The sequence below is a fragment of the Lissotriton helveticus genome, chromosome 1_1 (genome assembly GCF_964261635.1).
Source record: "Lissotriton helveticus chromosome 1_1, aLisHel1.1, whole genome shotgun sequence".
Lineage (NCBI taxonomy): Eukaryota > Metazoa > Chordata > Amphibia > Caudata > Salamandridae > Lissotriton > Lissotriton helveticus.
The window spans coordinates 61,473,663-61,617,841 of record NC_136057.1 but is presented as its reverse complement, the minus strand read 5'-3'; the positions used below and the strand labels follow the sequence as shown (position 1 = coordinate 61,617,841).

The window sequence follows — 144,179 nt, the reverse complement described above, 5'->3', positions numbered from 1 at the left end:
TGCCTATCCGGAATGAAGCCTCTTTGGTCACTATGTACTACCGATTTTACTACCTTTGCTAGTCTCGTGGCCAGTACCCCCGCAAATATTTTATAGTCCACATTTAGAAGTGAAATGGACCTGTAGGACTCTATCCTACTTGGGTCCTTGTTTGGCTTCAACAGTAATGTGACCGTTGCCTCCGCCCATGACCTGGGGACTTGTCCTCCCCTGAGTAGAACTTCGTTGAATAATGGGGTCAAAACCCCTATGATCTGCTCTACAACAATCTTAAACATCTCCACTGGAAGCCCATCTGGGCCTGCGGCTTTGCCCTTAGCCATTTTCGCCAGCTGAGCCCTTACTTCCCCTTCTTTGATTTCTGAACTAAGGTAAGAGCTGTCTGACTCAGATAACTTGGGGAGCAAGACATTTGCAAACCAGGATTCCACTTGATGCTTACCCACAGAAGAACTCGGTCCATATAGGGCCTGCATGTATCTCTTTGCTTCTTCTCTTATGCAGTCATCTTCGCTAGTTTTTTCCCCTGTACTTGATAAAACCAAACTATCTATCTGGTTTCTTGTTCTGTCTGCTCGAGCCTTCCAGGCCAGGAGACGCCCACACTTCTCACCGTAAGCAAACTGCTGTAAATTACTAATGTCCCACTTTTCCTTCAATTCCTTGTCCAACCCTGCTTGAAATTCAGCAAGCAAACAGTCGAGTTCTCTCTGAAGAATTAGCCTGTTATCCGACTCCTCTGCTGATGCCCTCTGTAACTCCTGCTCCTTAAGCTTGATTCTTGAAATCTGTGCTTCCCTTTTCTCTTTCCTCAGTCTATTCCTCCTGATCATCAGGGTTGTTAAAAAACCTCGGGAAAAAGCTTTATAGGATTCCCAGACAATTTGTTTATTTGCTGACCCTATATTGATTGTAAAGAATTCTTCAGCCTGGGTCACTAAATCCTGTCTGACCCCTTCATCCAGCAGCAGCGTCCGATCCAATGTCCATCTCCTGAAATGTTTTTTCTGTTTCATATTAACTACCATTTCCACCACTGAGTGATCTGAAAGAATTGCAGGGACATATGATATAGAGTTGACTGCCGAAGTGAGGTTCTTATCTACCAGGAAGAAATCTATTCTAGAGTGATGCCCATATCTTCTACTATAAAAAGAAAAATCTCTTCCCCCTGGATTTTTGAATCTCCAAATGTCCATCAAGTTGAAATCCCTCATTATATTCTTAAGTTCTGAACTGGTTTTTTTTGGTGGAGAAAATCTCACTCTTGATGTTCTATCCAGATGTCTATCAAAAATAAGATTAAAGTCTCCCCCAATAATTATTGGGCCTGTTGTCTCTATTAGATTGGTTTTAAGTTTCATCAGGGCACTCGGGGCGTCTAGATTCGGGCCATAGTAGACTGCGCAGACAAGAGGGGTGCTTCCTACCATCAAAGAAGCTATCAACCATCTGCCTGAAATGTCTGTTTCGTATTTTAACAACCTAATCCCCGAGCCTGCTCTAATAATCACGGCCACCCCCCTTGTACTACCGCTTTGTCCCGAGGATATAATTTCCTGGATCCATCTGCATCTCCTAAATATTTGACAGCATTCTTCCCTCTCCACATGTGTCTCCTCTAATAGACAGATATGCGCCCCTGATCTAAACAAAAAATCTATGATCCTTCTTGCTTTGGTCCTATCTCTTAACCCATTGACATTCCAGCTTATAAGTTTTATACTATGTGTCGTATCGGCCATAATTCTCTAACATCACCTTAAACATTTTGAGCCAGCTCCCTACTTGAGCAAAAATTATTTTCAAGCTAATATGAGGATTTGTTTTACTTTTTCCCCCTACTCCCCTCCCTCCTCCCCCCCTTCCCTGAGGAACCCCCCCCTTTACTCCTATGGCGATCATGTCGCCCGTCGGGAACTCTCCAGACCCCCCGGGAGGCAACCCTCGTGGTTTATTATGCTATATATGTACGACAAAAGCTAGTTAAATCTATTCTTCCCCTTTCCCTACTTTTCCAAATGGACACCCTTTATATAGTAGAAAGAATTTTTTTTTTTTTTTTATTATTATTTTTTTTTTTTTTTTTAACTTTCCCCCTTTTTTTTTTTTTTTTTTTTTCCCTCCTAATTTTTTTTTTTACCATTTCTTTCTCTACCCTAGAAAACTACAGGCACCCCGAGACCCCACACACACACCATTAATTGCCTTTATGCACGTGTTACTTAGATTCTAAGCTAATTATCTAACTAATTATCTAACTAATTTTGCTCTCAACCCCCCCCGGGGGTTTCCAGAGTCCTATTTTATCTTACTCAGACGTTTTCTCACGCATCAAAATAAGAAAGGAGTCGACATCCTGAACTGAATTAAAGTTATGCGTTTTGTTCTTCCAGACCACTCTCAAAAAGGCAGGGAACTTCATCTGGACCTGAGCCCCTAAGCTCCTCAGCTCAGGCATGCGAGTCCCCAACTCCCACTGTCTTTGTGCTGTTATTTTCCCTACATCAGAACGGATCATATAGTTTGCTGCACCTAATTGTAGGGATTTTTCCTTCAGGGCATTACTCAAGATTAATTCTTTTACTGAAAAGGATAGAAAATTCACCAGGATCTTTCGTGGCTCAGATCTTCCGGAACGCTGCCTGAAAGGGTCTCTGTGGGCTCTTTGTATCTCCCTCTCAAGATCTATTTCTGGACTGTTTTTTAGGACGCCCTCTCGGAGGATTTTGCAGATAAAGGCTTTAACATCCCCATTTTCCAACCCTTCAGGTATTTTCAAGAACTTCAGATTGTTCCTTCTTGAGTGGATCTCTAATCTTTCCACGTCCATCTGAAGGTCCCTGTTTTGCGCTCTTAGTGTCTCAATATCTCTTTCATGTCTTTGTGAGGCTCCCTTTAGGAGACTAACATCTTCCTCGAGCTCCTCCGTGCGCTTACTGACATCCACCAATTTTTGCTCCAAACTGGCGCACTGATCATGAATGATTTTTTGGTTGGCCTCGGATGTATCGAACTTCTGATCAAGTTTCGTCAGCAGGTCCTCTCTAAGACTTAAGAGAAGAGCACCCACCTGTGACAGACCTGCGTCCGGAGCTGTCACCACTGATATTACAGGGGGTGAGGGGCTAGCCAAAACGGTCTGTGCCGGCCTCTGACCTAAAGGTCTTCCCTCTATTCTAGTTCCGGTTTCATCATCTTGCACTAGCTCTTCCTCTGCTCTCTCTTGACTCTCTTGATTTGTTGCATCCTCCAACTGTCCCAATACCGAGTAGCTATTTTTTAGAGTCACCGCGAAGGATATGCCTGGTATATCCGCAGAAGTATGGTCTGATAAGCTTCTGATACTTTGTGGGTCCTTTGACGTAGGATGACTAGATGAACCCGGGGATCCTGGAGAGATATGGCAGGGGATACTTCCTCCTCCTGTCGGGGAGTCAACCACCTTCTCCATTATTTTAAAGTAAGCCTTTAGGGAAGGGGTGGGCTTCGGGACTGTCGCGCAGGATTTCAGCACCTTCTGCTTTAATTTTTGCTTTTGCTTTTGCTTAATCGCTTCCCCCACTTCCCCCGCGATATTGCTCCTACCCCTCCTTCTTCCTATCGGGGAGATCGGGATAACACCTGTTGTTACGGTGGCGGGAACCTCAACTCCTGACTTCTGTAAGGCGAATCTTGACCTCCAACACCGTTTTTTAGCTCATTGCACCATCCCAGTTTCAGAACCTGGCTGTATGCAAATTAGTCTGTCCCTGGCCCAGTGCATCATGGGAACAGGGCAGACCAGACTACAAAAGCCAATTCTTACACTGGGAAGGAAACAAGCTTCCGGGGACCGGTTTCTGCCATTTCAGGCGTCTTCGGCCCGGCTTGCTTGAATCCTGATGGTGCAATGAGCAAGGGACTCACATCTGAGTATACCCTTCCACGCTTAGGGTGGACAAAATTATTTACAACAAGGGGTGGTGTTGGACAGAGTCTCTGAATAAAGCAGAGTACTCTCACCCAGTCAAGAGATCAGGGCTAGATCCAACACCGTTTTTTAGCTCATTGCACCATCCCAGTTTCAGAACCTGGTTGTATGCAAATTAGTCTGTCCCTGGCCCAGTGCATCATGGGAACAGGGCAGACCAGACTACAAAAGCCAATTCTTACACTGGGAAAGAAACAAGCTTCCGGGGACCGGTTTCTGCCATTTCAGGCGTCTTCGGCCCGGCTTGCTTGAATCCTGATGGTGCAATGAGCAAGGGACTCACATCTGAGTATACCCTTCCACGCTTAGGGTGGACAAAATTATTTACAACAAGGGGTGGTGTTGGACAGAGTCTCTGAATAAAGCAGAGTACTCTCACCCAGTCAAGAGATCAGGGCTAGATCCAACACCGTTTTTTAGCTCATTGCACCATCCCAGTTTCAGAACCTGGCTGTATGCAAATTAGTCTGTCCCTGGCCCAGTGCATCATGGGAACAGGGCAGACCAGACTACAAAAGCCAATTCTTACACTGGGAAGGAAACAAGCTTCCGGGGACCGGTTTCTGCCATTTCAGGCGTCTTCGGCCCGGCTTGCTTGAATCCTGATGGTGCAATGAGCAAGGGACTCACATCTGAGTATACCCTTCCACGCTTAGGGTGGACAAAATTATTTACAACAAGGGGTGGTGTTGGACAGAGTCTCTGAATAAAGCAGAGTACTCTCACCCAGTCAAGAGATCAGGGCTAGATCCAACACCGTTTTTTAGCTCATTGCACCATCCCAGTTTCAGAACCTGGCTGTATGCAAATTAGTCTGTCCCTGGCCCAGTGCATCATGGGAACAGGGCAGACCAGACTACAAAAGCCAATTCTTACACTGGGAAGGAAACAAGCTTCCGGGGACCGGTTTCTGCCATTTCAGGCGTCTTCGGCCCGGCTTGCTTGAATCCTGATGGTGCAATGAGGATTCAAGCAAGCCCTGATCTCTTGACTGGGTGAGAGTTTTCTGCTTAATTCAGAGACTCTGTCCATCACCACCCCTTGTTGTTAATTAGATTTCTTTTTAAACAATTTTGTTTCGAGATTATCTAAAATCTCAGTTTCAAAACTTCCATGTGGTGGCCAACTAAGGACACCATCCTTTTTCGTATAACGGATCCAACATTCATTATATATAATAGGGCCCACACCATGTCGACTATAGAGCTCATATATCGGAGTTCCAACTGGAGGTATCGGACACGAGTCCTCCAACCGGGAATCCATATCGTAACATTTAAAGAAACCAAGGAAACCACTATGGCCAGGCATCGTGCACACTAACCAAGTATCAAACTTCAAGGGTTATCGAGGTACAAAATCCTCGCAAAAATACAAAACCCTCGGTTTTTGGCAATTGCAACTGTCAAATAACAACTAAGAACCAACAACTAAGGACCACAAACGCAATGGAACCATGCAAACAACTAAGCTTCAACAACAACCAAGGATACTGGGAGCGACCCACAAATACTTAACTGAGAGCACAATGGCATCACCAGGAAGGCCCGTCTATCGTCTCGCCGTACAAAGGACTACGCCAGGCGCCAAAAAAAAAAACAGGTCGACAGTCAGGGCATCGGTCCGTCGCAGCCGTCAGGAGGCGGGAATCTTCGCAGGAAAAATCTTCGGACCACTTATTTCGATAACAGGATCGATGAAGCGGGGTGCACCTTTCCTCGGATCGTCGAGCTTTGGGCCGGTACCGCTGATGTCGCGCCACGTTGGGCGCCAACTGAAGGACTGGACTATTTAAGGCCCAGCGGTGCCAGGCGACAACACCTGAAACCTTTGTGGGTTACCTGTTCTGGCGTACGAAATGACAGAGACACGGGACACCACCTTCGGCGTCAAAGATCAGCGTTTATTACTGCAGGGATACAGAAATCGCTAGAAGTAAAACAAAGTGTAGGTTCTGAGAGTCTGCTTCAAATTGCAAAAGTGAATCGCTCCTTTTATACACATTTTCGTCATTGCACAACATACGAACAAAAGGTTTACAACTCAGTTCCCATAGTAAACGTTAAAAGGATTGCATTCATGTTTTCAGAAACCCGGAACATAATTACAGTAGCATTGCCGGTTCCCAACTGTAAAAGCACATCATCTCGCCGCTAGGCACATTCCACTCTAGTTGTAAACAGGCGAAAGAAAGAGACAGGAACAGGTACAAGGAAGACAGACCACAATAGAGAAAAGAGTGTGGGGGTAATATCGGAAGCGTGATCACAGGATCAAAGGATTCGAGCCTAGCGCATGCAGGGCTGAAACAATAGCCCGGCACGGCAAGATTACCCTCGAGCGGAGCCATCTGCCTTTGCAGTGTCATCCCCCTCGTCATAAAAGACGCACAAAAGGGATATGCATCTTCCGTAAGGCTTGGGAACTCAGGGTCATGAAGCGGACATTTGCCTGTTCGCTGACTACGTGAGGGCAGGAAAACAAAATGGATGTCGTATCTAAAATGGAACCCGAGGGTTCAGATGGAAAAACCCGTAAATGAGACGAACCCTTCCAAGTAGTGTAGTGAAAATGCGTACACCTACTAATCTCGTCATTTACGGTTCATAGATACCAAACTCGTCCATATCAGAACATACCCAAAACATCGTTTCGATTCTCACGGAACCTCACGAAGGTGAGCCTCGCATTAAGCATGGACCACCAACTCATCAGGCAAGGATGAGCATGTCATGTAGCAATAGTCCACATGTCATCAGGTAAGTAACCTGTTCAGTAGGCAAATCAATTAACTTCTCACCAAGCAAGGGTGAACATTACATAAAACTCCTTAACCGGAATAACCTTTCTGAATAAGAATAAGTAATTAATTCATTGGCAGCATCTCATTATAAGAGAACAAGCATCTCATTAGATAAGGCCAACATTTCATTGAATAGCGATGACCTTCCCATTATGTAAGCAACCTCTTCCTTATAGAGCTGTAGGCACTTCAATCCCCAGGTCAGTAGGTCAAATCAACCTTGCAGTACCTACACTACGCAGGCATAAACATTTCAGCACCCAAGAGTAATCCTGTTGGGAGGTAGACGTTAGAACACTGGGGCAGGAAGGACAGTTGGTTCAGCATAGGCACACCATCCCAATAGCAGGGGGAACATTTTTCATTAAAGAGGTAAGCATGTCATTACCCAGCAATAAGCAGCTCACTAGGAAGAAGTAGAGCACTTCCCTGAGCAGAACTCACCATTCCATTGAGGGTAAAACATTGTATGAATCAGGAATAATAAAATCCCTACAAATCGGCCTAACATTTCATGAGGAAAAACGATAACATTCATTAGGCTTGAAGAAATCACCATTTCATGGTAAACCCCTGCAGTCTTCTGGAGAATGCAGGCATGAACATTCCCTGTGGAGATAACCAGTTCAACGTTTAAGCAAACATGTCATTAAAGCACTGTAGGCATTTCATCCCAGCCCCTAATCAGGGGTTAACTTTTTATGAATTGAGGCCTATGAGCTGTGGGCCTTGGGACCTCTAACACAGCCTAATACCAGGGTGAACATCTCCTTAATCAAGGAGGAACATTTCATGGAAGTGGGGGCCATAATTCACTAGGCAATACTCACCAAGGCATTGGGTGAGGAAGAACATTTCCCTGGGCAGAAATAAACAGTCCCCTAGTCAGGGATGAACATCGCAATAAGTAGGCCTAAACCGTCACTAACCAACACTAAACATGGGCAATGCTGGAATGAGCAGTTCACTTTATCCCCCCCCCCCCAGGCAGGGGTCCACCTCAGGGGCCCAGCCGTCACTGAATCTTCCTTGTGGGATTTTCCACTAATATCGGGCCCCTGCCCAGTCCTCTAAGCCCAGCGGGCACTACGGAAGTCTCCTGCAGGTATGGAATATCTCGGGGCCTCTCCGGGGGTTACCTCTTTATCTTCGGCCCTCTCGGGGCCCTTGCGTGGTCTCAGGGAGCCGCAGGAGGGCTCCGGTTTCTCCAGCCCTCCAGTAGGTCCGCGCTGCTCGGGGGGACCGGTCCCGGGCCTTACTCAGGCTCCTCCAGCCTCGGGACCAGTCGGGGGCAAAGCGGCGGCTTGCGGAGGGCTCTTGGGACTCTCCGAGCCCTCCGGTGAAAAGGTATCCTGTTCCCGGGACCTGGATGACGTTCGCGGCCCGGGAACCAATTGGCAGGCGACTCAAGAAGGCGCGGCAGCGTCGACCAATTGCTGCGTGGTGCTGGGGGGGGGGGGCTTGGCCAGGGACGCCGCGTCCCCTGTCACGAGACGCTGGGTGAAGGCTTCAGGGCCTAGCACGGCCCCCTACGTCCATAGGGCGGCCCTCTCCTCACACCGGGGGCCGCCGTGACAACGCTGGTCAAGGCCCTCCAAGGATCCTGGCCCACGGCGATGGCAGCGGTGCTGGGGCAGCCGGGGGCGCTCTACGGGGCTGTGGCGGTGAGTTCAGCAGCGCACTCGGACTTTGCGGCGCTGCGGGGGCAGCCACAGCCCCTTGGGGCACCGACCTAGGGACGGAGGCAGCTTCAGCCAAAGCGCTCCGTAGGCGGCAAATGTCTTTAACACCTTGACTGCTACAGCAATTCCCGCTGGGTGCTGAACTAGTCAGATTTACCATTGTTCATGACGAGCTCAGCTCGTCTTAAGCACACGACCAGTGTACTGCATGACGAGCTGAGCTCGTCATGAGCATCGAAGGGGTTAAAGACCCCGCGCTTCACATTGGCATACAGCGCGCTTGTAGGCCACTACAATTCCGGCAGTCTGCAGCTTCCTCGTGGACATAGCACTGCACTGCAGGGTCACAGCTTGTCGCAGGCAGGGAGGTGCTCACGGGGGATAGCGTCTCTGGGGGCCCAACAGTGGAGTGGCACAGCGCTGAGTATGACAGCAATTTTCAGGCAGATTTGGCAGAACAGATGAGGCAGGACAGGCCACACGTCAGTGGCAGATCAGCAAAGGGGGCCCAGGTGGAGTCAGGGAGCGCAGGGGGTGACACAGCGCCAATACCTGGTTGTTCCCCCTGGGGAAGTTAGACTTCTTCTTGGCGCTTGATGGATTTGGCACCCTTCTGGATAGTTCCTTGTTTCTGAATAGGGGTTGGTTGAGTTGAGGGCTGCTGACAGGATTCCTCAGCAGGTCACTTCAGGTGGTCCCTGGGTTCCCCTCCCGCCGGGCCAGATCAGTGGGCTAGTTCAGGGTTCCTCACTCAACTTGAAAGGCAGCACCTAAGCCCTGTCACTCCCAGTGGCATAGGTCCCTGACTAGGCCCTACCACCTAAGTCTCCTGCGTAGGGTCCCCCAGGTCAGTGATGCCCCAACTGACTGAAAAGTTTCCCTCCCTTTCTTTATATAGGCCCAGGTCAGGTGACCACCCTCTAAGGCGGCAAAAATAGGCTCCACCTCTATTCTAGAAGGTGCCAGAAGCTTCCCTACTCTAACTGTGGGCAGGCAAGGCAGGCTGGAATGGCAACAGTGTTTGGGGTCCCAGCCAGCTCCTGGCAACTAGAATGCGCCTGAAAAGATCACGCTGCAGTGGCAGGGGCCTATGGCAGCCATGTTGGGGTTAGAGAGCACCTGCACCTAGCATTGATTTTTAATATTACACAGGGCATCTCAACCTCACAGGGCCTATACAACTTTATTACGAGGGGGGACATCCAGAATTAGGGGAGCGAAAAGCGAAACATTTCAGGAAAAAGGGCCAAGTCCAACAGAGGGGGAAGTTGGGGGGGGGGGCTTTGTTGTATTACTTTGTTTATTTTCATTATGTATCTTGATGTCACTCACAAAAGTCGGTTGCTGCTGTGGTGATGTATGCTTTGATTCTGCAGATGTCTCCGGAGTGCAGAGCCCTGCGACGTATGTGCAATTGACAACTAAAATATGTTTACAGGGGTGCGCAGCAACAGGTACACTAACAGTTGCGTTTCTGAGAATAAAAGACCTGTACATCTTAGAGTCTGCCCTGGATGAGATACAACCTGCGCTAGAGAGGAAACTGTGTATTCAGTTTAGACATGAGGTTCTCCCGCTGCGCGCTTTCTCTACAAATGGTCATGTACACTCTCTCCAGGTTGTCCGGCCTGTAACAATGCAGTGGAGTCAGAGCTGCATGTATTCTTTTTCTGCCATGCCTTAAGAAAATCCAGAAGCCGTTGGCTGATCCAAATATGCAGAAACCTTGGGACCAAACACTATGTAGAGGCTTTTAGATTGCTGAAATACAAAACTCTATCCCCAATTGTATTTGCGGTGTCACGGTTCCTACTATCTATGTTGTGTATGCGCAAGTCACTTCTGAAAATTAATGCACAGGATTAAGCTGACAAGACTCTCTTTTTCTATTTTTAATCGGGCTCCCTCTATCCTTCTTAAAGTAATTTTTATATGTGATTTTAAAGAGTGCTTTTTAATGTTTTATTATTCTGAGATGTATCAGATCTATTTCTGTGTATTAACTGTATATTTTATTAATAACGCACTACGTCCCCCCCCACCCTGCCCCATACTGGCCAGACTCCTGAACTATAGAGACAGAGACCTAATTTTGAGAACGGCCAGTGTGGCACCTCCAATACGGCTTGAAAACTCAGAGGTCAGCTTCTTTCCGGACTTTACCCAAGTGGTATAAAGACAGCGTAGATCATTCTTGAGATCAAGAAGCGTCTGAGAGACAGAGGCCTAAAGTACGCCATGTTGTTCCCGGCGCGGCTTTGAGTGGAGGCCGGGGGAACGACCAGGTTTTTTGGCACTCCGGAGGACGCTGCTGATTGGCTGGACGGATGGAGGGATCCGGCGGAACAGGACTCCCAACGTGATTAGGAGGAACAGAGGCTCTGCTGATTGACTTTGGGATCATTGGGTTCCGTCCGGGGTGTCTCCCAGTTGTACTCCATATGTGGAACGGGACAAACAGGGAAAAAAATTTAACCGAATGGTACGGGGTATCCATTTCATAATCACCATGGGAGAGATGAAAGAAAGTGTACCCCCGATTTTTTTCAGTTAGTCTACATTAAAGGGCGACAGGCACTCTGCATAGTAGGTAACATGGGCAGTTTGGAGCCTTAGGTGCAGGGGAGCAGGGAGGGGGGCCGTTGGGCGGGGTTCATGTTTAGGTATTTGTTTTTAAGGAATCATCCAGGCACCGCAATCCGGCGACTTAAACACATAGGTGATACATGAATGTCAGGAATGGCGCAATGGGATAAAGGGTTCAGATTGATGAGCTGGAATGTCAACAGCTTAGGGGACAAAGTCAAGAGAACGGTGGTGCTACAACACAAAAGGCATGCCCCTGACGTAGTACTCCTACAGGAGACACACTTGGTGGGTAATTCCTGCAAGGTGCTAAACAGGTGGGGGTATGACCTGGCAGCACACGCGGGCTTTACCTCAGGATCGAGAGACACGGGCATACTATTGAGAAACTCCTTTCCCCTCATGATCAAATCGACATGGGTGGACATGGGGGAGATACGCGGGCATCACGGGCCAATGGGACGGGAACGTATCTCTCTCATGTCGGTCTACGTACCGCCAGCCCTCCAGGAACTAGCATTCAAGGACCTAGGATCTATCCTGATGACGATCCCGGAGGGACTGTTGATAGTGGGAGGGGACCTGAACGCAGTGATAGATGGCACACAAGACAGACACCCGCCTAGAAGACTTCGCCCATCTAACAGCTGGTTGCCTAACTTTTTGGGGGCGCTGGGGCTACAGGATGCATGGCGCTCACTTCACCCAAGCACCACCCAGTACACTCATCATTCGAGTGCCCACAACTCACAATCCAGATTGAACTACTTGTTGGTCCCCCCTGACCAGATACAATATGTCCAAGAGGTCAAACACATGGCGAGAGGCATATCGGACCATTCCCTGTTGTGGATACAACTAGTGGTGGGCCTACAGAGAGTGGGTAGAGTGGCACCCATCAACCCCTGGCAGCTCCGTACCCCAGTGGTTCATAAAGCGGTCCATGCCTCCATCAAACACTACTTCCTAGAGAATGAGGGATCGGTAAGTTCACACCAGACACTGTGGGAGGCGTTTAAGACTCTGGCCAGGGCTCAGGCCCTCTCCCAAATAGCCGGGGTGAGGAAGGAAAGGGTCAAGGAGGTGGAAGCACTAGAGACGGAAATCTGCAGACTAGAGGAAGAACAGGCGGATCGACCTAACCCAGACACCTTACACACCTTGCAATTCAAACAGGATAGCTACAGGGCCCTGGTAACTGATAAGGCCAAAGAGCTGGGGAGAGACACGTTGGGCAGAATCTACGATCAAGGAGACAAAGCCCGGAAACTGCTTGCTTGGCTCAACACACAAAAACTCACAAATAGACTGATTCCAGAGCTAATAGATAAAGACGAACACATAATTACAGACCCCCAAGACATAGAAAACACATTTGCCCAACACTTCCAGGAGATATATGCTTCCCACAACCCATACTCAATGCCGGACTCTATTGCCCTTCTACGAGATCTAACAATTCCTAAACTCTCAGAGTCAGAGCTTGAGTATCTCGAGGGGGCACTCACACCAGATGATCGCGTTAGTAATCAGAGGTCTCAACTCAGGGAAAGTGTTGGAGCCCAACGGGCTACCGATAGAACTCTATAAACTTGGGACAGATATTGTCGTCCCCCCACCTCTGCAATATGTTCAAGGAGAGTAGGGAAATAGGGGAACAGCGAAGGGACCAAAGACTAGCCACTCTGGTGATGATCCACAAAGAAGGTAAAAGCCGGACAGATTGCTCCTCCTATAGGCCAATCTCCCTATTGAACGCCGAACCAAAGAACCTAGCAAAACTCCTTGCTAATAGGTTAATTAAGGTCATCAATAACCTCGTACACCCAGATCAATCGGAATTCATGCCTCAGCGCAACACTGTGCTGAATTTGAGCAGGGTACACGGAGCAATGGGGAAGGCGACTACAATCCAAGAAGGGGCGGTCCTGGTCTCGCTGGACGCCTCTATGGTGTACGACATGCTTGAATGGAAATACCTATTTGCAGTGCTAGAGAAAATGGACCCCAATTCATCCAGTGGGTACGACTCCTTTAGACGAAACCACTAGCCCAGATAGTGGTAAACAATAAAAAATCTGACGTGTTTGAACTAGGCAGAGGCACGAGGCAGGGTTGCCCGCTCTCCCCCCTCCTGTTCGACTTAGCCCTGGAGCCCCTGGCGTCCTGGATACAGGGGGATCCGATGATCCGCGGATTCAGATGGGCAGAATCCTGGAGGACCGCATCTCACTCTATGCGGAGGACATACTGCTGTTCCTAACTTCTCCGAAGGTCTCGCTCACGGCAGTACTTGACATCTTTGCCACCTTTGGCAGATACTCAGGGTACACCATAAACTGGCTCAAGTCAGTTCTATATGTCCTCAAGGGACCCCTCAGAGGCTTAACCAGGGGCTGCCCGACACAATTCACCACTCAAGGCTTCAAATACCTTAGCATCTATATCACCGCCAACCCTGCGGAAAGATTCACGAAGAATCTGCTCCTACCTCTGCTGCGACTTGAGGAGATCGAAACCCTACAACGCTGTCTGCTATGGAATGGGAAACCGCTTATTGCGCTATCCAAACTCAACCTCACCTGATACGACAGAGGGATCGCTCTCCCTGATCTCAAAAAGTACTATTGGGCTGCCCATCTGGCAGCTATCAACCATGGCACCTATAGGCAAGCCGGCGACCCGGGCTATTCAATGGATCGCTGGATACTACCGGAAGGGAACTATAACCGGGCGCTTTATTCAAAGACAGGAGGGACACCTTCTAACCGGGCCGACTAAGCAATCAGTACAGGTGTGGAGGGAAGCCTCCAGGAGCATGGGATGGAATAGAATGGAATGGAATGGAATATGCACTTATATAGCGCATGGTTACCAGTAGGCATCCCAGCGCATTAGGATAACCAGAAATGTCATAGCCATTCAAGGGAAAAGGAAGGTTTTCAGCTGTTTCCTGAATTGTAGGTGGTTAGGTTCAAAACGGATCGATTCAGGGAGTTAATTCCATAGTTTTGAGGCGTGTAGCGCAAATCTGCGCCCGCCAGAACGAGCCCGGGACTGTCAGCAACATTTTATGGTTTGATCTGAGCGTTCGCAGTACCGGCAGGCGTTGAAACATCGGTAGAAGGAGCGATGGCCCATTACCAGTGAGGGATTTGTGTACAGTACACAAAGATTTGAACACAGCCTACCGCGTGTTAAAATCATCCCGAGGGCGAGTCCTCCCCGGAGAAAGCAGCCGCCGGCGTCACCCTAAGGCCGTGCTGGGATTGGTCCCAACCGGCCGAGCCTCCTACCGCGTCACTGGAGGGAGCCCAGTGATTGGTCCGCCCCTGGGAGGGCTAACCCACATTCCCAACCCGGAAGCCCGGCCGGGGAGAAGCTGTGCTGAGCCTTGCAGGCACACTACATAAAGTCCCGATCCCAGGAGAGGGACCGGGTGAAGGCGCTGGTGCAGTAGCGTGAGGCGGCGGTTCGGCGGGGCCCCCGTGGTCAAGGGAGAGCCCTGCACACCGCCCAGAACGCCGCCGAGAAGCAGTACAGAAGAGGAGCCCTGCAGACCCGGTGAGTGGGGCTCCGTTTCTGCAGTGCTGGGGGACATTTTAGTCAGAGCCCACAAGGCTCTTCCAACGGCTGGGGGCATTACTGTTTTAAAGCCCAAGAGGCCCCCAGAGCTCATTTGCTAATTTTGAGTCCCCTGAGCGGGACTCCAACGTCACAGGGGCATTCCTAATTTAGCCCACGAAGACTCCGGGGGCATTCTTTCTTCGAGCCTAAGAGGCACCGCCGACGGGGCATTTTGTTCTTAGAGCCCACGAGGCTCCCCGGGGCATTTTTCTGTTCAGAGCCCACGAGGCCCCCACGTGCTGCACATTTGGTGGTTTAGAGCCTGCGAGGTGCCCCCGTCGCTTTGGGGACACTGTTGTTCTCTGAGACCCCTAGAAGAGAGCGAGGAGGCACGCTGGTGCCAGGCTCAGTTCTCCAGCTGCCCAGCACTTAGTGGGCAGCTGCTCCGTTTAGGAACTTTGCGCAATCTTCATTGGCTGCCTGCGCAACCTGCCCTGACATTTTGGACACAGGACGTTCCAGCCCGAGAGGCCAGTTGGCCTGGGGGACAGTTCATGTGTTATGCCCTTGCGTGGGGTACACGTTTGACCTTGATGTGAGTTCTGTGCTAATTGTGATTTATGTGCTTCTTAGGGTGCTAGGGAATGTACTGTGTAGAATGTTTTGCGCACCCTGTTCTGATACCTCTGAATGTGTCTTCCTGCATCATGTATCTTACCTACACCGCTGAATGTGTTTTTATGCATCATGTGTGAAGCTTCTGCTTGTTCTGTGTTCTAAGTGCTAGTTCTACCAAGTGCTTATTCCTGACAGTGGTCCAGATGGCCCTGTCCTATATGTACATAATCCCCTGTAAATTCTGCACTAGCCAGTGGCACAGTGTAAATTGTGTGTTACTTATCTAATGTGTTTGGTATAATACAAAGGCTATTTTTATATAACCTTGTGTGTAGTTCCTTTTGTGGGGGGCCTGGGATGTTGTTGCTGGTGGGTGCGTGCGCAAATACTTAACTTACATTGCCTCCGGGGTAAGCCTTACTGCTCGTGTCACATTACCAAGGGGGCAGGCAGGGGTTATCTTGGCGTGTAACTCCCTTGCCCTGACTAGAGTGGGGGTTTCTGCCTGGTTTTTGCACCAGCCTTAGCCAACCAGAAATCCCATTTCTAACACTGGAAGGCAGTGGTAGGGATCCGGATCTGTGTTTGCGCAGTACCACAGCGACAACTGGCTCCACTACAAAACTCTGCATTTTAGATAGTCATATTTTGGGGATTATTCTTTTTTGAAGTTCCATTATTTCTTCTCCTAAAAAGTGTCCTTTGTGAATTGTGTACTCCTGTGTTAGCTCAGACCCCTAGGTTTCCTGTGTTAAACTTTTCTCGAGAACGTCCGCAAAAATGGAGCCTGCTTTTGATCTCTGTGGTCTGCTTAGATACAGTGTGTTAAAGTTGGTAAGGTTCTGTGAAGAGAGAGACATAGAGGTGGGTGAGTCAGACACCCAGTCCAAACTGAGGGACAACCTGATCCTATGGCAGAAGGATGAATGGGAACATGAGCATAATGAGAAAGAGAGGGCCCGGGCCACACACCGTGAGGGTGGTGGGTCTGTGGGGAGCCCTGAAGAATCTGAAGAGGAGGAAGAAGATGACAGTACCTGGATGCCAGTAGATAGAGAAGACCCCATAGATAGGGAGTCCCTTGCTGGGCCCAGTGTCAGAGGCAGTACCTCATCCCTTTCCCTGTCCCCATAGGAGTGGGTGGATAGGAGGGAAGAAAGGGAGCATCAGCTGGCTTTAGAGAAACTCCAGAAGGAGAGCTATGAGCATATGGAAATTGGAGTTGGAGAATAGGAAGCTAGCCTTAGAGGAGAAAAAGGAATTATGGGCTCGGGAGTTGAGTCTTAAGGCGTTGGGCCTTGAACAGCAGAAGCTAGAGACTGAGAGGGTCTTAGCGCAGGAGAGGATAGAGGAGGCTGAGAGGGCCTTCACCAGAGAGAAATTAGCTCTGGAGGGTAGACTATCCCCTGCGCACAGTTACAATTTTCTGGATTCACCAGGGAGGGTTGAGTCCAGTGGTGGCAGCGATATAGACTACAGTGCAGGAAGTCCCATTCCCGGTTCCCAGAGTATGGTACCTGTTTCCCAAGAAGAGGAGTATAGGTTGAAATTCAAGGGCAGTAAGAAACTGGCTCACCAGTCTTGGGGGGAGTTTGAGGATGAATGTTATGGGACACTGATTGATTGGGTACAGGTTCACACGGAAGAGGATTTTTGCACGCTGTTAAATCTGGTTCTCAGGGAGCACCTGCTCAGTGGTTGTTTGCCATGGTTGCACCAACACCTGTTGGGATGTGTGTTTACTAATCCAGAGCTCCTTGCAAGGGAGGCAGACCGCTTGGAAAGTGCTAGAGGTTCTGAAGAGTCATTGGTGAGTGATTCCAAAAGTAGTGGTTTAGGTATCTTCCAGCCCAGCGTGGTGGAAGAGGCTCAGTGTAGCCCAGCTAGGTCCCAGTATAGTGAGGGGGGTGTAGGGGCTTACGATCGGTGTCAGTGGAACGGGAGTGAGTGGGTTACCAAGAGTCCCCAAACACCCGAAGCCCTGCCCCAGAGCCTGGATGTTTTTTTAAGGGAACACCAGGTTGGGGACCTAGGCTGTCCTGTTAGTCCATTTGAGGGAGATCACCTAGTGTATAGAGGACCTGGAGCATCTATAAATAGAGCTCCAGTGGTTCTAGTGTCCGGCAGTGCTACTCCAGTTGGGAGGGTACAGGAGTCCGAAGTGAGGAGTGATTGGGGGATGAGTTCCCAAGTGGAAGAACCAGTGGACCAGGGACTAGCCAGTTGGGCTAGATTCCATTGGGGGGACCCGGGTGACACCACTTCTGTTCTTCGGGGTCTTACGCACTGTCAGATGGACAGGGGACGGGAGATCTGCACCACACAGACAGTCACAAGACATATGAGTCATGTGTCAGCCTCAGCGGGATGGTGTGTAAGTCCCCAGAAGTCCTGGAGTGCCAGGCAATTACTCCACCAAAGGGTCTAGACCAGAGGTTGGAAGGCCAGGTTCAGGATCAGCCTGACCTCAAGGGTAGGACATCTGTAACCAGTGTCCTGACCGGTTCCTCTTCCAGGGGTACCACTCTAGTTGGGAGGGTGCAGAACTCTGGAAGGGGGTGCAGAGGGTGGGAGAGCCCGCCTCTGACCCCGGTGCAACCTGAGGGGTTAAACTCTAGGTTGGGAGAGTTGTGTTCTAAGGGTACCCCTCGCAGGAGGTGGAGGAACCCTAGAAGGAGAGGTAGGGGGAGGAGAGCCTCCCCTGTGACTCCTGGTCTGCCTGAGGGTGTAGATCCTAGGCTGGAGAACCAGTGGCAGTCTAGCCCTGTCCTACAGACAGGAAGAGTGGAGAATGGCTACTATGTACCAGGGGTTCCTACCCCCCACTCTGCAAATAGGCAAGGACCGGTGGCACCTGGGTGGCCCAGGGCCTGGTCCTGGCCGCGGACAGCTTGGGAGTACCAGTGGAGTAGCCCAGTTGTTCCGGACAGTGTTTTTAGAAGGAACCACATGGGTTCACCGTGGCGTAGAACAGGAGGGTGTCCCTGCAGTTGTGGGCCCGCGTCCGTGTTCTATCGCCCCAAGCAGGGAAGCCCATCACGGTGGTGATTGGTCTACCCTGTGTTTTGGCTGGAAGGGGGTTGTGTTGGACTTGGCCCTTCTGGCAGGTTCACCCCTAAACTTTTTGTTTTTGGTATGTGACCTGGTGTTAGTGATTTTTGGTTTCTGCGTACTTTACCACTGTGTTCCAGGGTAAAGTGCGTGCATGTGGTGAAATTGGCCTGCCCTCCCCTAGGAATGCATGGGGAATGTATATGTCCATGTTAGTTCCTGAAGCATGGGGAGTACAGGCTCGAGTTTGGTATGTGCGAACTTGTGAGAGTGAATGCTGCGCGGTGATGTGTGCGGCGTTATTGTGTCTAGTGTGGAAGTGCCACTTCTAGAAGTTGGCATGTCTGTGTAATTTATGTGAATTGGCTGTCTGGCTTATGATTGGCTGGGGCAGGCTGGTGAGCCTGGTTCCAGAAGTCAGGATGGGTCTACCCCGGTGGTGAGTGGAGAGATCTGCATGATTGATGTGAGGGAGGGGTGCACCTGGGACCTGAATAGGGCTGGGCTTTCCCCACACAATGCTGGCTCCGCCCCCTGTGGTGCGACTGATGTCCCTAGCCTGGCCAGTGAATGAGAAGAGTGGCTGGGCACAACAAAGTGCTCCAAAACCAGTCGCATCTGGTTTTTCCCCCACCCTACAGACACAGACAAAGGGTTTCTGTGTATAAAAAGAGGCTGTGACCTCTTGTAAAATGTTCTCTTGCTGATCCTAACTTGGAGGGGGCCTGCTGCTGCTGGGCACCAGGATGAACCGTCACTGGGGACTGCCTCCCTGCCTGGAGGACCCTGTGAGCTGGCCCCTGGGCCAGCCTTTGCCCCCCACACCTCCTACAAGAGTTTCCTGGACTTCCTTTTGCCCCTAGCGCCTGGAGCGCTTTACTTTTCATCCTAGGAGGATTTGAGTGGCCTGCCAGTGCTTGGGGAGTGCTGGCCTCCCCCTCAAAACAGTGCGTTGCGTCGCTGGGGCAGAGAGCCCTACCTCGAGGGATTGCCCGGCATGAGGACCCCCCCCTATTCTTGCTTTATCCGAGCAGGTGCCCACCCTGCCGGATTGCTGCTGTTTCGATATCTGGGAGGCCCGGGTGCCACCCCCGCCAGGAACTTTCTATTTTTATTATAACGGGAGCCACCCCGTGTTAAAATCATCCCCGAGGCCGAGTCCTCCCCGGAGAAAGCAGCCGCCGGCGTCACCCTAAGGATGCGCTGGGATTGGTCCCAACCGGCCGAGCCTCCTACCGCATCACTGGTGGGAGCCAGTGACTGGTCCGCTCCCGGGAGGGCTTCCCCGCGTTCCCAATCGGAAGCCCGGCCGGTGAGAAGCTGTGTTGAGCCTTGCGGGCTCACTACGTAAAGTCCCGGTCCCAGGAGAGGGACCGGGTGAAGGCGCTGGTGCAGTAGCGTGGGGCGGCTGTTCGGCGGGGCTCCCGTGGTCAAGGGAGAGCCCCGCGCGCCACCCAGAACGCCGTCGAGAAGCAGTACGGAAGAGGAAAGTGTTTTTATGCATCATGTGTGACGCTTGTTCTATGTTCTAAGTGCTAGTTCTACCAGGTGCTTATTCCTGACAGTGGTCCAGGTGGCCCTGTCCTATATGTACATAATCCCCTGTAAATTCTGCGTGTGCCAGTGGCACAGTGTAAATTGTGTGTTACTTATCTAATGTGTTTGGTATAATACAAAGGCTATTTTTATATAACCTTGTGTGGAGTTCCTTTTGTGGGGGGCCTGGGATGTTGTTGCTGGTGGATGCGTGCGCAAATACTTAACTTACATTGCCTCCGGGGTAAGCCTTCCTGCTCGTGTCACGTTACCAAGGGGGTACGCAGGGGTTATCTTGGCGTGTAACTCCCTTGCCCTGACTAGAGTGGTGGTTTCTGCCTGGTTTTGACGAAAGCCTCAGCCAACCAGAAATCCCATTTCTAACACTCTGGACCTCCCTTCAGTAGTCTGGGAATATCATAATAGTATGGTTTTGGTAGGATAGGGTTTTCTGAATGCGGGCCTGTCGTAAGATCGAGTGTCTGTCTCTGAAATTGAGGATCCTGGCAATGATGGGCCAGTGCAGGGCACCCAGAGGGGTTTGATGCCAGGGAGCGGTAGGCCTGTTCTACTGCAAACTAAGATGATAAAGTGTCTTTGGGCATCCATGAGGTGATCCATTGCTGAACAAAGGACTCCACAGGGCCTTGTTCTTAGCCCTCCCACCAGGTGCAGATTGTTGCATCCAGATCTGTTCTCAGCCCGTTTATGTAGTTCCTTGCCTTCGGTTTGCAGTTGGGTCATCTGTTTTTCAGTCTCTGGGTGTAGTCTTCAACCGAGGAGATGCGGGATTCAGTTTCAGTAATGCGGGCCGTCGCATTGCGGTGATCCTGTCGTGCTGTCAGAGCAGGACCTTATCCACCTGGACCTCCCCGATCTTATTGCCAACCGAGGCCTGGGAGGCGCTAATGGCTTGCAGGATCAAATTAAGTTTGTATCCTGCCAGAGCGGGCCTCTCGGCAGTCCCGGACAGGGACCTAGCATCGTTGCCAGTGTATTGGTCGATTTTGGTCTGCGTTGCAGGAGGTTTTGGACCGCAGTCTTTCCCCATGGTTCGCGGAAAAGAAGAGCAGGCAATGGATATTGTTGAGGCTACTTACAGTCGGGCGGTCTTTACAGTGATTCCCGTGGTTGGTTTTGTCCAGGCATCTTGTGGGTTCACGTGAGTCCTTGCTGGACTTTTGGGCGGTGGGGGGGGATCCCGGTATTGCCCAGGTGGGGCCACGTGGCGGTGCTGAGGTAGGTCCCAACGTCCGGCAGAGCGGGTCCCCACCGTCGATGCCTAAGAGCCACAATAAGGATGGGGGTAGGCAAGTCCTTGGGATATGGCAACTTCAGCCCGAAGTTTCACTAGATTCTCCGACACTTGAAGTGCAGGGCTGATTGGGTTGGCTGAGGAAAGACAAGGTCCTGGAAGAGCTCGTGCCAGGGGTTGCCGCCGTCATCTTAGTGTGCGTTTCTCTTCAGGGCTGAGCATCCAGTGGCCGGGCCCAATGGGCATCATCAGTGGTGGGGGGGGGGGAAGGGGGGAATTGGACCAATTTCACTCAATGTCAGGCCTTCCCCACTCAGCGCCCCATGCCTCCCCCCACCGCCAGCAGTCAGGGCAGTCCAGATCATTCTGGTGACAGCTGCACACCCGGCACAGGATGCGGTTGCTGGAAACCAGGTGCTCCCAGGGCCAAGTCAGGGGTTCGCCCCCCAGTCTGCTCTGCTTGGTGTCTGCTGCCTGTAGGTTCCGGGGGTAAGGGTTAAGGTCCACAGCCTGTAGGGCGCAGAAGAGATGTACTCTGTTCCCCTCGGGCATCCAGAGTTGGGTTGGGGTTTTCCGGTTGGATTAATGGAGGGGATAGTGAGCATTAGCCAGGTGAGGACGCCAGAATGAGGAATCTTGGGAGGGTGGGGGGGGCTCCAGCCCTGTTGCTCAATGGGGAAGGGGGGGGGGGGGGGAACAGAGATCCACCGCTGCATGAGCTAGCAGCCGATCTCCCTTACCTGGAGGCAGTCAGGTGAAATCCTGCGTCGCTGCACAGTAGGATGACGAGGCCGGCTCTTCTCCTCTGGTGGTGTCGAAGCACTGGCTCTCCAACCTAGGGCTCACCAGCCCCTCAGGCCCAGGGCGAGCGCCCCCTCCCGGGAGGCCCCCCAGTCAAGGAAGAGGGGCTCCCATCAGGATCCGAGCTTCCCAGAGCAGGAGGCGGCAGCAGCCGAGGAGTCCCAAGGAGATTCTACGGTCAGGAGAGATAGAGGAGGGGGGGTGTCTCCACCTGAGGCCCCACTGCGCTACCACCGCAGCCGATCCTTGGCCTTCAATAGGTGCGGGTGGGTAAGTCTTCAGTCCCAATCTCCCTCAGGGTCAGCTCCGGCGCACGATCGGGCACCAAGGGCTTGGAGGCAGGCGGTCTATACGGATCCTCAGATGTGATCGATCCAGTCATGACAGGCTCCGGTCAGGAGGGCCCCTTCTCCGGAATGTGTGTAGGGCCCCATCACTCACAGGTCCGTAAGAGAGGTGGCGCCGGGTGAGGGGCTCCTGCGTCGGACCAGGCCGGGACCAGGACACGGGCATGCCCGCAGGGCAGAGCGTGCTTCTGGGCCCACCTCGCGGGTCGGAGGACTTAATCGCTGTGTAGTTTTGTCCCAGGTACTCCCTGGGTCTCTGATTGCTGTTTATGTTTGATGCGGGGGCCTGAGGAATGTGTTGGGCCACATCTACGTCACTGTGAGGCAGGAGGGTGATCTCTGGCCTTTATGATTTGGTGTGGTGAGTGCCAGCCGACATTTTGACAGGGGTGCAGTTGGGAGGCCCGGGGCAGATCCGACTGCTGCACCTCGCGTTTCTTGGGTCTGCTCAATGCCAACATCCACGCCTGGCTGCGGTTAGATGGGTATCTCCGCTGGAAGGGGAGGACAGCTGTCGATAGTGGCGGATACTCGGAGCAGATGATATAGGGGTCCGGAGCACTCTCAGAATGCGACTGCCATCTTGACGCTCCAAGCCACACACTCCGAGAAATTTTGATCAGGAATAAATATCTCCAAAACAAAATAGTACCGTTTAGTCTACTTACATTTATTTAGGGAGAGTTTTCTCCCAGTCTATTGGAACTGCCTGGCATTTTCAATGGACTGAATTCAAAATAGTATCCCATGCAAGTGCTATAAAAAAATGGTATAAATCTACTGGGAGGCAACATTTTTCAGCCCTCTTGGAAATTTATCGAACAAAGATTATCCCTATTTTAACGTATGGTTTAGAATATATTTCTATAAAATCGTTTTCTTCTTTTTTTAAATCTCAAGGAGGGAAAACTCTTACGTATGCTTACTACTAGAAGTCAAGCCACTCCTGTTCACGTACTCCGACTGGAATTAGGGGTAGTGAGTGCATATACAAGAGCCTTGGCAAACCTTGTCAGGTGGGCTTATAACATATTGCACGCACCTGAAGGTACGTTGAGAGCAATTATATGTCAAGAAACTTTAAGGCTGGGCCAGGAATAAATATGTTTAAAGGAAATTTAGAGATTGCTTTGGAGCACTCCCAGTGCTCCAAGAATCTTTTACAAAGTTGTTCTCCAGTACTTCTAAACTTTTTTCAGAAAAAATGTACTCAAAGCTTGAGATATGAAATGAATAAACTTTATTGTCAACAGTTATCGCATTATAATCTCTCACTAGCCAGGGTGGAGTATAAAGAGATCCCAAAATATTTGAGTTTTACACTGGACATAAGGTTAGGCATTGTATCCTGATGCTAAGACTGAGGACATTACCGCTAAAAGATATGACAAAAAAATAGGGCGGTAATTTTGATAAAAACAGCCAATGTGATTTGTGTAGTGGAGGAATCCAAGATTTGGTACATGTCCTATTTGTCTGTCCAAATAGCAGCTTGGTTGATGCACGCAATCGATTCTTAAAACCGATTTGCACAAATTATAATATTTTTAGAACAATGGATCTGCTTGAGCTTATAAGACCCCCACCAGATGAATTTGTATGTCACAAAGTTTAATTATTTGAAAGTGTTTCTCCCGCTATTTTAGAGATGTTTAAATTAAGAATAATAATCTCTTTTATATATAATGTATTTCGTGATATATCATGGTACTATGGAATTGGAAATATGTATAAACTATTTTAACATATTCTGGATCTCGGAAGAGGTCTATACCAATTAAATTACATTTAATTTCACTAACACTCCCTCAAATCTACTGATATTGTCACACCTCTTATACGATCCCACTCCATTCCCCTTCATCATTAACGCTGGCCGCTCTCATACCACTGCTGGGTTGGACGACCCCATGAGCTTCTGCAGTCTCTTTACAGCTTTGACCCACTTGGGCTTTAAAACTTCATGTTTATGCTCTTACTTAATTTCTCAGAGATGACGTAAAAACCCTAACGTCCCCCAGGTCAGCAGGGCAGTCCCCGTTCACATTTCACATGCTTTCATCCATCTTGCATTTCCTAAGAGAAAATCATGTTTTCAGATGATGGGTTTCTGTGTCTTTATTGTCAACATATGACTCTAATGTGTTACAAATTGTGAAGTCGTCACTCTCAGGTGTGGGTGAGCTCAGACTGTGGTTGGGTGTTTATGAGGGGCACGATTGGGAGTCCGGAGACTGAAGGCTCTATAGGTTTCTCACAGTGCCTGCCAATGGCGCATTCAGACTGAATGCAAAGTTTGGGAATGTATAGCGTGGGTGGGATCCATAACGGGGTTGGTATTGTCTAATTTGCTTTGTTAGGTAGAAGTGTGTATGTTGACAATTTGGCTACTCGTAACTGCACAGCACACAAAGCACTGAGATCATGGAAGATACAAGACAAGGAATGATTGATCCACACACAAAGCCGCAGATTAGACTCCTTACATGGAATGTTAGAGGGTTGAATGACCGTAGGAGAATACGGAAGGCGATAGAATATCTCAAACGCTACAGTGTAGATGGAGCAATATTACAGGAGGCGCACCGCCCCCAATCGTGATGAATTGACGCAACGTAGATTGCCAGGTCAATCAATCAATCAAAGTACTATATGCAGCTTTTGTATAAAAAACATAAAAGTCCAAGTTAGATTGTAGCGAACGGATCCCATCTATGAATATCATTGAATAAATAGTTTTAATTCATTATAAAGTACATGAAAAAAAAGTACATAAAAATGTATCTACATCATATATAAAAATCAAGAATGCTCACACTTTCAGGACTACATCATATATGAAATTTAGTCGCAGCTAGATCTAAGCCTAACTGTAACCTTTAAAAAGCTAAGAACGTGCCATAAAGTGGACCCCGAAAGCATTGCTAAAAAGGTAAAAGCAGGGCACACTTGGGTAAAGTTTGCTAGTTTTAAAACGGGGATTACAAACATCTCCCTCGGCACCTCATAATAACTACAAAATATTAAAAAATGAGTCATATCTTGAGGGGATTTGCCATCACAACCACATGGCAACAGAGTCTCGCCTTTTCTACTCCCCTGTGGGTGGGCGAGGAGAAGGTGAAATAAATCAAAACGTATTCTTGTTAACCCCTTTGCTGCTGGCGTCGGCCAACGGCCGTCAAGCGCATTATCTTCATAGTGCTGCGCATGTCCGTTGGCCGACGTGGCAACGCCCACTGCGCTACACCGCCACACCGTGGCTAAATTAACGCCACGGTTAATAAAAAACGGTCATGCATTTTGGGAAGCCCTAGGAGGTACGGTTCTATTGTGGGTACGTCTTAAGAATAATATATTTACGTACACTGGGCTTCATTAACTCACGCTCTTCCCTGTTCACCAGCCGCTGTCTAAAAAAAGTCTCCTTGGCCCAAAGAAGATCTTTTTTTTCTTTTAATTCGGATTACTATAGAGAGCCGCCCTACCAAGAGTCATATCTCCATCCCGGATGTATTTTAACCAAGGAATGTAGTGGCCATGGTCCAGAGCCATACAATCCCTTAGGCTCTCTCTATTTAGGGCGGTACCCTTGTTCAACCAGACTTTGAGCCAATGAGAAAGAGGGCGAAACGAGTACATGTCAATTTATTGCGTCTGGATTTACCTCACATCCTAGAGGGGTCCTTATCTGGGCTGACAATAAGGCAGTTGTGAGGATAAAAAATGTACGCATTGACCCAAGCGGTAGATTTGTGGTGGACCGTTGTTACAAGGAAGACGTAGCAGTCCTGTTGGTTGGACTCTACGGTCCTAACTATGATAGCCGCAGTTTTACCACACACTCGGCACCTACCTGCACCAGGACGATGGCCTGCCTCAGATTTGGAGGGGCGACTTTAATTGCTTCCTGGACCCTGCTAAGGATAGATCAATGGACCCGACCCGCAGACCGGCAGTGATTGCAAAAACTATCACAGATATAATGGACTGTTTGGGAATGGTGGATATATAGAGACATTGCTTAAATACGGGTCAGGTATATGCACTATTCCACCGTACATGACATACCCACTAGGATGGATTATTTGTTCATCTTTAAGAGCCTAGTGCCTAGGGTTACCCAACGTGAACCTCTCCCCGTACATATTCAGATCACTCGCCAGTGATATTCACCATGGAGCTCTGACAATGCCAGACCTCTGCCTTTACTTGGCGATTCCCACCATACTCTCACCTAGATTCTACCTTTAAAGTGGAATTGAGCCAGCTAATACGTGAGATTTTCTCAGACAATGTAGGCTCTCTGGATACATTCGCTACGGTCTGGAAAACATTCAAAGTTTATATCGGGGGATGGTTATATCAAAGCACTCAGGGGTACTGAAATCCCCCCGGAGTAGGTGAACACTCCTAGAAAAAGAAATATCAGAGCTAGAATCGGAACATCAATGGTTGGGAGATAAACAAACGTTAAGGTACATCCAGCTTAGACTAGAAAAGTACAATGAAATAGCAGCCTAGGAGTTTCAGCATATGGGACAGTATGTGGTAGCCAGAGCATACCGAGAAGGGGAACACCCAGGGACAACACAAGGAGCATTGGTGCGCCCTAGGAGAGAGGTAGAGACTGGAAGAGTTAGCTGAAGATGACCAACTCCTACATGAGCCGCACCATATAGCTGAGAGATTTTGCAAATACTATGCTGAGTTAAATAGGTCTTGAATAACCCTGGATGAGGCAGCCATGAATGACCATTCGGAGCACATTAAAATGACGTGGGAGCATCTGATGGCTCCGCTGGACCCAGAGGAGATCCGTGCAACACTGGTAGGTAAGCAACCTGGGAAAGAGCCGAGGATGGATGGCCTAACTGTGGCTTTTTATAAAGCATATTAAGATGTCCTGATACCACACTTAGTCACGCTCTATGAAGAAATGGTACAGACCGGAATAATGCCACCTTTGATGCGCGATGCCCTTATAGTTGCAATACCTAAACCTGGCAAACCTCCCAATGTGTGCTTCTCCTGTGGGCCTTTATCGTTATTAAATGTTGACGTGAAAATATACGCTAAAGTACTTGCCAATAGGCTGGAGTTGATAATACTAAGGGTGATGGGGCAGAGCAGACAGGATTTGTCCCGGGTCGGAGTCTGAATAATAATCTTAGGACGCTGCTGGATGCACTACAGCACCTGGACCCAGAAACAGAAGCGGCAGCAGTCTTTTTTGACGGCGAAAAGGCGTTTCACTCAGTCGAGTGGGTATTCATGAGAGCAACCTTGAGACGAATTGGAGTGAGAGAAGTATTTCAACAATTGGTTAGGACACTGCACAACAAACCGGTGGCACATATTCGTATTGGTGCAATAACCACGTCCCAAAGTCCGATTACGAGAGGCACCCATTAGGGCCCCTGCTGTACGCTTTCATAGTGGAGCTGCTGGCGTGCGTGCTCCAAGAATATCATGGTCACAGAGGGCCGCGATCCCCGAGCTACAGACTCGTCATATCAGCATACGCTGACAACATGTTGCTGTATGTTTGGGAACCAAGGAATAATCTTACGCCTATGTTAAGAGAAGTAGTACTATTTGGGGGTCTTTCAAGGTTAAAGGTTAACTGGGATAAGTTCATCATTTTTCCACTTACCCCATCCTCATCGCCACCAGTATTGGAATTCCCCTTACGATAGACAACAGTAGCAGAACGATATTTGGGAATACAGATTCATACAGACCCAGCAATAGTCATACTTGAGAACTACGGTTAGGCAATACAAATGTTAGAAGAAGATGTGAACCGCTGGGTCAAACTACCACTCTCTCTCATTGGGCACATAGCTCTTATGAAAATGGTAGTCCTCCCTAGATTTCTGTTTCCGAACATACCTATCCTCCTGTCTAAAGCAATTTTTGCGACATTATGCAGTTTTCCTGACAAAATTAGCATGGACGGGAAAGCAGCCAAAGGTTCGGTGGGAGGTCCTCACTCTACCTTATGACATGAGGGATCTTAATGTGCCACACCTAGAATTGTACTATAAAGTGGTGCAAAGCTCCTTCACCTACTACTGGATTCATGGCCCACACGATCTGCCTAATCAGTGCTTGGAGAGAGACGACGCACACCCCCACTCACTCCCACAGTAACCTTCGAGGCTCCAACCCGCCAAATTGGAGTCTTTGATCTACTGAACGCTACATCACATGCACGGTGGAGCTTGTGAGATAAACAAGGGGAACACGCTTGTATTCCCACATGTTAAACTAGAGCGGTGCACCTGGCTCTCGTTAGTACTGGTAACAAATATGAGAACTGCCCTGTAAACGCAAGAGATGGGAGATCTTTTTGACAAAGTAAAGGTTGGGAATTGGAGGAATATCCCTGAGCAAATCACCCGCCATCAGCTCTGACTCGATATCACTGCCATGAATTGAGAGAACTATTAGGACAAGACTTGCAAGAGCCACCAGACATGCCGGCACGTTCTGCCCTGAAACAGAAGAAGCCCCAGACAAGTTAGTAAGAGTGCTCTACGCTTACACACAGGCAGGCGCAGACCCAGTGCGATTGAAGCAAGATCGGACTAGCCGAGAGACTTGGGTCGGCCGATAGAAGATAAGGTATGGCAGTCCTTCTGCGCTAGAACGAAGGAGGGATCTGTAAATGGGGACACCAGTTGATACACTTTAAGTACATAAACCGTGTGTATTATACGCTGGAAAGATTGTACCGACATGGCCTACGGGAATCTGAAAACTGCCTGCGATGCAATGAGCAGGAAGAAGGGTTTATACATGCTGCTTGGTACTCTCCGGCAATACTTCAATTCTGGGAGGGAGTTTTCCAGCCATGGACGGCTAGAACAGCCTCACTATACAGATGGAACCAATGCTAGCTTTATTGGGATACGATAAGGACCTAGAAACATCGGTCAGGAAGCTAGTAGCTATTGGACTACTATTAGCTAAGCGCAGAGTAGCGATGAGCTGGGCAAGGGTCCCAGCTCCAAAATTGGGGGATCGGCACTCGGACATGGCATACTGTAATGAGTAGTTGGACACTTCTAATGAGCTTCAGTCTGTGCAGAACCACCCTAGGGACTACTGGGCCCTTTACAAGGCATACTTAGTGGCCAAAGGCGAAAATGCCGAGGAGGAAGGGCACGCAGAGGGGTGATGCTGGACACAGGATACTAAAAGAGGATTGCAGGGTGCAGCGTGGGGGGCTATGGAATGGGGCTGCGTTGACACCAGACCCCTGCAAAGGACGAACGAATGTATGCAGCTGAAGAATGTACGGGCGACAGGTCCTCTGGGGCAGATGTGTGGGGGGAGGTCTATCGAATGACTGTCAGCAGCAGAAAGGTATACTGAAGAGCGCCACTTTCCACTGAATGCTTTGTACTACTTTCTGTATCATACAAGAACTATGTTGTGCAGTGGGACTACGAGGTGTTCAAATATGCATGTGTGATCTTTAAAACGTTAATAAAAAAAGAATTAAAAAAACAAAACAGCAAAGAGGAGTTGGACAAGAAAAGAAAGGAATCCCCTGAGAGTGTGAAACATTTTTCTGGACTATACAGCTATTTCTGATATTTCAGGAATTGCCTTAAATAAATGGAAGATCCAAACTACTTGCTTGTGGAACAGTGGAGGATGAGTGGAGCCTGAAACCTGCAACAAATTCTCAATTGCATTTTGTATTCGTTGGACTGGTAATGGTGAGCCGCAGCACAGTGAACATGAAATGCAAAGTGCAACAGAAAGAAAGTGCTTGTGTTACTAAACAAAAAGGTTTAGGCGATCCTCTAAACCAGTGGTTCCCAAACTTTTTGGACCTGTGGCTCCCTTGACCTAATTGGCAGATGGCCTGGCTCCCCACCGACTTTTTACCGGTGGCCAGGTTATTGGCCCTTATCTGACTTGCGGCCTGAATGCCAGGCACGAGTACATAAAAACGGTAAAAGACGTTTACTTGTCAATAGAGTTATTAGCCATACCTATTGTCTGTTGTAATATTGGCACACAGAAGCATCTGGGTAGACTTCTAGACATTGTCCCTTACACTTTTTGTAAGGAAACAGCCTCTGCTGATGGCATTTATCAGGTTGGTATGGACTGAATTTCAAGGAACGTAATTAAACGGACAGCATCCTCATACTGCACAGGACGTGAGGGAGCACAGCTGGTATCGAGAGGCACAAGGTTCAGGATTGAAGAAAAGATTACAAATTTGCTCATTTGAAATTCTAAGACACTGAGACACGAATTTAGAAAGACTTTGTGCCAGTGATTGTGTGAAGGGACGCTTTAAAAATCAGCATATGCTTTTTTATTATCCTAGGTAAAATACCATGAAGCATGATAAAACAGGCACAATGAATCAAGTGACCTCATCACATTCACCGCAGCAAAGACGCACAGACAAATGACAACACTGAACCAAGAAAACACACCTGTGTAAAACACACACAAATGCTAACACCGGGCAGTGTGCAAGATGCTCTCCATCTCTAAATTACATACTTGGGGCCGCACGAGCAAAAAGTATGGATGTTTTTTGTCAAAACGAAGCATATTACAAATGAACATCAACTGCCCTTTTAACTTACCTTAAGTGGGAAGACTGCAAGCTGTAGAGAACGGCGGGCACAGAAGACGGCGGGCTGCAGAGGACGGTGGGCACAGAAGACGGCACAAGTAACTTCCCCTTCAAAGGCCAGAGCTGTGTTGGCAATCATATACCAGTAATGGAGACTACCTCCGACGCCTGTAAAAAGCACGTACGCATATACATACGCACATATGGCGGCAATGGCAGCAGTGCGTCCTTGGGACAAACCATGTCCCCGGTTTTTGCAGGTGCGACGTGTTTTGGCGGAGGCTGCTTCACTTTTCCCTATTGTGGTCGCGGCGCCCCTGGCTCCTCGTTACGGCGCACCGGGGCGCCGCGGCGCACAGTTTGGGAACCGCGGCTCTAAACCAAAACGTTTGTTGATCCTCAGTTACAATAGACACACATACAGCATCGTTCATGTGTCTTAGGAAGCATGTAAGTTAGCGCAGATGGTTAAGGCATCCACTGCGGACATCTGCAGCATGCAGAGCACAGACTTGAAGCCTTTTAAGATGCAACACGTCCTCGACCCTTCTTTTATGAAGGCGTCCCCTCCATATGATGCGGAATGCTATACAACCCATGGAGTGAGGTATAATGGACATAAGGTGTGGATATTCTTAAAAGGATTGATGCATGTGTGTGTCTGTTTGTATTTCCAAAACGCTTGCAGGTATAATCCTATGTGCTGTTCATCCCACTAAAAGCGAACTTTGCCGCTGCATTTAGGAAGCAAACTGTGTTGTTAAATGAAACATATGGGAACCTTATTTTAGGCAGAATGAAGCCCCGCATGAACCAAGCAGAGGTAGAAGAAGGGTTCCTGCCGCTCAGGCGTCGGCACAGCAGTCACTCGTAATAATGATAATTTTATCTGAGCATGGTCCTGAGAGATCGACTCTCCTTCCAAAGCGTACAGCCCCCCATCAGCGCTAGCAGTGACGCCCAGCTCGGGTTTATGCATGTTTGTGGAAAGACCAGGATGCCATGAGCTCAGGTGCAAGCAAAGGAAATCACCAATTTGACTGTTGTTGGGCTGCTAATATGCGGTAATTTACAGGGTCAACGGGCCCCTCATAGCCCTGGGCCCCATGCCCCTGCACCTGCTGCACCATTGGTAAAGTGCACAGAAGCATAAAGAGTCAGCAAGCACCAGCAGGAGTGTGTGATGAATGGACCAAGAACAGCAGGAGCATCTGCCGTCCGCTGGGAAAACACGAACATGGACTTCAAACAAAATATTATCTCCAAGCCTAAGGCTGAAAGAGATATCTTCAATCATGAGGGGCACAAATAAATGAATGCTTGCTGTGATTAATTTGTTTTTTTTAAAACCTAAGCGCCGGTGCTCATGCCACCGCTGTTGCTGCACACGTGTAAAGCTGGCGCTGCACCATTAGTTTAGTGCCCTATTGGCTAGTTCTCCTGCTGGGGGAGTAAATCATTAGGGGCCCCTTGTACAAAGCATTTTTGCAGTCAGAAACGTCGAAGTGCAAAAATGCTTTCACAAATGTACCAAATACAAGTTGTTATTCAGTAAAACGCTACCTACTTGCAATTAGTGTTTGCGATTTGGTATTTAAAAGGGGCGTGTTTACGGCATTTCTTCCAATTACTGAATCTGAATGGTCTGTATGAAAGTTTTGCGACCGAATTAAGGTCAAGTTTTACTGACTCCCTGCAGGAGGTGGTAACCCATTTGCAAATAGGTACGGGACCTTTGAAGAATGGAAAACAAATATTTTTAAGGGCAGGCGGCTGTCCCTCGGACCCCACTGTCTACTCTTAAAAAATTAAACTAAAAAGCTTATTTTTTTTCTTTTTAAATGCATCCCATTATCCTTTAAGGAAAACGGGCTGCGTTAAAAAAAAAAAAAAAAACAGACTGCTTTATTAAAAAACAATCATAAACATTGTGGTCTGCTGACCTCAGCAGGCTGCCATCTCTGTGATGGCTGTGATTCCTAAAGGGTCTCAAATTGCGACCTACCACACTAATATGCATGAGGTAGGTCTATTTCTCACTTGCTAGCAATCGCTAATGAAACTCAAAAGAGTTTCATTCATTAGGAATTCCGATTTCAAAATTGCGATTCATAGAGAAAGACAAATAGGAAATCGGTATTCCTGATGCTAGTACATCCTGCCCTAAATCTTTTTGTATTTTGCATTCTTCGAATGAGGTAAGCAAAAAAGGGCTGGGATGAAAAAAAGAAATTAAAAAATCAGTCTGGACACAGTACTTACTCCTTGCAAGAGGTAAATCAAGTTATACCTGGCGGCACTCATAGATAAGGGGCTGCTCAGTGGGTTAGCTGCTTTGCAGTTGGTTGCGGCAGCACTCTTCACTACCGAAGCCTGAGCGCTGTAGAGCTTACAGAGTGACCAATAAATAAATGTGCGCCCTGTAGGAGGGGATCGTAAATGCACAGAATGCTGACTCAAACCCATTGCAATGCAAGATACAGAAGGATTTATTTAGGAAAAGAGGTTACATACATCTGCAATAAACAAAGTTCAACTACTAACTCTTGAACATATGTGGTAAAAGGTATGATGGGAAGGTAAAAGACCCCACGTTTCTTTCTGCAGCTCCAACGGTAACCACACACCACAAAGAGCGAGCAACACCTGGGCTGAAGATGGACGCAAGTCCGTTCTGAGAGGAGAGTAGGGACTTTGGCATCTGTGAATAGGGGGCTGTGCTGAGAGCCCTAGCTGTGAGCTAAAAGTTGTTGTGACGTGTAAGTAGTAGTTTAGTGTGTGTTTTCTAGGTGGTGTGATAGGGTTGCGGCTGTGCCCTCATGTAATGGCGTGAGCGAGGTGGTAAATGAATCCTATATTCGGTTGGTACAATAGAATCAACTAGCAGTGAGAAGGACTCAGAACATTTATAAAGAAATAACACAAGGATGTGATTGGTTACTGATCATATCTCCTTACATTCTTGTACGGCTGCTCACAATCACGCTTCACAGGTGACCAGAGCTGCAATTACAGAGCCCAGGTCTAGGCGGGGAAAATTACTCATCTTAATGATGCTGCCTCACTGGGGGCACATATGACTTGGCATGCTTGCGGCAGGGTCAGAAATGACTTCTCTAAATAAATGTAGCACAGGCATACCATTATGCTTGCCTTTTGAACACTTTTAGCTGGGACTTAAACATCAGTATGCCGTACATCGTGCCCTTTATATACCGAACAATGCTAATTAGTGCATGGACTTTTAAAATAAATTAATCTGCAAGGCGTGGATCATGCCCGGAGAGCCACTGCTGCCTTTAAAGCCCTGCAACCTCTCTCAGAAACTAGTGCAGCAAACAGCATGCGAAGAAGAAACATGCTGCACAACTTGTGACCCTCTGCAAACCGATACACTGCAGTTTAAGAGACACGCTGCAACGTTCTCCCCTCTTCCGCTGTGGTATGTTGCTAGGCCCAAGATCTGCTCTCTGTGCTCCTTCACGCAAGAGATCTTTTTTTCCACGCTGCTCGCTTTTTAAAAGCAAGAGCTGCAAATGGTGCCTCAGTGATAAAAGAAGTGTATGCGCTTCGCAACTGAGTTTGTGCGCTCAGGGTTATTACACTAAATGCACACTCCCTACAGGGAACACTGGCCATTAGGAATTTATGACTATAAGCCCTCGCTATGTTACAACATTCCAGTAAAACTTACTTTGGGGTAAGCAGGACATAAGATTGTTACAGTGAAAATGGATCTATCTTGTTTGTATTAATTGGTGTTGTAGAAACGCTCATTTTGAGTGAAGTTCCTGGCATAAACTGTGCAGTGATAGGGTTCAGTTCAGTGTGTATTATTTGGTGCTCTCCTGTGTGTGCTCTTTGATGCAGTACAAGGTTCCACTTCTGAGCAAAGCGCTTGGAACACACTGTGCAGTGATAACGCTTCTCTCCTGTGTGTGTTCTTTGATGCCGTACAAGGGTACTCCTATCAGCAAAGTGCTTGGAACACGGAGTGCAGTGTTAAGGCCGCTCTCCTGTGTGAGTTCTTTGATGCAGTGCAAGGTTCCCGTTCTGAGAAAAGGTTTTGGAACACACTGTGCAGTGATAAGGCTTCTCTCCTGTGTGTGTTCTTTGATGCAGTACAAGGTGTGCCTTCTGAGAAAAGGTTTTGGAACACACTGTGCAGTGATGAGGCCACTCTCCTGTGTGTACGCTTTGATGCTGTACAAGGGTCGACTTATGAGAAAAGCGCTTTGAACATTCAGTGCAGTGATAACGCTTCTCTCCTGTGTGTACGCTTTGATGCTGTACAAGGGTCGACTTACGAGAAAAGCGCTTGGAACACACAGTGCAGTGATAAGGTTTCTCCCCTGTGTGTTTTCTTCGGTGCTGTAGTAGATTTCCCTTTTGATTGAAGCTCTTCTCACACATGGTACAGTGATGAGGCCTCTCTCTTGTGTGTACGCTTTGATGCTGTACAAGGTGTTTCTTATGAGCAAAGCGCTTGGAACACACTGTGCAGTGATAAGGCATCTCTCCAGTGTGTGTTCTTTGATGCTGTAAAAAAGTTGCCTTTTGAGTGAAACACTTTTTACACGTTTCGCAGGGATATGGCCTGAGGCTGGTGTGTGCTTTTTTGTGCCTCACAAGAAGTGTCTCATTGATAAATCCTTTGTCACACACATTACAAGCAAAGCGTCTCTCCCGCATGTGCATTCTGCGCGGTTTCTTTAAGTAGATATTTTGAGTTATATTCATCTTGCCTCCGGAACCCTTATGGCTTTCTTTCCCATTCATATTATCTAGATGTGATTGTTGTTCTGCAAAATACAAAAAACATAGAAAATTACATTAAGAAAATATTTCTTGAAAAAGCTGCATTGATATAATATGGAGAAGTGAACAGTTACAATTGAGGGGAAAAAAATGTAAGTTCTAGGAAAAAGAGTCACACTTCCCTTTGAGACACAAATGGTGGCTAGTCCTCCTACATAAAGTGCGTTGACCTGGTCCTGCAGCAGGAGCATGCTGGGAAATCAAGTGATTCACAAGAACCACTGTTGGACATGGGGTTTCTGGTTGGCTAGGGTAGGCACCGAAGCCAGGCAGAATAAACCACTCTAGTCAGGGTAAGCCAGATACACACCCGAGATAACCTGCGCTCACCCTCTGGTAGCTTGGCGCAGAGCAGTCAGGCTAGTTTAAAGAGGCAATGTGCAGAGCATTTGTGCAACACACTCACGCAGCAACACAGTGAGTAAACCACAAAAGGGAATCCACGGAGGATTAAGTAAAAATAGATTCTATATTGTACATCAAACAAGACCAAAATGACTTAAATGACACCGTTAGTGCAAATAATGCAGGTTTGACACAGAAAAACACAAATTAATATGAAAACATAGGTCACAGCGCACCTGAGCTACTATTACACTTCATACGATAACTGTAGTGAACATGGTTGAAGTTATTGCATTTAGAAACCAAACGTACGGCGCAGGAGCACCTACTAAACGCTAAACAGTAATTGAGCTTGAGTCTTCCAGCAGTACTCCTCTATGGACGGCCCTGCGCCATTCTTGAGGTCATCTCCAGAGCAGAGACAATGCTGAACAAGAAATGCCCCTCACGCTCTTGCGAATTTGGAGCCCGCCGGGGCGCTTGAATCGCGTCTCTTTGCCCAAGGGAAACCAAGACACCCGTGAAGGGGAGCACGGTGGCTTTAACCCTCTTCTAGACCCAACCCGCCTCACAGTACCTTTGTGGGTGCAGGGTCACTGTCCTCGGGGCATCTGTAACTTGCTAACAATGTTGTCATGTCTCAGGAGTAGGACCTGACGTGGAGAGCTTCGTGCAGTATACGCTTTAAAACCAGAGGGCGAGGCTGGCTGGAATGAGCCTCAGAATGCTGGCCCGACACATGTTACAGAATAACGTGTCATCGAAAGGCCTGCCTTGAAGGCTTTGTGCAGCTCCTGTAGCTCTGCAGCCTTAGACGCTGCACTGTACCACCTCAGAGCAGTACAAGTCTTCAGGGAGCTGTTCCTCGAGTCTCACGACCAGAGTCTTCTTGGTGGCATCTGATGGTGGCGATATTTTGCCAGACTTCGGGGTGAGGTTCATAATACAATTCAGCTGCAGTGAGCACGCTGGCTCAAGGACGTGTTTGTTTCTCTGGTAATGCCTCCAGGCGAAACAACGCTGTTCATGCTAGAGAAAAAACGCTCACCACGTGCTGGTTTGTAAAACATGGAACACCTCCCTAGAATGCACAAAGGCACTCCCCTGGTCAGAGCGCTGCACTTTAAGCCCATGGTGCACTGTCCTGTAATGCACAAAGTTTTACCTTGGTGCAGAAGGGAGTACTGGCGACATGCTAGCCCTTGTAAAATGGGCTCACCCAGCAGAAGTCTTGGAGAAAAGAGGCAACAAGGTCTTTGATGGCCCTGAGATCTCGAGAGAACAGGGGGCAAGCAAACAAGCCCTTGGAGAGCACTTTGGGGCACAAAAGGAGGTGGCAGGCAGCACACAGCACATACAGTTAGGTTGAAAATTGGTAGTCCGTCCTGCAGCCCAGCAGCAGGTCAACACAACAAGGCAGTTAGTTAAAATGGTTGTTGCTCCTGACAGCACAGCAGTCCTCATGGCAATGAGCAGTTTGTGGAGCCAACAGTGTCTGGATACAAGTCCCAAGAAGCGTCTAAAAACATGGGATCAGAGCTCCAGTACATATACTCAAAAATGTCTTTGATGAACGGGTGGCTTCAAATGAACCCTCAGTAGTGTGCAACAATCCCTTGCCGTCCATTCCTGGCTCCAGACGATCAGTAGGGGGTAAATCAGCCCTTTGAGTGAGAGCAGGACACAACCTATTCAAATGTAAGTGTGAATCACCTCTCTCCCAGCCCAAGAAGACTATCAGCATGCAGACAAATGCAGATGTATCCCCTGTCACACCAAGCCCCTTCCATTGGGAAAGCTTGGTTGTCATGGCTCTTCCAAACATGATAGTTGCAGGGGTTTCGTCTGTGGTTGAGTGAGAGGGTCAAACAGTAACCTCAAAGAATAGTGCTCAAAACACCACCATTGCCCTGGGGTCAAAGGGGAGTGCTTTTTTGATGCTTTATATTGAGGTGATTTAGAACGATTGTGGATTCTCGACTATTAAAAGGTGGGTCGTTGTTAGATTTTAAGATTGCAGGTACAAGTCATGACGCAAAGATGCCATCTATGTTTTCAATAACCCTGCTCATGTGTAGTGGATGAAAGGTCTTCTACCAATGGAAAATGGGAGTATTGATCAACTATAACTAGAATATAATGTCCATTATCCAGAGGGCCATAAAATGTGCATATGTGACAAGTCTTCAATTCATTTTCGACCCTTTCGACAAGATACGGAAACCAGACTTGATCTCGGAGAGCTCTCTTAAAGACAACTATTGCTCGATCTCCTTCTTGGGCAAATTCGACTACTTGTTGTCAGAGACTTTGGTGAATAACAATCCATGTACCTTGCAGAATGAGGCCTTCCTGCGTTACTGAAAGTTCATCTCTTATATTTCTGAACTTCATATACCCGCTGTCATTAGTGAGAGGTTTGGAATACTCGTTACTCAACTTTTAATCTTGACATGCCACTACCTTAGCTCGTGGCAGTGGCAATTTGCTCTAAAGACATGGCAGTTGGTGTACTCGATTTCACAATAAATTGGATGTAATTCTTCACTATCTTAGATGGGGTACCAGGGCATAATCAGCCAGTTTCTGATCTTTCCCTGGACGATGAAGAATCGTTTAGTTGTAATTCTTGGGACCTCAAACCCCAATGCTCAATTCGAGGAGGCATTTTTGCTGTGGGATTGCGAAATACCATCAACAATGCTTGGGGATCAGCCACAAATGTGAAGGGCTTTCCACACACAAACACATGGAAATTATTCATAAGCCCAAACCAGTACCACACTTTCTTTCTCAGGGTGCGAGTAAGCACGTTTAGTTTGTGACTGGCTTTTATTGGCATGTACAAAGATATGTCTCCAGGCATTTGGCGGTCCGTTGTGCTGTGCAAGGATTGCACCTAACCCGACAGGGCTAGCATCAACTACAACCTCTGTTTGGAGTTTGGGATCAAAGTCGGGCATTTCAATGGCGCTCTCAATGGCTTGGGGTTTTTTTTGGACGCTCTTCTCACACTCACGTGACCAATGAAAAGACACATTTTGGTTAGTTCTGGTGCAATGACCATAACAAAGTCTTGTATGCACCTAGAACAGTAATTGAACGTTCCAAGAAATGACTGTATCAGCGGCGGACGCCAAAGGCAAGCCCGTCTGCGCCCGTCCACGCCTGGCCCGGACGGAGGGCCATAAACCCTGGCCCGCTCCCTCAGACCCCTGTAAGTTACTCGAGAGAGGACCTGTTACGACTTGACCCTGGGCTGGCATTTTCCTACCACCATTCGCTTAATCCCTTAATGGAACCACAGGTATGCGTTCACTGCAAACTGAAGTTGGACTTTATGACTACCAAACAAGCTAGGTCCCCAGTTGCCCCAATGCTCCCCAATGCTAGGGAACTAAAAGCTATGCTACTGAACTCCCGCTCACTGATTAAGCATAATATAGAGATGGCTGAAATGATCGAGAGTCATAATCTAGACTTAGTATTTATGACAGAAACCTGGGCTAATCACTCCTCTGACCCGGATCTGCTTCTAGCTCTTCCTGCAGGCTTTCAGATCAATAGAGCAGACAGAGCTGATAAAAGAGGGGGCGGGCTGGCCATTATCTCAAAGGAAGAAATACCTATCACAACATCTTCTTTGGGCACCTCACCGATTGTGAGCTTTTATCGTTTCAGATACAACTTAGTCCTATTCAAGCATGAAACGGCCTTTTGATCTATCGCCCACCAAACGCTCAAGCCCCGCTGGTAGACAAACGTAACCCTTTTCTGGAAACCAGCTTTAACTATGCTAACTATACTATCCTGGGTGACTTTAATCACCATCTAGAGCTCACCTTGGATCCAAAAAACATAGATCTTATAGATACCTTGTCCTGCCTAGGGCTGGAACAACTGGTGAAAGAAAGCACACATAATGCAGGACATGCTCTGGACGGTTTATTTACATCCAACCATATGATAAATGTACAGGAGATACTGCCGGTACAATGGTCTGATTATAAGGCCGGCATATTTACAATTAGAGCCCTAGTCCATAACAAGACAGGGAGCAATTCTTTGAATTCATTTACATATCGGGATTGGTCCAAGACTGACCCCGACCTCCTGCAAACTGCTTTAAACCGGAATATACCAAGTGGGAAGGCAGAAATCAGTCTGGCAGTACAAAATATTACGTCCTGGATCACGGAGGTTGCTAATATAGTAGCCCCCTTAAAAACCTCTACCACTAGAAGGAATAACCCCTCTGAACCTTGGTTCTCTGACAAATTGAGGCTACAGCAACAACTGTGCAGAAGGACGGAAAAACAGGGGAGACGTAACTATGACAAGGATGCAAAAACGAAGTATGCCCAGACTTTAGCTGTTTATAGAAGACTAATTGTGGAAGAAAAAAGTAACTACTTCACTAAGAAAATATTGTCTGCTAAAAACTCAAGTAAAACACTTTTTGATACCTTAAAAACACTCACTAAACTCCCCACTAAGGAGAGGGCAGATAATAATATAGAACTGTGTAACGTTTTGGGCCAGGCCTTTGTTAATTAGGTGGATTCAGTGTACAAAACATTCACCCAGCTCCCTGCTGAACCTATACCTCAAAGGAATACTCCTACGACGCAATCTCCAGGCTTCTCCTTTTCCCCCCCATTGCTGGACCAAATCACTAAAATTATAATGGGTATTAAATCAGGGGTCCCTTCTGATCCCTGCCCTCCAAGGGTGTTCCATCTCTTCCCAGAGACCCTGGGTAAACAATTGAGTGACCTATGAGCCCAATAATTACCGGCCCATTTCCAGAATCCCATTCTGCGCTAAGGTTTTGGAGAAGCTACTCAACACCCAGCTCACCACCTTTGTCTCAGCCCACGACCTGTTGGACCATTCCCAATTTGGGTTTAGAGAGGGTCATGGAACGGAAACGGCCCTCATAGCTTCCAGTGAAGAGTTAAGGAAGACTCTGGACATGGGCGGGAAGGCCGCCTTGATATTATTAGATCTATCGGCTGCCTTCAACACCGTTTTTTTTTAATATATATTTTTTTATTTTCTGCAGCAGTTATCTCAGCATTACATCATTTGGTTTCATGCTATTACTGTACACATGTTATGCTGTGCAAAGAAATCTTGATTATCCATGATATTGCAGTTTTCTTTTACAAACAACTTATCCCCCGTAATTCTAAAACCCCCCTCCCACAACTTCCCTCACACTTTTAATCAAAACGTCCGTTCATTACTCATTGTACTGGGTTCATTCTATACATTACAGTAGTTTCTCTTGTTTCTCCTACTTACAACACCTCTGCCTTCAGTATTGGTTTCTTCCGTATTTATCAACTACTGCACCCTACGGTGGGTAACCACTTCAATCAGGTGGTGGTGGGGGGGATGGTGGGGAGGGGGGGGGAAGAGGGGGAGGGAGGGGGCCAATGTTACAATCAGGCAGCCATCTAAGCGGTTGGAGGCTGCATCTTGACCACTATGCACACCTCAGAATGCTTCTCCCGAAGTCTAACTTTGATTATATTCAGAAACAACTTCTGAGTATCACTTCAACTTCAGGAGCGTGGAAAGATACACCCCCAACTCATTTCTGCAAATCCTCTCCAAACATGCTGCTAAAAAGTACAAACACAAAATCCTTAAAGAACACCCAGAGACACTAATAGCAGACATCTTCTACAATCCAACACACGGAAGTCTTAAAATGGACTTCATCTGCTACACTACGAAACCAGCCAAAAGGAGAGAAAACGTCATTCAACACCTTCATGTAACTAATGCTACCACTGTCCCTTATGGATCTAAACAAACTATATCCCTATCCCAGAAATTTAGCGGAGATCTGTCCATAACTATATACAGAAATGGGAACATCCTAATCCAAGCCACTGAACAAAATTATCTATTTTCCACTTTCCGGCTCTCTGCGCCGCCATGCCATTCGCTCCCACCACCACCCCTCCACCCTCTCCCATGCACGCCCTCATCTACTAGCTGAACCTTCTACTCCCAAACCCCCTTGCACTGCCCCCACCTCTACCTCCCCTACAGGCTCTCTGATTCCCAGACGCACTGAAGCTTCTGTTTTGATACCAAAACTACTTGCCCCCTCTGCATGTCACACCTCCACTGCCCAGCTTGACTTATCTATCCCACCGGAATCCTCTCAGTCCTCCAACCACAGCAGGCTGGATACTACATTAGCCCAGGAGCGGCCTGTGCAGGTAAGAGCGGTGGGGGGCCGGGGGAATGCGACAGACGATGACAAGGGAAAATAAGTAAATCATTTCCCCCTCATTGTCGTCTATTGAATCCCCCTCACCCGGCCCCATCACTTTTACCTGCACGGGCCGCTCCTGCATTAGCCTCCGCCCCAAACTCTGCCGAGCTCCATCACACTCCACTTCCTACCACTGACCCAAATGCCACTCATCTGATCCCTACAACAGCCCAGCCTGAACTCACAATCAACACTAGTCTGGATGAAATCTCGTCACTATGTAAGAATGCAAAGATTACCTACTTCCTGCCCCAGCTTCACGCATCTATAGCGAACACTGATCCTGCCACAAACATACACTCTGTTCCCCTACCCTTTACCCCTAGACAAACTATCCCCTATATCCATCACCAACTCAATCATAGATGCACCACGACTGAAATCACGCAACGGGAAGCTGAAATGCTGAGCAACACGTATGACAATGCCCGGAGCAAGCCTTGTCGCCGCAAGATCCCGGTCATCCTTGGCACGAGTAGAACCCTGAACACCATTCGCCCTCCCAGGCGGCCTACCCAAATAACAACCATCCAACCCTGTCAGCCTGGTCCAAGATCACACCTACGTGTTGCTGCATGCTACTAAACTGTCAGTCAGCAGTCAAGCATGCCACTCAAATAGCCGACACCATCCTAGGACACAAAATCGACTTCTGCTTTCCAACTGAAACCCGGCTGAACGACCACTCATCCTTTTTTATCAATTTCCTCAACCCACAGGGCTTCTCAATCATTCGTACGACCGCTAAGATCGTATTGGCGGTGGATTAACCATTATACACAAAAATTATCTGTGCTTAACTCCATTCCTCAACACGAAATACCCTACCTTTGAATATGTAGGAGTTCAACTCTCGTCCAAAGGCCCCAACGCTATCAAAAGTTATGTCATCTATCACCCTCCTGGTGAAAAATGACAAATCTTTGAGGACTTAACAAAACTGTTAACGCAAAACTACCTTAAATGCAGCGCAGACGTTCTACTAGGAGACCTGAACCTGCACTTGAACAATGCCGATGATCCAACAGTACAAGCCCTATCCACCCTCCTGGAAGGGAACAATCTCACCCAACACTGCAATAAACAAACTCATACCAAGGGCTCTACCCATGATGCAATAATCTCTAAGCAGAACACCTTCTCCCTCCATTCTATCCTACCCACCGACTGGATTCACGACCACCTAATTCTTTTCAATCTCAATGCCATCCAACCAAAGGCCCACCCTCAAAATACCTGGTACAAGCAATGGGCGAGGAACATACATTGAATCTCCCAGGCAGAGTTAGTAGCATTAGTCAGTTCCCAAATTCCAAGGTGATGATCTCACTGCCCACTGCAACAGATAAATGGAAGAACTTTTTGACATAGACGCCCCATTGAAACTCAAGAAATCATATGTATTCCTTTCAGCTCTTGGTTTAACAACGACCTTAACAAAGAGGCATCAACTCCGATTGGCTGAAAGAAACTGGAGACAACAACCCTTGTTAACACATCTAGCGATACCAGGAGCTAAACGCATAAAATACAAAAACATTTCTTCAGAGAAAAATCCCCCTTCTTCTGAGACCAACTTGACCATTCTAGGAACAGACCTAAAGACTTTCTCAACATCATCAAACAGCAATCCTCCTCTTTCCCTCAACACTCAATAAATGACTCTACTATGCGCTGCAAAGAGTTTGCAACATTCTTCTCTAAAAAAATGTCTAACATTGAAATCTCTCTTGACCCACCCATCTCTCCGTCCTACACCAAAGATGTCCCCCTAGCAAAGAGGGTCTACCCAAGGCCCTACCTCCAACTAATGGTCGTCTCACCAAACTCATCCTATGCCAGCTGGACTGAATTTGACAATGTCCCTTCAGAAGAAGTGCTCAAATTACTCGCTTGCATGAAACCAACATCGCACATTTCCGATCCCCTCCCTCCTGAGCGTGTCAATAATCACAGTCACATCATATCTCGCCTGCATGGACCAAAATCATCAACTCCTCCTTTTCGAGAAGCTCCATGCTAACCTCCCTCAAACTCGGCCAAGTCACCCCCTCATCAAACAACACAGACGCCGACTAGAACAATCTTAACAATTACAGACCTATATTTATTCTCATTTACCTTCAGAAGCATGTCTCATCAAAGCACAAGAGTGCCTGACGATTTTAGAAGTCCATACGCTGGTACTTTTTAGACTGGATTATTGGACCTCTTTCCTGTCTGGCCTTCCCAGAGAAAATTAGCATCACTGAGAGAAATGCTTCATACAGTTATCCACTTTGTGACAGGTCACAAAGTTTTTAAATCAAATTTTTTCTATACTTCGCATCCTACAATGGCTTCCAATTGAAGCAACAGACCAATGTAACACTGAATGCATCACCCACAAAGCCCTCCACAACTCCACACCCTCCTACTTGGTAGAAAAAAACTCAAAATCTCCGGATCTGAACAAGGATCGTGAATTCGTAAAGTCCTTCTGTTGGAACAAGCGACATTCAGGCAAGAACGCTTTATAAAGCTCGCCTTCTCTGCCAGTGCTACAAGGATCTTGAACTCCCTCCCACAACCACCTTGAACAACCACAAGTCTTGCCACAATTATAAACTAAAAATCCTCCTATTTGAGAGACGCTCTGAATAATAAATCTGTGATCGCTTTTCTGCATCCACTTTTCCAATGTATCCAGATATTAACTGTTTGAACTTTCTCCCCTGACGTGATCTGTGGGATTAGTCTATTGCTTATCTGTTATTTTATAGCACATCTAATCTGCATTTTGGTCTTTCTTCTTTAGAAAAGTTCTTCAATGCCCTTCAGCCAAGATTGCACTATATAAAACCACAAAAATAAACACATTTGGTATAATAAAGTGGAACCAGAAAAAAACTCTTTTTGAAAAGTTTGTGCAGATTTGTCAAAAGATTCCAAAGTTATTAGCAAAGAAATAATTGCTTTTCAAAAGAAACTCTTATAACCACAAACTACGTGGGAGGGAAAGAAAGAAGAGAGAGAGAGAGTGAGAGAGAAAGAAAGAAAGATAGAAAGAAAGAGAAACAGAGAAAGAGTGATAGAGAGAAGGAGAGAGCGAGAGAGAGACAGAGATAGAGAGAAAGAGAGAAGGATAGAAAGAAAGAGAAACAGAGAAAGAGAGGGAGAGAGAGAGAGAGAGAGAGACACCATGGTTTAAGTGAGTTGCAAATAATTTTTAAAAATAAATTAAGATGCTAAAAGCAATCCCAATAATAACTTCAACGTGATCTTCGTGCTTTTGATCCAAGACTACCAGACAGCGCTAAAGACATCTTGGGGACATTCAGAAAGCATCAGTGGGAATACATTCCACAGATTGCTTACAATTGGATTAGTGGTTTGTAATTCACATCCGTCCCTCCTGCTGCCCAAACCTTGTTTACTGTATTCTTCCACAAAAAAGTTTCAGTAAAAAGGCCTTTAAATCTTGTTTTTATCTTGTCACATTTGCAGTGCATTCAAACACAGAGGTCAAATGTCAAGCTCTCTCTTTGAGAAAGCTTTGTGTTTACTTTTCTTCCTATGACTTCAAAATGAGAGAATGTATGTGACAATTCTGCTGAGTATCCATACAAGAGGAGAAGGTGTAAGATTTTGTTCCTAGCAAACAAAAAAAAACAAGCACTGGCAAAGCCAATTGGTCTTGCCTTGCGAACCTACTAACTTTGCAAATGACTTTTAGCAGTGTCCCACAGCAAAGTCGAAAAAGAAATATCCTACTGCATTTTGCCGGGTTATAAAGATTGACACGTAATTACAAAGGCCTACCCTTTGAATTTCAATCAAATGTGGTGAATATGATTATTGAAAATAGAATGCCGGTAATGGAGAGTTATTACTGTGCCATCAATAAGCTCCTTAGGTGCTGCACCTAAAAATGCTTATATTACATTTTTTTCTGAACGCCGGGAAAGGGGACTATTAGTCTGATAAGAAGCTACAAATGGTTGCTCTCTGTTGCAGGCAATCCCAGCCCACAATCAGAGCCTGAGAAGTCTCTCCCCAGTGTGAGTATGTTATTTTTGAAAAGTAGTTTGGCCTCGCCGCCGGTATTTGATTATTTTCCTCAAGATACCACTAGCAAAGTGCCCAATAATTTCCAAATCCGCCTACGGGCTTGCCGTCTTTCATGGTATTGGGTGTAAATGCCTGAGATGTCCTGGTGATTTTCTGCTTCAATATGGCCACCACGCAGGCAGCATCGAGGGTGCTGGCATTGCAGGGCATGAAGGTAATTTTTCAGCCCTCATACACCTTCTTCACAGCAGGCACCAGGTGTGTGTGGGGGGATCTCCCCGCACTCAGGTGTGTTATTTATTTATTAATTCAGTGTTTTATATAGCGCAAACATGACCCAACTGGGTATCAGAGTGCTTCACAATTCTTTAGCATTGTACTTCTGACATTTGGTTTGATTAGTCCTTTAAACAAACTACCAAGTATATATATTCAATTTTAAGTGGAAAGCATTTCTACTTTGCAAATAATACATGTCCTAAACATTACTAGAGATCAACTTGCATTACAATAGTATGTGTACTAAATATTACAACAATTGACATTTTAGAAATACATGTACTAAGAAGACCTCCTATCATTTAGTACAGTGGATTGTACAAAGCAAACAGACTGGTTACAGAATTTATAGCTAATATCCTATACTGCTTTCGGCACGGAAACGTTGTACAGATGTGGCAGGGTCGCGTCATGATGCTGCTGATGAAAGCTGCCAGAAGATGCTTCAATGGCACGGCCCTCTGTACATGCCAATGTCCCCTCCACCCCAAGCCGTCCTTCCAGTACCTTAGGTGCCAACTTTACAGCCGACAGTGAAGTTTCTGGTCGGCAGCAGTAGACATGATCACTTTAGTTGAAACGGCTGCTACCATTATGCGAAGGGGAGGTGGTGAAGGCAAGAAAATAAAGTCATTTGCTTTTATAAATAACAAGCAAGGAGAGGCCAGCAGCGATGAGCGAGACGGTGAGGAACTGGCTCTCTTACTTTGAAGTCAGAGATAGAACAGGCTGTTTAGGGGAAACATCATCTGACATTTGATCTCGGTCTGTGAATGAACAGAAACATTTATGTTATGTTATGTTAAAATTTGGTAGAGCGCAAACAGCTGCCCCAGCAAAGGGGCGTCCCGGCGCTAGAAAACTACAGAAACTCCATAGGGGACAGAAACAAGAGGCAAGGGATCTAAAGGGGAGGTAATAGGTGGGTTTTGACGGCTCTCCGAAAGGCAGACAGATTTTCCAGGGAGCGAATGCTCCCAGGCAGGTTGTTCCAAAGTTTGGCTCCTAGCACTCTAAAGGATATGACGAGATATGAACAAGAATTACAGCCATTTACAAAAAAGCTTGGAGCGAGTGAAAAAAGTGCTCATATGAAATGCTCTTAGACAAAGAAAAAAGAAAAAGTGCCTAAAGCAGTTGATAATATGAGACCATTGCAAGGATACAAGTAATGGGACGGTGCTCCGTGAGAGGGAACAACTTACAAAAAGGAGGGACAAGTAGGAAAGATTAGCCATTTGGAAGCAAGGCTGTTTAAAGGAGATTCAAAGAAACAAATAAAAAGCAATGGGTGGGCAGTAAGCCCACAACGTTAAGCGCTGTTGCGGCAATACCTAAAAAAAAGAACTGTGCTGATGTTTCAGAATATATCAGAATTAGTACAAATGAAGCACATTTGTTTTGTATTACTGAAGTGTGGAGAAAAATATTTGAATAAGATTGAAACACATTAATACACTAGGGGATGACATTTGCAAACATTATCATTGATGTGCAGTAAAACCATATTTCGGTGTAAATGTAGTGATCATTTCATTTGAAAATGTGTTGTCTGTAATGGCGGTGCGCTACCACACCAAGTATACTCCACACTACGCCACTCAACTCCACACCACTCCACTCCAATCTATGCCACTCACTCCATGAAACAACAGTCTACACCCCTCTACCCCACACCAATCCACCCCACTCCACTCAAAAGTACCCTAATCCATCCCACTCCAATTCACCCCATTCCAATCTATCCATTCCCAATTTACCCACTGCAATCTACCCCACTCTAACTCAATCTACCCCATTCCACTCCAATATACCCTAATACACTCAATCTAACCCAATCTACCCGACTCCACCCCAATCTACCGCACTCCACTCAGATTTACACCACTCTGCTCCAATATACCCCAGTCTACCCCACTCCACTCCAATCCACTCCACTCAAATGTATCCCACTCTACTCCAAAGTACCCCAATCCATCTACCTCCAATTCAACCCATTCCAATCTATCCATTACCAATTTACCCACCGCAATCTACCCCACTCTAACTCAATCTACCCTATCCCGATCAAAACTACCCCACTCCCCTCAGATTTACCCCACTCTGCTCCAATATACCCCAGTCTACCCCACTCCACTTCAATCTACCCCAACTCTAATCTACTCCAATCTAACTGACTTCACCCCAATCTACTTCACTCTAGTTGAGTCCAATTTACCCAACTCCATTTCAATTTATCCAACTGCAATCTATTCAACTCATCTACACTCCTACCACAATCTACCCACTCCAAACTACCACAATCTATCCAACTCCAATCTACCATAATCTACTGCACTCCACTGTAATCTACCCCCCTCCACCCAATCTATCCCTCTCCACTTCATCCAATCTACCCCATTCCACTCCATCCTAATCTACCCCACAAAACTCCACTCCAATCTAACCAATTCTACTCCACCCAACTCTACCCCACCCAACTCTACCCAAACCTTCCTCATTCCAGTCAAATCTAACACACCGAATCTAACCTAATTCCACTCCACCCTACTCCAATCTACCCTACACCACTCCATCCCAACCTTACCTATCCCAATCTACCCCATCCAATCTACCCCACTCAAATCTACTCCCATCAATTCGACCACACTCTACCCCACCCCAACCCAATCTACCCTAAACCATTCTATATAACTCCTCTCCATTCTACTCCAGTCAAATGTACCGCAATCCAAACTACCCCAATATACTGCACTCTAATCTACTCCACTCCAGTCTTCTCCACTCTACTCCAATCTACCTCATTCCGCCCCACTCTTTCCCAATCTATCCCACTCCAATCCACCCCGATCCATCCTACTCCACCTCAATCTACTCCACTCCACCCAAATCTACCTCAATTCAATCTACCCCACTTGATTCCAATCTACCCCATTCCACTCTACCCCAATCTATCCCCCTTCTATCTACCCCACCAACCTCATGCCACTAACTTTTAGCCATGTCGAGCAGCAGTCACACTGGTGTACATAATGGCTAAAACTCGTTGCCAAAGCCAATAGCTTTCGGATAGGAAACACCTATTTGTTTTGACAATGCTTGTTTTCAGTGGGTGTTTGTTTCATCATATTCACACGCAAAAGTTCCCTACAGCCAACTCCAAGCAGGCACAGGTGTTCAACGGTGCCTGGGCACAGCAGGGGATTCCCTAAAGGGCCTGGCTTATGTTTCTTTATTTTTAATTTTTAAGGGTTCCCGGACACTTTCTTGGGGTTCTCGGACCCTTGCAAACTTGTGTATCCTATTGGATATCGATAGGGTTTCAGACCGAGCAGCAGGTCTCCGAACATCACAAATGTCCACCAGGGTACAAGGCAAATTACTGTACCTGCGCAGACACCTGCCTAAGGTTTGCGGACCTCAAGGGTCATGATGGGGAATCCAACCTCTGTCTCAAAATCAGCAATTTCTTTTCTACATTTTAACATTAGGCAGCCCCTGTGCCAGGGAGAGATAGGATGGCACCACCGCTCTTTATGGCTTCTTTAGTATTTTTACAGAATGCGGGGAACAAGTCTCTTCATCATGTAATGGTTCAAGATATAGCCAGTCAATCAGGGAGCTTCAGGTCCGCAGGCCCAACTTTGGGTTTACGTATCCGAAATGGATGGGCGATCAAGCTCCCTCATCCAATCGGATCCAATATATTTTTACATTTGTGTTCGCGAGTCGAGATGCACGAACCATTCATGGGCTAAAGGTCCAGCTAGCTCTATCTTAAATGACTAGTGGCTTAATTTGAGGACCACAAAAAAACACTGCATGAAACTAGCCAAGCCAATCCAAAATAGTTTGTGCGGATTCATTGAACTGTGCCAAAGTTATTATATGTATATATATATATATAATTATATTACATGGGATTCTGTAATCCCTGTATAAATGGCAGTCTCTAATTTCTTTATAATCAGGAATTTGTGATGCACCAAGTCAGTGATTATGAAGAAAAGACTTCAGAACTCGGCTTTTATAAGTTATTACAGTCGAGTTCTGAGGGCACAATGCCTGCTGCTAGCGCCAGCAGCTGATGTGAAAAGAAGGTCAAGTCACGAAGCATAATTGAAGCAGCTGTTTAAAGCAACAAACAGAACTTTGCTTTTATTACTTCTGCTGTATGTTACTAGCTTACTATGAGAAGCAGAGGGAATATGTTTATTAGTTTCCTTAGATAAAGGAAGGGTGGAATCTTTCTGCATGTTTCTACACGTTTCGAGCTACTGCAGCTTTTTCTTTTTAATTGAACTGTTTCTAACATCTTTTTGCAACAAATATCTAACAGTTTTTATTTTTACTTTTGCACAAGAGGTTTTAAGTTCATTCTTCATGTTTGCTGCATATATAGGAGCTACGCACCAAGGTTTGTGGGAAAGGTGATGGTGTGACCATGTATTATACAGGATAAAGTACCACCTGGTGCATATAATAAGATTATTGCAATTCACCTCAGAGTTCCAAAACCTTTGTGTATCTGTCTATCACGAGGTGGTGTGCACTCCTGGAGAACTCTGCAGTGACAACAACATCCCTGGTCAGCCCTGCTGTTGAGGCTGGGGGTCAGTATCGCTCAGTGGGTTCCATCCAAACCATAATCCTCCCTTCAGAGACTTTCTAAAATCTGCCCATACGCATTTAAGAGGTTACATGTGTTAGTATGCACTCCAAGAGACCATTTACAGTGAAACACATACCTGGGGTAGCTACGAACAGCAATAAATGTGATTTTGTATTTCCTCTCTTCATTGAGTCTTCATCTGCAGTATTTGTATCCAGTCCTAGGAATGATGGAGGCACACACTGACCCCGCTCATCAGGACAGAGCAGTTCTGCCTTGCAGTTCTGATGTTGATGCGTTGATTCAGGGTGCAGTGGTTCGAGTATGTAGTTCTGATCTGAACCCTCTGCATCAGTACAGGGAGGTTCTAGCTTGTACTTCTGATCTGAACGGTGTGCATCTGTACAGGCCGGTTCTAGATTGTCATTTTTATCTGGTTCCTGTGCTTCAGGAAGCACTGACTCTAGCTCTCGGTCCTGTGCCGCAGTATGCAGTGGTTCTAGCTTGTAATTCTGATCTGAACCATGTGCATCAGTATAGGCCGGGTATAGATTGTCATGTTTGTCTGGTTCCTGTGCTTTAGGGCGCATAGATTCCAGCTCATAGTTCACGATTGGATCCTGCGCAAAAGGAAGTTCCTGCTTCAAGCATAGGTGTTGCTGTAGGCACTGGGTTTGTTGTGACCCCAACTCATCAAAGGACAATAGCCCAGACTCTAAGTGTTCGTCTGATGACTTCCCATCAGGTGACACAGGTTGTAGGCTGCGGTTCTCCTGGGGATCTTGGAAATCACAACACATCAATTCTTCCTCCAAGGGATCATCAGGTCCATTTTCATCTGGCAGCGCGGGTTGTGTACGGTGGTTTTTCTGTGGTTCGTGTCCATCAGGAAATAGTGGGTGTGGGCAGAGGTTCTGTTGTTGGTCCCAGCTATTAGTAGACAATGGGGATGGTTCTTGCTTCAGGGGCTCATCTGGCTCCCACTCTTCTGGGAACGCCGTCTGTACGCTCTGGTCTTGCTCTGGTCTCTGCCCATCAACAAATTCTGAGTGAAGACACAGCTTTGCCTCCTGTGATCTGCATGGAGGATCTGTCTGAGGGCACCGGGATAGAGGACAATCCTGCTGTACTCCATTTCTATCTGGAAACCCAGGTTGCACGCACTGGTCCTGCTGTGGGTGACGTCGATCAGGAAACATTGGCTGTAGACAAAGGTTTGGCTCCTCTGGACGCCCTTGAACATCAGTTGGCGAGGAGAGCGTACACTCCTGCGTTGGTGCATGCCCATCAGAGAACACCGGCTGAAGACACAAGCTCGGTTCCTCTGACCTGTCCAGTTGAGGTGTTGCAGGAGACCGGTTAACAGCACAATCTCTAATGCTCGCCGCACAAACCATATCCAAAGACACCGTACCATTATCTAGGGAACCTTGATCCTTTTCTATCCAGATTTTCTTAATCAGCCCAGCGACTCTAGAAGGTACGTCCTCTACAGTATTCATCAAGTTATCCAGTTTGGCTTCCAACTCCTCCAGCATGGATAGAAGGATAATGTGGGGCAGGTTATCTGACAGTGGTTCCAGGTCCTGGTCCCTCTGAGCATCATTTCGGTATCCTGAAGTTGAGACGTCATGAAGAGGTAAAGACGGGACTGTGGCTCTTACGGATTCACGTGAACACTGCGCTGTCACTTTCTTTCCTGGAGCCCGTCTTCTGCCCATTCTGGTAAATTGATGTTCAAGTCTCAAGTGTCTGCAGAGAGAATGAAAAGAGAAAAGACAACACGTTATCACAGGACAGTTAGGTCAAAATACTCCTGATCAGAGAAAATTGCGAATTTCTAAAACCTGAAAGAAATGGAATCATTAAATGTTCACAATACCCGTAACATAGTTCATATATTATGAAAGGCACGGATTTGAAATGTGTTTCCAACATTAAGTCTGTTCCTTGGTCTGCTCAAATTGTACACAGTGCAACCAGAAAAAGAGAATACTGTAATAGCCTTGCAGCAATGAAAGGTTTATAATACCCTGGCAGACAAGACTGCACTATCATCCTCACTTGCACTGTACACCTCTCTTTTGCAGTATTCAGGTCAGTGACTGAAGCACACGCCAACATACCAAACCTCTACAGGATCTACAAAACGCTTGTTATGTCATTGCACATATAGAGAGCATGTTCAACCTGGGGTTTCTTGGAACTCAATCAGAAATACATAAAAGAGGAGAAAACGAACCATAATGGGGAAGAATCTAATCTGAATAGGCTTGTGGGCTGTCAGATTTCTGGATGAAAGGAACTTGTACCAAAGCTGCGTCCACCTGATCTGATCCTCTGTAATTTTGCAATAGCAAGTAAATTCAAGCGAGGATATCTCTGCTTTTGTACGGGTGTATGCATTTCCACCTGGTTTGCAATGAAGTGAGGGGCTAGACCTCTCACCCCTTTAGGGCTGAGGCAGAGGGTCTCGGAGTGGATTTGTTATTTCAATATAGGTGTGGCGCGTGCCCACCTCTGAAGATGATGTAGTACACAAGCTGGTTCGCTGTGAATTATTTGCAGTCTATGAATGGTGATATTGGGTACTCTTACATATTCTCGGTTGGCATAATGCGATCTAGATAGGACTGCGGCCACCGCTATTGATTTCCTCGTCTAAAGTGGGAGGAGGGGGGTTAGTTTCTCAAGTAGTTTCAGCACAAATCTGCATTTAGATCCTACTGCTCCAGCCTGCTGGTTCTTGCTAAGATTGCTATCGATTATCACTCAGAGGCTTTTAGCTGTGGGTTTAGGCTCCGGTAAGAATCTCATTTTTGTTGGAGAGTAAAGTTGGCTCCAAACGTTGGTCTTATTCTTCAAATTACAATCTCAGTTTGGTCAATATTCAGTTTTAGTTGATTCAACCTCACCAAGTAATCATCAAATTGAATCCTATTTTGAGCCTGGAATTGTGAGTCTGACATTCCATCGATAAGAATTATCTGAGAGCTGGTGTATTTATAAAGCCTGGAACCTCTTGAAGATAGTTCTCTGACCAATGGTTTTTGCAGGTTAAGGGAGCAGAGGTATTGCCCTGAAATTCTTGGTTATATCCGGGACTTCTCCCTGGTTTTTCAGTATCGTGAGCTCTACAACATTATGAAACGCGCTTGGAGCGACAGCTTGAGCTGCTGAATTGATGAAAACGCTCTGCAGGGGACTGCTCAAGACCTCGCTTTTCGACGGAGACGCAGCACCCTCAGCGCCCAAATACCCTTGGGGTACGCTTTATAAATGCTGATTGATTGATTGATTGTTGAGGTCAGAGATTCTTTGACTGCTGGAGGGCAAGGGTCAGTTGGTGACCCGGATTTGACCTTGATCATAAATTCATGAAGCCTGTTTATTTCCTCAAACAAGGATAAGGAGACTCGACTTCAGAACTACTGCTGCTGTATTTGTTTATACTATCTTTAAAGAATGTTTTTGTTAAGTATTTAGATTGTCACAGAATGTCTCGATAGGAGTCAGGGGAGTTTTTATTTCATCTGGGGGGCGACTAATCGTTCAGGATATCAAAAAACTATTTTTATTATTTGTCTATTAAAAGGGCTTTGCATGTGCGGTTTTGCCTTCACATTCTGCAAGTTCACTTTTAAATGTGATTTTGCTCTCTTCATCATCCCATTCCCGCCCGTGTCGACGCAATGCAGGTTTCGCCTCCTTTAACTCTGGCTTGTACCAGGGCACTGGTCTGGTGCGGTTTATAACACGCTGTTGGATTTGAGGGGTGTGGGTCACTAGCACGTCTGAGCCACAGAGTGGATTATTTTTCTTTGGAGAGAATGTCTTCAATTGATGGGAAGAGGGGGAAGGGGTTTAAAAGTGTTGATAACACTGGCTCTGTATTAATGTATCGCCATGTGTGTATGGTTTCATTTCCTGCGTGTGGATCAAATTAGAAAGATCTACCGGAATACAACGCTGATCAAATACTGATTGGACCGTATGCAAGGAAGGATGATTATATTCAGTCAATTCGAATTACACGCCCAGATCAGATCTAAGGGATTTCATTTTTTGTGATGTGTTGGTGTAAATTCAACATCATTAATTCAGCATATTCATTAACTTTAGGGACCGAGTTGTCGTCATCAATTCGAAACTTGAAAAAGGAAAGCAGATCTACCCCTTCAGGTTGAGTAATTTTTAAAAGAGAAGTGTGAATCCACTGGTGAATAATTGCTGCTATCTCACTCCTTTCTCTGAGCTTGTTCTCTTTTGGTCATCTTCGGGTATGGCTTCTGGAGATCTGGAGTAGATTCCTCTGACAACCAGGTTTCAGTTAAGAACAGGATATCCGGCTTAGAAGATTCTAATAACTTGAGTATTTCCACTTTATCATTGCCTAGGGAGGGTGGGTTTAGTAAAGCCGCTTAAACGACTCCTCAATCTGAGGATGTAGAAGAGTTTTATTGTTTGTTGGCCCACAGTGAGTGATGTGAGTGCCAGATTACCCTATATGTGTGGCTGGCATACACGCCATTTGCTTCTAAAGTTGAGACAAGCATGGGGGGAATATTAAAATCTGTGTACCTGAAAGACTTTAGATCTTATGAAGAATATGAGAAATATTGAGTATACTACGTCATTCCTGGTCCCAGCGAATGCAGCCAGGTGTGCCTGGCAGCAGACAGGCTTGTCTTTGGCAAAATGCTTGCAGCATACACGCAAAATGTTCTGCAACAAACACGCACACAAAATAAATTGCTCTTTAAAAAGTCCATTCAATTGTGTACTCACAGATGTGACACAAACTCCAACTCTCACTCGTACAGCCTCACACCTCATTTAGAAATGGATTAATGTAACAAACCATATATCTCTTAACCACATCTTCAATGCTGCACAATTACACTGGCATTGTGCTCTGCTGTGCACACACACACATTTGAAACACAATTGATCTCCAGGCACAAAGACCTACACACTGGAAAGAAGTAATCAGATGGATCAGTCGCTTACACGCTCATATATAATGTATCCACCCAAGACGACCAATCACAAACAAACACATACACACTGTCTCGTACACACAAATCACTTCCATACATTTTGTAGTGAAAGGTTAGACTTCGTCCAAGCCATTCACGGGCATCACCTACTCCCAGAGACCTACACACAGGGCGGGAACAGATCTGCACAATCACATGTAACACCTCAAATAATCACGGCTCACTCTCGACCACAACGTTCTTGCAGTCTCTTCAACAGAGCTGTGACATCCCAGAGTCTCTGAGGCAACACCCAATGTGGAATGCTACTGAGGGAGTTGGAAGGTGTCAGTATCTGAGGAGGAAGCAGATCTGTGGATGGAGCATTCTGTAAGAAATAAACACCTCCTTTCTATCACCACCATGGACACGCGATACTTCATATATTAGCGACGCGTGGAAATATGGAAAAATGTACAAGGCTTCAATATCGCATTGTGAGAGCACTGAGGGTCTGTGAATTTTATGTTAAAAAAAAACTTGAATAAGGTGATAACACGGAGAAACTTTGTCCCTTCTTCAAACACTCCACACATTGCATGTGCGCTGCACTTTACAGCACAAACACAACCTGCCCTGCACTTCAGAGCACAAACACAACCTGCCCTGCACTTTACAGCACAAACACAACCTGCCATGCACTTTACAGCACAAACACAACCTGCCCTGCACTTCAGAGCACAAACACAACCTGCCCTGAACAAACACAACCTGCCCTGCACTCCACATCAGAAACACAACCTGCCCTGAACTTTACAGCACAAACACAACCTGCCCTGCACTTTACAGCACAAACACAACCTGTGCAGCACTTTACAGCACACACACAACCTGTGCAGCACCTTACAGCACAAACACAACCTGCCCTGCACTTTACAACACAAACACAACCTGCCCTGCACTTTACAGCACAAACACAACCTGCTCTGCACTTTACAACACAAACACAACCTGTGCTGCACTTTACAGCACAAGCACAACCTGTGCAGCACTTAACAGCACAAACACAAACTCTGGGGCGTTTAAGGATTACTCTATGTATAGGATTTTATACTGTAATGGTGTGTTTCCAGTACGAATCCCATGCTAGACAGCACACACACCTTTGGTGTAAAGGTTTTGTGTGGCCCTAGGTAGATTGTGTACTAGTGCAGGGGTAGTGAGCAGCAGCGTGCTGTATTTCATATATTTGGCTCAGCGCGGCTCTCTCCCCCTAGCACATCACATCGCTGCACCTAACTGCTGAACTATGTTGCACTAAAAAATAATAAATCTGCTCCGTAGTGTCCATGCGTGGTCTGCCCAGCCTCAACCCTTACATTCTCTTGTGCATGCGTGGTCTGGCCAGCCTCAACCCTCACATTCTCTTGTGCACGCGTGGTGTGCCCAGATTTAACCCTCACATTCTCTTGTGCATGCGTGGTCTGCCCAACCTCAACCCTCACATTCTCTTGTACACGCGTGGTGTGCCCAGATTTAACCCTCACATTCTCCTGTGCATGCTTGGTTCGCCCAGCCTCAACCCTCACATTCTCTTGCGTATGCTTGGTCTGCCAGCCTCAACCCTCACACTGTCTTGTGGATGCTTGGTCTGCCCAGTCTCAACCCTCACATTCTCTTGTGCATGCATGGTCTGCCCATCCTCAACCCTCACATTCTCTTGTACATGCTTGGTGTGCCCAGCCTCAATCCTCACATTCTCTTGTGCATGCTTGGTCTGCCCATCCATTAACCCTCACATTCTCTTGTACATGCTTGGTGTGCCCAGCCTCAACCCTCACATTCTCTTGTGCATGCTTGGTCTGCCCATCCTCAACCCTCACATTCTCTTGTACATGCTTGGTCTGCCAATCCTCGACCCTCACATTCTCTTGTACATGCTTGGTGTGCCCAGCTTCAACCCTCACATTCTCTTGTGCATGCTTGGTTTGCCCAGACTTAACCCTCACATTCTCCTTTGCCTACTTGGTCTGCTCAGACTCAACCCTCACATTCAACTGTGTATGCTTGGTCTACCCAGCCTCAACTCAGAGTTGAGTTCTGTGTGATTATAAGATAAACCAGGTCATCTGTAATTCTACGTGCTTGGTCACCAGCACTAATGATTGAATGTGTTTTACACCAAGCGAAGAATTACAGATGACGTGGTTTATCTTATAATGACAGTGAACTTTCGCCAGCACTTATTTGGTTGGAAATGACAAGGTGCCACACATGACGATGCAGAATTAATGCTTTTTGCAATAGCACGTAAAAAAATGAAGCAAAAGTTTGGGTTAACAACAATGACCTAATGTTAAATTTACATACTGCATGATGATTTTAATGCAATGTCTCACGATGTATCTGCCAACATTGACTAAACAAGTCTGTTTTCCCAGCTCCGAGGACGTTCAAACACCTTGAATCTGTTGTCACTGTCTATTACCTAGAGGTGTGACACATGATATTGTATAAACACTGTGATTTGCATTGCACTCGTACTCGTGAACAAGGAGGTTGCCTCCGAAACGCGCCGAGTGACTTGGCTTAAAATAAAAACACGCTGAAAAGGAATACTTGTGGCCCTGGCATAGTTTGTGGGAAACCGGCGAAAAGATTGTTGTTGAGATTTGGGGTTCGCGACACCGCCAAGGCCCGCCACTGAAAGCAGCTCGGGTTTCTGCACGAACATTTAGCTGTAGGTTTACACATATACAGAAGTTGAGATGTACAAGGCAGGGGAAGAGAAATAAAGAGAAAGTTATTCGATTTTCACAAATGCGATAGCAAAAATCCTGAGATCCACTCGATCCTGCACAGCGCTAGCCAGACCAACCTCCAGCAACAACCACCTCAAATGCATCCTGCTCAACACCCGCTCCGTCCACAAACACGCCGTCGAACTCTGGGACCTCCTGGACAAAACAGCACCGGACGTCGCCTTCCTCACGGAAACCTGGATGAACGCCACCATCCGCATCACGACCAACACCAACGACGCCCTCACCGCCGCAGAGCACCTTCACTTCCAGATACACACCGACCCCAAGACCACCCTCAGAGGGACCCTCATCTACAGACCCCCGGGACCACGCCCACATTTCAGCGAAGCCATCGCAGACTTCATCAGCCCGCTCGCCCTCGCCTCCCCCGACTACATCCTCCTAGGAGACCTCAACTTCCACCTGGAGAACGACAAGGACAACACCACCACCACCCTACTAGACAACCTCGCCAACCTCGGACTCAAGCAACTGGTAAACACTCACACCCACTACGCCGGCCACACACTCGACCCCGTCTTCTCCTCCAGCAACCACATCTCCTTCAGCCACACCACCGAGCTCCACTGGACCGATCACAGCTGCGGACATTTCAACTTCAGAAAAACAACGACCCACCACCGCCCGCAACAAACCCCCCCAAGATACTGGAGCAAGATCACCACCGACCAACTCACAATCCTTGAACCAAAACCCGCCCTCCAACACCACGGACCCCAACAAAGCAGCCCGCAACCTCACACAATGGTTCACCGACTGCGCGGATGCCCTTGCTCCACTGAAGAACCCTCCAAGCAATCTCGACAGCAAGAAAGTCGCATGGTTCACCAACGATCTCAAAGACTCCAAGAAATCCTGCCGTGCCCTCGAGAAAGCCTGGCGCCACAACCAGTCATCGGAAAACATGAAAGCCCTCAAGATCGCCACCCGCAAACACCACCAGCTGATCCGCACCATCAAAAGGACAGCATTCAGAGAACGACTGGACAACAACACCCACAACAGCAAGGAACTCTTCAACATTGTGAACGAGCTCTCCAAACCCAATGCCAGCAACAACCACATCACGCCATCGCAAGACCTCTGCAACTCTCTCGCCACGTTTTTCCACCGTAAGATCATCGACATACATGACAGCTTCGGCGCCCAGAACCCTCACCCTGCCACCGAACCTACGCCCCCCACCACTACCCTTGGCGCCTGGACCCAGGTCAGCATGGAAGACACCACCCACACGATGAACTCCATTCACTCCGGCTCCCCTACCGACCCCTGCCCACACCACATCTTCAACAAGGCCAACTCCATCATCGCACCCAAACTCCGGGACATCATCAACAACTCCTTCGCATCCGCCATCTTCCTGGAGAGCTGGAAGCATGCAGAGATCAGCGCCCTCCTGAAGAAACCCACCTCAGACCCGACAGACCTCAAGAACTTCCGCCACATCTCGCTTCTCACCTTCCCCGCTAAAGTCATCGAGAAAACCGTCAACACACAGCTGACAGCCTTCCTCGAGACGACCGGCTCCCTCGACCCTTCGGAATCCGGATTCCGAGCGAAGCACAGCACCGAGACCGCCCTCATCGCAGCCACCGACGACATCAGGACCCTGCTTGACAACGGAGAAACTGCCACCCTCATCCTCCTCGACCTCTCGGTTGCTTTCGACACGGTCTGCCACCGCACCCTAGCAACCCGCCTCCACCACGCCGGGATCCAAGGAAAGGCCCTGGAATGGATCACCTCCTTCCTCGCCGACAGAACCCAAAGAGTCCGTCTCCCGCCCTACCTCGCAGAAGCCACCAAGATCATCAGCGGCGTACCGCAAGGCTCCTCGCTCAGCCCCACCCTCTTCAATGTCTACATGAGCCCCCTTGCAGCCATCGCACGCAAGCACAACCTCAACATCATCTCCTACGCCGATGATACCCAGCTGATCCTCTCCCTCACCAACGACCTCGCCTCCGCCAAAGCCAGCTTTCAGGACGGCATGAAAGACATCGTGGACTGGATGAAGCTCAACCGTCTGAAACTGTACTCAGACAAGACGGAAGTCCTCATCCTCGGCCCGTCCACCTCCGCCTGGGACGACTCCTGGGGGCCCCCTGCCCTGGGCTCCCCACCCAAGCCCACGAACCACGCACGCAACCTCGGCTTCATCCTTGACTCCTCCCTCACGACGGCCAGACAAGTCAACGCTGTAACCTCCTCCTGCTTCAACACCCTCCGCATGCTCTGTAAGATCTTCCGCTGGATCCCCACTGGAACCAGGAAAACGGTCACCTAGGCCCTTGTCACCAGCCATCTGGACTACGGGAATGCCCTCTACGCTGGAACCACGGCCAAACTTCAGAAAAGACCCCAGCGCATCCAGAACGATTCAGCTCGACTCGTCCTGGACATCCCCCGACACAGCCACATCTCCGCCCACCTGAGGGACCGGCACTGGCTCCGAGTCTGCAAGAGGATCACGTTCAGACTGCTCGCCCACGCACACAAGGCTCTCCGCGACTTAGGCCCCGAGTACCTCAACAAATGCCTCATGTTCAACACGCCAACACGCCAGCTCCGCTCCGCCAGCCTCGCACTCGCCACCGTCCCACGGATCCGCAGAGCCACCACCGGAGGAAGATCCTTCTCCTACCTGGCGGCAAAGACTTGGAACACCCTCCCCACCCACCTGCGACTCACCCAGGACCATCTCTCCTTCAGGAAGCTCCTCAAGACCTGGCTTTTCAAGCAGTAGCGCCCCCCCCACCCCCCCCTCCGAGCCCCTTGAGACCCTAGCGGGTGAGTAGCGCGCTTTATAAATGTGATTGATTGATTGATTGATTGAGATCAGTGCTTGGAATTTCGCTGCTGCAGCAGGAATGTCCATGGTGAAAGGGGATTTATTTGTAATTACAAATATTCAGCAACTAAAGGTACACTTTCAAGTGGTTTATGTATAAGTCTTTTTATTGTAATATTATGCACTAGTCCACTAAACTTAGAACACATAACCCATAACAGGATTTCCTGCAATGGGAGTAACAAGCTGACTGGACAGCCACATAAAACCTTTTTGCAAGAAAAAATATAGACTCAAACGCAAAAAGAAATATCTTTATTAATGTCTGTTCAAGCTTCTTTGATAGTACTTGGCTGGTGGACTCTAGTCAGCTTGGGCTTTTAGATGCTTTTGCCGGCCCCGGGTTCTGAAGGCTTAACACGATTAAATATTTTTGGGGCATCACACGGACTTTAATGACCCTAAAAGCGGTAATAAATTCAAATGTATTCCAAATAGGGAGCCCCAAATATGTGTTGCCCGGGCCCCACAATCATTAGTATATCAATGAACTAGAAGTCAGCTTCATATGCTAGTTATGAATAAAACAACCACCTTACTTTATGGAACAAAGTCCGGATATCAAAGGGTTCAACGTACAGAACTGTGGACAAAGGTGCTTAATAAAGACATGCATTCTGAGAGAAGAAACTAATACTGTTCTGTAAAAATATGCTTTTGTTTCCTCCTAGCATACCTCTTAATCCATTGCAGAGACAACCTCCCACTGAGTACAAACATCAAAAAACAAGGTCTGAGCAGGTATTCATGAAAATGAGTAACAACTCCAAACGGACCCAATCTGGACGAATGTATGACGTTACAACGCATACATTTACAACGCATGCACTTACAACGCAGTTTTTACATCACAACATCCACTACAACGCATTCCATTAGATCGCATGAAACTACATCGCATTTTAAAAAACTACCTTTACAATGCATTCCATTACATCGCATACTACCTTTACAACGCAAACCATTACAACGCATACCATTACATTGCATTTAAGGTAAGTATTGGATAGTATGGGGATACAAATTACTATTCTAACTCCAGGTGGTGCAACAGTAGGGTAAGTGTTGGACAGTGTAGTGGTAAACATTACTATTCTAACTCCGGGGGGTGCAACAGTAGAGTAAGTGTTGGATAGTGTAGTGGTAAAAAATATTATTCTAACTCCAATGGCATGCGTTGTAATGGTATGTGTTGTAATGCCTGCGTAGTAGTGAATTGCGATGTAGTATCATGCGTTGTAATGCCTGCGTAGTAGTGAATTGCGATGTAGTATCATGCGTTGTAATGCCTGCGTTGTAAGTGTAGTGCGATGTAATGGTTGCGTTGTAAAGGTTGTTTCCCATTCTGGATATAAAGGAGTTAAGACCACACACTGAGGCCACACTAAATCTTTGATGTATTATAACAAGGTCACAAAGTGACCCCCTTGCACAGTACACCTCAAGTCCTGAATTTCAGCAAGGATACATAGCATTCTGGGACATGTTGCTTGGATCTAAACACTGTTAATATGGGTGTTTAACCACTTGCATGCTAATGACAAGGTGAACTCGTCATGGTTGCACAATTAAGCTGTGCTCATGACAAGGTCAACTCGTCATGTATAATGGGATTTACAAATATGCAGCACAGCATGGGAAAACCCCTTAGCAGCCAAGTGGTATATCATAATGCAATGTTCTTTAAAGAGCCATGGCTAAATGAAGGGATTCATATATAACAGTGGGCAATGTAGTCTCACAATTAAACATTACACATACACCTGCAGGCTGCATCCCCTGATGATGGTGTGAGGTCAGTACACCTGCCCCCTGCACCCCCTGATGATGGTGTGAGGTCAGTACACCTGCCCCCTGCGCCCCTTGATGATGGTGTGAGGTCAGTACACCTACCCCCTGATGATGGTGTGAGGTCAGTACACCTGCCGCCTGATGATGGTGTGAGGTCAGTACACCTGCCCCTTGCACCCCCTGATGATGGTGTGAGGTCAGTACACCTGCCCCCTGCACTCCTGATGATGGTGTGAGGTCAGTACTCCCCAGGCTGCACTCCTGATGATGGTGTGAGGTCAGTACACCTCCCCCCCGATGATGGTGTGAGGTCAGTTCACCTGCCCCCTGCACTCCTGATGATGGTGTGAGGTCAGTACACCTTCCCCCTGCACTCCTGATGATGGTGTGAGGTCAGTACACCTGCACCCCTCCCCCTGATGATGGTGTGAGGTCAGCACACCTGCCCCCCCCCCCCCTGATGATGGTGTGAGGTCAGTACACCTGCCCCCTGCACCCCTGATGATGGTGTGAGGTCAGTACACCTGCACCCCTCCCCCCTGATGATGGTGTGAGGTCAGTACACCTGCTCCCTGCACCCCTGATTATGGTGTGAGGTCAGTACACCTTCCCCCTGCACCCCTGATGATGGTGTGAGGTCAGGACACCTTCCCCAATCCCCCCTGATGATGGTGTGAGGTACATAAATAAATAAATAAATAAAGACAGACAGACCCTCAGGGCTCCTCCTTCCACTGGACAGACAGACAGACAGACCCTCAGGCTCCTCCTTCCCCTGGACAGACAGACCCTCAGGGCTCCTCCTTCCTCTGGACAGACAGACAGACCCTCAGGGCTCCCCTCCTCTGCAGGAGACTGGGGCTCGCTGCTGGTGCTGACTCTGCCCCCAGTGACCCGGACATTATCACACTCACAGGCCTGAGGAGCGCTCGTCAACATCCGGTACTGACGCTGACTCTGCCGTCGCTGACCCGGAAGCAGACATTACTGAGAGGGAGGGGGCGGGGCTTATGGTATCCTGAGAGGAGGCTTCATTCCGCCTCCGCTGCTGGTGCTGATGCTGCCCCCGTGACCCGGACACTGTTCCCCTCTCAGGCCTGAGGAGAGTCCATCGGCTCCGCTGCTTCTGCCCCGGGTGACCCGGAAAAGAAACTGATCATGAGTTTCCCACAGTGAAGGAGATGAAAAGTAAGGTAAATTCAACTGACAATATGTCAAAACATATTTAGAATTATCGTTGTTTTTACCTATTTATTTAAAAAATGCATTATTTTCGAAAAAAATAAATATTTACAAGCATTTATTTCAAGGTAATATCTTTTAGTCCTAATGCTTTGGGTATGTAATTTTACTTTGGCTCCTTACAACTGCACTCTGTTTCCACTGTAGTGGTGCCTCTGCAGATGTATAAGAAAGGCCAGGCTCTCTTTTCTGTCATAACAAATACATACTACACAACCCCTCCTAATGAGGTGACATTTGTGTCAGAAGATGGCTTTCTTTGAGTGTCACTTGGTACAGGAGGTGGATACACTCTTTGAGTTGTTTGGTGCTGGGGCTTCTCAGCACAGTTTGATCAGTACATACAGAGGTGTCATTTCCGGTATATATATATATATGTTTCCCTTGTCTTCATTGCTTGATTTTGCTTGTGAGAAAGTGTCACTCATAGCCATTGAAATGTCACTCGTAATTACACTGAAATTATCAAAATGTCACACATAGCAATCTGAAACCTTGACAGCTATGGGTTTGTGGGAAAGGTGATGGTGTGACCATGTATTATACGGGATAAAGTACTGTAGTGATCCAGAATCACGGTCAGCAGTCTAGTGCTTTGTAAGCCAGCACACTGAACACCCACTCACCACTGATGTCACTGGTCAGGTGACACAGCTTCAATAAAAGGGGCCGAGCGCACGTGCTCTAGGCCAGTTGTACCAAGTATCTGACTGTGTCTGCGTCAGTCCTTATAAGCAATGAGGGCCCAGGGCCCCCAACATTACATTGGGGACGAGGCGGACGCTAGCCACGCGTGCCGCAGCTGAAAATCCCCGGAAAGAAGAAGGGAAGTGCCCATGTGCAGGGCACCCCTCTGGGGAAGTGGCGCCGGCCGCCGAGAGGCCCGCGGGGCGTAAGCCGAGCCCTGGGCCTGCCTGCAGGCACGAAGGTGACCGGGAGCCTACCCCACACCTTTGAGCCCAGCCTGCAAGGCCCCCTGCGTGGGTTGATGAAGAGCGGACCGACCGGAGCCCACCCGCGTCGGCCGCGAATGCGCCCCTGCCTGGGGTGAAGGAAGAGAGCCGTGCAGAGCCCACCTGCATCGGCCGCCACCGCTCGGTGAAACCTCCGCGGAGCCCACCCGCGTGGAGGAGGAAGGCCCGTCGGCCGAACACAAAGGTGAGCGGAGGGGGCCGCGCAAGCATAAAGCGACCCCCGTGACTGTACCATAAGCGGTGCCCACCCGCATGGCTGTGGCGCCCTGCCGAGCGCCGACAATGAACGAACAATGAAAGCGGAGCCCACCCGCATTGACCAGCGCGCCTCGCCGGGCGTAATTGCAGCCACCTTAATGTTCAAATAAAGCAAGGCTCGCGGAGCCCACCCGCGGCCTGCCTGCAGCGACGCGGCGTCGGCCGCAACTGCCCGTAGCAAAGCGAGGCCAGCGGAACCCACCCGCGGCCTGCCTGTGGTGCCTCCTGTCCCCCCGCCGCGAGGGTGAATGAACTGACACCAGAGAGCGCGCCCGCAGCGTGAGGGAAGCTGCGGGGCACCGAAAAGTGAAGCGGAGCCCACCCGCAGCAGACCGGAACACACCAACAACCTTCCCCGCCGCGCCGCGTGTGAACAGTGGGGCTGCGGTGGCAAAGCGAAGAAACCACGGGCGGCGTACTGCCATGCAGAGCGGCACTGAACAAACCCCCTCCCGCGCAGCGTGCAAAGTAGGAAAGCTGCCGGGGTGAGAAGAAGGCCGAGACAAGAGGCAGTGAGGCGGCCCGCCTTGTAATCAAGAACCGAAATCAGAAATGCCCCATCAATCCAGAGATCCACAGCGCCCTGCTCAAGCCCCAGCGCAGCGCTGAAATAGGCAAGGGGAGCCGGTAAACCAAGCCACGAGTAAAGAGGCGGCCGTGGACAGAGAGCGAGGGGCTAGCTGTGAGGAGACAAACACACAAAGTGACAGTGTGAGCCCAGCACCGCCCCGACCAAGTGAAAGCATACATAATAAAAGTAGTGGTACTCACCGGCGGTACCATGTAGTGGCTGTAGGGTCAGGAAGCAGGAGACTGTTGGGAGGCCGGAAAAGAGTACCTGAGACGAGGTATTTCCACTTTCTCTGCCCTCAAGGACCCCTGCGGCAGCAGAACACCAAGACGAGCACCACGGAACAGAACGAGGTTCCAGAAGCAAGAAAAACGGCCGGGACCTACCATAACCAAACCCTGCAGTACCATCTAGTGGCCAAAACACATCATCGCGCCCACCAATTGAATAATCAGTGTGAAGGCTGCAATAACGTGAAGAAGAATGAGGCACAAAGCAAAGCAGATCCAGGCTGCCTAGAAGAAGCGAATACCACAGCAGCACATGACTGAAAGGCGCAGTCCACTAGGGGAAAAGAAAGAGAGGTCACTGCAGCCCTTCACTAGTGACCCCAAGCGCGCCACAGCAAAGCAGACTCCCAGCAGGGGACAATGGGCTGCAAAGCACGCAAGGAGCCAAGCAAGGAACAAAGGTCTGCACGGCGCAGGAACGCGCCAGAACCGCAGGAACACGCCAAGAGGCGCAGGAACGCGCCAGAACTGCAGGAACACGCCAAGAGGCGCAGGAACGCGCCAGAAGCACAGAACCACACCACACCCGCAGGACAGCGCAGCACTGCGCCAGGAGCGCCAGAAGTCAGGAGGGCCTAGTGACGCTGCCCAGCGACACACCAACGCCACAGACCAGCACTGTGCAAGACCGCGCAAGGAGTGAAGGAACTCCCCACAACAGGACAGCACAGCATTGCGCAGGACCGCGCACGGAGTGAAGGAACTCCACGCCATCATGACTGAGTGACGCAGGGATCACGTCCTCAGAGACCTGCCAGTAGGTCACAGCGAAGATGACTTGCCAGGAAGTCACCGCCAGATGCGGACCAGTCAGTTGGTCGCCCGGAAAGGAAAGGAGAAGATGACCAGTCAGTTGGTCACCCGGAAAGAAAAGGAGAAGATGACCAGGCAGTTTGGTCGCCCGGAAAGAAAAGGAGAAGATGACCAGTCAGTTTGGTCGTCCGGGAAAAGAAAGGAGAAGCTGACAGTCAGAAGATCACGACTGCGAAGACATGCCAGAAGATCAAAGGCATAGTAACTGAATAGATCAAGAAGAGGTCCATGGACGGGACCCAGAAGAGGTCTGACGACACCGACCCGAAGTGAAGAAGGAGCGACAGGAAGGAAGGTGCGATGCCTGGTTTGGCCATTGGAAGAAGAGAAAAGTGTGTCCTAAGGGTAGGACGCAACCAGGGAGATTTGTGTGGAGTGCACGCCACACGGAGATGGCCTGGGTGGTTGAAGAAAAGAAAAGGGACCGACCACGTCGTGAAAGGAATGGAGGAGAAGAAGGGAAGTGAGTGCCACGGTGCCACTAGAAGATCACAAGAAGTGAAGAGGTGTGACCAGTCAACTCACACACCCATCAGAAGAAGATGGTGACATGCACCAGAACACCGGAGTGCAACAGAGAACAAGGCCTTGCATGAACACCTGCGGCACAAGTCAAAGATATCCACCTACAAGCCATCCATCCATGTGGCGATCGTAGAAGAGGGCAAGTTTGGACTGTTGACAACATTCTACCTTTGGGGTTGAGCGGAAGATTGAATGGCGAGAGTGCTCACACATCCGGCTGAGGAACTGACCACTCCACATCAACCCGTGGCAGCCCAAGAAGCAAAGGCCTCAAGGGACTCTGGTGGCAGCAAGTCCCGCAAGAGAGACAGATCCATGACGGTGCGTCTGCACGACCCACTGAGAGGGAAGCTTCGCGTGCAAGAAAAGAGTCAACAGCGTAACCTTCAGGTGGAACTAGGACACAACGGTGAAGATCGTGGAGCGCCCCGCTCACGGCCCGAAGGCTATGGTGGAGCAACATGACCGACAACACCAGTCCAGTGGAAGCCTGGCAAAGAGGTCCTCCCGGACATCTTGTGAGAGAGGAATACCGGCAAAGAGGGGCATCCTAGTGAGAGGGATGTATGCACCTACTCCTTTCATCTGCCCAGAAATACTTTGAAGCCTGCCCAGAGACATCACCAAGGACCAGGACTGAAGAGGAGAACCGAGAAGACAACCAATACTCGGATCACGTCACCCTTCTATCTAAACTACCAACTGTCACCAGTGGTGCCAAGCAAAGGCAAGACCGAGAACAATGTCCAAGCGGCGCAGACAGAAGATAAGACCCGCCAAACAACGGCAAACCATGCCACAGTGACTCATGAGTCCTGGATGCAGCAACTACACCATCTGCGACCTGCAATCCACCAAAGAGACTCACTTCAAACTACAGAGTCCAGCGTTATATTGTATGTACATTTTTCATTCCCACAGGTTGAACTTTGTCGTGGGGTTTGAGAACTGCATTTTTCTTCCACAGGTTGGACTTTCATTTATTTTCATTTTCCCCGAAGTTTGGGAGGGATGTAGTGATCCAGAATCACGGTCAGCAGTCTAGTGCTTTGTAAGCCAGCACACTGAACACCCACCCACCACTGATGTCACTGGTCAGGTGACACAGCTTCAATAAAAGGGGCCGAGTGCACCTGCTCTAGGCCAGTTGTACCAAGTATCTGACTGTGTCTGCGTCAGTCCTTATAAGCAATGAGGGCCCAGGGCCCCCAACATTACAAGTACCACCTGGTGCATATAATAAGATTATTGCAAGTCACCTCAGAGTTTCCTAACCTTATAAAGGAACTCTGCCTTCCTCGTTCCTCTACATGGTTATGGAACACCTTGTTGACTTGCAATATCCTTAGAAGGTGCAGCAGGGGGTACTTTATCTCTAATATATTTCCACTGAATATGGTTAGAGTGAAGTTATAGTTGGCTCTGTTAAAACACCTGAATGGGTCTTTAAAAAAAATCAGAAATTCACTTAAAAACAAGGGTAAAATGTATATATGGTTGAGACTTAAAGCCGAACAAAGTCCTGAAATTTGCAAGTTATGGTTAGAACCACAATCCGTCAGTCACACTACGGATGTGCAAACCCCAACTCAGTATGTTACGTGTGATGATGCGATGACATTTTACACAGTTAGTTTATATTTTATTTACTTATTTTATTTAATGCATTTTTATAAAGCGCGGACTTTACCTGAAGGTGCTGCTGTAGGGAGATCATGGCTACTTTTGTCTGCCCATAATACAATGAACTCTCTTTACTGAGCTAGAGGTTGGGAGGTTGAACTCACAAGTGACACATAACCAATCACTTTGTGTATCTATCTACCATGAGGTGGTGTGCACTCCTGGAGAACCCTGCAGTGGCAACAACATCCCTGGTCGGCCCTACTATTGAGGCTGAATTCAGACTAGGATTTTTCTATCAGAAACTGGAGATGACTGCATCTTACCCAATGTAACTGTGCAACTGGAAACACAGTTCCCTCTCTGGACTGCACATGTCTTCTATTCTCAATGAACACCACATCACTTGCATTGACTATTACGTGTGATTCCGGCCAGTAATTCCTCCCATGAATAGCGCTATTTCCAGTTCCTCAGCCAGGAATAGCGACGAACAAGGAAGGACGGGAGCTACTGGCCTCCTTGTCTCATGCAGAGTCCCATAACCAGGCCTGTTTCTGCACAGGAAGGATGCAGTCCTGTGTGGAAACAGAGAAGAGTGCAGGGACACATCTAAAAACTATTTTTATTATTTGCCTATTAAAAGAGCTTTGCATGTGCAGTTTTGCCTTTATATTCTGCAAGTTCAGTAAACCTGCCCCCGGCACCCCCTGATGATGGTGTGAGGTCAGTATACCTGCACTCCCTGATGATGGTGTGAGGTCAGTACACCTGCACCCCCTGATGATGGTGTGAGATCAGTACACCTTCCCCCTGCACCCCATGATGATGGTGTGAGGTCAGTACACCTGCATCCCCTGATGATGGTGTGAGGTCAGTACACCTTCCCCCTGCACCCCCTGATGATGGTGTAAGGTCAGTACACCCCAGGCTGCATTCACACTCCTTAGGTTGCAGATGGTTGTGAGAGGCTCACTTACCTCGGCTGAAAGCGAGGGTGCCTGCAGCCAGGGCTCACAGGAAGAGAGGGGGCGAGGCTGGGCTCCACTGATGGTGATGACTCTACCCCCGCTGACCCGGACCCTGTTCTACCTGCAGGCCTGAGGAGCTCAGCAGGATCCGGCACTAGAGGAGACTCTGCCACCGCTGACCTGGAAGCAGACATTGTGAGAGGGAGGGGGCGGGATAATGTTGTCCTAAGACGAATGCTCCCTCCGGCTTCCGCTGCTGGTGCTGACTCTGCCGCGATTGACCCGGAAGAAGGACTGTGTCGGTGTAATGTTACTTTCAGAAAGCAAAGAGGCTTTAAACATCCTCCGCGCGGAGCTGCCTCCGGTCACCCGGAAGTGAATCTATTCAAGAGTTACAGATAGTGTTGCCAGATTGGGTGACATTTTTTCCAATTGTGCGGGTAAAACCCATGCCTGGCGGGGGGCACATTTTTGGGCTGCTATTAAGCTTGTGTGCTCTTTTTTCTGGCTTGGACGTGCGTCAACCACGATGAGGACGTGGCGTGCGCCTATCACAGTGGCCAGACAGTCCGGTGACAAATGAGCGCGCTGACATCAGAGCAGCACAATGCTATTCATTGGCAGAGGACCCAAGACCACACCCACACTCGCGTGAATTGTGAAGTGCTGTACAGCCAAGACACACCTTGTCTAGTATCAAAGTGAGTCCCCAGGGACACAGTTAAAAGTTCAGTTATGGTTCTGGCTCCAATGCGTTAAACCCATCAGGGGTAACAAGTGCTATATGAATGTAAACCTTTCTTCCCCTCACTCCAAATAACTGACTAATATCCACCACTCAGATTACTTTCACATTTCACCATATTAATTCACCACTAGTCCTTTATGGGCTTCCGGAGTAGCGTGCTTCAACACCCCATCAGGGGTAACAAGCGCTATATAAACACAGACCTTTTTTCCTCCTCTATCCTTCTACTATCCTTCCGAATCCAGATAACTGACTAACATATCCACCACTTAAAAATGTACTTGCATGTTTAACTATAGATGGGACATCAGTCCAGGGGTGTAGAGGGGAGGTGAGTGCAGGGGGGGAGGTGAGTCCAAGTGTGTAGAGAGGAGGTGAGTCCAGGGGTGTAGAGAGGAGGTGAGTCCAAGGGTGTAGAGGGGAGGTGACTCCAGGGGTGTAGAGGGGAGGTGAGTCCAGGGGGAGAGGGGAGCAGAGTTCAGGGATGTAGAGAGGAGGTGACTCCAGGGGTGTGGAGAGGAGGTGAGTCCGGGGGTGTAGAGGGGAGGTGAGTCCAGGGTTGTAGAGAAGAGGTCAGTCCAGGATTGTAGAGAAGAGGTTAGTCCAGGGGTGTAGAGGGGAGGTGAGTACAGGGGTGTAGAGAAGAGATGAGTCCAGGGGTGTAGAGAGGAGGTGAGTCCGGGGGTGTAGAGGGGAGGTGAGTCCAGGGTTGTAGAGAAGAGGTGAGTCCAGGGGTGTAGATGGGAGGTGAGTCCAGTGGTGTAGAGAGGAGGTGAGTCCAGTGGTGTAGAGAGGAGGTGAGTCCAGGGGTGAAGAGAGGAGGTGAGTCCAGGGGTGTAGAGGGGAGGTGAGTCCAGGGGTGAAGAGGGGAGGTGAGTCCAAAGGTGAAGAGGGGAGGTGAGTCCAGGGGGGGAGGGGGTGATTAAAGGGGGGAGGTGGAGGTGAGTCCAGGGGTGTAGAGAGGAGGTGAGTCCAGGGGCATTGAGGGGAGGTGAGTCCAGGGGTGTAGAGGGGAGGTGAGTCCAGGGGTGTAGAGGGGAGTGATTAAAGGGGGGAGGTGGAGGTGAGTCCAGGGGTGTAGAGAGGAGGTGAGTCCAGGGGCATTGAGGGGAGGTGAGTCCAGGGGTGTAGAGGGGAGGGGAGTCCAGGGGTGTAGAGGGGAGGTGAGTCCAGGGGTATAGAGAGGAGGTGAGTCCAGGGGGGAGGGGGAGGTGAGTCCAGGGGTGTAGAGAGGAGGTGAGTCCAGGGGGTGGAAAGGGGAGGTGAGTCCAGGGGTGTAGAGAGGAGGTGAGTCCATGAGTGTAGAGAGGAGGTGAGTCCAGGTGAAGAGAGGAGGTGAGTCCAAGGGTGTAGAGGGGAGGTGAGTCCAGGGGGGAAGGGAGGTGAGTCCAGGGGTGAAGAGGGGAGGTGAGTCCAGGGGTGAAGAGGGGAGGTGAGTCCAGGGGTGTAGAGGGGAGGTGAGTCCAGGGGGGAGGGGAGGGGGTGAGTACAGGGGGGAGGGGGAGGTGAGTCCAGGGGTGTAGAGAGGAGGTGAGTCCAGGGAGGGAGGGGAGGTGATAAGCAGCTGTCTCCAAACGTTCATAGTGTCATAGCCTCGTCATTCCCAAGCCTTTTCATCTCTGGTCGAGGATTGTATGCAACATTTCTCTAACATGTTTACTTGTCTTCCTCTGCTTTGCGCATATATACTCCTCGATCCTGATGTTATTCCTTCAGGACCTCTTCTCTAAGTCCTCCTCCTTTACTGAAATATTATATTTATTTTCCCCAACTAAGTTATTTGGCGGGGTTATTGCTCTTGCTCAGAGAATCTGTTTGTTTGTCGCCTCCTACAATGATTTCATCTAGTTTTCCAACTCATCTGTGCCCCTTTATATGTCGGCTTCACAGAAACTTTCAATTTATAATTCACTCTCACACTGTTGCACCAACTGTGCGACACAACAAAATTAAAACCTTAATGGGGAGATTGATTCACGTACCTTTCCCTGGTAGAGATCACTTCAGCACCTAGTATTATTTGACAAAAGTTCTGCTTATTAATTGTCATAATGACTAGTGCCTTGATGCCTACTAGCCTTCGGAGATGGGCGCTCTTCCACTCTTTGCTCAAAATGTGTAGAGCTTGAAAGTAAAGATCAACAGTGCTTTCTCGGTCTGGCAAGGTCTGTGAGTCGTGTCATTGTGCATGTATCATATTAAACGCCAGAAAGAGATTGTCTCTTATTTGACACTAGAAAGCAGGCGCCTTGTAGCAGCAGCATAGATTGGGTCCAGTTTGGACTGGTCGAACATCCTCTACTTACAGTTTCCAACAGTCCACAAGAATGTTTATGTTGAGAGCTGAAAACATGGCCAAGGCCTTCTTCTCAGTAGTGGAATGTCTACATTCAGCCTCCGGCAAAGCTCTAGATGCAAAGGCAATAATGACTTTCTTTCCGATCATGCCGATGTTTCAGTTCCACTCCTGGGCCCTTGTCTCTGGCGCCGTAACAACGCAATGGGGCAAAACTATGCAGACTGTGAGCATTCACAAGTCTCTCCTTAACATCTGAAAATCCTTCTCTTATTCCCTACTCCACACGTAGTCTGCACCCTTCCTCAGCAGGGCTCACATGGCACAAGTAAATTAGGTACAAACTGAGAATAGAATGTTTCTCACCAAAAACGTGAGTGCCTCTTCTTTCTTTATGGGTATAGGTATTTCCTGTGTCGCTTTAATTGATTCATCTTTGGGGCAGACCCCATCAGCAGAGATTACGTGGCCTAGGTAGCTTCTGACCAGCGCATTTGTATTTTTATCTGGGACTTTAAATCTATTATTCCTCAATGCTCAATTTCATAGAGAATATCTGTTATGGTAATGCTTGCCAAATTTTAATAAAAAAAATAAAGAATTACAAAAACATAATAAGTCCGTTAAATTATAGGGTTAGGTTTGATGAGGTCATACTGATACATTTTGAAGCTTAACAGATCAGCTCTGGATAGGGAGTCATCTCTGGCAGAGCAGAGCGGACCTGCATGAAATCTCACCATATCACGTAAGGGCAGCACTGAGCGGGGTTTAGATGTGTAGCAGGGTAACTCCTGATGTCCTCAAGGACAGCTTGACCTTGAGCAGGGTAGATCCTCTGCATCTCTTGAGACAATTTAGTTCTTTTGAGCCATTAGCTGGACTGAATCATTTTTATTTAAAGCTTAAACAACATGTGGTGAGACAGGAAGGAGTATTTTCACCTAATAGTCCTGTGATAATGTGTTGTCTTTTCTGTTTTCTTCCCTTCCCAGACACTTGAGGACGTGAACATCAGAATTCCAGAATGGAGAAAAGGCAGGTTCCAAGACAAAAAGGAGAAGTGCAGTGTTCACCTGAACCCGTAAGAGTTGCACTCCCTTCTTCTCCTATCCATAATGTGTCATCTTCAGGCTCCCAAAATGATGCTCAGAGGGTGTAGGAAGGTGGCTACCTGACTATGGTTACCCCGGAATTTTTGCCTGTGTTTAGCTGTTTTTTTTGACTTAGTTGACCTGGTTCCCTGCTAATCAGGGCCCCAGGCCATCTGCTCTCTCTGTAAAATGGATTCCATGTACCCTAGGTACATACCACAATTGGAAATGGACTCCTTGTCAGCCCCTGTCTAATGCACTATAGGTGCCCAGGGCATAGGGGCCACCAAGGCCTACCAGGGGCTGCAGCATATCTTTTGCCACCCCTGGCTGGTTCTTAAATTGACACAACTGGCTGATCACTCAGCTGGGGTAAGGTGGTGTAATCACCCCTTACTTAGATATAGTATACCTATATCTAAACCTATATCTGGACACATATTAACCTGTGAGCCACTCCTATGGAAGGCCTCATCAATCCTGGAGGCAGAGTGCGTGGTTTAATGTGAGGTGGAGCTCTAGCATGAGCTGAGCCTATCTGCAGCTGTCGGGAACAACTCCCTAAGCTGTTTCAGGATAATGCCATACCATATACTCTTAAGTGCCTTATAATCCTCGCGGTTATATAGCAACTCTGGTTTGGCTTTATCAAAACATGTCGTGTAAGGTGTCATACGATTTGGAATACTATCCCCTCGCCAGTTCTGGCGACGGGGATAGCATTCCACCCCTCTAGAGGGGTAAGACATGTTACTTTACTTAAATGCGGTTAATTTCTAAAAGGACCTTAGATCCACAAAATGGATGCCTCTGCCACAGACAAGTCTGACCCCCTGCAGCTGACCGAAACTCAGCCAAATGGGGCCTGGACAAAGGGTTTCCTGTCGAAGGGGGGTGTTACCACCCTCCAGACAGGAGATAGTGGATTGTAGCAGGGAGGTTTGAAAGAAACCAGACACTGCTTGGGGCGCACAAGGCTGCCCCTTGCATAATCCGGCCAAACCGGTTCTGGGGCACTCCAGCCCTCGTGCCAGGGTGGCCTGGATCAAAGGAAGGGGGTGTATCCACCCACTTCCTGGGTCCCACCCATAGGAGGGGACCTAGCAGGAAATCCAGCCCCCAAAATTAGTATAAGACTGGGAGCAGTGCCAATGCACTTCAGATTATCCTGAAGAAACATAATAAATGAAATTCTAGACCCTTCGACATCCTACTCGACGTAGAAGCCCGAAGAATCTCCCTTGTGGTCAAGGAGTGACCACCCTGTACGAAAAAAAAGGCACCATCCAGCCATCGACGTCTGCTTTGTCGCAGTTCCCGCCGGAACTCGAGTGACAGAGATCGACGAGATCAAGCTTGCCTGCCTTCCAACAGCCCGATCCACAGTCCCTGCAGAGCTGAGACCCGTGGAGGCGACCGGAAACGTGGGGCACGCCATCTTGAATTGACCACGAGACCCTGACCGTGCAGCCCACGAGTGACCCTCGAAGCTGTACACCGGGGTTTGAGAAGCCCCAACCCTGAGCCACTCTTGCACCGAAGTTCAGCCCTCCACACTCGACGAGTGCTGCGTGGGGCCCTTCTGCTCCATTTGGCTCAACGCGTTGGCCCGGTCACTTGCCAGCCGGCTAGTGGCCCCTGTACCGACGAACTTTGAAATTCGACCTGTGAATCTGGTTGCTCCAGATCTGCACCAGCTCCCCTGAAAAGGAGCCCCCACTCTGACCCTCCTGGTTCGAGTGAGAAGCAATCTCCCGGTTCCGCGTGGATTGCTCTTGCCAAGTGTTGTTTGCTCCAAACTTGAAGCCGACTGCACCGACGGTGAGAGCCCTCGTGGGACAGATCGTGACCCGCTCCTGGATGTCGCAGATGCCCCAGAGCCCACGTGACAGCGGAGAGAAGCTCCTCGACGACCACCTGATTGCGCCCGACATTGCCTGGTTCCGTCCTGGTTCCACCCTGGTCACTGCTGAGTGACCCAGACTCTGTCCCCTCTGCTTTCAGGTACTTTTCGACTCGAGTCCACCCTTGGACTCCACCGGACACTTCTCTTTCACCCCGCCTGCAGCCCTTTCAGCTTCAAGCACCAAGAGCCTGCGTGACGAAACCCGACTCAACTTCGACCCTGTGCACCCGCTTCCTGTGGGTGAGGTAACTTTGCTCCGCCGGTGTTCCCACACTGGTACACATCTCTAGGGTCTGTGTCTTAAGTTTTGTTCCTCTAGGTTCAGCGGAAGTGTCCTTAAACTTTAACTTTACAACTTTTACACACCATTGGTTAACATTGGTGCATGCGTGCGCTTTCCGCACTGCTCCCGAATCCCGTGGGCCTCTCCCGACTTCAGCATTGCTTGTCCCGACTGCTCCCAGCGATTCCCTAGGCCCTAGGCCTAACCACTGTTCGATTGGTATCTCTTATACCACTTGTTTAGTATATGGTTTGAGTGGCCACCCGCCCTCATCCATAATTGTGCAACTTTGTATGTTTAAACTGTGCTTTTGATTTAACGCTTGTGCCCCTTTATTCATAAAGAATACTGGGGATTGTTTTTAGTAATAAATACATATATTTTTATAATATATACTTGTGTGGTGTCCTTTCATTTGATATTACAGGATTGTATGTGGTAAAACAGCTCGCTTAACACGACCTCTTAAGTTAAGCCTTTAGGCTGCTTAGTCCATGCTACCCCTAGGATAGCTTGTCTAACAAGGTTGACTTACAACCTGACACCATAAGGGATTGTTTGGTCTGATAATAGGTGGTTCCAGAATTGGAAACATCACCTATCAGGCCAACTTCTCACATTGGTGAGCAGCGGTGCGGATTTGAGCTTGCTGTTGTTTTACCATTGCAATCTTTTATCAAATTGAAAGATCACATCAAGTACCTCTAGGTACATATAAATCAAAAGCTTAGCATATTAAGTTCTACTGAACTTAGTAGTTGTAGGTTAAAGGGATTAGCACACCCTGACTACAACTCACTAGCAAGGTACAGTAGGAAAACACTTAGTGTAGGTAAGTGCACCACTTACACCTCACTAGCAGTCATGTCTGACACAGGAAAAGCCTCAGGGTCTGCTCCTGTGACAGTTGACCTTACCAAGGCAACTTCCAGCTATGACAAGTTAACCCGAAAGGACTTGATTGCCTTGTGCATATCAAGAGGGTTAAAAAGGGGCAGAAGTCCCACCTGTCCTATCCTGATAGCCATTCTAGAGCAGGATGACTTAGAGAAGGGAAATGAAGCTCCCTTAGAATCAGGAGATGGAGTGAACCCCCCTGTAACTGATACCCCTCAAGAGGAAGGAGAAGAGGAGGAAGAAGAGGAGGAGGAGGACTCAGATGTAGAGGACCCAGAAGATCAGGATCAGAGGGGTAGCCAGGTCCAAGTTGCCAGGCTTAACCAGGCCAACTTAGACCTACTGGGAAATGGAGAGGGCCAGCACCTCCCCAGATCCAACCATATCATTCTCCCAGGCAACAGAAGAGTGAGATCTCCCTCAGGGGACTCTCATATTTCTAGTGCCTCAAGAGAATCTCAGAGAGGTATGACTGCCTCCCAGAAGATAGAGCATAGGGCCAGAATGAGGGCTGTCAAACTCCAAATAGAGAGGGAGGAGGTAGCCTTGGCTCAAGCTAGACTTGCCTTGGCAAGAGAGCAGAAATTGTGTGGCTTAGATGCCACTGGTGGCAGCAATATTCCTAAAGAGAAACCCAGGTCCTATGATAGTAGAAACCTGACAAAGATTGTGCCCCCCTACAAGGAAGGGGATGACATCCACAAGTGGATAACTGCTCTTGAGAGAGCCTGCATGGTACAGCAGGTTCCTGAGGAACAGTGGGCAGCAATCTTATGGTACTCCTTTTCAGAGAAAGGGAGAGATAAGCTCCTCACTGTTAGACATGAGGATGCAAACAATTACAAAGTCCTGAGGAGTGTCCTAATAGATGGGTTTGGCTTAACCACTGAACAGTACAGGTTGAAGTTCAGAGACAACCAGAAGACACAGACACAGGACTGGACTGATTTTGTAGATTGTGCTACTAAGGCTCTGGAGGGTTGGCTAAATGGCAGCAAAGTACATGACTTCACAGGATTGTATAATTTGATTATGAGGGAGCAGATCCTAAGTAATTGTCAGAACCAGCTCTTACACCAGCACCTGGTGGACTCAGATTTGACCTCTCCCCAAGAATTGGGAAAGAGGGCAGATAAATGGGTCAGAACCAGGATTAGGCCTAAGAATCAGGACAGTAACCAGAAGAAGGAGTCTACCAAGCCTCAAGAAAAGGGTGGGGATAAAAGTAAGGAAAAGACTTCCCCAGGGCCCCAAAACTCCAAGAATGGGGGTGGGTCCCAAGACACTTCTTCAACAGAGAAAAAGCCCTATTGCCATGTCTGTAAGCAGGTTGGGCATTACAAAACAGACAACTGTTGTCCCAAGAATGGCAATAAAGAGAATATACCTCCAAAGCCAGCTCCAACACCTCCTGTTACTGTCAACAGTAATCCCCCAGGAAGTGGGAGCACACCCAGGAATCTGGGTGGGTTTACTTTTGGAGCCCAGGAGGACCCTGGCCTATCCAGGTCCCCATCCCCAAATAATCTTGTTTATGAGACTGGCATGGGGTTTGCCAACTTCTCTGATTGCCCAAATACTTTGAGCAAATATAGACAAGAACCCATCATCAATGGTTTGAAAGTTGAAGCTTTTAGAGACACAGGGGCTAGCATCACCATGGTGGCTGATGGTATAGTCCCCTCTAAGCAACTTTTACCTGGTGCCACATACCAGGTAACAAACATTGATGGCGTCCAAACAAATCATCCCATGGCAGTAGTAAGTCTCAGCTGGGGAGGTGTCACTGGCCCAAAGAGAGTGGCAGTGTCATCAAACTTGCCTGTGGACTGTCTACTGGGTAATGATTTAGAAATCTCAGCCTGGGCTGAGGTTGAACAGGAAACCCATTCTAGAATGGTGAATTCCAATGGAAAGGTTAGTGGGACTGTACTAGCTACAGCCCCAATTCAAGATGTCCTTCCTAAAAAGGTTGGTAGGGCTGAGCAACTCTCTGCCCCATCTTTAGCAAAAGCTCTTCCTGAACAGAATAGCAAAGCTGTTATGATAACAGCAGAAACCCAAACTGAGTCTCCTCCTGAAAAGGTTGGTGGGGCTGTGATGGCCACAGCCCAAACTCAAACTGATATGTGTGTTGTGAAACCTGAAATGATGGATAACTCCACACAAACTGAGAGCACAGAGGAGGACGAGAAATCTCCCCCTCACCAGACTTTAGGAAAGGATCAGCCTCCTCAGGGAACTGATCTTACCCCTGATGAAGGAACTGCCCCAGAGGTGGTTAGGCCTAACCTGACAGAGCCTCTGATGTCAGTGGACCCTTCTCAGGTGGGACCCAGTCTGGAGCAGGTAACCTGCCCCTCTCTACCTTGCCTTAGTCAGCCCAGGGCTGCAGAGGACAAGAAGGACAGTGAGACCCAGAAGGCCCCCTGTCAAATAAAGCACCCCCATCAAAAGATTAGGTGCACCAAAACTAGTAGCCCTAGTAAGGTGAAAACTTTAAAAACTCCTGAGAGAGCCCCCTTAAAAACAGTTAGGGACCTCCCACAGATGAATTCTGTTGGGCACAGCCAAACCTGGGACCCCAAGGGCCCAAACCTGAACTGTCCCTCCAGCAAGCCAAACAGAGGGACCCAGCCTCCAGCTTTAGGTAGCCAGAGGTTGACCCTGAGAGCACAGTGCAACTCAGTTAAAGAAAGAAAGGCACCCATGGTGGAAGATAATTGGAGGAAGCTGAGCCCTAAATTAGTGGAGCCTCACTTCAATACTCCATATCCAAACCAGCCTTTAACTTTGCATAAACACACCCAAGGTAGTGATTCCCTATGGTGGAGACCCTCTAATAACCCAAGGGTGAGGGACTGCTTAGTGGACCATGAGACAGGGGGTACCCATGCTAGTGCAGGTACTTCCTTATATGGCCACTCAGGCAATATAGGCTTACCTGGCCAAGGATAGCCTTATCTCCTTTCGTTTGGGGGGGGGGGGGGGTTGTATAGGAAGGTGGCTACCTGACTATGGTTACCCCAGATTTTTTGCCTGTGTTTAGCAGTTTTTTTTACTTGACCTGGTTCCCTGCTAATCAGGGCCCCAGGCCATCTGCTCTCTCTGTAAAATGGATTCCATGTACCCTAGGTACATACCACAATTGGAAATGGACTCCTTGTCAGCCCCTGTCTAATGCACTATAGGTGCCCAGGGCATAGGGGCCACCAAGGCCTACCAGGGGCTGCAGCATATCTTTTGCCACCCCTGGCTGGTTCTTAAATTGACACAACTGGCTGATCACTCAGCTGGGGTAAGGTGGTGTAATCACCCCTTACTTAGATATAGTATACCTATATCTAAACCTATATCTGGACACATATTAACCTGTGAGCCACTCCTATGGAAGGCCTCATCAATCCTGGAGGCAGAGTGCGTGGTTTAATGTGAGGTGGAGCTCTAGCATGAGCTGAGCCTATCTGCAGCTGTCGGGAACAACTCCCTAAGCTGTTTCAGGATAATGCCATACCATATACTCTTAAGTGCCTTATAATCCTCGCGGTTATATAGCAACTCGGTTTGGCTTTATCAAAACATGTCGTGTAAGGTGTCATACGATTTGGAATACTATCCCCTCGCCAGTTCTGGCGACGGGGATAGCATTCCACCCCTCTAGAGGGGTAAGACATGTTACTTTACTTAAATGCGGTTAATTTCTAAAAGACCTTAGATCCACAAAATGGATGCCTCTGCTACAGACAAGAGTCTGACCCCCTGCAGCTGACCGAAACTCAGCCAAATGGGGCCTGGACAAAGGGTTTCCTGTCGAAGGGGGTGTTACCACCCTCCAGACAGGAGATAGTGGATTGTAGCAGGGAGGTTTGAAAGAAACCAGACACTGCTTGGGGCGCACAAGGCTGCCCCTTGCATAATCCGGCCAAACCGGTTCTGGGGCACTCCAGCCCTCGTGCCAGGGCGGCCTGGATCAAAGGAAGGGGGTGTATCCACCCACTTCCTGGGTCCCACCCATAGGAGGGGACCTAGCAGGAAATCCAGCCCCCAAAATTAGTATAAGACTGGGAGCAGTGCCAATGCACTTCAGATTATCCTGAAGAAACATAAGAAACGAAATTCTGGACCCTTCGACATCCTACTCGACGTAGAAGCCCGAAGAATCTCCCTTGTGGTCAAGGAGTGACCACCCTGTGCAAACAGGCACCATCCAGCCATCGACGTCTGCTTTGTCGCAGTTCCCGCCGGAACTCGAGTGACAGAGATCGACGAGATCAAGCTTGCCTGCCTTCCAACAGACCGATCCACAGTCCCTGCAGAGCTGAGACCCGTGGAGGCGACCGGAAGCGTGGGGCACGCCATCTTGAATTGACCACGAGACGCTGACCGTGCAGCCCACGAGTGACCCTCGAAGCTGTACACCGGGGTTTGAGAAGCCCCAACCCTGAGCCACTCTTGCACCGAAGTTCAGCCCTCCACACTCGACGAGTGCTGAGTGGGGCCCTTCTGCTCCATTTGGCTCAACGCGTTGGCCCGGTCACTTGCCAGCCGGCTTGTGGCCCCTGTACCGACAAACTTTGAAATTCGACCTGTGAATCTGGTTGCTCCAGATCTGCACCAGCTCCCTGAAAAGGAGCCCCCACTCTGACCTCCTGGTTCGAGTGAGAAGCAATCTCCCGGTTCCGCGTGGATTGCTCTTGCCAAGTGTTGTTTGCTCCAAACTGGAAGCCGACTGCGCCGACGGTGAGAGCCCTCATGGGACAGATCGTGACCCGCTCCTGGACGTCGCAGATGCCCAGAGCCCACGTGACAGCGGAGAGAAGCTCCTCGACGACCACCTGATTGCGCCCGACATTGCCTGGTTCCGTCCTGGTTCCACCCTGGTCACTGCTGAGTGACCCAGACTCTGTCCCCTCTGCTTTCAGGTACTTTTCGACTCGAGTCCACCCTTGGACTCCACCGGACACTTCTCTTTCACCCCGCCTGCAGCCCTTTCAGCTTCAAGCACCAAGAGCCTGCGTGACGAAACCCGACTCAACTTCGACCCTGTGCACCCGCTTCCTGTGGGTGAGGTAACTTTGCTCCGCGGTGTTCCCACACTGGTACACATCTCTATGGGTCTGTGTCTTAAGTTTTGTTCCTCTAGGTTCTAGCGGAAGTGTCCTTAAACTTTAACTTTACAACTTTTACGCACCATTGGTCTAACATTGGTGCATGCGTGCGCTTTCCGCACTGCTCCCGAATCCCCCCGTGGGCCTCTCCCGACTTCAGCATTGCTTGTCCCGACTGCTCCCAGCGATTCCCTAGGCCCTAGGCCTAACCACTGTTCGATTGGTATCTCTTATACCACTTGTTTAGTATATGGTTTGAGTGGCCACCCGCCCTCATCCATAATTGTGCAACTTTGTATGTTTAAACTGTGCTTTTGATTTAACGCTTGTGCCCCTTTATTCATAAAGAATACTGGGGATTGTTTTTAGTAATAAATACATATATTTTTATAATATATACTTGTGTGGTGTCCTTTCATTTGATATTACAGGATTGTATGTGGTAAAACAGCTCGCTTAACACGACCTCTTAAGTTAAGCCTTTAGGCTGCTTAGTCCATGCTACCCCTAGGATAGCTTGTCTAACAAGGTTGACTTACAACCTGACACCATAAGGGATTGTTTGGTCTGATAATAGGTGGTTCCAGAATTGGAAACATCACCTATCAGGCCAACTTCTCACAGAGGGACTGTGAGATGGAAGCGCTATCGGGGAACCTGCCTAACATGATCCTTTTATCTATGTTGGAGCAGTTGAAAGCCAAACTGGACAACTTGCAGAATACCCTAGAGGATGTGCCATCAAGAGTCGCTGGGCTAATGGAGCAAATCTGGATAGCAAAGGGTCTAGGTCACCTTGAAAATGGGGGTGTGTCTTTGGAGATGGCCAGTCCCGTGGTGGTTAGAGATTGTCCTCTCAGCAGGTCCCCTCCAATCAATCTTTCAGTCTGGGCCAAGGAGGTGAACCCATGCCTTCAATCGACATCTCCACCTGGTCGTGATCCACAGCCGAATCAGTGTCTTCATCCTACGTCTCCTCATGGGCATGAACCAAAGCAGAGCCAGTGCCTCCAACCTCTGTCTCCAGCTGGCCCTGGACCACGGCAAGACGGTACTGTCTCCAGGTGCCCTCCTCCAGATGTTCAAGTCATCCCAGGTGAGCCAAGCCTTCGTCTTCCACCAAGGTTTGATGATGGGCAGGAACCACAGCTGGACCAGTGCATGCAGCTAGTTTTCCAAGTTGAACAGGAACAAGAGGAGCATGTGAAGAAAGAGCCATTGTATGCAGATAGTTGGGGCCCACAACAGAACGTCTGCCTGCAGCCACTGTTTCACGAGGGACATGAGCCACAGCGATACCACTGCAGCCAAACAGTGCTCCCAGATGGGGAGGGACCAATTGAACACCTGAAGCAAGAGTTGTTGTGGTTTGATGGTGAGGGTCAACGGCACAACGTCTGCAGACAACCAGCATTTCAAGAAGACCAGAGTCTGCAGCTCAACACATGCCTTCAGCAGATGCTCTCTGATGCACATGAACCACATCAGAACTGCAAGAACGAACCAATGCACCTTCAGGCACTCAGTCCAGATCGCAGCCATAAGCTAGAACCACTGAGTCCTGAGGACTTCGATCAGAACTACAAGCAAGAACCACTGGGTTCTGAGGACTACAATCAAAACTACAAGCTAGAACCACCGAGTCCTGAGGACTACGATCAGAACTACAAGCAAGAACCACTGGACCCTGAGAACCGAGATGAGAACTCTGACCTACAACCAACATGTGCTGATGCGCAGGGCCCATCTGGAGCCTCATCATTCCTGCCACAGAATGCTGCTGATACTGATGGAGCTATCGCTAGAGACCCACTGGATCGAGGAAATACAGACGCAGATGGATTGCTGCTCAAAGCCATCCCAGGTATTTGGTTCGTACTGAATTAACATGCAGAATGGCGAGTAACTTGTACAGTTCTGAGGGAATGTAGCATAAAATATCTCTAAAGTGGATCTTTCCAGATTTTTAGTAAGATCTGCAGGGGGCCAAATCTGAGTTGGGTGGACTGGTATCTTTGGGGAGGGCCTTGAGTACACTAGAATCGGTCATGTACCTGGTATCGCCTTTATTTTTGCAAAGGAGTTTCTCCTTCCCGTTCAGTGATAGGCTAAGAAATGGGACTCTGCACATGAAAAATGACCTGAAATCTGGTCTGTGCATGAGACGCCCCATTCCGGGCTCAGGACCTCAGAGGAATTATGTGGCAGAATCTGTGATTTCACTCCAAGCTACGCGATACTCACCATCCCCTAACTGTGAGATGTAAGTGAGGTGTTATTCACTGAGAGTAACATTGCCCTTTTTTGTTGCTGGTGCAAACTAAAGCACTTTAGAGATGGGACTGGATCTATGTGATGTTTGAGTGCACAGAATATAAGAGGATTTCCGGGTCAGCCGCTTAGAAGGGGAGGAAGGCAGTGTGAAGAGGACAAGTGATCTGTACGTCAGGTCTGTAGTGGTGGAATGGGTAGGGTAAGACCCGTGGCACCCCTGAGCGTTCGATAAGAAGTGGTCGTTTTTCTGAAGTGTGTAGGTACATGTACATAGAACTGGGGGGCCTGCAGGCCAGAGAGGGCTGGCTGTATTATAACATACTACATTGTGTAGAACAACGTACAAGGTCAAGGGAGTTTCAAGATTAAGGGTTGTCTGTAGGGTTAGGTGCACAGTACAAGGTGGTCTGAATATCAAGCTGGGTTAGTTGTATTACAGTATACAGGATTGGGTGGTATATATTTTCTTATGTTTATTTTATCTAATATGGGCCCCATTATAAGGCCTCAGCTGTGTCTCCATAATGTCTCCTATTACATTACCCTCACTCTTTCCTCCCTCTAAGTCGGCAATATCAGCATTTAAAGAAACTCTTCTGGAGAGTGGGTGAAGTAAATAGTGATTGCTCTGAGATATGTGGAATTACTGTGGAGAATTGGCATCTGATTCCCTCAGTAATTCCAGAGTACTATGATTGCATAAGATTATTGGCTCTGTGATCATGTCTGTGCGAACAATAGCTTTACAACATCATATGTATCTTTTGAAGCCCAATTAATCTTTCTTCCTTCTTTATATAGCTATTGTGTCTCAGCCCCTCTTTAGACATTTCAGTGCACATTACTAGGACCAAATCATGCAAATTTCCGCCTCTCGGCACAAAATGGTCCCATACAGTGGGTTGCGATTAGCTGAAAGCATAGCCCTTGAAGCATCTTCCACTTTGATACCGGCCATGAAAAAACCCTGATTGACCAATCTGTTCATCCTCTCTGCTTGGCCATTACTCTGTGGGTGATGACGACTAACACATTTATCTTGAATCAAGTTCCATCCAAATACTGCTTCATCTCCCTCAAGACAAATTGTACACCATTATCCGAAACCAATTCACACAGAAAACCCTCACTTCCATGTACAAATCATACTTTCAACCAATTTGACTCGTACTCCACAAGCACAATGTCAAATTTTCGATGCACAGGAAGCATCTGAAACAGACCTAAAAAATCATTACATTCATTGCCCCTCAGGAAAACCCACTTCTGTCATAAGCAGAACTCTGTATATCATCCTTTTATCATTTTGCAAACAACTGGTAACTCTCTCTAATGTGTTTTTCCACATCCCTGTCCATGGCAGGCTACCAGTATTGCATTGTCAGTCGTTTGTTGCTAGATATCACACCTAAATGTCCTTCATGGCTCCCCTCTGACAGAATGAACTTGGCCATCGGTCTGCAGTTCACACAACAAATCATTTTTCATTTGGACATTCTTTCCTCATGAAATGAATCACTTTCAGTAAAATAGAATCTTCATCCAATGTCTTTCTATACTTTTGCCCCCACACACAGTCTTTACCCGGCCAACAAATACTTACTGCAGTACATTCCACAAACTCACAGTCATTATTTTTGTTCTTATGTTCCACATCTTCCTGCCCTCAGGGCAGTCGGGGCAAGCAATAAGTATTTTTGTTCCTCTCTCCTGCAGTGTGTTCGACCTCAAAATTATGTTTCAAACGTTTTGAACGTAACCTCACCAAGCTGGCAGTAGCCTGCGGGTGTTCACATTATTACCATTCAAAAAAGGTTGATCATCAGTTCATATTCTGAACTTGTTCCCACACAAGGATGACTTAAACTTTTCAGTTGCCCACGTGCAGTCCTACATCCCAAGCTCACTGGTCGAGTGTTTACGTTCATGTGGTCGCAGTGTGTGTGATGCCATTGCACATGCCTCATTTCCTTTGCCTTGAGTCACTACAGCGCCATTGCCAATGCTACCAGTATCAACAGTGATAGAGCACTCATTGCCTGGTAGATATGGACTCAGAAGTGCTGCACTGAGCAGTTTTCCCCTAATCTCTGCAAATGCAACCTCCTGTCCCCAACCCCAGATAAATCAAACCTTCTTATTGAAAAGGTTGTGAAGTGGTTCAGCAATCACCGCAACATTTTCAGTACATTTTGAATAAAATTCATACATTCCTGTGAGGAGGACCCCGAGAGTAGGGCCCTGAACTCCCGTTACCCGTCATGGAAACCGGAGATGCCACCAAAAACCAGGGGGCGGCAAGGGTTAACCTGTTGCACCGGACCTCACCTTGCAGGAAGAAGGAGGTGGCTTTACGGAGAAGGACCAATCAGGAAGGCCGACAAGAAAAGAAAATGGTGGAGACGGAAGACGCGGAGAGACCCAATGAGGAGGTGGCTTTACGGAGAAGGACCAATCAGGAAGGCCGACAAGAAAAGAAAAGGCGGAGATGGAAGACGCGGAGAGACCCAATGAGGAGGTGGCTTTACGGAGAAGGAGGTGGCTTTACAGAGAAGGACCAATCAGGAAGGCCGACAAGAAAAGAAAAGGCAGAATCTGAAGATGCGGAGAGACCCATTGAGGAGGAGGCCGGAGTGTGCATCAAGTTGTAGCAGCAGGATGCCGGAGGAGAGAAGAGGGAAGAGACGTTGAGAAAACGGGACGACAACGGCAATGATAACCCGGACGAAGTAGAGGAGTGGAGCGAGGATTGGTGGATCCCCACCAACCCCAGGAGGTGCGAAAACGTAGGACAATGAGCGAACCGGGCGAAGTGAGGGCACCAAGCTATAAGGGGAGGGCATATTGAGGTACAGGGAGGAAGTCAAGGGGTGGTTGTACTGCATCAAGCTAGAAGGGGAGAGCATATTGAGGTACAGGGAGGAAGTCAAAGGGTGGTTGTACTGCACCAAGCTAGAAGGGGAGAGCATATTGAGGTACAGGGAGGAAGTCAAAGGGTGGTTGTACTGCACCAAGCTAGAAAGGGAGAGTATATTGAGGTACAGGGAGGAAGTCTAGGGGTGGTTGTACTGCACCAAAGTAAGCCACATATTGTCTTTTCTTTCATGAGGATATTTCCTTGGTGTCTGCCTTTATTTTTCTTTCACCGTTTACCGATGTCTTGGGCTATTACTCGTCTCTGGTGATTCTCTTCCTATAACTACTGAGTGACTCGGCTTGAATTACCTACACGGGGGGCATTAAGCCCAGGGCCGTATTAAATAGGCGTTAACCCCCACTTCATGCACAACGTGGTGTGGTGATGGGCACTTTCCCATCTCCTGACCTAGTAATTTTCCGAGAACCTGAGTCTCGTTGTCCTTTTTTTGTTCTTTTACTTTCAAGCCATCTGGGGGACGGACACACAAAGGGGATATCAGGAATCACCTGGATACAGGAACACACACCAGAAGAGACTCTCCGACCACCCGCCAGGACGGCAGCTCAAGAAGAACTTATGATTTTCTCTACAAATAAACCAGAACAATTGATAAACTCCTAAAGCCTCCTAGCTTCTATTTCCGCCCATCCCTCCCACAATTTCCTTAAACTCAAGTTGTTGGTCACAGTGTTTTGGAACAGGTATTTTAGTGACTGTCAACAGGCCAGGCCATAGTGACATCTCTTTAGCTGAAACCACATGCCCAAATTATTCATCCAATCATACATTTATCTTTTTTTTTTTTTAAATCTCAAACCTCTTTTCAGGAAGGCTCTCAAGATATTCTGAGTGTACCCATATGCTTATCTAAATCTTTGCCGAAAATCAAAGCATTGTTTTGGAAAACCAAAACTTCAGAGAGACCATTCACCTCCTCTGCCATCCTTCTTTGGAACATGGCTGCTGGAGGGGCCAGACCAAATGGCATTGTGTAATACTGATGTATTCCATCAGGAACTACAAATGTCATCATTTGTCTTCATATCCAATTTTGATAAGATGTTTGCTCTTGCAAGTGTTGTCATTTCATCTATTATCAATCAATCAATCATTTTTAAAGCACACTACATACCCGCAAGGGTCTCAAGGTGCTGGGGGGGGTGCCGCTACTAATCGAACTGACAGGTCTTGAGCATCCTCCTGAAGGTCAGCAGGTCTTGGGTCTGTCGTAGGCTCAGTGGGAGGGTGTTCCATGTCTTGGCGGTGAGGTGGGAGAAGGATCTCCCACCGATGGTTGTTCTTCAGATGCGCGGGACGGTGGCGAGTGAGAGGTCGTTGGAGGTAAGCTGGCGGTGGGGAATGTAGAAGGAGAGCCGTCTGTTGAGGTAGGCTTGGCCACTCTTGTGGAGTGCCTTGTGTGCGTGGGTGAGGAGCTAGAAGGATATCCTCTTGTTGACGGGGAGCCAGTTTTCTCAGGTTGGGGGGTGATGTGGCCGTGGCGTGTTATGTCGAGGATTAGTCGTGCCGAGGCGTTTTGGATGCGTTGTAGTCATTTGATGAGCTTGGTCGGGGCTCCCGCGCAGAGGGCGTTTCGGTAGTTGAGTCTGCTGCTGACGAGGGCCTGGATGACTGTCTTTCTTGTATCTGTCGGGATCCATCTGTAGATCTTGCGGAGCATGCGGAGGGTGTTGAGGCAGGAGGAGGAGATGGCATTGACTTGCTTGGTCATTGAGAGCGTTGAGTAGAGAATGATTCCCAGGTTGCTTGCGTGGTCGGTGGGTGTCGGGGCTGCCCCCTGTGCCGTTGGCCACCAGTAGTCATCCCAGGCTGAAGGGTTGGAGCTGAGGATGAGGACCTCCGTCTTGTCTGAGTTCAGCTTCAGACGGCTGGTCTTCATCCAGACGGCGATGGCCTTCATTCCTTCGTGGAGGTTGGCTTTGGCGGTGATGGGGTCCTTGGTGAGGGAGAGGATCAGCTGAGTGTCATCGGCATAGGATATTATGTTGAGGTCGTGCTTTCAGGCTACGTGTGCGAGCGGGGCCATGTAAATGTTGAACAGCGTCGGGCTGAGGGAGGATCCCTGGGGTATGCCACAGATGATCTCAGAGGCTTTGGAACGGAATGGGGGGAGGCCGACGCTCTGGGTTCTGCTGGAGAGGAAGGAGGTGGTCCAATCCAAGCCTTGTCTAGGATCCCTGCGGCATGGAGGCGTGCGCGTAGTGTGCGGTGGCAGACGGTATCGAAGGTGGCAGAGAGGTCTAGGAGGATGAGTGCTGCGGTCTCGCCACTGGTCAGCAGGGTCCTGATGTCATCGGTGGCGGCGATGCGGGCAGTCTCAGTGCTGTGGTTGCTGCGGAACCCTGACTGGGAAGGATCCAGGATGCTGTTTTCTTCAAGGAATCGGGTTAGCTGTCTGTTGACGGTTTTCTTGATGACCTTGGCCGGGAAGGGAAGCAGAGAGATGGGCCGGAAGTTCTTGAGGTCTCTTGGGTCTGCCTTAGGTTTTTTGAGTAGGGCGTTGATCTCGGCGTGTTTCCAGATCTCTGGGAAGGTCGTGGTCTCGAGGGGGAGATTGATGATGTTGTGCAGGTGGGGTGTGATGGAGCTGCTTGCTCTGTTGAAGACTTGGTGCGGGAATGGGTCTGAGTAGATTGAGCGCATGGTCTTGATGGTGTCTTCAATGCTCACGCTGGCCCAGGCTAGCAGGGGGTCGTGGTCAATGGTGTACGGAGGGTCTGTTGTGTTGCTGTCTGTTGGGGCTGTCTGGGTGTTGAAGCTGTCGTGGATGTCTACTATCTTGCGGCAGAAGAAGGTGGCGAGGGAGTCGCACAGGGCTTGCGACGATGGGATGTCGTAGGTGTTGGAGCTGGGGTTTGAGAGTTCCTTCACGATGTTGAAGAGCTCCTTGCTATTGTGTGCGTTGTTTTTGAGGCGGTCTTTGAAGGAGGTCCTCTTGGCCGCCCTGATGAGGTGGTGGTGGCTGCGGATGGTGTCCTTGTGTGCTGCGTGGCTGTCCGGAGTTTGTTCACTGTGCCATTTCTTCTCTAGTTTCCGGCAGGTTTTCTTGGAGGCTAGGAGTTCTGGGGTGAACCAGCTGGCCCTCTTGCTGGTGTCTCTGTGGGGGGGTTTCTTCAGCCGGGCGAGGGTGTTGGCGCACTCCTCGATCCAGCGTCTGAGGCTGTGGGCAGCGTCGTCTGTGTTCGAGGGTTCGGTGGGTGGGCTGAGAGCGAGGTTTGCGTGTAGTTGGTCTTCGTGATTTTGCTCTAGCAGCGGCGGGGGATCTGTTGGGTGCGGTGGTGTGTGGTGGGTTTCTGGAAGGCGAAGGCGACGCAGCAGTGGTCGGTCCAGAGGAGTTCGGTGGTGTGGCTGATGGAGACGTACGGGCTTGAGGAGAAGACGGGGTCGAGCGTGTGGCCGGTGGAGTGGGTGGGCATTGTGACGAGTTGCTCCAGTCCGAGGTTGGCGAGGTTATCGATCAGATCTATTATGGTTAAAGGATGATGTTGGACAGTGCCCTTTTTGTATGGTCACCCCTGTAACCCCACACTTTTTTCCCAATGCTGATAGCTTTGACTCTGAAAGTGCACTGAGACCTGCTAACCAGACCTCTGAGTCTGCGCTCTCTCCCAAAAACTGTTACATGTAAATTGGTAAACCCAGTTGGCAAGGACTTTAACCCGCTTGTAAGTCACTGGTATGTGGTACCTGTGGTACCCGGGGCAGGGCCATTAAAGGGATCATTAGGGCCTGAAGCTCTGTTTGTGCCACCCTGAGTGACCCAACTAATCCGATGTTAGCAGGTCTGCCATTACAGACTGCGGAAGCAGTGCAAACCTCTCAGACTCGACTTTGTTTTCCATGGCATCTTTCTTTCTCTGTCTCTGTTGGTCTTGTCTGCTGTCTGCCTCTATCATTTCCACTAACGATTCATCTCTATCTCTATTGTCTCTGCCTCTCTCTGTGCCCCAGAATCTCTGTCTTTTTCACTGCGCCTGTGTCTGCCTCTTTTCTGCTTTTCCACTCTCTCTCTTCCACTGATGGTGTCTGCCTCTTTCAATGCCCCAGTCTCTGCCTCTCTCTTTATCTTTCATTGATGGCTGTGGCACAGCCTGCCAGATCCAAAAACAAACCACAGATATATTTCCTTGCAGTTAAACAGCACTCCCATGCAACAATTTCACGTCGCACAAACGGAAACACGCTGGGGTTAGTTCCAGCAAACGAGAAGAATATCCTCTTGTCAAAATCAGGGCCTATTTATAATTCTTGGTCTGTAGATTTAGCACTTTATTCGGAAAATAATTAGTAAAGTAGCAATTTAGTTCAAATGTAATAAAAGCAGGGGGTGCAAAGTCAGATTTGCTTGCCTGAAAAATAATTCTTTTTAATACCCCAAACAGCTGTGTCAAAGCTTTTCCTGTTGAGCGAAGAGAAAATAAAATGTGAAGATCAATTTTTTTAAGTAGCTTGTTTTTAGTCTATGCTGCCCATCATTAGTAAAGACTATTGGTCCAAACAGCGAGGCCTATTGTCTGTGCCAATGCTTGTTTTAATTGGGCTCTGGATCCGCGTATCCCCACCGATTCACACGGGGGTGCGCGCTGAGCGGCGTGGTGGATCCTCCTGCGGCAAAAATACAATGTTTTTGGGCAATTTCCTTCCCAAGAGGGGTCCCCCACAGACACCTACATTAGTTCCATGGGGTCAGGATACCTCTATCCTGACCCCTCATATCCTATTTACACTTTATTGCCCCACCCCGAAACCCCTGTCCCAATTCACAAAATGGCGGCTGCAACTTTTCTCACGGTTTCCAGCCAGACAATCACAGCATTGCTGTTGGAAGGTGGATCCGCTCCGAAGATATACATACATCTTTTTTCTTAAAGAACCCCAAAACTACTGAACATATTTACACCGAAAAACAAAGAGCACTTTCTGGACCAAGATCTAGATTTCTGCCAAATATGGTGTAATTCCGTTCAGCGATTTGGGCTGTAGTCCTGTTGAAAATCCTATGGGACGTTGCATGGGGAAATCGTGTTTTGGGACCACACTCCCCTTTTTCTTGGTTCATGCTTGACGAATCACCCCGAACCTATCTCGCTCTTTCTCTCTCTCTTAGTTGGGTGTTGAAATAAGGAAAAAAGGAACAAAAAACAAACCTGAAGTTCACCAGGTATAATTTACTGATCTAACTATTACATGTGCCCCCACCATACTCTGCTTATGCCCCCACATATTACTTCAATCGTGATATGTTAAATCACATCATTAATGAGATCACTTTTGACCTCTCAAACAGCGTTACTGATGACATCACTGATGACATCATAGTCATATGCAGCATAAGGTGACTGAATGTACATGTGGAAGTCAATAGCATGAAAATAGTGTAAGCCCAAGAGACAAGTGTAAATGTGCAGTTTAAAAACTATACTGTGCATGCTTTGCAAATCACTAAAGTTCAGATGGAAGAATTACTCCATGTTGAAAAAGGTAATAGCTGAGTGCACCTGGAGTGGGTTACAGAGGTATATTTGAAAGTAGGTTGTGGCTTTAAGCCCATTCTAAAGAAAATCTGTGAAAAAGGCCAAAGTAGCTGTTGGCAATTCATTAACAATCTGGATTTCTTGCCCAAGTTAAGTAGTTGTGATACAGTGGCCAGAGACATTTCATAAGCTGTGCATATTTATTTGTAGAACTTAACTAAAGATTTTCAGGCATTACAGATTATATAATAATATAACATGTAGGGATGTCCCACTTAGAGGAGTTTTATCTCATTCTAGTGCTGTAGGCATGACTCTAAGGTTGCAGCTGTGATGCCCATCTCCAGGATGTGTGCAGTGTATTTTACTAATCTTCTTAGCATGAGCCCATGGAGCCCTACAGAAGCAAACGTATACTTGTCAACCTCTGGACTTAAAATCTGGATCAATCCGAAGTCTTTAAGTTGATAATAGAAAATTGTCAATCATGTTGAATTACTTAATGTCAACACACTCAATAGTACGGTGTCATAATGTCTATATGGTGTCATCAGTGATGTCATCGATATTGTCAGATGTGATGTAATATATGAGGTCATAAGCAGTGCATGGCGGGGGCTCAAGTTCTAGTTTGGGTTATAGTTGGTAAATATTAGGGTTTTGGTTATTTAACATTCGTTTTTGTAGTATTTCAACACCTAACTATAATGTTACTTTTAACCTTAAGTCAAACGGGACTTGAGTTATTAGTGATACGAAAACACTCTTCCTATGGAAACTCTGACCTAACTATAACTACTGCCACTGCGCTGTGTGTGTGCAGACTCGTAACTTGTATTTCCTCAACTCCCCACAAAAGAGGTCCAAGCCAGATCTCCTGGATGCCTAATTTTTGTTCAGCAAGTGTCGTAGTGATGCTTTGTGGCTTAACAACAAGCCTTTCTCTACCTCAAGTGAACTGCCCTAATCTCCATAGATCTGCATCTATTGGTCTGCGAAAAACAATCAATACTCATTGCTACTCCTTTTCACATCATCAATCACAATCATTTTTAGGATGCATTTGTTTTGTGCACCAATGCACCATACTAAAAACAGGTTCATTATAATCCTCTTTGTTCATTCCTACAGTGTTTAGAGCTTTGCATTTATTTTCATGGTATTCGGTATCAGCTTTGGTTCTGTCATTAGTTAACATAGAAATGGGACTTAAACTCGACCCGTCACAAATGTATAATTAAATTATTGTTTCTATAGCATCCAGCCATTTGTTACTACTATGTAAATGCATGGGGGTCCATCAGATTATGTCATTCTTTTGTTGTGTATCATAAGGTGTCCAAGCAATAGCCTGGCCCATAGCAGCTTAGCAAACTAGAGGGGAGAAGGGTGAAATGAGAACTATGGCAGGCAAGTATCACAATGTATTATTCAATGCTCTTTTCCATGGTGTGGCCCGTGAGGGAGGACACGCTATACACCGCACTGGGTATTGAAAGAGTTTTGTCGTCCTCATTACTGACAATATTCGCACCCGACTGGAGGCTCTCGAGTGATTGATTAGACACTCGCTTTTCTGGTTCCAGAGCTTCTCCTTGGAACCACTCGGACTGAAACATTGTAAAGATATTGGAAGTTTCATCTCACGCTCATCACATATCGGGTGTGGAGACCAGTTTTTAGAATTGCCTAATTTATGGTCAAGGGCCCGGCTGGGTCGGAATTATCACCAGCTGGGCGACCTACTAGTGTTTCTACAGCCCTATGCGCCCTGAGGATTCGCAATAGCGATGAAACACGTGTCGGCTCGGCTAGCTGTTTGACTTAATAAAGGACTCCAATGGTCAACTCTCCCTCTGGAGATTCCTAGATACCTTCTGTTGCTCTGTTTTTTGTACAGAATCGTTATTTGTTACTTAACAAATGTGTTACTGTTTTGAGTGCATTGGGTAACCCCGTTATTTCTGCAATGAGGTCTACAATGGCGTCGTTGAAGGTCGCGCTGGGGACTAAGCCTTGAAGGGTGGTGTTGGGGTTGCTCTGGGTCTGGCACGGGAGGTGTTTCATGGTAGTCGTTGGGTCATTTGAGTAAGTGGTCAGTTGGAGTTTGTTCTTGTGGACGATGGCTATCCTCCTCCTAGTCAGTCGACGTGGTACTTGCGGGTGATTTTGTAGTCATCGGGGATGGTGGTGGCATCGCTGATTTTAAGACAAGCTTCTTGTGCCTTCGTGGTGAGCATTTTCAATTTAGTATGATTGTATGAGGTATACCTCCCTTACCCTAAGTAGTGCACTGAGAAATTTAAAGAAATTATATATTTTTAATCTTGCAAGGTAATGTTTTTTTTAACATGTGTTCTAAAGTGTGTCAGTAGTGGGAACGTGTGGAGATTACCTAGCATGTGTACATATATGTACTTTTGACATCAGTAAGCATCCTATGTTCAAGTGTAATTCCTCATTTTTGGCTTCCTCGGTAACCAGCTTTGTATTATATCTTAAATCGATTCTTTTCAATTTCTTCTCTTGATCACCTCCTCTGATATAACGCCAAAGAAACTGAGCGAGTCCACAATACTATCATGGCATTTTCAAAATCTCCGGACACTGGGGAATTTTTGTCAGCATGTTTGATGCCTCTCATATGTTATGTTATGTTATAAAATATTTTATAGCGCGCTCTATTACTCTCGAGTATCCTGGCGCGTAGGGGGAGAGTGAGCAAAGCAGGAAGGCAGTAAAAGCATTTAGGCAGATAGGTTAAACAGATGGGTTTTTAAGCCTTTCTTGAAATGGACAATATTCTGCGTTATGCGGAGGTGGAAAGGAAGTGCATTCCAGGCTCTGGCTACCATAACAGATATAGATTGGCCTCCCAGCCTAGCATACTTGAATCTAGGAAGGGCCATCCTACATTGATTGGCAGATCTGAGGCAGCGATTGGGAACATACATAGAGAAGCGTTTTCTCAGGTACACTGGCCCAAGCTCATGCGTCGCTCTAAAAGAGAGAACCAGCGCTTTAAACAAGATTCGCTGTGCCACCGGAAGCCAGTGGAGACTACGCAGGTGAGAGCGGACGCTAGACCTCCTAGGAATATTAAACAAGAGTCTAGCTACCGCATTTTGGACTACCTGGAGCCGTTTGATCAAATAGGATGGTAAGCCAGTAAACAGGGCATTCGCGTAATCCAACCTGGATAAAATGAGGGCACGCGACACTGTCTCTTTGGCATCTCTTGGGAGAAGAAGAAAAAATCTGCGCAGGGCTTTAAGGGTTCCGAAACAGACACCTGTAAGTTTTTAGGTTTCGCCTCGCCGAAAGCTGCGCAGCAGACTTTCGCACAGAGCGAAATCTTTTGAGTTACAGTATGGATGTTTGTCCCGCCTCTGTCTTCCATTGGCTAGCTCCATAAATGGAGGCTAGCCATTGGAAGAGAGAGGCGTCCGTCATTCTGCGAGGCGACTCGTGGGCGTTCCGGCGATTTTTTTTCTCATCCAGCCCCTTTGACAATGTCATTGCCGCGGTGGGTGTTTTTTTTTTTTTTTTAAAGGTTTGTTTTGGGCATTTCGTTGAAGATGGCGCCCGGTGGAGAGTGATTTCAGCCCCTGCTTTGTATCCTGGCCTCCTTCAACCCCTTCATAGACACGGGACCGGGGACAAAGGTGCATAGGGGATTGGAGCGGAGACCGCTACTGTCAGCGGTGGATGCGGGCAGTGAGGTTATTTGCGGGATCTGGCGGCTTTCGGATCGGGCTTACACAATCAGTCGCAGAGCATACACCGACCCACCCACAGATTGTGAAGTCCTGAAAGAGGAAATCTGCATCAATACCCTACTTCCTATTTTCTTTTTTTCTGCCATATGCCTCCCCTCCCGCTGTCCGTGTGCCCGTTCTCGTACCCGCCCCCCCTCCCGCTGTCTGTGTGCCCGTTCCCGTTCGCGCCCCCTCCCGCTGTCCGTATGCCTGTTCCCACACCCCCCTCCCGCTGTCCGTGCTTAATGCTTGTTGATATTAGTTGCAACTGCTGGTGTTTCGTTCCTGGCCTCCCTCTCCGGGTAGGCCGCAGCTGATCCCCATGCAGTCGAAGTTAAACGAGGACATGTTACGAAATGGCCGCATACATCGGGGGCGCTGGGAATCGCCTCATGCTTCACAACTCCCACATCTTTATGGGAGTCTGTGTGGCCAGAACGTGCCATGCAGCGCGAATTGGCCAAGCTTCCTCAAACATGCACTACCACAAAAAATGCTTCACACTGTATCTGCCCAGCAGGTTTTACGAATCCAGCCGCCAGAAGACCCGTAGTTAAAATCTGAGTAAACAGGGGTTGTTGTTTAATTGGTTAGCACGCTGCCCCCCCCCCCGCCTGCAAGTGCGGGAATCATTGCATGTTTATGACTTTATTATGATGGTGGGTTGCAGACTATATTAACAGCAGAGTATTAATGAGCAGCAGTAGGAACTCCATGAACATCTTCCAGCGTTTTATTAGCATTTGTGGTTTTCAAAGTCCTGAAAGAGGAAATCTGCATCAATAACCTACTTCCTATTTTCTTTTTTTCTGCCATATGCAAGTACTTAGATTAGAGAATGCCTGTGGACCGAGGGGACACATGTTTAAAGCACACGTGTCCAGCAGGGGTTCATGCGGGCCTGGCCCGTGCCCTAGAAGCAAGGTCTCCAGGTGAGATACTTTAAAATGAAGGTAAATAGGGGTAAATTATAGAGGCAGTGCCACCCTGACACTATCACAGCGTTGGCCCTGGACTGTGGCTGGACACCACTGTTTTAGAGAGGTATTCCTAGTGCAAAAATAATGGAGCTGTCATTTGAGGACCATCCTCTTTACAAAAAAAACATGTTTACAATTTATAAGGGACACGTAGTGTCGTAAAAGTAGAGCTGTTGCATTTTTTTAAAATGTTTTACTTTTTACTGTCAAGGTACCTAACTCACCTTTCTGGTGGCATATTCGGACCTGCCCTATAAATCCATTTGCACTGGGCCATTTCATTGCCCGCCCAGGTAACCTACAGAGACAATATCTGGGCCTACTGGTTTGTCTGATCGCTGCCCTTCTCCGGTAGCTTTAAGGCTCTTGTTGCCAAATGGCGGCTTCTAAATCCGAGAAGGTGAAAATGGCTGATCGCGATGACATGTTGGAGCAGTGGACCACCCAAGAGGCCAGAATGAGGGAGAATGATTTAAGTTCTTTAGTTCGTAGGTTTCAGCAGGAGTGGACATCCTTGGTGTCCATAGCTTAGGTCCCTTGGTCTTTATCTCAAATGTGTGCCTCGCCAACCTAATGCCTTCTATCAATAGCTTTGCTCAATCCCCGTTACTCTATTGTGTAACTATCAGCTGACCGTTCAGTGTTGCACAGGACAGGACAAGATGCTTGACAGTCAGGTTAATTTTGTTGTGGAAATTCAGTCACCAGGTGACTTGTGCAAGACAACAGACAATTTTAGGGCACAGTTTTTTAAAAGTTTTGGAAAATGGCATAGTACCCAGTGTGTCGTGGGCCCTAGTGCAAGGAAGGAATGGACCCCGCTGGCAGCAGTTTCAACGGTGAAAGATAGGGTTAATCAGGGTTGAATGCACCCTCTCCCCCCACCCACCCCCCAGTCCAGGTGTCACTGCACCTGGTACACAATTGGAAGTTACGTCCTTGGCTTTGGATAAAAGCCACCTTTTTTCCCACCGTGTCTGGAGACAAACTTTCCGTGGCCGCAGGATCTGGCACCGTCCAATGCATCTCAAAATATTTGCACTTATAAGAACATTGGGTGCTGCTCGCTGTCAGCTGGAGAGTCACACAAACAAGACCCCAGGGGTTCACCTTTTATTTACCTGCACACTAAACTCACTAAGCTTCCCTGCCCCCTGGCTGTGCTTGCTTCCCTGCCCCCTTGCTGTGCTTGCTTCCCTGCCCCCTCGCTGTGCTTGCTCTCCTGAGTGTGTGTGTGGCTCTGGGTGGGTGTGTGTGGCTCTGGGTGGGTGTGTGTGGCTCTGGGTCGGTGTGCGTGGCTCTGTGTGTGTGTGTGTGTGTGTGTGTGTGTGTGTGTGGCTCTGGGTGTGGCTCTGTGTGTGGCTCTCTGTGTGTGTGGGTCTGAGGTTCCGTGACGATTTTACCCGTGTTTGTAACATTGTCGCAAATGCATAATTTTGATATCAGTGAACCGCAAATGATCCATTTAGTATATCCTGGTGTTTTCGCTATGCTACGAACAAGAGCACTCCTGTTACAAACACATTTCTGTTCTACCCATGGCATCCATCTTAGAACAAGGAAGCCATTTTGTATTCCTTGCCCTCACATAGTCAATGGACACGCAATGACCTCTTTTTCATTTAAGGACACGTAGGCTTTAGCCGGCAATTCACCTTGCTAGTGACACGTGCACCTTAGGCCAGCAACGCTGTGGCAGCATGACTCGGCAAGAGCTGCCTCCCCAGCCTGAGGCCAGTCCTGCTATACTGGTTCTCGTGTTCGTTGGTCTGATCATGATTAGGCGGCCGAAGCTGGTAGCCGTGCCCATTTACGACCCACAAACATCTCTTATCCTACTTTTCTATCTTCTGCACCTGGCTCTGCTCCTTTCCTTCTGGGCCTTTATTAGGGGGAGGTAACGAAATTTACGATGAGGCGGTCCGGGTCTTGAATGAGAAGTTGACATGGGATTATGATGGAATAGTGGGAACCCCTCGTTCGTAATGTTTTGACATCAGATATTGATGACGATTCCTGTGCAACGCCAAATATTTATTGTTTAAGATACAAAGGTTTTGGAATGTGCTAACATGTAAAGAAATTTGCCTGAAGCCCAATATTCAGTATATAAGGAACAACCCTCTTTGTACAAATTGAACAGGCTCCTAGATACTGCCCATGTGTAGTTTCTGTGACTTCTGTGTCCCTGCAGTAATAAACCTTTGGTCTTTGACGCCACCATCGAGAAGCCCGTGTTTCTGTTTGTTTGTGCACCGAGACAGGTTGAACTCCGGGGTCTTCGGGTGTTTCCCTGACACCTCTGGACGGAACCAAAAAGTCCAGAACTCCAATTGGCGCCCAACGTGGGGCGACGTCATTCGGTACCGGTCCAAAAGCCTGAAGAGTTCGAGAAGCTTCGTGTGAAGATTTCAGAGGGAGGCGCCCCACTTCATCGATCCCGGCATATCGCAAAAGTGGCCCGACGTTCTCTTCCACGAGGGTTCCCGTTCAGACGGCTGCAGTGGTTCGTTGCCTTGACCGTCGCCCTGTCTTGGACCCGAGGTGCAGTCCTTAGTATGGCGAGACGTGACGGGTTTCTCCTTGGTGACGTCTTCAGTGCCTCAGTTAAGTATTAAGTGGTTGATAGTTGGTTACTTCGTAAGGGTTGTTTCTGTTTTGCTAATCCTTTTAGTTCTTGGTTTGGTTCGGTTTTATAAGATTGTCGCTGGTTATTCTGGTTACGATAATCATTCAGTTCAGTTCGGGTATCGATACGTTTGTCAGTTCTGGTAGGCCTAAGTTCTTGGTTCAAGTGCGCACCTTTCTTTAATTTGTGTTTCGTCTGTTTTGTGTTCCCGGTTATAAAATGGTAAGTCGGAAAAATTGTATGTTGTCTTGTTTTAGTTGCAACAGTGATTCCCAGTTGGAGGACTCGTGTTTGGTTCCTCCGATTGGAACTCCCCTTTATGATCTATATTGCAAATTTGGTGTGGGCCCTATCTCTTATAACGAGGTATGGATCCACTACACAGAGAAAGATGGTGTCCTTAGTTGGCCACTGCATGGTAGTTTCGAACCTCAAGTTCTTGATAATTTAGAAACGAAATTGTTCAAGAAGAAAGCCCGGCCGGCAATGTTTGATTCTTTCCGTTATTGGCGAAAAGAATCTAAACAGAGAGAAATTAAAAAGTTGAAAAAAGAACAGAAAGAACAAGAGTTGACTTTAGAACAGTCTGCTAAGCAGCTGCAACTCAACGAGTCTGAGAAAGCGATGGAGGTGGCCAATAGAGAGCATAATTTAGCAATAGACAAGTGCTATCCTGCTTTGCCATCAAGTACAGCTAAGATAGTAGAGGACCCTGAAAAGGATCCCCTGTTGTCTTACTTGTTACGATCACCCCCACCGTATGCACAGGGTGCTACGGCTCCACCTATACCGAATGTTCAAGTACCGGTTGCTGGACAACCTGGTGTTCCCGCTCCTCTGAATCAAGTTCCTGTACCTCCTGTGGTCACTATTAATGTTCCTTCGGCACCCCCTCTTTCAGGGTTGCCGGCTTCTTTACCTATACCTGTATCGCTCACACCTGCTAGTTCACAAGCTGTTTTGCCCGCTACTCCTACTGTTTCTAATCTATCTGTTCCAACTGCTACTCTATTTACTGCTTCTGCTAATATTATGACTCCACTTTCTGTTCGTCGAAGAATCACTGATTCTGTCTCTAACATTCTATCTCCCTTCTATAAAACTCTGATTAAGACTCCTACCTCTGACTCTGTGCAGAGACGTAGTCAGCTTCCCAGTACTGAAGAAAGAGGGATATTAGATTCCACTGCTCTTAGATGGATTTCGAAAGTTGGAAGATATAATGTACAAGATGTATTAGATACGTTTATGCAATGGAATGAACCGACACAACGATATGTGTTCGATGAAATGTGTTTCCTTCTACGTGAGGAATTGGAAGAGGATGACCCTGAATCAAATCTAGAAGAATTAATTAATGTTCAGAAAGAGTTTGCTGCAGGTATGATAGTTGGACAAAATATAAAAGAAGCGATGGAACTGATTTTAAGTTATAGGATTGACCCATCCCTTCGTTCTCCGAGGGAGTCAGAGAAACGTAGTACGAAACTAAATCGTCAATATCCAATGAGAGAGGTTACACCAATTTGGCGTGAAGCTGTGCAAGCTAATGTCAACCTTGGTATTGCAGCCGCTCCGGCCCAATTCCAGAGAGTATGGATACATATTCCATGGAAGCGAGCTGAAGTATTAGCAGTGAAACAGGCCTTACCAGATCCGCGTAAAAATCCTGCAGGGTATTACAAAGAGTTGGCTCAGACAGTTGACGCTTGTGTATTAAATCTAGCTGACATAGATCTGCTATTTGGTAATGTAGTACCGCAACCAATTTGGGCTAAAATTCGTAAAGAGAATCATCCAGTTGCCCTAGGTGGTGATTGGGCAGCTATAATTGCAGCGGATGGTCAACAAATAGGTGGTTCTAAACCTGAACCCTTAATTGCTAATTTGCCCGGTAGAATAATCGACTTAATGAAGACCCTAATGCCAGCATTACGCGTTAACTGGGACAAATTGTCCGCGTGCAAACAAAAGAAAGACGAAAGCGTCTCCGACTTTTTCACAAGATTCGAGGAGATTTTCTTGGATCACAGTGGTCAGGATATGAGCACAGAAGGAGGCCAGAGATTATTTGTTGATAAATTTGTGCACAATCTGTTGCCAGAACTTAGTGGTAAATTAAAGAATTCTGAAAGTGCGTGGGCTGTCTCTACGACTGCGCAAATACTTGCTACTGCCCAGTACTATGAAAATAGGGACAAAGAGGAGAAAGAAAAATCAGATAAAAAGACGAAAGAGTTAAAAACTAAAGTTCTTTTACAGCAAGCATATCCGCCTCGCACCAATCAGACCAATACACAGCAAGGGTCATATCAAAGAACGGAGTATAATTCTCAGAGGCCACAGTACCAATGGAATCAGTGTGCTTATTGCAAAATGGAAGGCCATTATAAGACTGAGTGTCCGGTACGGGCACAAAATAATGCTGCGGCAGCTCAAAGAGGTCGTGGTGGTTATATGCAGAACTCTAGAGGTCGAGGAAGAGGTGCTATGCCTCCACAGACAAGTGATCGCCCTTCTAATTATTTCGACCAACGAAATGGACAATCTGCCCAACAGAATAGGTCTCAACAGTATCATGTTGAAGATTACTATGAAGCTAGTGAGGAAGGTCAGCCAAGGGAGTACTAGGACAGCCATGGACAAAGAGAGGGAGTAGTATCAGTTCCAGTAGATCAGAGTGGGCCTTATGTCGCAGTAGCAACATCAGGTATAGTCGAACCGTTTCTGTTGGATACTGGTGCAGCAAAAAGTTCTATCATACATGCGAAACTCCCTGGCGCACCTTTGTCTGGCTCAACAAACGTTTCAGTAGGTTTTTCAGGCGCCCCTGTTCACAACCCTGTTTCTGATCCTTTGTCTATTTCTGTTGGACCCCGACAATTGAAAGCACCCCTGATTTTGACGACAGGTTGTAATGAAAATCTGCTTGGTTTAGACTTGTTAAAACGCCTATATGCGACATTGTACTGCTCTCCAGAAGGAGTACAGCTTACGTTGGGTAAAAGAATCATCTTTCCAATGTACTTGTCGATGGATGCACTCCCACCAGAGCTGCGTTCACTCCCTGATACTCTTTGGGCGACTGGTCCTAATGATGTAGGTCTTTTAGAAATTCCACCATATGTAGTAACTTTGAAAGCGAATGTAAAATTTCCACGAATTCCACAATACAGAATCTCTAGTGAAGGTGAGCGTGCGCTCCTACTGATAGTACAAGATCTGATCAAGAAAGACGTTATAGAAGAAACTAGAGGTAATGTCTGTAATAGTCCTGTACTGCCCATTCTGAAACGAACTGATCCAACAAAACCTCCAGTATATAGATTTGTAATTGATCTTAGAGAGGTTAATAAAATTGTGATTCCACAGTTTCCTGTGGTTCCAGACATTACTGCATTGTTAACGTTGATTCCTGCTACAGCAGCATGGTTTTCAGTTATCGACTTGAAAAATGCCTTTTTCAGCATTCCGATAGCCGAGGAAAGCAGAGATATCTTCGGTTTCTCTCTAGGAGGACGAAGCTTCAGGTTTAAACGCGCTCCACAAGGTTATTGTGAAAGCCCATCCATCTACAGTCAAGCATTAAAAAGCCAGTTAGACTCATTTGTACTTCCTCCTGGTTCTGCTTTAATACAATATGTCGATGATCTTCTAGTGGCTGCCGATGACAAGGAAACTTGCAAAACAGCTACAATTTCCTTATTGCATCACTTGTCAAATTTGAATCACAAGGTGTCACCTTCAAAAATGCAATACTGTTGCCAAGAAGTGACCTACCTAGGTCATCTCTTGTCAAAGGAGGGAAGGAAGTTGACCCCAGAGAGAATAAAAGCAATTACACAGATGAATGTTCCTAGTACGCAGAGAGAAGTACGTGCCTTTTTAGGTATTACCTCATATTGTAGGCAATGGATCCCAAATTTTTCTCTTTTGGCGAAACCGTTGGTAGCTTTGACTGGGAAAAATGTTCCGAGTCCAGTGCCATGGTCTGCCGAATGCCAGGAGAGTTTTTCTGAGTTACGAAATGCACTGTGTTCAGCTCCTGTATTGGGTACACCCGATTACAGTAAACCATTCACGCTCTATGTCCATGAGAGAGAAGGTTGCGCGTTGAGTGTTTTGACACAGAAATTTTGTGATAAACAACGCCCTTGTGCGTATTTTTCATCAACATTAGATCCGGTAGCTAGAGCGTTGCCTAGTTGCTTGAGAGCTACAGCCGCAGCTGCAGCCTCCATTCGGCAATCTGCTGGTTTAGTAATGAACAACATGCTAGTGGTTATGGTTCCTCATGCTGTGGATACACTCATGAATCGAACCAAGACGCAACACCTTACCAGTGCTAGATTATCAGGTTACGAACTGACATTGTTAGCGAGTCATATTCAGATCAAAAGATGCAATGTATTGAATCCAGCAACATTGTTGCCGACTAGCCAAGAGTCGAGTGATTCCGAACCACACGACTGTTGTTTTAGAACTGAGGAAGAAACAAAAGGACGAATTGATTTAAAAGACACTCCATTATCAGATCCAGATGGCACGTTGTATGTTGACGGGTCTTGCTTCAAATTGGAGAATGGTGATGTGACTGCTGCCTATGCAGTAACGACTTTGAGTACGATTGTGGAGACTGCGAGAGTGAGTCAGAATTCTGCCCAGGCTGCAGAATTGATCGCGCTGACAAGAGCGTGCGTTTTAGCTAAGGGAAAGAGAGTGAATGTGTTCACAGATAGTCAGTACGCGTTCGGCGTGGCCCATAGTTTTGGCCGTTTGTGGAAAGAGAGAGGTTTCATTACGTCCCATGGGACTAAGATTCAACATGGCCAGCTAGTTAATGACTTGTTGGAATCTCTAACCTTGCCGACTGAAGTTGCGATTGTGAAATGCAGTGCTCATAAAGCAATCACGGATGATGTTGGTCGTGGGAATGCTTTTGCTGATGAGACAGCAAAACAGACAGCTAGAAATATGATGAGTAGAATATATGTTGCAACGTCTGCAAGATGGATTTCTGAGTCTGGAATGTGTGAAGACACAGTGGAAAGCGTGAAAGAAATTCAGAAAGAGGCGACTGAGGAGGAAAAGCGTGCATGGAAAGAGAGCACGGGTAAATTGGACTCGAGTGGGTGTTGGATTGACTTGTCGGAACAACAGCGTTGGATGTTGCCTGATGCGTATGTGCTTGCAGTAGTAACGATGGCACATGGAACAGCGCACATCAGTTCAAAAGGGATTTGTAAGATGTTGGCTCCAGTTTGGAAGAATGATGGGATTAGTAAGTGTGCAGAGAGAGTGGTGAGAAATTGTATGGTATGCTTGATGCATAATCCTGGCAAGGGAATCCCCACACCTGCAGGTCACTTCGCTCCTCCTTCCTGCCCCTTTGAAGTGATCCAGCTAGACTTCATTCACATGGATCGTTGTAATAATCTGAAATACGTCCTGGTGGTAGTTTGTGCTTTCTCCAGATGGATCGAAGCATACCCGCTAAAGGACAATACTGCTTTGTCCACTGCCAAAATCCTCCTTAAAGAATACTTCCCCAGATTCGGAATGCCACGGATTGTATGGTCAGATAACGGAAGTGAGTTCGTAGGGAAAGTTATGCAGAGTGTGTGTGCCGGCCTAGGGATTAGACAGAAGTTTCATAGTGCGAATCACCCCCAGTCCGCGGGTTTAGTTGAGGGTTACAATGGCACCCTTAAACTGAAACTTGCTAAGATACAAGCATCCACAAATTTGTCCTGGCCAGATGCACTGCCTTTGGCTTTGTTATCAACAAGAGCAACTGTACATTCTAGAGTAGGGCTTAGTCCATATGAAATAATTTTTGGTCGTCCTGCAAATGTTTGGGGGGTACCTAGACCGAAAGAATTTAAGCAGCTGGAATACCCAATGTTAATTGATTATCTTTTCGACTTGACTGCTAAATTGAGCCTTATTCACCAACAGGTTTTCGATGCATTGCCAAAGCCACCGGAGAGTCCAGGTCATCAGCTGAAACCTGGGGATCAAGTAGTCATTAGAAATTTTGCAAGAACGAAAAATCTTCAGCCCAGATTCATCGGCCCTTTCCAAGTCTTATTGGCAACGAGAACTGCTATTCGTGTGGCCGGACGGAAGAACTGGATCCATACGACACATGTCAAACGTGTGCCTCTGCCACTTCCTTACGACAACTGGGTAAAGAAAGGAATCGGTGCCTCTGAAACAGAACAAGTCCCCAGGTTCATACCTTTCAGTGATGCAGAACTGATCACTGATACATCAAACTCTGACACTCCTCCTGAAACTGCTCTTTTGAACCCTGAACACTTGCCATCTGCACCAAAAGAACATTTGTCATCTGCAAACGTGAACATTGCAGCGTCGGCTGAAAATATATTATTTCAAGATCAGACAGCTCCTGCAAAACTGAGATACAACTTGCGACCTCGCAATATGGACAAATAAAGCAGGAAACTGCCTATTTTCAGATTTGAATTTTCTATACATTGCCTTCAGCCAGGAAGTTTACTATTATTTTTGTTGTTTTAAAATTTTGCCTTGCCGTCTGGGTAGCCGTAGGGTGGTGGCTGTGTGCCTAGTTGAATCTGCGGGGGTCAGACACAAGGTCGATCTTTCTGTTAGTTCTGGGAACTCCCAGGGCTGATAGAGGCATTTTCATCTACGTACACATCATCAGTGGTCACGAGCGGATTGTAGAAGATGGAGCTTCCTGAGCCGCAACGAAAGAATGTAATTTATGTGCGCAGAAATAGACTGTACAGAATACTTCACAGCAAATGCTTTCTAATGCAATGTGCAGTTACATTTTTAATTGTTTTAATAATGTTGGTGGGTGGAATCATCTTTGGTGTACATTTGATTTTTATGCCGGTAACTACAGTACCTCCCCTTGATCCTACTACTTCTACGGTTTCTTCTATGCATTCTTTTCACTCGTTTCCTGAACACGAACAAGCTCGACGCTCAGAATTTATTAACAATACATTTGTACAGCTCTTGCATCAACACCAACTGGTAGTTAATACTACAGACTGCTGGGTGTGTGGCTTGATACCTCACACTATGGATAAAGGCATTCCCTATCTAGTCTTGCCTTTTAGCTATAATGGATCATTTCAGGCCTTTCAGACCATTTTTTCCTATGCCCTTGAGACCTATCCTCCGCGTCCACCACGGTCCACTAAATACAACTCAGCCAACAAAGCTTTAGTCCAGGGAATTATTGACATGATTAAAGACGTCAATAATACTCCATCTTACCCTAGAGATGAATTACGGGTGTATTTGAGTTGGAACTCTACTGAGTATCGCCTTAGTTTGGGAGAAAGCAAGCGTAAAAGCTCCACTTCAGTCTGGGTCGTGCCTCACCGAGGTCAGGTCTGTTTGCAAGGAAATGGGAGAAATCTGAGAGCTCAGCTAGGGAGGAGTGAGTGCGTTGAGACTTACGTATTTCCGTCTAACTCCTCCCCTGCCTTCCTTACTGCTAGGGGTACTTACTTCATCTGTCAAGACAGAGCGTATACATGGCTGCCTGCTGACTTCTCAGGTTCATGTTATATTGCTCGATTGTTACCTCCGACATACACTGCTTCCTCTGATTATCACAAGACCAGAGTAGCAAGGGGTGTCTTCAACAAGGAAGATACCGCTGGTCAGGAAGCTGGAGACTTCTTCAAAGGTTTCCTTCCGTTTTGGGGGCCTATGGCCAATAGTAGAAATCTACGTCAACTAACACGGGTAGTTGAATCTACTATTACAGAAACTGCTGGTGCCCTTAGTAACTTAACAGCTGAGCTTCAGGCGGATCGTCTCATGACGTTGCAGAACCGTATGGTTCTAGACGTAATACTTGCAGATCGAGGTGGGGTATGCAGAATGATCCAATCGAGCTGCTGTGTTTTTATTCCCACTAATGCTCCAACCGTCTATGAAGCGATCTCTAAGCTACACAAGATTTCCGACTCTATACACGTAGACAAGGGAAACTGGTCCTTCATGGAGTGGTTTTGGACTCTGGTATCAGCGTGGGGATGGAAGGTTCTGATGGTCATTGGTGTCATCCTAGTATTTCTGTTCTCTTGCTGCCTTATTATCCAATGTGGTCCCGCTTTGTGTAGTCTCTGTGCTGCAACCTGTTTCAGAAGACCACCTGCATTAGGAGAAAAGGCACGAGACAGGATGATGATGCAACAACATGTCACTGACCTAATGAGCATAGAGTTAGATTCTGACATAGACTGAGTAATTGCCTATGTAAGGGCAAAAGGAGGGTCTGAGGTTCCGTGATGATTTTACCCGTGTTTGTAACATTGTCGCAAATGCATAATTTTGATATCAGTGAACCGCAAATGATCCATTTAGTATATCCTGGTGTTTTCGCTATGCTACGAACAAGAGCACTCCTGTTACAAACACATTTCTGTTCTACCCATGGAATCCATCTTAGAACAAGGAAGCCATTTTGTATTCCTTGCCCTCACATAGTCAATGGACACGCAATGACCTCTTTTTCATTTAAGGACACGTAGGCTTTAGCCGGCAATTCACCTTGCTAGTGACACGTGCACCTTAGGCCAGCAACGCTGTGGCAGCATGACTCGGCAAGAGCTGCCTCCCCAGCCTGAGGCCAGTCCTGCTATACTGGTTCTCGTGTTCGTTGGTCTGATCATGATTAGGCGGCCGAAGCTGGTAGCCGTGCCCATTTACGACCCACAAACATCTCTTATCCTACTTTTCTATCTTCTGCACCTGGCTCTGCTCCTTTCCTTCTGGGCCTTTATTAGGGGGAGGTAACGAAATTTACGATGAGGCGGTCCGGGTCTTGAATGAGAAGTTGACATGGGATTATGATGGAATAGTGGGAACCCCTCGTTCGTAATGTTTTGACATCAGATATTGATGACGATTCCTGTGCAACGCCAAATATTTATTGTTTAAGATACAAAGGTTTTGGAATGTGCTAACATGTAAAGAAATTTGCCTGAAGCCCAATATTCAGTATATAAGGAACAACCCTCTTTGTACAAATTGAACAGGCTCCTAGATACTGCCCATGTGTAGTTTCTGTGACTTCTGTGTCCCTGCAGTAATAAACCTTTGGTCTTTGACGCCACCATCGAGAAGCCCGTGTTTCTGTTTGTTTGTGCACCGAGACAGGTTGAACTCCGGGGTCTTCGGGTGTTTCCCTGACACCTCTGGACGGAACCAAAAAGTCCAGAACTCCAGGTCTGTGTTTGTGTGTGTGGGTCTGTGTGTGTGTGTGGGTCTGTGTGTGTGGGTCTGTGTGTGTGTGGCTCTGTGTGTGTGTGTGTGTGTGTGGGGGGGGGCTCTGTTGGTGTGTGTGTTGGGGTCTGTGTGTTTTTGTGTGGCATTTGCCAGAGATTAAACTATTGGCATTGTAAATGACAATGCCATTTATTTATCTGTTTTCAAAACCAACACATAAATACAAATGTTGTCATTTACAATGCCAATAGCTCAAACTTTTCAAAAGGCGAAACCATTGCATTGTAAATGCTTGTTTGATATGGTCATCAAATTTTAAGTTATCTCCAAACCAAACACTCAGGTTCTTAGCTGGGCCACCCATAGATTTGGGGCAGTGAATAATATCATGTGGCCATAGAAGATCTCTGAAGTTACCGGGGAAGGTTCCATTAAAGAGGACCTCAGATTTATCCTCGTTGCACTTTAGCTGTGCTAGTGCAAGCCAACGGAAAACAGAGGAGAGGCAGTGCTGAACAGCCGACGTATCCAAATTGTCACCTGGCCAGGTAAACAGAAGTTGGGTGTCGTTGGCGTAGGCCATCATTTTTGCCCCCAAATGTTCCCCCAAATAAATCAGAGCGGTCAGGTATACATTAAAAAGCAGGGGGCTGAGTGTAGACCCCTGCGGAACTACCGTGGAGAGTATCCTAGGCAAAGATGCATGCGGTGGCATCCAGACCTGCTGCGTCCTGTTGGTCAAAAAAGACGTCAGCCAATCTAGAGCCAGACCAGAGATGCCAATGGCAGACAGTCTGGAGAAGAGGAGCCCATGGGGCACCGTATCGAAGGTGGCATCACTTAGCAATAGGAAAAATCAAGTTGACTGCATATTGTTTTCTGTGTGTGCATTCTTTCACGTATACATACACAGAATTCTGTGCTACAGGTTATGAATTGATTGCTTTTCCTTCCTGTTATGCAGAATAACCTCCTTTATTTTGATACCAGATTTGCAAGCCTACATTTCCCTCATTATCTGAAACATTTTAGGTTAGATGGCCCCTTTCTCTCATTGCTCTATCTATATAGCTATGGACTTGTTTGTCCTTCAAGGATAGGGCTTTACGATACGTGATGGAGGGATGTGAGGTAATATTGTGTCCAATCACCTGATCAGCTTTTAATATTTTCCAATGTTTAGAATTTGTATTGCTGCTGTGTACCTCGTATTGTTTGTAGTGATGAACCTTACGGTAATATCAGGTCTCTCCTTTGGTGTCTCTGATTTGAAAGTAGTTTATTCATGTTCTGGGTTCTCGCTTGGCTGCTGGCCGCGTACTTTTTTCTTCCTTCTCATACACTTCTTGGCTATCACAGTTTCTACGGGTCAGTAGCATTTCACCATAGGGGATACTTTCTATCAGTTTCTGTGAATGCACGCTATTCACAACACCCTGCTTTTTCCTTTCTATGTAGGCTTGTGACCATGTGTGCTTCTCTAGCTCAGTATGGATAGCCAGGTCATTTATAGATTTATTTCTGATCTAGTGAGTGAATTTTCGGTTGAGATCAGTTGTTGTCTGTCTCTGTATCAATCTTTTAGACATTTCCCTACTTCCGTCCCACAGCAGGAAAAGGTAATCTATATCCCCGATCCAAATCAGCGCATGGTTTGTCATGTTTTCATTTTGTAATGTCCAGACCACCTGTTATGTGCCCTTGTTAGGCCCATGTAGCAAAGTAACTCATTTCATATCTTGTCCAATGTTTTACAGGATCATTTCTGCTGTGACCTTTTAGACATATTTGCATGCACGACAATGTTGGATTAGTTTCTCTGAAACTACTTTGTTTACACATCTAGCTTCGCACAACATTGTCACGATGCCTTGAACACCATGTACAAGGCCTCTTGACGCACTATGTACAAATGCCGTATCTTCATCCACAGGGTGACAGGGCTATCTACATATCTATAACATTGTCTAACCTGTCCGTACATCACAAGATGCTTTCTATTATAAATAATGAGCATCCCAATAGATTAGTGGAGGAGGCGCTATAGCTGACACCCAGGGTCCGTGCGGGCTGAGACTTCACTGTGCAGCGGTTTGGCATCTCCGTGAGGGGAAGTTCAGTTTGTAACCAATTCGTGGCCTGCATGTCATGTCCCTTAGTGGGGATTCTTGGATTCACACCCACACACACTCTAGGTACACGTAGAGTAGGGAGTGCATAGTAGGAGTATGCAGTAGCTAGGGCGACTGCCTCCAGAATCTGGGGATCACGGTTCGATTCACGGCACCAGCGGCAGATTAGCCCAGCACCATGTGATTCTGGGCAATAGCTTGCTTAATCTTCCCGACGGCCCCCAGCACCTAGAGACCCTTACGGGTGATTGTGCACTTTACAAATGTGGATTATATGATATTGCTGCCTTGCTTATATGCCTGCATATATACACTGTTTTAGCACCATGGTAGAACTATATCTACTATTTACGTGCTTGTAATCACTTTCAGCTGCTTCGGTCTACTGTTCATTGCAGCTTATGTATTCTATACAAGAATAATGTTGGTTCAATAAATATATTGAAAACGTCCCACTGTGTATTCTCTGTATATTTCTCTGAGAGCAAGTAACCTTGAGTGACTGAGAGAAAGGTTCTTTTCTGTTTCCACGATCCCTGAGGGGTCAGGGTTGTCACGTTCAGAGGTTGCCAGAAACCATTCGCTTCCTGGTAAGGTTAGGGAGTCTTATGTTGGCACTGTGAGCTAGCTTTTCTCTAGGCCAACTCATCCTGCGGAGGTGCCCGGAGCCAGTCTAGGCACTAATCCAAAGTTTATGTTGTCCAACAAACGTGCAGGTCCTACGGATTAGTGGGAACTACACGACACACCTGTTCCTTCCACCAGACCACAAATACATTTGCAGAGCTTGGAGAGCAGGTGCCCATTGCTGTCCCTGAGTTTTGTCTGTAATATCTATCTTTAAATATGACATTGGTACTTATTTTGTCATTACGGAATGTGTTAATGGCCTCCCTATGTCCATTACTCAAGTTGGATCTGATTCTTCCCTTCTTGCCTTGACTGGTGAACAATTTATTTGAACAAGTCTTTGGCGACCAAGTCACTAAAGACATCCAGATTATCATGAGGCAAGGAGGAGTTATATGTAGCTTCCTTTTTGAAGCGAGTTAGGCTTCCCTGACCTATCTGTGCCCCCTTTCCCAGCAATGCTTCCTGCTATTTCGTTGCACATATATTTCCATTATCCAGACCAGCCAATGTCATGAAGTATCAGCGTCTCTTGAACACAAGTCATGTTTTCTGTATTGGGCTTCCCTATTCTCATGTTCATTGGCTTGGGTCTAATTTTATGTTGATATCTTTGAAACGGAAATATGTCAATTCTACATGAACTGCAATCTAAGTCTCTCCTTGGGCAGAAATATAAGCCAAGGTTGTGGATATTTAGTTCATCCATTGTCCGTTAATGTTGTGATGATTTAATAATCATATCTCGCCTTGCTCTATCACCTTTCTCTTCCTATGGGGTGAGTTATCTTTTTGTCTTCCATTTGCTATTTCCTGTCTTTCTCTTCCTCTGTTTGTGCCTCTTGCTTTTGTTTTTCCTTTTTATGATATTCCATTGTTCGTCCTTGTCTCAGTAACCCGTACTCAGTGAAAAAAGTGGCAAGTAGGTTTTTTTCTAGGTAGTTGCTAGCAGAGTCGTCTGAGTCACCTTCTGAGCTTGATTCCTCTGTCAGAAGTTCATGTCGTCTTTGTGTCTATGGAATTTTGAATGCTCTCCTTACTTAGTCGTATCATCTTACAAAGTTTAAGACTCTTCCAGTACAGTAGTCTTGCTTTTCCTTTAAAGATTTCCTCTTTTGTAGCTATTACCTCTTTCTTATCACTTGTTCATCATTCTCATTGTCCTTAAGTTCAGCTCTTAGTTTCAAGTGCAACAAATGCGAGGTTGGAAAACTCCATCAGACTGCAGACTTAGAACTGTAACAAAAAAAACAAGTTAGCAGGCCTTTTCCATCTGAGAACTCATGATCTGGAACAACATCCTGCATCCATCAAGACCGCCCAACATTGCTCCCGTTTAGGAAAGAGTTGAGGACTCCCTTCTTTAAAAATAACCTATGCTCATCTTTGGCCCTAGCTTTAGGCTAGGTTTGCAGTATAGAAATAACATATAGATACATACATAAAGAAGCTGGCCTAGCCTACACTAACGTTTGAATACTTTTGAAAAAACTCTTGTGAAAATGTTCATGGGAGAGTTGAGAATGGTTATCCCACCAGAGCACCCCTGGCATCCAGTTAAGATTTTAACGTTGTCTTATCAAGAGTAACAAGTACACCTTTTAAGCCACTACATCACTGCAAGCCTTATCTACCTAGTAGCAGTCACTTCCTCAAACAGTTAGCAAACTACACGCCCCATAAGTAAATGAACAGTTCCTGCAAGTTTACAAAGACAAAGTTAAATATGCATCCAGTGTTAAACATGCACTCATGCTCTACATTATCAGAATTGAAAATGTATGAAAAATAAGACGTTTTTTTACCAGCACAATTTGGCAAATGATTTTCTACTCGTGTGGAGACTAGGGGTGGGCGGAATTTGTGTAGTTTTACAAATGTTACACAGAACTCAGCAAATAAAATCTCTGTGAGCACACAGAAATCTGCGAACACGCGGAGTTGCTTCTTCTGCCCGTTCACAATGCTTTTTTCCTGTTCGCGAACGCTGATTGCGTGCTTGGGAACACACATTTTGAAAGCGTGAACAAGCAAAAAATACCACGAAGCAGCGGATCGTGGAAGTTTTGGCAATTCCACGTTCTCCGCGTAACGCGAAATTACCCAAATTCCACAAATGCCGCAAGTGGAACTGAATATACCGCCCAAGCCTAGCGGAGACACCACATAGAAATACTACAGGCTGAGTCCACGTGTGATAAAGATGCAACCATGGCTTTTCTACCCAACATACCTCTAGTAGATAATTGTAAAGCAGAAACATGTGGTTCTGTGCATCCTTTCATAAAATATTTCTCTGGTGACATCAATGCAAGGAAGAAGCCCAGAAGTGTTTAATTGTTCTAAGCATATTAGTAACTCAATTAGCAATTCTTTCCTTTCAATCAATCAATCAAAAAGCGGTTTATAGAGCGCGCTACTCACCCGCGAGGGTCTAAAGGTGCTGGGGTGGCGGGGGGGGGGGGGTAGAGGGGGTGGGGAGGGAGCAGCGCTGAGTCAGTCGAAAAGCCAGGTCTTGAGGTCCTTCCTGAACGTGATGAGGGTTTGGGAGTGTCTGATGTTGACCGGGAGCTCGTTCCAGGATTTGGCTGCGATGTAGGACAAGGTTCTCCCATCGTTTCTGTTTCTTCGGATATGGGGGACCTCTGCCAGGGCGAGGTCAGTGGAGCAGAGGTTCTTCTTTGGTACGTGGAAACATACTCGGTCGTTGAGGTATGTGGGTCTGATGTTGTTGAGGGATTTGTAGGCATGGGTGAGGAGTTTGAAGGTGATCCTCATCTCGACGGGGAGCAAGTGGAGGCTTCGTAGGTTTTGGGTCATATGTTCGTGGTGTGGTGTCCCTAGAATGAGCCTGGCTGCGGCGTTCTGGACCTTACCGATTCGTTTAAGTTATGGCACAACCTGTGATGTGCCACAGCATGCTGCAAATGGAAAATGTTACTCTCTTGCAAATACTATCAGTTTGTCATGTTGCAGGCTCACATGCATCACCCACTTACTGTATGGTTGGAAAGTATATAGGTTGCTCAGATTAAGCAGTTTATTTTTTTATTTTACACATATAAGCAGTCGTACTCCGATGGAGAAAACAACACAATGATTTTAATTGGAGTCTGGGCGCTGATGCATTATGCCTTTCTGGTATGGGATTACGAGTCGTTCTCCAGATCAAAACTCAATCTTAAATTAATTATTTTTAGTAGTCAGAACCCAACCAATGAGAGATCACCACATGTGAACGGTAGAACTACAAGCAGCAAATTATTGTTTACAGGTAGTAACATTTTCCTTCCTTCCTAGATATTACTGTCCACCTTTCTCATATTATAACCGTGCATTTCTTTTAAGAAATATTTCCCATGTATAATTTTTAGTGTTGATTTCATTCTGCAGCACATCAGTCGCAGACAGAAAGTATGAATGGGAAAGAGAAACGTAAAGCTTCTGGAGGAAGGAAGAATTTTGCTTATAAAATGAATGAAAGAAAACACCAAGGAATACAGAGGAGGGAGAATTTTAACAATAAAACAATACTTACAAGGCAGAAAAGAATACGCACCGGCCTAAGAGCTTATGCCTGTGCTGAGTGTAAGAAGACATTTACTGGAAAGACGCATCTTTTACAGCACAAACAAACACACACAGATCGGTATCCCTACACTGAGCATGAAATGAGGTTTGCTGATAAGGCAACACATGAAAAAACTCACAAAGGAGAGCGGCCCTTTCACTGCAATATCTGTGAGAAAAGTTTTACTCAGAAGGGAAATCTTCTACAACATCAAAGCGTACACACAGGAGAGAAGCCTTATCACTGCAATGTGTGTTCCAAGCCCTTTTCTCAGAAGGCAAACCTTGTACGGCATCAAAGAACACACACCGAAGAGCAGCCTTATCACTGCATTGAGTGTTCCAAACACTTTTCTCAGAAGGCAAGTCTTGTACTGCATCAAAGAACACACACCGGAGAGAGGCCTTTTCACTGCACTATGTGTTCCAAGAGGTTTTCTAGGAAGGCAACCCTTGTACAGCATCAAAGCGTACACACAGGAGAGAGGCCGTATCACTGCACTGTGTGTTCCAAGGGCTTTACTCTTAAGGCAGACCTTGCACGCCATCAAAGCATACACACAGGAGAGAGGCCTTATCACTGCACTGTGTGTGAGAAGAGGTTTTCTCAGAAGGCGACCCTTGTACGGCATCAAAGCGTACACACAGGACAGAGGCCTTATCACTGCACTGTGTGTAGCAAGAGCTTTGATCTTAAGGCAAGCCTTGTACGCCATCAAAGAACACACAGGTGACGGCCATGACGCCGTACAGGATATGGAAACTGCTGTAAACAAAAGGTGGTGCTCAGCAGCCTCAAATAACACATACAAGATGGAAGCCTTCTCAAAGCACTGTACAAAAACCTTCATTTAAAAAAAGAAATGTGATCTTTTACATCATCTAAGAATCTACAGCTGAAGTTAAACCTCCTATGACATCTAACGACCCTTCCGGGCTGAGATCCTCCCTTTCCTCTGAATGTCAGAAGATCTTTGAATTAAAGGACAAACTCTAACTTTCGCAGCGTCTCCAAACAGAATGTAGCTTCTTCAACGTCACTTCACCAAGCAACAAACTTCACAGAGGCTGCTTCACTGCGAATTAAACCTGTCAGACTCCCATGAAATGTGTGCAGTGTTGAGGACATGTTACCAACTGTGGATCATAAACTATCCTGATAGACATAACTTCTAGGATTCAACAAAAAATTATTGAAAGACCTGAGCACATAGGAAAAAGAAACAAGGAGAAGAAATAGGAATCAATAACCACTTGAGGACAAAAAATATAAACTCCTTCCATCACTAAAGCAGGAACATCCTCTCCCTATCAGTATCTTCAGACCGGCTGTGTAAATATTCTGTACAACCCATCCATGCTGAGAGATCAAAAGAGGATTCATGGCTGTCTAGATTCTAACAACTTGCAAAGGTGGCACCAACCATATCCTTCTGCAGTTTCAACTGCCGAGACCATGACACAATTCACAATGTTTTGAGATGGTTTATTCTGGTGTGAATTTTCTTTTTTTATTATCATTTTGAGAGAAAAAAAGACCGCATGCATCTTACACAGTAAAGCCAATTCCATCTCCAGCAGACAGTAAAAAAAAAACACTGTTTGGGTAGGAGTATTTATGCAAGCCACCCAAGCTGGAAAGCAGCACCCCGTTAGATGGGAGAGCCAAAGCTGGCAATTTAAAACAGTAGGTTTAGCCATTTGGCACCTCGTGGGACAACCATGTTCCTCCTGGGCCATGCACCAATCCACTCCCTGGTGCCACTTTCGCAGGGTAGGGGGGTGGGCTGGGCCCAGGCCACTTATCTCATTTAGCCACTGCGACCGCTGTTCCCAGAAAATGTTTGTCCGCTCTAGAGCAGTCCAAACCTTCAAATATACCCAGGAGAAGACGTAAGGGATCGTGTGGAACCTGGCGACCCAAGGTCTGTGTGAGCTCAGATTCCACCTCGGACCAAAAGGGGTAAAGGCCTGGGCAAAGCCAGACCATATGGTAGAAGTCGGCCGGAGTTTGGTTGCTATTTTGGTGAGAATTAAATACCCAAAAACTAACGTTCACATACATTACAAAACAAAGGAAATTGACAGATAAAGACACTGTAAGGAGTATTTCATTGCATGCTGTGATGTTTTTTGTGAGTTCAGTTGTGTCCTGTTCTAGTGTGAGGAGAGATTGACAACTAGACAAAGGACACTGCCGCAGTGAGCTGTTTGCCAAGAATGTCTTATTTTACGCAATAAAACTTTGCTAATAAACCAATCTGCCTGCCTGTTTCATGTGGCGGTGAGACGGGAGATACTTCAAACTCATCAGTACGTTCAGAGTGTCTGTGTTCTATCTTGGTGTTTACTCTGTCCCGGAAGAGGGTGGGGAGAAACTTACGCCCCCTGCAGCCCTCCCACCACCAGCCCCTCAGATCTGAGGCATTCCAGTGTGTAGTTTGCTCCATCACTGTGTTTATTAGAGTAGTGCAAGCGTTACAAGTACAATTTACACTGTTGATGTTTCCAAAGACAACCTTTGAAGTTTAATAGTGTAATTGTTTTGGGAACACCTTTGTCTCTTGGACCTTTTCCTTCACTGATCGTATTGGTTGGCTTAAAATAGTCCGATTACTCTGGACACAGTGCCATCTGTGAGCACACAAGGTGTGCCTCCAAACTAATATATGGAAGCAACAGCACTAGTGTATGAAGTCTTGAATCATCCTGGTGAATGTTGAGTGTCCCCCACAAGATCCACCCATAGTCACCAGTGACCATGAATCAAGGGACAGACAGATGCCTGGTGCGAGGCTGCTCTGGGGTCACTCAGACGCCAGTGCCCATGTCGCCACCCCTATCCCCGACAATGTTTAATATCTACGTCTTTCCTTGGGCCAGACTTATCAGGAGGCATGGATTTGCCCTGGTCTCATATGCTGATGATTCTCAGCTTGTTATATTTATCTTCAATCAGCCTGAGGCCACAGCCGCCAGGTTTCATGCTTCTCTCACTGAGATCATGACCTGGATGAACCATAGCTTCTTGAAAATGAACACTGACAAAACGGAGGTGATCAAGTTTGGCCCTGGCCGGTGCCTGTGGAATGACTCCTAGTGGCCGGTTGAGGCCGGGGAATGCCCGTGTCCTGTCCCCAAGGTCAGGAACCTCGGAGTCATCTTCGATGACCAGTTTAATTTTTCTGCCCAGGTAAACAGTCTCCTCCTGCTTCTTTTGACTAAAACCCTTGAGAAAAATCTTCCCTTTTCTCTCACAAGAATTGCAAAAGACGGTGGTGGTGGCGCTCTTCCTGTCTAAACTGGACTATTGCAATGTCCTTTTTTTGGGCATTGATAAGACCCAGCTGAGAAAACTGCAGTCTCTACAGAACACTGCATTAAGATTACTTCTAAACATTCCTAAAGGACAATCGACCTCGGCAGGAATTAAGTCACTGCACTGGCTTCCCATCCAGCAGCGGGTGGAATTTAAGGCCTTATGCCTGGTGCACAAAGCACTTTATGGTGGAGGTGCTAAGGATCTCCAAAAATTATTCCTACCTTATACCCCCCCAAGTGCTCTTAGATCTGCTAATTTGGGCCTTATCCAGATTGCTAAGATCAGACGGGCAAGATGGGATGGCAGGACTGTATCAAGTTGTGCATCAAAGTTATAGAACAAAATGCCTATGGCCATGAAATTTCAATCTAATCAGCAGGTCTTTAGGAAGGACTTGAAAACATGGCTGTTCACTTCCACATAGTCCCCCGGTAACACAGGCCATACTTCCTTTCTACATACACTAGCGCCAAGACGCCACGGCAATCGAGCGCTTTATACACATATATCCTATCCTATCCTATTTGGGCAAGCACTGCAGCTTGCTGTGGCTGGTATCAAGCCCTGGATCTGCAGTGACGTGTGGATCTCTAGGAATGAACTAAGTAGCAATGGTGGCATGTATGTGTGTGCAATGATGAGACGCCCTGGGTGCCTAGTGAATGATGAGACTAGGAATTGGGGGCCTCAGCTGAAGCTGTGATACTGGATTATTGTCAAGAGCAAGCCAGCGGGTCACAAGATTGTTACAGCTACGTTGGCACATTTACGGCATTTCAGACAGACATAAAACTTTATTCTGCTTACATAGGCTCTGAAAGTACAAGTTACTAGCATATTAGACTCAAAATTCATTTACTAAAACACAGTGATTTTTTGGCGACAGATGTTTGTCCCGTGCAGTAAAATCAGTGCGAACAGCACCACGCACAGTGCAAGAGGGCGCTGCATCTTTCCGCCGCTTGAGTAGAAGTTCTACTAGAGCAGCAGCTTCCTCAACGTGAATGGAAGGTTTCTCAACATGAGTGCTGGATTTTCCTTGCTCACGCTCTTCAATTTAACGTTGGTGAGCACAAGCAAGGAAATGTTTTTCTGAACTCCGAATGCTCTGCGGAGTGCGAAAAACTCCACAAACTCTACGAACGGAGCGGAGTTCAGCGCCCAGACCTAATGTTTATGTATCTGTATATAAGTGTTGAGAGAAATTTTATTTGAGCTATCACGTCAAAAATTAAAAATTTTATTAAGCACACATTGGTGGGAATAATGCTTCTTTTTCTAATACTGAATTTGCACAGCAACCAATCAACAGTACACTTAAAAACTACATTTCCCATGATGTCAGTAACCACAGTCCACAAATCACTGCCCATTATGCTCAGGTATGGCCAGCACCATCTTACTGCCTCGTCTTTGAGTATGCTCAGTTTCAAACAGTTCAACCGCAATATCCAGGTCCTAGATGGGATTACCTTCTTTGTCTAACCTGGAACACTGCAATAGTTGTATAAACGTCACTCAGCTGAAGAGCTGTAAAGCTCCAACTTGAAGTCTGTTACCTTGTCTAGTATCCAGGTGTCTTGAGACATCATGTCCCAATTGTTAAAGAAATATCTCAGTTTTCCCCCCACCCAAATGTTATTTGACATGGAATGATCTATACCCTGAAAAATAAGCATGAAGGGAGGTCTAGCTCTGGGTGGTCCCCCCGTAATTGAATTATTGTAGTCCTTCTCAGTGGTAAGGGCATCAGGGGCTGAGTACCCTAGTACTTGACAGCTAGTCCCTGTAGACAAATAGTTTTGATCTTGCTGGTGCAAACTCTGACCTAATTTACAAGAGGCCTGCCCGGCTGGAGCGTCACTTTTCTTTTAAAGCTTGTGTGGTGCAGGCCTCTGAATCATATCTACAAGGCGTCGCAAAAGGCTTCATAGATATGGAGTAAGGCTAGGCAGCGCAAAGCGCTGCGCTGACTTACTCTGCATCAAGGAGGCATTCCATGGGTGTTGCTGTGGGTTTTCCCACGAAACACCCATTTATTTTGACACCGCCCAAGATTTAGACACTCACGTAAACTTGGGGTAATGCCAAAACCTTACACCTCCCCAGAGCAGGCATAATGAGGAGAAATGTTTTCATTTCTTATCTTTTATTCCTCTGTTCATGTGTGCCATGTTCTTCAGCAGACATAGACCCCAGTGCACCATGGTGCAAGGGTGTCTGTGTTGGCGCTCGGCTGCAAAATGTGCGCCTGAAAGGCCAGTAATGCACTGTGTCCTGGACGGTGCATTCCTGCCCTTTCGATTGGCGCAGAGCAGTGCACCAAAAAAGACTTGCAATGCTGCTGTATGCCAATTCTTGGTAAATGAGGCACTCAGTGTATCCCGATCAGGGTATGAGGTGGTATTTATTGTGTCTTAGGGGTCTAATTATCACAGCTCGGCCATGGGCTTATCGCTCGTGCAAAGCGGAGTGGGCACACTGGGGCGCGCGCATCAAAGCTTGCAGTAGAAGACTGCGCTCCTCCGACTGACCCAAATCTACTGCTCCACAGATGGAAACGCTGTGTCAATTACCCACTGATTGCATCACTCGGCAGACAAGTGTAGCAGCTTCTCTTTGAATTACATTAACAATCAAATAAAAGAATCAGTCAAGAAGCAAATACACCGTACATAAGCGTATATAAGAAGATCTGACCACACCCAGATATATGAATGATAACTGTGGGAAACTGGCTCTTTATAAAGTATACCAAAAAGAGGTCTACTTTGCATGGAGCCTAGGGGTTCCCTCATGAGTGGACGGGGTTTGCTTTAGCAATCTCAAGGTGCTCTTCTAGGGAGTAGTGAGGTCAAGCAGCCTTAGGCTTAGCAGAGAGGAGTGTCAGACATCTGCGATACACATAGAGTCAATAAATGGTACACACGACTCAATAAGGAGAGCCACACCAAGTTATAAAAATAACACATATCTTGATATATATTTAGGCACTAGAATCAATACGATCAGGTAACAGTGCAATTTTCATAAGCGTCAATGCTATCCTATGGAGAAAAAACAAACGTTGCATACAAGTTCTTTACAGCGACTCACCTGATCACTCTCTTGGACTTAAGGTGAGTATGGGGAAAGGTCCAAGGCAACATCAACAGGTCACCCCAGGGGCACTAGGGCGGCTGGGTGCTGTGGTGCAATACAGCATCTGGTGCCCAATGTTAATCTATGGGGATCGGTCTGGTTGAAAAAAGGCTTTGGGTTTGGACTGGGAGGCCAGTCAGGCTGAATCAGCAGGTGGACTGAGCTCTTATGATGCTCAGGAAAACCTTTGGTCCTCTTCGCCAACGGTGCATGCCGTGTTGGGTTTTTGGTGTCCGGAGTCCTCTCAGTCCTGTTTGGGTGCCTGCAGGATGCAGGGAAGCAGCTCTCCTGCTCCATGGGCGATCCTGGTTCGTGGGTGAAGTGCTGGCACTTCTCTCTGGCTTCTGGAGACACGGCAGCTGCAGGACAAGTGGTCTTTGTCGCAGTTGTCAACGACAGCAATCCGGTTGGCACCAAGTCAGTTAGTGTCTTCTGTTCCTTCTTGCGAATCTTCCCAGCCATCTTCTTCTTTCAGGTCACCAGGATCTTATTTCATGGTGCCAGGGGCTCCCCTAAATACTGGATTTAGGGGAGTGAAGGGTAGTAGCCAAAGAGTCCTGATGGAAGTGGGCATTACCCTGACCCAGAGTTCCTAATTCTGTCATCACAAAGATGACTGAGATTTCACGTTCACTCAGGTAGCCCATCTTAGGGGCGGAACTATCCTGAAGGTGAACACACCTTTCTGACTACTAATTTTCCCACCTTGTCCAGGCGCCGAGCAGACCCTGGCCAAGAGGGATCAGCATCCTCTCCTGTGAGCGAAGCCAGGTTACCAAAGGCGGTGGGCTCTTTGAAGCTCCCTGCCTTGGAATGCGAATTCACAGGTCATCCTGTGGTAGGGGTTGTAAACACCCTCTGCCTGAGTGGGCTTTGTTTTGGACCAACTGAGAGAAAGCCCCTCACCCTTGGATGCCAGAACCTTGTCTGTGGTGGCAGGCTGGCTAGGACCAGTCAGCATACCACACTGGTAGTTGGTAGGTTTCTAAGGTGCCCTCTGGGTGCATGTATTAATAAATCACCACTGGAATCAACGTGGGCGTATTAATACGAGATGTTTGATACCATCATGTAGTTGGGGAACTTGTTTTCACCAGTGTTCTGCACATGTACTTAAAACGGCTTCCCTATTCACTTTTACTGGCAGTAATGGAATTGACCAACGCCGAATTTCGGTGTTTGCAAATGCGAATTTGCAAAATGGTATGTATAAAGGAAAATCTGGTGCAAAATAAGGAATCGCAAAATTTGTGATTCCTTATTTTGCAATTGCATTTAAGGAATCGCAAATTTTGTGATTCCTTAAATGCAATGTATGAAGCAGAAAAAAATTGCAAATTGTAATTTTCGAATTCCTTAAAATGCAAATGTTTGCATTTTTCAAAGTGCCATGTGACGCACATACATGCCCTTTGGGCATGTATGTGCGCCACATGTGCACCCATGGTTATTTCAGGGGTGCAACAGGGTGTCCACCCTGCACCCTTGAAATTATTCTCAATTTGCGATTTTCAAATTGCAAATCGCAAAATTGAGAATACCTTCCCAAACATTCCTATGGGCCTCCTGGCCCATAGAAATTAATGGGAAAGTATTCCTCAATTGCGATTCGCAATTTGCTAATCGCAATTAAGGAATAATAAGAATTCGCAAAAAAAATGCAAATTTGTACATACATACCAATTTGCGATTCTGAAATAGCGATTTCTTAAAAATCGCTATTTCAGAATCGCAAATGGGTACCTTGATACATATGGCCCTTAGTACTCCCTGCCTTAGGGCTGTAAGTCCTGCTGTAGGGGTGACTTATCCGAACTGCATGCAGTGTATGCTGGCATGGCACACACAGGGAGGTGAGCGAAGTGGTGTTTTCACTTTTGTCTGCACCAAGACATGCAGCCTGCAGTGGCAGTGTGTATGTTTTTGCTGAGGGGTCCCTTAGGGTGGCAAAATATATGCTACAGCCCTTAGGTACCCTCTTTATCCTGCTTGCCCATGGTACCTGGGGTACCATTTACTAAGGACTTACAGAGGGTGCTAAAGGTATTGGCATTTGTGGAAACAATAGAACAGTTTTGGGAAAGAGATCTGGCAATGGAAACCTGGTTAGCAGGAACCCAATGCACTTCCAGTCAAAAACGCATCAAATACTAGATGAAGTAGGGGTGACCATGTCAAAAAGGGGCACATTCCTACAATAATGTCTGCACTCAAATACTTCCGCATTCATTTTGGCTGCTGAGCAGCAAAAAAGAGGCAGTCAAGATGGTGCTGGTCATATTTGAGGAGAGTAAAGGGCAGTGATTGGTAGGCTGTGGTTACTAATATATAGTATATAAATCTGTCTTTTGAGGTTACTGCATTATGATTGGCAGCTGTGAAAATTCAGTAAAAAAAAAGAAAAAGATCAATCAATCAATCAGAATACCTGTAAAGCGCACTACTTACCTGTGAGGGTCTCAAGGCGCTGAGGGGAGGGGCTGCCGCTACTGCTTGAAGAGCCAGGTCTTGAGGAGCTTTCTGAAGGTGAGCAGGTCCTGGGTCTGACGCAGCTGGGCCGGGAGGGTGTTCCAGGTCTTGGCGGCGAGGAAGGAGAAGGATCTGCCACCAGAAGTTGTTCGTTGGATGCGGGTGGACGGCGGCGAGGGCGAGGCTGGTGGGTGGGGGTGTAGAAGCTGAGTCTGCTGTTCAGGTAGGCTAGTCCAGTGTTGTGGAGTGCTTTGTGTGCGTGGGTGAGGAACTTGAAGGTGATTCTTTTGTCGACGGGGAGCCAGTGCAGGTTTCGTAGGTGGGGGGTGATGTGGCTGCGAGGAGGGATTTTGAGGATCAAGCGGGCGATTGCGTTTTGGATGCGTTGTAGTCGTTGTAGGTGTTTGGCTGGGATTCCTGCGTTTTGCCGTAGTCTAGCCTGCTTCAGATGAGGGCTTGGGTCACTGTTCTGGTTTCGGACGGGATCCACTTGTAGACCCTGCGGAGCATGTGGAGGGTATTGTAGCAGGAGGAAGAGATGGCGTTGACCTGCTACGACATGGAGAGGGAGGAGTTGAGGATGAATCCTAGGTTGCGTGCGTGGTCTGTGGGTGATGGTGCCATTCCCAGTGTGGTCGGCCACCAGGAGTCGTTCCAGGCAGAGGGGGTTAGTTCAAGGATGAGGACCTCCGTCTTGTCCGAGTTGAGTTTCAGACGGCTGCTCTTCATCCATTCGGCAACAGCCGTCATTCCCGCGTGGAGGTTTGTTTTGGCGGTGTGCGGGTCATTGGTAAGGAAGAGGACGAGCTGGGTGTCGTCGGCGTAGGAGATGATGTTCAGGTCTTGCTGGTGGGCTACTTGCGCGACGGGGCCATGTAGACGTTGAACAGGGTCGGGCTGAGGGATGAGCCCTGGGGTACCCCGCAGATGATGTTGGTGGCTTTGGATCGGAAGGGTGGAAGTCGGACTCTCTGTGTTCTGCCGGAGATGAAGGATGTGGTCCAGTCCAGGGCCTTTTCCTGGATTCCGGCTTCTTGGAGGCGTGTCTTTAGTGTGCGGTGGCAGACCGTGTCGAAGGCGGCTGATAGGTCCAGGAGGATGAGGGCTGATGTTTCGCCGTTGTCTAGTTGGTGCTTGATGTCGTCTGTGGGGGCGATGAGTGCGGTTTTGCTGCTAAGGTTATGTCTGAATCCGGACTGGGACGGGTCTAAGATATTGTTGTCCTCGAGATGGTGGGCTAGTTGCATGTTGGCGATTTTCTCGATGACCTTCGCCGGGAAGTGGAGCAGAGAGAGGGGCCGGAAGTTCTTGAGGTCCTTGGGGTCCGCCTTGGGCTTCTTGAGGAGGGCGTTGATTCATGCATGTTTCCAGCTTTCTGGGAATGTCGCTGCCTCGAAGGAGATGTTGATGATCTACCGTAGTTGGGGTGTGATGGTTGTGTCGGCTTTGTTGAATACGTGGTGTGGGCAGGGGTCAGACGGTGATCCTGAGTGGATAGAGTTCATGATCTTGCGTGTCTCGTCGTCGTTGACTTGGGACCAGGAGGTCAGGCGGTTGGTGCAGGTGGTGTTCGTGGGGGGGGGGCGAGGTCTGACGTGGTCGGGCGGTCGTGGTGTTGAAGCTGTCGTGGATGTCAGTGATCTTGCGATGGAAGAAGGTGTCCAGTGAGTCGCACAGATCTTGTGAGGGTGGGATGTCGTTGGTGTTGGCGCTGGAGTTGGAGAGTTCCTTCACGATACAGAATAGCTCTTTGGTAGAGAAGCAAAATCTGAGCCTCCGGGCCTCACATAGAATATTGCTCTGAGGTTCCAAATTATCATTTTAGAACATTTCAAACACTAACTCTTACACTAACTATATAACCCAAACTCTTACACTATATAACACTTACTTACACTAACTATCTAACCCTATCTCTTGTACTAACTATCTAACACTAACTCTTACATTAACTGTCTAACCCTAACTCTTACACTAACTGCACTCCTTAAACAGACACGCCATAGAGAACTGGAACCTGCTCAACACCCTCTCGCCAGATATCGCCTTCTTCACCGAAACATTGACCAATGTCTCCTCTGCAGCTGACATCGCCACTGCCATCCCCGACGGATACAAAATCCAGAGTAAGGACCTCCCCCACCGCCCAGGAGGAGGACTCGCCATCGAGCACAAGAGCTCCCTCTGACTCTTCATCTCCAGCACAAGCACCCCCCTCTCCAACAAAGAGCACCTCCACTTCCAGACCAGCCCCAGAACCACACTGCACGGGACCCTCGTCTACAGACCGCCCGGGCCTCGTGCCTTCTCCGCCACCACCATTGCCGACCTTGTTGCACCCCACGCCATGGCCTACACGGACTACATGTTCATCGGACATCCGAAACTTCCACCTCGACAACCACAGCAACCTTGATTCCACCACCCTCCTTGACAACCTTGTCAACCTCAAACTGAAACAGCTCGTCACCACCCCCACCCACAGAGATGGACACATCCTCAACCCCATCTTCGCAGCAGGGACAAACATCCACTTCAGCCACGCCACACAGCCCCTCCGGGCAGACCACCACTGTGTACACTTAAACTTCAACAATTGAGAGAAAACAAGGACCCCCTGGGTATCGGTAATACACAGATTCCTAGGGCAGGGTAATAACCAATGTGGGTAGAAAAACCTAGGCCATCTGCAGAATAAGTGACCAGAAAGTCTAGGACCAGTGGAGAAAGGAATTATCGAAAACTAATGTGTATATTAAAAAAAATATATTTAATTGCACATAGATAAAAATCATATAGAGACTCAAACACATAAGTCAAACTATATGAGACAGTGAAATAGTGACGTAAAATAATGATAAAAAGGGAAAATTCAACATCAATAAATTAAAAACAGATACATCATAATAACATTATAAATCACATAGAATTGCAGATGATTATACATTCAGAATTAAAAAGTGACATTTTCAAATATTACAAATTTATAAGGACTCGACGCGCGTTTCGGCAGAGAAAAAAACGCCTTCCTCAGGAGTCATAGGTGAAACTCTGAAAGAACATTATAGGGAGAGTATTATACATCACAATACATTTGTTGTTTCTCATAATTAATACATATTCCTAACAGCATAACAAATTGTATCTATTATATAATTTAGAATTCGAAAACATTTATTCCACTTATTAGGCCTAGACATGAGGTTTGGTCACTTAACGTCATATGATAGACAGGTAAGTATACAATGTCAATGCAGTACTTAGCTAGACAGGGAATAGATGATCGCCCAGTCATGTAGGGTTTATTACTTATGTAGGTCATGATTAGATGTCATTCATACACTTAAAGGTATTTCTCAGGAGATCTCTCAGTGTAGGAACTGCTAAACAAAGACGTATTGCGATCTTACTTAAGAACATCATAATATGCATCAGTCAACTTACATTTACAATGTTGTCTTTCATTCCATTGGTTTAAAGGAATCAATGATAACTTCCTTTTTAAAAAAAAATAAAAACAAAAATCATACACGGGGCCACTTGATAAAGGCTAATACCTAGTCAAAACAAAATATGTAATAATTATCAACATGTTTAGCAGTGGATAAAGACACTTTGAACACAATGGGCTATCCAATGTATAACTAGCTGCAGTCAAAATTGTCTATAGTAGAGAGGATATAAGGATTTACAGGGCTGGGAAGCATAACGCTGTGGGTGATATAGTTATAAGGTCTTTGAACTGCTTATTACTGCTAATTGTTGGACCTATTATAGACAGTTCTTCGCATGCATGTCAGAAAATGTTAAGTGGAGTGCCCGGATTTACTCACGGGAGAAACAGTATTAATTGTACTAGTCTCCGCTGCCTGTCACTCTAGCTAGGAGGAGCATGCGAAAAGGACGAAAAAACTAATCACGGCAAGAACTGTCGGTAAATACATTATTTGGAATCTAACATTAATAGTTCTCCATCTCCAGTAAGTCGACTAATCGTATTAAATCCAAACGGAGTTTACCTAATATCTTCTCAACGTGAATATTGGGGCCCACAATGTATCGGGATATTTCACCTCGTGCGAGTGTCCAAATATATGCACGTAATCATTACTGCAGGGGAAAATAAAAGGGATACATACAGATCTCAGGTCACTTATAGTGCTTAGTAAATCGTGTTAGAAACATTCACTGTCATAGACAAGGAGTATACCTTGGAGCATATAGCTGATAATTCTTCAATCACAGTTCAAATTATTTAATTGGTGTAAAAACGAGTCGGGTTGCCGGAGGTATTGAAAAGGCTGAAATAATCAAGAGACATCGAGTGTTCAGAGGCATGGCCTACACGGACTACATGTTCATCGGACATCCGAAACTTCCACCTCGACAACCACAGCAACCTTGATTCCACCACCCTCCTTGACAACCTTGTCAACCTCAAACTGAAACAGCTCGTCACCACCCCCACCCACAGAGATGGACACATCCTCAACCCCATCTTCGCAGCAGGGACAAACATCCACTTCAGCCACGCCACACAGCCCCTCCGGGCAGACCACCACTGTGTACACTTAAACTTCAACACCATCACCGTACCCAAACCCGCCCCGTGCCTGCCATGAAGGAACTGGAGTAAGATCACAGAGGAACACCCCAGCACACCCTCCTCCATGACCCCCCTCTGTCACAACCGACACAAACTCCGCAGCCAAAGAACTACACAGCTGGATTTCCAGCTACGCAGTCAAGCTCACACCCCTCCGCCACCCTGTCAAACAACGCCCCCTGAAAGCCGCCTGGTTCACCTTCCACCTCCAAAAAGCCAGGCGCTCCTGCAGATGCCTCGAGAACCTATGGAGGAGCAGGAAAACCACCAAAGATCAGAACACCTACAGGAATGCCATGACTGAATACCACCAGCGCATAAGAGCCACCAAGCGGACCTTCATTAAGAACAAAATCCACACCAACACCAAATGTAAATGTAAATGTATTGCGACTTATATAGCGCACGTATCACCCGAAGGCATCAAGGCGCTTGCTTAGTGTTGGACAGGCCCCGCGAAGGGCTCGCTCCCTCCCCGCATGACAGGGCCCAGACGCCGGCTCTCCGGGGGCTACCCGCAGAAGCAACCCGCAACCCGTCGCCTCCGGGACGCCGGCTCCCGGATATCTCTGTGTCACGGGCCCGGGCCCCCGTCAGCCCCATTGCCCGGCCCAGCCGCCATCTTGGACACTGCACCACGCGGCCGCGTGGCTTCAGCTCGACCCCAACCCTGGGCCCGGCCAGGCCCCGCCATCCCGGCACCACCATCCATCCAGGAGGTGAACGGACCACTTGGCAGGCTAATGGGAGAAAGAAGTGTCGATGGCTCTCCCCCGCCAGGTGCCGATCGCCCCCAGCCTCCCCGGGTGCTGGCTCCACCCCCCTGCTGGGTGTCTGGACTCCCTCATCCCGGACCTCCCGACCTCCCAGTGCGAGGGTCCGGACATCAAAGGGCGCCAGACCTATAACCGAGGCAGCCCCAGAGCAGGAAGGCAGTTGTATCCTGGAGTCGAGAGACACCGAGAAGAACTCATCCTTGACGGACTGCTGGCGCTGCCGCAGCCCTGCCTTGTGAACTATCGTCCTGCCTGCTGGCGCTGCCGCGGCCTTCTGCAACCTTCATCCTCGTGGGTCCTGCTGGCGCTGCCGCGGCCCGTTGTAACTTCCATCCTCGTTGGGACCTGCTGGCGCTGCCGCGGCCCGTTGCCACCTACGATCTCTTCGGGACCTGCTGGCGCTGCCGCGGTCCGACCTGTCCGACCACCGAGCTCGAGGATTGTGAGCTACCACCGTTTCACCTCAGTACCCGTAGGTACCAAGACTGTCCCGCTACCCCCTTTCCCTACTAGAGACTAGAATTGAGAGGATCATCGTGTCCTGATCTCCTTGTATCGTACTACCTTACTTCAAGAACTGCCTATGAAAGGTGTTACTCTGATCTTCGTGTGGTGTCCATCTGTGGGGGGGGGAGTTACTTGTCTGTACGATCGCTGGAGACGGCCCTCACCGGAGGCCTCTCCCCTTGTGCTCGGCCGACCCTCCAGGTCCCCGTCTAACATTGGTGGCCAGCGGCGCGATCCGAACCAACGCGTAACCGTACAGAGAGTAACTCACCCTACGACTAATCCACAATGACGACCAGAGAGAGCGGATCTGCAGAGAAATTCCAGATGGAAAAACTGGAAGAGTACAACCACCGAGAGCTAAAACAATTTTGCATAGAACTAGGCATTGCCACCACCGGTCTGAGCACGAAAGAGGACTTCAAACACGCCCTAGAATCCTGGGCAGAGACAAATATCGCCGGACCCCGGGACCCCGAAGCCCCGGAGACAAACACCACTCTGACGGAGGAAAGGAGAACGGATCTCTCCCGGGAAGAGATCCGAGAACGAGAGAAAAATAGACTACACGAGTTAGAGTTGGCACGGCTCAAATTAGACGGAGAATTGAAACTGGCAGAACAAAAGATGAACTTAGAACACTTACGGCTCCAAGAAGAGCGAGAGGAAAAGCAGAGACAGAGAGAACTTGAATAGAAAAGACTGGCATACGAACACGAGTGCAAGCTAGCGGAGATAGAAATGCGCAAACAGAACAAAGACCTAGGGGTGCCCGAGCAACCGCGCCCCCCAGGTACTACCGAACAGAAGGTCCACATCCCCAAGGATGTGGTCCGGGAATACTATCGGAACGACGACATACAGCAGTGGTTCAAGGCCTACGAGATCGCCATGACTGCCCACCGGATCGCTCGAAGTGACTGGGGAGCCGGTCTATGGGGGAGATTCGTCAATGAAGGCCGGGATGCCCTGCTGCAGCTTCCGGACCATCAAATGACGTCCTATGACCACATGAAGGCCGCCCTCCTCAATCGATATGGGCTGACGCCCGAGATGTACCGCCAGAGGTTCCGCAACTGCACCCGGATCCCGGGTACAACCTGGATAGAATATGTGAACTATTTCAGCCGAGCCTTCGAGGGATGGATCAAGGGTAGCAACGTAACAACCTACGAACAGCTCTTCAACCTCATTGTGTGGGAGCACCTCTCCAACAACTGCTTCGTCGAGCTAAGGCAGCACCTCCTCGACAGTAAATTGACTGACCCACGGCAGCTCGCCGCCGAGGCTGACCGATGGGAGAGCACCCGAGTGACCCGGAGTGGGCCAAACGAGCAGAACAGAACCAACCAAGGTCATCATCGTCCCCGAGGAGGAGGAGGAGGACAGGGCCGGGGCAGAGACGCCGTCCCGGCCGCTCCCGCCAACAACACCCCGCCCCCGGCCGGCCGGGGCAACCCCCCGATGCGCCCGGGGTTCCGAGCCAACGTTACGTGTCATCGATGCCAGCGAGTCGGCCACTATGCCAGTGACCCAACCTGCCCAAAGAACCAGACCCCCGGACCCCGCCAGGTGGCTGCCGCCGCCCTAGGAGAAGAGCAAGTCTCCGAAGAGCCTGAAGAGTATGAGCAGGAGCAGCCCGAGTGGGAACCTGCCGCCATGACCCTGGCCTGCCTAGGGGGAAGAGACCTGATCCCGCGGGCTCCCCTACCAGCCAACACCAGGAAATACAGCCAGTGGGTGAACATAAATGGGCGTAAGGCCGAAGCCCTGCGTGACACAGGGGCCAGTGTGACGGCCGTCCGTTGTCACCTGGTGACCCCAGAACAAATTCTGCCAAATGTTCTTTGCCCCGTCCGATCGGCCGACAATTCGGAGAGCCTGTGTCGGATGGCCTGCGTCCCCTTTGAATGGGGAGGAGTCTCCGGTATGTTAAAAGTGACTGTCCGCGACGATGCCCCCGTGGACTGCCTCCTGGGGAACGATCTCGAGAGTTCCCCGTGGGCAACCGTTGAAAGAAGAGAGCACCTGGGGATGTTAGGCCTCCCGGCCTGGGCGTGCGTAACAACCCGGTCCATGGCCGCCAACACCATCCCTAGATCTGAAGAACCCGAATGGCCAGCACCTCCTCCCCCGATCGCTCCAGAGGGAGACTCCATCCCTACCGACACCCCGGAACAAACCCACGAAGAGCCCGCTCAGCCCCAAGACCTTCCGGACCTGGCTCAGTGGCGTCAGGAAGGGGGGCCCACCCAAGAACAATTCCGGCAAGAGCAAAAGACATGTCCCTCCCTCGAGGGACTGCGACAGCAAGCGCTCGCCCAGGGCGCAGGAGACACCGCAGGGGCCCACTGGATCTATTGAGAAAATGACCTACTGTACAGCGAACAAAGAATAGCGGAACTGGGGGCCAGTCGAGTGCTGGTGGTGCCCCTCCGTTTCAGAGACTTCCTTCTGAACTTGGCCCATGATGTCCCCCTGGCTGGACACTTGGGGCAAGACAAAACATACAACCGCCTGGTGACTCACTTTTACTGGCCGAAAATGAGAAATGACGTCTCCACCCACTGCCGGTCCTGCCCGACCTGCCAGGCCAGCGGGAAGAGCGGCCGCAAACTCAAGGCACCTCTGCAACCATTCCCCGTTGTGACCACCCCGTTCGAAAGGGTGGGAATAGACATTGTGGGGCCCCTGGACCCCCGAACAGCACAAGGGCATCGATTCATCCTGGTCCTGGTGGACCACGCCACCCGTTATCCTGAGGCGGTTCCCCTTCGAACTGTAACAGCACCAGTGGTAGGTCGAGCCTTAATGGGGATCTTCTCTCGAGTGGGCTTCCCCAGGGAAGTCGTCAGCGACAGGGGCACAAACTTTATTTCAAAATATATGAAATCCCTATGGCAACAGTGCGGAGTCACCTACCAATTCACGACCCCCTATCACCCGCAAGGAAACGGACTGGTCGAGCGATTCAACCGCACTCTCAAGGGGATGATCATGGGGCTGGAAGAACCCCTACGCCGCCAGTGGGACGTGCTACTACCGTGCCTCCTCTTCGCCTACCGAGAAGTCCCCCAGAAGTCCCTCGGCTTCAGCCCTTTCGAACTCCTGTACGGACACCCTGTTCGCGGGCCTCTCAGCCTAGTTAAAGAAGAGTGGGAAATGGCCCCCCTGAAGACCCCTCCAGACGTCTACAAGTACCTCCTGACCCTCCGTAATCAGACCCGGCGATTCAGAGAGCTCGCCAAAGCCAATCTTGAAGCCAGTCAGGAGGACATGAAGAAGTGGTACGATCAACATGCCTTCTCCATCGAATTCGAGCCTGGCCAGCAGGTATGGGTGATGTCCCCCATCGAACCTTGTGCCTTACAGGACAAATGGACGGGGCCCTTCAAGGTGATCGAGCGTAAGAGCCCCGTCACCTACCTCATCGACATGGAATCCCCCCGGAACCCCCTCCGGGTCCTCCACGCCAACAGACTCAAACCCCACTTCGTGCGCTCGGAGCTCAGCCTGCTGATGGCTACAGACAGTGGGGCGGAAGAGGACTCCGAGCCCCTCCCTGACCTACTGGGGGCCGGGGAAAAAGATGGTTCGGTGGACGGGGTCCAACTCTCCGAGGCTCTGACCCCGGAGCAGCGCCAAGACTGTCGGGCCCTCCTGCTGCAATTTGCAAACCTATTCTCCCTCACACCCGGGGTCACCCCCTGGTGTCTGCACGAAGTGGACACTGGCGACAGTCCTCCTATCCGACACCGGCCGTACCGAGTACCAGATCGGGTACGCACCTGCATCCAAGAAGAAGTCTCCAAGATGCTCGCACTCAGAGTCATCGAACCCTCGGACAGCCCCTGGGCCAGCCCGGTGGTACTGGTCCCCAAAGCTGCGGCCCCGGGCACCACACCCGAGCTCCGGTTCTGCGTCGACTATCGGGGTCTGAACGCTGTCACCCGAACCGACGCTCACCCCATCCCCCGAGCCGACTAACTAGTTGACCGCATGGGGGCGGCCCGCTACCTAAGCATCTTCGACCTGACGGCGGGCTACTGGCAGATCGGCCTCACCCCCAGGGCACAAGAACGATCCGCTTTCTCCACCCCGGATGGACACTACCATTTCTGAGTGATGCCATTCGGCATGAAAAACGCTCCAGCCACGTTTCAACGACTGGTGAACCAGGTATTGGCGGGCCTCGAAGAGTTCAGCGCCGCATACCTGGATGACATCGCGGTGTATAGCCGCCACTGGTCAGACCACCTCTGCCACCTCCGAGGGGTCCTGCAGGCCCTCCAACGGGCCGGCCTCACAATCAAGGCCAGCAAGTGCCAAATCGGCCAGGGGTCCGTGACCTACCTCGGACACCAAGTGGGGAGCGGTCTGGTGGCCCCCCTCTAGCTCAAGATCGCTGCCATCCAGTCCTGGCGCTCCCCCGTAACCCAAACCGAGGTCCGAGCCTTCTTGGGGCTCACCGGATACTATCGGCGGTTCGTAAAGGACTATGGCAGCATTGTGGGGCCCCTCACGGAACTCACATCCAAGACCAACCCAAAAACAGTCAACTGGACTCCCGACTGTCAAGCGGCCTTCGAGAGGCTGAAGGCCGCCATGTGCACCGCTCCTGTGCTCCAGGCCCCCGACTACAGCCGTGAGTTCATCGTCCAGACTGATGCCTCAGACCATGGCATCGGGGCCGTCCTCTCCCAACTGAACCCCGAGGGAGTCGACCAACCAGTGGCCTTCATCAGCAGGCGCCTCCTGCCCCGAGAACAGCGCTGGAGCACCATTGAGCGAGAGGCCTTCGCAGTAGTATGGGCCCTCAAGGAGCTCCGGCCTTACCTCTTCGGAACCCACTTCCGGGTACAAACAGATCATGGGCCCCTGCAATGGCTAATGCAAATGCGGGGGGAGAACCCCAAACTATTGCGATGGTCCATCTCCCTGCAGGGGATGGACTTCACTGTGGAGCATCGCCCTGGCCAAGACCACGCCAACGCGGATGGCCTGTCCCGCTTTTTCCGCCTCGACGAGGAGAGTCCCCAAGAGGATGGGTGACTCTCCCCGCCTTCAGCTGGGGGGGACGCATGTTGGACAGGCCCCACGAAGGGCTCGCTCCCTCCCCGCATGACAGGGCCCAGACGCCGGCTCTCCGGGGGCTACCCGCAGAAGCAACCCGCAACCCGTCCCCTCCGGGACGCCGGCTCCCGGATATCTCTGTGTCACGGGCCCGGGCCCCCGTCAGCCCCATTGCCCGGCCCTGCCGCCATCTTGGACACTGCACCACGCGGCCGCGTGGCCTCAGCTCGACCCCAACCCTGGGCCCGGCCAGGCCCCGCCATCCCGGCACCACCATCCATCCAGGAGGTGAACGGACCACTTGGCAGGCTAATGGGAGAAAGAAGTGTCGATGGCTCTCCCCCGCCAGGTGCCGATCGCCCCCAGCCTCCCCGGGTGCTGGCTCCACCCCCCTGCTGGGTGTCTGGACTCCCTCATCCCGGACCTCCCGACCTCCCAGTGCGAGGGTCCGGACATCAAAGGGCGCCAGACCTATAACCGAGGCAGCCCCAGAGCAGGAAGGCAGTTGTATCCTGGAGTCGAGAGACACCGAGAAGAACTCATCCTTGACGGACTGCTGGCGCTGCCGCAGCCCTGCCTTGTGAACTATCGTCCTGCCTGCTCGCGCTGCCGCGGCCTTCTGCAACCTTCATCCTCGTGGGTCCTGCTGGCGCTGCCGCGGCCCGTTGTAACTTCCATCCTGGTTGGGACCTGCTGGCGCTGCCGCGGCCCGTTGCCACCTACGATCTCTTCGGGACCTGCTGGCGCTGCCGCGGTCCGACCCGTCCGACCACCGAGCTCGAGGATTGTGAGCTACCACCGTTTCACCTCAGTACCCGTAGGTACCAAGACTGTCCCGCTACCCCCTTTCCCTACTAGAGACTAGAATTGAGAGGATCATCGTGTCCTGATCTCCTTGTATCGTACTACCTTACTTCAAGAACTGCCTATAAAAGGTGTTACTCTGATCTTCGTGTGGTGTCCATCTGTGGGGGGGGAAGTTACTTGTCTGTACGATCGCTGGAGACGGCCCTCACCGGAGGCCTCTCCCCTTGTGCTCGGCCGACCCTCCAGGTCCCCGTCTAACACTTAGGGAACCCGTCCTAGGTATTCCCCTGTGAGATACCCCGGCAGGGTATCCACAAGGTGAAAGCCAGGCATCCCGCCGCGAGGGGCCGTAGTGGAGATTAAGCAAGCTATTGCCCAGAGTCGCAGAGTGTGACCCCGTGAGTCGAGTAGGCACCAGAGCGAGAATTGTCGAGTCCGTGGAATTTTTGAGCCCGAGACCCGCCGAGGCGGGGAATCGAACCCTGGTCCACGGCCGATCTCAGCTTCCGGGTCTGCCGCCTCTAACCACTGAGCCACGCTTCTCCACCAGTAACTCAAAAGAACTCTTCAACGTCATACAGCAATTCACCAAACCCTCCAGCGAAGCCATGGACTTCGCACCATCCCAGGACCTCTGCAACAAGCTCAGCTCCTACTTCCACCTGAAAATCAAGACCCTCTACGACAACATCAGCGAACACACGCCAGACACCAACCCCCTCCCCACCACCAACAACCAGCCCACCATCACCACCTGAACACCTGCCACCACCGAAGACACCTCCATGACCATGATGAACACCTACTCAGGAGCCCGACTTCCCCTACCTATTGAATATCTACCACAGAGCCGCTGCCACCACAGCCCCCGAGCTAGGCCGGACCTTTAATGCCGCCTTCGAATCGGGCATCTTCCCCTATATCTGGAAGCAGGCAGAGGACAAGCCCCTCCTCAAGAAACCCTCGCTGACCGGGCGGACCTAATGAACTACTGGCCCATCTATCTCATTCCCTTCACAGCCAAAATCACCGAGATATTCATCAATGCCCAACTGACCACCTTAATCGAAGACTCCTCCCAGTCCGGATTTTGCAGCAACCACAGCACGAGACCACCCTCTTTGCCGCCACCGGCAACATCCGCATGCTACTCGACCAAGGCCACACTGCGGACTCATCCTACTAGACCTCTCCACAGGCTTTGACACCATCTCTCACCGCACTCTCGCAACCAGACTCCACAACGCCGGTATACAATGAACCGCCCTCAACTGGATCCGCTCCTTTCTCTCCAGTAGAACCCAAAGGATCAGACTCCCACCCTTCCTCTCTGAACCCACAGAGATCAACTGCAGAGTACCACAAGGATCCTCGCTCATCCCTACGGTCTTCAACATCTACATAGCCCTCCTCGCCTCCATCATCAGACAGCATGGACTCAGCATAGTATCCTACGCCGATGATATCCAGCTAATCCTCTCCCTCACGAAGAACCCCTAAGACACCAGACTCAGGCTCCAGGAAGGAATGAAAGACATCGCAGCCTGGATGAACAACAGCTGCCTAAAGCTCAACTCGGAGAAGACAGAGGTCCTTTTCCTTGGACCCTCCTCCACCGCCTGGGACAACACCTGGTGGCCTCCCACCCTCGGAAACCCACCCACTCCGTCAGACCATGCCCGTAACCTCTGCATCATCCTAGACTCCTCCCTCTCCATGACCCATCAGATCAATGCCGTCACCTCCACCTGCTTTAACTCCCTCTGCATACTCCGCAAGACCTTCAAGTGGATCCCCCTCGAAAGCAGAAAGACCGTTACCCATGAACTTGTAACTAGCAGACTGAACTTCGGCAATTCCCTCTATGCTGGAATAAATAGAACCCTGCTTCACAAGCTCCAAACCATCCAAAACACCACATCCAGACTCGTCCTCTGAACCCCTTGACACGAGCACATGGCCCAGCACTTACGAGACCTCCACTGGCTCCCCGTCGAGGAGAGAATAACCTAAAAACTACTCACCCACAAAATCCTACACAGGGTGTACTATGACAGGGTGCGGCTACATCGCATGGGCCGGGCTAGAGACACAAACTGTCTAAGATGTGCTCGGGGCAGGGAGACTTCCACCATACTGTTTGGACATGTCCCATAATACAGGCATACTGGGCCGAGGTTCTGGGGGAGCTGGGAGAAGTGCTGGAGGTTGATTTGCCATTGGACCCCAAATTGGTGCTGCTGAGAGTAACAAATGACGTGGACTTGGGTCGCCCATTTCTCATATTTGTTGTTTTGGCATTAGTGGTGGCTAAGAGGGATGTGGCCCGGGCATGGGGGGCCCCCATGCCGCCGAGTCTAGATGACTGTAGAAGGGCCATGGATCTGTACATGGCGGCGGAGAGAGTCACGTATAAGGCTAGAGGATGCCCCAAGAAATTCAACAGAGTTTTGGGGGAAATGGCGCCGATACCATGGGCTGGATGGGGGTCTGTAAACTAAGGTGGGAGAGGCACACTGGCTGAGGACGGGGCGGAATTGGAAGGGGGGTTTTATTTCCACACTTTAGGGATTTGTGCACAAACAAGGTATAGTCCTGTCAAGATGAAGAGGAGATCGTGTGCAGGTGGGAGGGAGGAGGATGGAGGGTGGGAGGGAAGTGGAGGGTGATTGTATGTGACATGCCTGTTTTGTTTATGTTTCATAAAACTGCAAATATAAATATTTTTAAAAAATAAAAAAAACTGCTCACCCATGCTTACAAATCCCTCCATAACATCGGACCAAATACCTCAACGAGAGAGTCGCCTTCCACGTACCCAAAAGGAACCTCCGCTCCGCTAACATCGCCCTGACAGTGACCCCACGCATCTGCAGAACCCAGCATGTAGAAGAGCCTTCAACGTTGCTGCAAAGACCTGGAACGAGCTCCCAGTCAACATCAGACGGTCCCCTATTCTGCACACCTTCAGGAAGAGCCTCAAAACATGGCTTTTCAACTGATCCGGAGCTGCACCCTCCTCCCAGCGCCTTGAGACCCTCGCCGGTGAGTAGCACGCTTTACAAAACCCTGATTGATTGATTAACGCTAACTTACACTAACTATCTAACCCTAACTCTTACACTATCTAACTCTAACTCTTACACTAACTATCTAAAGCTAACTTACACTATCTAACACTATCTCTTACACTATCTTTCTAACCCTAACTTGTACACTAACGCTAACGCACACTCTTACAGTAACTAACGCTAATTCTTACACTAAGTATGTAATGCTAACTCTTACACTAACTGTCTAACCCTAACTCTTACACTAACTATCTAACCGTAACTCTTACATTAACTATCTAACCCTAACTCTTACACTAACTATCTAACGCAAACTTACACTAACGTGAACACTTACTGTAAATATCTAACGTAAACTCTTACACTAACTATCTGATGGTAACTCTTACTCTATGTATCTAACGCTAATCCTTACACTATCTAACCCTAACTCGTACACTATTTAAACCTAACTCTTACACTAGCTAACCCTTACACTATCTAATGCTAACTTTTACACTTACTAACACTAACTCTTACACTAACTATCTAACCCTAACACTATCTAACCCTATCTCTTAAACTATCTAACACTATCTAACGCTACCTCTTACACTAACTATCTAACCCTAAATCTTCTACTAACTATCTAACCCTAACTCTTACACTAACTATCTAACCCTAACTCTTACACTAACTATCTAACGCTAACACTTACTCTAACTATCTAACGGCTTGCACTAACTGTCTAACCCAAACTCTTACATTAACTATCTAACCCTAACTCTTACACTAACTATCTAACGCTAACTCTTACACTAACTATCTAATACTAACTCTTACACTAACTGTCTAACGCTAACTCTTTTGGAATGTTGATATGGGATGCAATCCAGTTACCTCTTAATTCCATTGAAATACCTCAATACAGTATTATCTTGCCGAACTCATCATGAACAGAACATAGGACAGAGCACAGTGTATTTAAATAGTTGGAGATGTACTCTAAAGTTTTACATTTCCTGGTAGTAAAAACCCCACAAATTCATTTTTCACCACTGTGAGGCCTACCTCTTCCAAAGGATAATATTGGATTACCTTTTTACCTTTAATAAGAGATAAGGTTTGTTTGGGAGCGGGTAGTAATGTCATGTTTGGTGTGTGAAGAATTATAATTTAAAACCCTCTGTAGTGGTAAAGTCAGATTATAAGACACAATTTTAGAAATGCCACTTTTAAAAAGTTGCTATGCAACAACTACTGGTTATTTACGGAAGAGAACAATTTATTTTAAGCTAGAGGAGTCTGGTCCTGATTAACTAGGACGTGTCAACGAATGGTGTGAAACATAAATGATTTTTAAACACAGCAAATTAAATTAATAAGCACCACAGACTTAGAAAAATGTATTCTCTCAATAAATCTGACCTCATGCCTTTTCTTCTTCAATGGTTCCTTTTTAGAACCCACAGAACTTGGACACACTTGATCCTTTGTCCACCTCTTCACTACGTGGAGGGGTACTTCCCAGTTTATACTTTGATGAGAACATCAAGCAGCACGATGTTCGTACTTTAACCAGGCTGTATTCAAGTTTTCTAGTCCTTAGGATGACCTGTTGTGATGTTTATGAACAAACCTATTTGAGGTGGTCGAAATGTCAATGATACAAATAGGTGTTCCATACCAATATCTTACATATGTACTGCCAAGAAATTAGGATATGTTTGAACAGACTAAAGAGTTCTAAATGGACACCGCATTAAGTGATATTTGTTTCTTGTATATTGTTAATTGTTTGTTATGTGGTATTACTTTTTATGTCACCACCTTTTTCGTATGGTACTAATTTATGTTTATTATTATTATTTTTGTTGAAAAACAGTCCCTTGTCTGTGATGTGTAGCACTTTACATTTCTGCAATATATGAATCTTATTATGCGGTGAGAATAATTTTTTATGTGTCGGTGTTGCTTATTAATTTAATTTATGTTTTGGAATCCTGCATATGCCATGCCATTCATTGGCACATCCTAGTTAATCAGGACCCAAATACTCTAGCTTAAAATAAATTGTTCTCTTCACTACAGAACCAGTTGCTGATGTATAGCACTATTCTCTCAGGTTAAGCAGGATACTGGGTTTACCCATTAGAATTCATGGACTTTTAGAAACTTGCCATTTTGTTGTCTCTTCTGGGTCACTAGACTAGGTGTTGTTGGCAGTTGGCTTTATGTATTCCTCTCAGACAGCGACACAATAGAGGGCCTGGGTGTTGGCAGGTTGGGCCATCCAAGGCCGGATGGGGAGGTGGAGCAGTGAACAGCCCTAATTACACTTCAAAGACATTGCCGCAGCTCAAAACCAAAGAACTTTGCACTAGCCTATGTTGCCTGCAGACTTACTGGGGCTGGGGCAAGGAGGCAATAACTTCCAGACACCTTCCAGTGGGAAAGACTCCAGTCGTTTCTCCCACTTCTAAGTGGATACCAGGTATAACAAGCATTGGCATAGCCAATAGGTCTCGCCTTTGAAACCTTATAAGTGTTTAGTTATCCAGCACAATATCCTTGGTTCAACAAAATCAACTGTTGCATTGCTAAACACTTATAAGGTCCCAAAGGCGAGACCTATTGACTATGCCAATGCTTGTTTTGCATAGTTCTGGATTTGACGAGTAACACAAATCGGTGCATTACAAAAAAAAAAGAAGAAAATTGTCCAACTCAAATGGACAGTTACTAAATTGCAGCAACGTGTTTTGCTGTGCAGTGGAGGGCACCGCTAGAGTAGTACAAATAGATACTTTCCTCAGCCCCACCAGCCATGAGCTTCTGGTGACAACACTGCGGCCTCGCCTGCGGTACCGCGGCCTGTAGTTGGGCTGGCGTCCTGTCTGCGGGTTCTGGCCACCGCCTTCCATCATCTCACCTTCTCCACCCTAGAAGAGATGCAGAGTGCAAGCTTAAGGAGATGGGTACAGTCCAGGCTTTACGACCAGCACACACACTTGAAAACACTAAAAGAACAAATCTACAGCCACTTGGAGGGTTAAAGATGTTCAGAGCTCGAGCACTAAGACACTGCTGAGATGCTCCTGCCCAAATGGAAGAAACTGGAGGAAACAGGGCAGGTAGCCTCTCTCTACCTCCATCAGTCCATACTTTAGTGCAGAGAAGGACAGACAAGTATCCTGCAAGACTGTATGGTATCAGCAGTACCTCCATGAGCGATGCTTCTGCAAGCAGAAACACGCACGAGAAAGTTTCCAAAGTCCCAAAGGAAACCCCTGAGTTTTGCGCCCTCGCAAACAAATGCCTGCAATGGTGTATCTTGATGAGCAGGGTAACTCATCACAAGTAGGTTGAACCAATGGGATATATGAGCAAGGGACCTTCATCTTTTCACCGCTGAGAGCGACCATGTAAAGTCACCACTAGGGGCACAGTGCAGGCCAGACTCTGCCCCTTTGAACCCACTGCACAGGCCAGGCCTGGTGCATTTGCAAAATCCAGGTATGCA

The 144,179-nt window shown here is 48.0% G+C and overlaps 2 protein-coding genes across 2 annotated transcripts; one reads left to right on the top strand and one right to left on the bottom strand.

Moving 5' to 3' along the window:
* Nucleotides 1–33,323: 33,323 nt before the first annotated feature.
* Nucleotides 33,324–64,532, bottom strand: LOC144767499 (uncharacterized). The gene is made up of 3 exons (XM_078650917.1): nt 64,396–64,532; nt 51,369–52,984; nt 33,324–35,635 (listed from the first exon to the last, which is right to left on the bottom strand). The coding sequence occupies exons 2-3, from the start codon at nt 52,951–52,953 to the stop codon at nt 34,836–34,838; spliced, it is 2,385 nt and encodes a 794-aa protein (XP_078507043.1). The 5' UTR covers nt 52,954–52,984; nt 64,396–64,532; the 3' UTR covers nt 33,324–34,835.
* Nucleotides 64,533–64,777: 245 nt separating this feature from the next.
* LOC144823904 (uncharacterized) lies at nt 64,778–119,161 on the top strand. Its single transcript, XM_078682847.1, has 4 exons — nt 64,778–64,874; nt 74,988–75,148; nt 83,905–85,144; nt 116,729–119,161. Exons 2-4 carry the CDS (start codon nt 75,020–75,022, stop codon nt 117,637–117,639), a joined length of 2,280 nt encoding a protein of 759 aa, XP_078538973.1. The 5' UTR covers nt 64,778–64,874; nt 74,988–75,019; the 3' UTR covers nt 117,640–119,161.
* The last annotated feature ends 25,018 nt before the right edge of the window (nt 119,162–144,179 follow it).

What these genes read in the sequence shown, in the direction of transcription:
- LOC144767499 (XM_078650917.1), bottom strand. Translation starts at nt 52,953, where the DNA reads ATGGGCAGAAGACGGGCTCCAGGAAAGAAAGTGACAGCGCAGTGTTCA. An exon ending in GCTGTTCGTAGCTACCCCAG is followed by an intron (nt 35,636 to 51,368) that starts GTATGTGTTTCA and finishes TGTATTTTGCAG; the next exon opens with AACAACAATCACATCTAGAT.
- LOC144823904 (XM_078682847.1), top strand. Translation starts at nt 75,020, where the DNA reads ATGGAGAAAAGGCAGGTTCCAAGACAAAAAGGAGAAGTGCAGTGTTCA. An exon ending in CCCAAAATGATGCTCAGAGG is followed by an intron (nt 75,149 to 83,904) that starts GTGTAGGAAGGT and finishes AACTTCTCACAG; the next exon opens with AGGGACTGTGAGATGGAAGC. An exon ending in GCTGCTCAAAGCCATCCCAG is followed by an intron (nt 85,145 to 116,728) that starts GTATTTGGTTCG and finishes TTCATTCTGCAG; the next exon opens with CACATCAGTCGCAGACAGAA.